Source organism: Oncorhynchus clarkii, chromosome 2 (assembly GCF_045791955.1).
Source record: "Oncorhynchus clarkii lewisi isolate Uvic-CL-2024 chromosome 2, UVic_Ocla_1.0, whole genome shotgun sequence".
NCBI lineage: Eukaryota > Metazoa > Chordata > Actinopteri > Salmoniformes > Salmonidae > Oncorhynchus > Oncorhynchus clarkii.
The window spans coordinates 58,908,098-59,031,650 of record NC_092148.1 but is presented as its reverse complement, the minus strand read 5'-3'; the positions used below and the strand labels follow the sequence as shown (position 1 = coordinate 59,031,650).

The 123,553-nt window shown below is 43.2% G+C and overlaps 4 protein-coding genes across 8 annotated transcripts; 2 read left to right on the top strand and 2 right to left on the bottom strand.

The window, feature by feature from the left end:
• Positions 1–10,275: 10,275 nt before the first annotated feature.
• Positions 10,276–24,072, bottom strand: LOC139381755 (GINS complex subunit 3). The gene is made up of 3 exons (XM_071125507.1): positions 23,819–24,072; positions 16,927–17,160; positions 10,276–11,180 (listed from the first exon to the last, which is right to left on the bottom strand). Exons 1-3 carry the CDS (start codon positions 23,987–23,989, stop codon positions 10,950–10,952), a joined length of 636 nt encoding a protein of 211 aa, XP_070981608.1. The 5' UTR covers positions 23,990–24,072; the 3' UTR covers positions 10,276–10,949.
• A 1,276-nt stretch (positions 24,073–25,348) lies between these two features.
• On the top strand, positions 25,349–57,399 carry LOC139370752 (zinc and ring finger 1). 2 transcript variants are annotated; one of them, XM_071110443.1, is made up of 5 exons: positions 25,349–26,531; positions 43,244–43,339; positions 53,065–53,170; positions 54,654–54,745; positions 55,513–57,399. In XM_071110443.1, the coding sequence occupies exons 1-4, from the start codon at positions 26,147–26,149 to the stop codon at positions 54,709–54,711; spliced, it is 645 nt and encodes a 214-aa protein (XP_070966544.1). In that variant the 5' UTR covers positions 25,349–26,146; the 3' UTR covers positions 54,712–54,745; positions 55,513–57,399. The 2 variants fall into 2 exon arrangements, with proteins under 2 accessions (XP_070966544.1, XP_070966552.1); XM_071110451.1 differs by having other exon boundaries at positions 25,962–26,531; positions 55,673–55,756.
• Positions 57,400–57,588: 189 nt separating this feature from the next.
• Positions 57,589–68,348, bottom strand: LOC139370746 (lactate dehydrogenase D). The gene is made up of 11 exons (XM_071110430.1): positions 68,120–68,348; positions 63,089–63,201; positions 62,551–62,692; positions 60,199–60,340; positions 59,726–59,885; positions 59,330–59,529; positions 58,937–59,065; positions 58,674–58,801; positions 58,478–58,568; positions 58,243–58,354; positions 57,589–58,123 (listed from the first exon to the last, which is right to left on the bottom strand). Exons 1-11 carry the CDS (start codon positions 68,216–68,218, stop codon positions 57,958–57,960), a joined length of 1,482 nt encoding a protein of 493 aa, XP_070966531.1. The 5' UTR covers positions 68,219–68,348; the 3' UTR covers positions 57,589–57,957.
• A 3,324-nt stretch (positions 68,349–71,672) lies between these two features.
• Positions 71,673–116,587, top strand: LOC139370729 (SNF related kinase b). 4 transcript variants are annotated; one of them, XM_071110399.1, is made up of 7 exons: positions 71,673–72,048; positions 72,705–72,868; positions 84,062–84,780; positions 108,824–108,965; positions 112,476–112,688; positions 112,884–113,021; positions 113,112–116,587. In XM_071110399.1, exons 3-7 carry the CDS (start codon positions 84,192–84,194, stop codon positions 114,367–114,369), a joined length of 2,340 nt encoding a protein of 779 aa, XP_070966500.1. In that variant the 5' UTR covers positions 71,673–72,048; positions 72,705–72,868; positions 84,062–84,191; the 3' UTR covers positions 114,370–116,587. The 4 variants fall into 4 exon arrangements, with proteins under 4 accessions (XP_070966500.1, XP_070966492.1, XP_070966509.1 ...); XM_071110391.1 differs by lacking the exon at positions 72,705–72,868; XM_071110408.1 differs by lacking the exons at positions 71,673–72,048; positions 72,705–72,868 and adding an exon at positions 73,923–74,794.
• The last annotated feature ends 6,966 nt before the right edge of the window (positions 116,588–123,553 follow it).

Sequence of the window (123,553 nt, the reverse complement as noted above, 5' to 3'; positions counted from 1 at the left end):
CAATTGGCATGCTGACTGCAGGAATGTTCCGCAGAGTTCATTTCCAGAGAATTTAATGTTAATTGCTCTACCATAAGCTGCCTCCAATGTCGTTTTAGAGAATTTGGCAGTACGTACACCCGGCCTCACAACTTAGACCACGTATAACCACGCCAGTCCAGGACCTCCACATCCGGCTTCTTCAACTGTGGGATTGCTGAGCCCAGCCACCCAGACAGTTGATGAAACTGTGGGTTTGCACAACCAAAGAATTTCTGTACAAACTGTCAGAAACCGTCTCAGGGAAGCTCATCTGCGTACTTGTCGTCCTCACCAGGGTCTTGACCTGACTGCAGACAGTGTCATAACTGACTTCAGTGGGAAAATGTTCACCTTCGATGGCCACTGGCACGCTGGGGAAGTTTGGGATGCTCTGGATCGACGTGTATGACAGAGTGTTTCAGTTTCTGCTAATATCCACCAACTTTGCACAGCCACTGAAGAGGAGTGGGACAACATTCCACAGGCCACAATCAACAACCTGATATACTCTATGTGAAGGAGATGTATCGCACTGCATGAGGCAAATGGTGGTCGCACCAGACACTGACTGGTTTTCTGATCAACACCCTACCTTTCTTTTCAGGTATCTGTGACCAACAGATTCATATCTGTATTCACAGTCATGTGAACTCTATAGATTAGAGCCTGATGAATTTATTTACATTGAATGATTTCCTTACATGAACTGTAACTCAAATAGTTACTTGTTGCATTTATATTTTTGTTCAGTGAGGCAGGGTGAGTCACAGTTCTAAACGCTGTCATGTTTGGTCTGGACAAAATGCTCAGTGTTCATCAGACACAGATTAGTGTACGCAGTGTTCACAAACAGGGAGCTATTGGCCCTAATTTGTCTGTGCAGTGATACTGCTGATGGTCCAGCACAGTAAGCAGGTCAGAGACCTTATTAGGATGTAGATAGGATAGTATGCTGGAGTGGAGAACTGAACAGCCGTTAGCCAATAGGGTGTGGCCAGCAGAGAGACTGAAGGGAAACCTGGCACACAGAGGGACTGTGTCTGAAATGGCACCCTATCACCTATGCAGTGCTCAGTGCTCTGGTCAAAATAAGTGCACTACATAGGGAATAGGATCAGGGGTGACATTTGAGAAGCATCTTGGAGTGGAGAATAGCCGTTGACCAACAGGGCATGGCCTGGCTGAGAGGCTGAAGGGACACCAGAGACCTGGCACAGTGAGGGACTCTACCCCCAGAGGAGAAATGTTAAAGAGCACTTGGTCCAGTATGTGGGATGGTGTTTGTGCCAGCTTGCTTAACTACTCAACCCACATACTGTACAGCAGGGATCATCAACTAGATTCAGCCGCGGGCCGATCTTTTCTTGAGCAGATGGTCAGGGGGCCGGAACATATTTACAAATCATTTGTAGACTGCAAATTGACCGCAAGAAGCCCAAACAGGTAGAATATTTGACTTAAACAATCATTTCCAACCTTGCTTACATTTTTACATGATCACATTTGTACACAAGCACCGGCCTGTACCCTAAATGCCATAAACTCTCCCCTGGCCCCTTACACAAAGTCTGAATTTGTCCTGCTAGGTGACATAAACTGGGACATGCTTAAACCATCTGACCAAGTCCTAAAGTAATGGGACTCCCTAAATCTTTCTCAGATTATTACTAATCCCACAAGGTACGACTCCAAACACCCAGAAAAGGCTACTCTCCTTGATGTTATCCTCACAAACAATCCTGATAGGTATCAGTCTGATGTTTTCTGTAATGACTTTAGTGATCACTGTTTTACAGCCTGTGTTCGTAATGGCTGCTCAGTGAAATGACCTGTCCTGATGTCATAGACGCTTGCTAAAAAACTTGAATGAGCAAGCATTCCTTCATGAACTGCCCTCTGTAAAATGGTATAGAATCATCTTAATCCACTCTGTCAAAGACGCTTGAATCTTCTTTTTTATATTTTCAGATGCAAAAAAAAATTGCATCTGAGCTCCAAGAGTGTGCGGCTCTCTTTTATTTTCAAGTTTCTACTCCGCTAGCCAGCACCTCGTCTTAATAGGTGTGCGTTTCTTTTTCTTCTAGTGAGCTCTTTAAATCACCACTTCATTAAGTCAGGATTTCTATTTGACTCAGCCATTCCTCCTTGCCCGTCAAACATTTCCCACCCCTTCTAATGCGACTATCCCTGATGCTCCTCCCTCTTTTACCCCTGCCCCGCTACAAAGTTTCTCCCTGCAGGCGGTTACTGAGTCCGAGGTGCTAAAGGATCTCCTTAAACTTGACCCCAAAAAACATTTGGGTCAGATGATTTAGAACCTTTTCTTCTTTAAGGTTACAGCCCCTATCATCACCAAGCCGATCTCTGATTTAAAAAAAAAACTCTCTCTCCTCTTTGGGGAGGTTCCCATTGCTTGGAAGGGAGCCACGGTGCGTCCTTTACTTAAAGGGGGAGATCAAGCTGATCCTAACTGTTATAGGCCAATTTATATTTTTCCCTGTTTATCAAACGTTTTGGAAAAACTTGTCAATAGTCAACTGACTGGCTTTTTTGACTTTTTCTCTCGGGTAAGCAATCTGGTTTCCGCTCAGGTTATGGATGTGCTTAGCGACCTTAAAGGTCCTAAATGAAGTCACTATTATTACCCTTGATTCTAAGCAATATTGTTCTACTATTTTTATTGAGTTAGCCAAAGCTTTTGATATGGTAGACCATTCCATTCTTGTGGGCCGGTTAAGGAGCATTGATGTCTCTGAGGGGTATTTGGCCTGGTTTTCTAACTACCGCTCTCAAAGAGTGCAGTGTATGAAGTCAGAACATCTGATGTCTCAGCCACTGCCTGTCACCAAGGGAATACCCCAAGGCTCGATCCTAGGTCCCATGCTCTTCTCAATTTACATCAACAACATAGCTCAAGCGGTAGGAAGCTCTCTCATCAATTTATATAGAGATGATACAGTCTTATACCCAGCTGCCCCCTCCTGGAATTTTGTGTTAAACGCTCTACAACAAAGTTGTCTTTGTGTCCAACAAGCTCTCTGCCCTTAACCTTGTTCTGAACACCTCCAAAACAAAGGTCATGTGGTTTGGTATGAAGAATGCCCCTGAAAGACAGCTCAGCAAGGAAGAAGCGACTGCTCCAAAACCGTCATAAAAAAGCCAGACTACAGTTGGCAACTGCACATGGGGACTAGGATCGTACTTTTTGGAGAAATATCCTCTGGTCTGATGAAACAAAAATAGAACTGTTTGGCCATAATGACCATCGTTGTGTTTGGAGGAAAAAAGGGGATGCTTGCAAGCCGAAGAACACTATACCAACAGTGAAGCACGGGGTGGCAGCATCATGTTGTGTGGGTGCTTTGCTGCAAGAGGGAGTGGTGCACTTCACAAAATAGATGGCATCATGAGGAAGGAAAACAATGTGGATATATTGAAGCAACATCTCAAGACATCAGTCAGGATGTTAATGCTTGATCGCAAATGGGTCTTGTTGTGGCAAAATGGCTTAAGGACAACAAGGGTACTGGAGTGGCCATCACAAAGCCCTGTCCTTAATCCTAACGAAAATGTGTGGGCAGAACTCAATAAGCCTGTGCGAGCAAGGAGGCCTACAAACCTGACTCAGTTACACCAGCTCTGTCAGGAGGAAGGGGCCAAAATTCACCCGACTTATTGTGGGAAGCTTGTGGAAGGCTACCCGAAATGTCTGACCCAAGTTAAACAATTGAAAGGCAATGCTACCAAATACTCATTGAGTGTATGTAAACTTCTGACCGACTGGGAATGTGATGAAAGAAATAAAAGCTGAAATAAATAATTCTCTCCTCTGTTATTCTGACATTTCACATTCTTCAAATAAAGTGGTGATTCTAACTGACCTAAAATAGGGAATTTTTTACTAGGATTAAAATGTCAGGAATTGTGAAAAACCTAGTTTAAATGTATTTGGCTAAGGTGTATGTAAACTTCTGACGTCACCTGTGTGTGTGTGTATATACAAAGGAGGACGGGCTCATATATACAGTGCCTTGCGAAAGTATTCGGCCCCCTTGAACTTTGTGACCTTTTGCCACATTTCAGGCTTCAAACATAAAGATATAAAACTGTATTTTTTTGTGAAGAATCAACAACAAGTGGGACACAATCATGAAGTGGAACGACATTTATTGGATATTTCAAACTTTTTTAACAAATCAAAAACTGAAAAATTGGGCGTGCAAAATTATTCAGCCCCTTTACTTTCAGTGCAGCAAACTCTCTCCAGAAGTTCAGTGAGGATCTCTGAATGATCCAATGTTGACCTAAATGACTAATGATGATAAATACAATCAACCTGTGTGTAATCAAGTCTCCGTATAAATGCACCTGCACTGTGATAGTCTCAGAAGTCCGTTAAAAGCGCAGAGAGCATCATGAAGAACAAGGAACACACCAGGCAGGTCCGAGATACTGTTGTGAAGAAGTTTAAAGCCGGATTTGGATACAAAAAGATTTCCCAAGCTTTAAACATCCCAAGGAGCACTGTGCAAGCGATAATATTGAAATGGAAGGAGTATCAGACCACTGCAAATCTACCAAGACCTGGCCGTCCCTCTAAACTTTCAGCTCATACAAGGAGAAGACTGATCAGAGATGCAGCCAAGAGGCCCATGATCACTCTGGATGAACTGCAGAGATCTACAGCTGAGGTGGGAGACTCTGTCCATTGGACAACAATCAGTCGTATATTGCACAAATCTGGCCTTTATGGAAGAGTGGCAAGAAGAAAGCCATTTCTTAAAGATATCCATAAAAAGTGTCGTTTAAAGTTTGCCACAAGCCACCTGGGAGACACACCAAACATGTGGAAGAAGGTGCTCTGGTCAGATGAAACCAAAATTGAACTTTTTGGCAACAATGCAAAACGTTATGTTTGGCGTAAAAGCAACACAGCTGAACACACCAAACATGGTGGTGGCAGCATCATGGTTTGGGCCTGTTTTTCTTCAGCAGGGACAGGGAAGATGGTTAAAATTGATGGGAAGATGGATGGAGCCAAATATAGGACCATTCTGGAAGAAAACCTGATGGAGTCTGCAAAAGACCTGAGACTGGGACGGAGATTTGTCTTCCAACAAGACAATGATCCAAAACATAAAGCAAAATCTACAATGGAATGGTTCAAAAATAAACATATCCAGGTGTTAGAATGGCCAAGTCAAAGTCCAGACCTGAATTCAATCGAGAATCTGTGGAAAGAACTGAAAACTGCTGTTCACAAATGCTCTCCATCCTACCTCACTGAGCTCGAGCTGTTTTGCAAGGAGGAATGGGAAAAAACTTCAGTCTCTCGATGTGCAAAACTGATAGAGACATACCCCAAGCAACTTACAGCTGTAATCGCAGCAAAAGGTGGCGCTACAAAGTATTAACTTAAGGGGGCTGAATAATTTTGCACGCCCAATTTTTCAGTTTTTGATTTGTTAAAAAAGTTTGAAATATCCAATAAATGTTGTTCCACTTCATGATTGTGTCCCACTTGTTGTTGATTCTTCACAAAAAAATACAGTTTTATATCTTTATGTTTGAAGCCTGAAATGTGGAAAAAGGTCGCAAAATTCAAGGGGGCCGAATACTTTCGCAAGGCACTGTATATGAGCAGTAAATCTCAGGTCGCATTTTGACTCAAAAAGTGATCTTGACTCAGAAAAGGCATTAGAGCATCTTTGGGATGAGATGGAACAGGTTGTTTGCATCATGAACGCACCGCCGTCAAATCTGCAGCATGATGCCTTCGAGTCAGCATGAACCAACATCCATGTGGAACGTTTGACACTTTGTAGATTACCCCAAAGAATTCAGTCTGTTTTGCAGGCAAAGGGGGGTACGATACAGTACTAGATGAGTGTACTTAATAAACTGGCTGGTGATTGTATATCTCTTTTATGCGTGGGAATACTGTGATTAATTTCCTAAATTAAAATAACTTGGAGCTGATTTGCTGGTGTTTTTAGTCTTATGTCCAGCAATAATAATAAATAATAATATAATACTTTTTTCTCAGAATACTTGGGGGGCCAAATAAAATCAACCACGGGTCAAATTTGTCCATTGGACGGCCAGTTGGGGAACCCTGGAGTACAGTATTCCTCCTGCAGTACAACTCTGACTCATCTGTGTGTTATGCTGAGAATGGGCAGCTCTCAGGCAGCGAGAGTGGCTCTGCTCTGATGTATTTATGGAGACCACTTCTCTTGAGAAGCTCCCTTGTCCATCGACAGAACACCCAGCGCTACATACAATCCACCGACAGAGAGGTAGAGAAGACAGAGGGAACCAGGGAGAATGCAGAGAATCAATCAAGACAAAGAGAGATGGATTAGTGGTAACACTTTACATGTACATTATGGTATACTTTATAGAGCGTTCATAGGTAGTTTAGCCATGCTGTGCGTCATCACATGGGTAACCAATGGTTCTGTGTCGCAGTTTTTCCATTATCACTACTTATCAGTCTACACTCAGCCTATACAATACCAATGTTTGTCGCATTAGATAATATTGGGAAGAATATATTCCTCTCTTACTACCCTCCCACCCCAAGCCCATGTGTCCGTGCCAGAGTGCGCAGCGGGGGAAGATTATACCAATTTGAAGAGCGGTGTGGGGGCGTTCACTCAGATACGGCTAATCCTGACACACCTCATCACTGCGATGTGGATGCAATGTGCGCCTCAGCACCTCTCACTCGCTACGCCTCTGTTCTCTTACAGAAACCCCTGGAACGTGCACAGCTCTCACGCAGACATCGGAGTCTGAGGAGACAGAGAGGAGGAGAAAGCAGACAGATGCAGGGATAGTTCTATTGATGTAGCTAGGCTACATGCTCCCTGTAGTGAGGATGAGAGGAAGGCGTCATCTCGCAGGAAAAGTAAAGCTCGTCAAAAGTTTACTTTTAGTCGCTCGTGTTAACGTTTCACCTCACTGAGGTGGAGGTCTTGATTAATCCAGACGCTTTATGTCGCTGGGTGGTGTCGTTCAAGACATAAATAAAGAAATCTGTCAGATGTTGGACATCTTATTATTTCATTTATAATTAAAGCAGGAAGGTCACTTTGCGGTGAGCATTGATTTTAAAAATGCGCCCTGGCCAAGAAAGCAGCCTAATAATTAAATTAGCAGCACAAACACATACTGTACATTAGTGCAATTTGACACAAAACATATACACCTCCTTATAATACCTTATTTTCCAGTACCTTTTCAACTATCTTTGCAATGAAACAGCTTCCATACATTAGCATATATTCAGCAGCGGAGGCTGGTGGGAGGAGCTATAGGAGGATGAGCTCATTGTAACGTGTGGAATGGAATAAATAGAACAGAGTCAAACATGTGGTTTCCATATGTTTGATGTGTTCGATATCATTCCATTTATTCCATTCCAGATATTACAATGAGCCCGTCCTCCTATAGGTCCTCCCACCAGCCTCCTCTGATATTCAGTGTTGTTCTTTGATCTGTGAAGCCATGCAGGTAAAAAAAAGGGCAGACACCCTATAGAAGACAATCAGAAAATAGAAAGGTGAGAAGAAGCAACCTTCAATGAGATGTAGTGTTACAGAACAAAAAGCCAGCAGCATCCCACCACCATTATTCAAATAAGGACAAGGACTTTAAAGAGAAGTGCTGTAGTAGACCAAAGTAGTCTAAATAATGTGGGCTGGATATACCCAAAACACAAGCCCTATTATGGAACTGTGCAGTAGTACACTTCAAAGAAAAGATAATTAAATTGTTAATTGCATGGAAACAGAATATTGGCAGCCACATTCATAGTAAAAGCCCAACTCTGCCTGCATAATACCCAGAAAGTGAGGCGCAAGCGTACACAAATAGGTTTGTTTTAAATCCGTCAGAGACCCTTAAACTAAACAGAAAGCAGAGGCTGCTGTGTTGGGTTGTGTGTGTCAGTTCCTGGACTCTGTCCCTAACTCTACCCTTTGATGTTGATAATCTTTTGGCTGAGCATAGTCTCTCTAGTTGGCTCCAGGGAGAGCTCCGACAGTTGTCACAGCACCAGACAAGATCAGACCAGAACATTCTAGAAGCCTGCAAATCAGCCATACTACATAGCACACACACTAGAATCACGTGGTGCTCAGGCATTGCGTCACAATCTTCAGATATCTAGACAACCCTGGCTTAGTCCGCTGGGGCATTGATTGGAAGCTACTCTAGCCAAGGCATATTCTCTCTCTCGCCTCAAGACCATGGAGAAATGGGCCCTGTGCTAAAGAGCTAAGAACGTAACCTCAGTTCTGCAGTACTAATGACTAGAGCCAGGAGTTTCCCTGGTCAGGAAACACTGACAACAAATTTCTACCATTACCAGAACTGCAGAGTCCCTCCAAATGGTCTGGACTGGTAAGATTCCTGATGGTCCAGCATAAAAAGTTACAGTACACTATGACGTAGGTCTATGACGAGGGAAAAGTTGATAATATTCTTCAAACCCTCCCCACAGAGGTCAGTCCCCAGGATCAATAGCTACACCCCAGAGGGGAACGTCAATAGCTTCTATCGCATCACCAACTCCCTAACAGGGCAGGCATCAGCTGACCCGCATTTAACACAGGAGAGAACATATAGGACTGTCACTGCACTGTAGAAACATATGTACTACCATACATAATGTATGTACATTTCCCCTCAACAGGGATAGACAGTTTAATCGTTTGTAAACCGTACTTGTTCTCTTTAGAAAGCTTCCTACAGGTCTTTCATTTGTGTGTGAAGTGCGGAGGTTTACACACCGAGACTTGCCGTGTGCATTTTGACGCAGATAGAGCTTTTGATCATCTCTCACACACAATAAATGAACGTGACGTGTGCGAATGTCACCTCTGGGGAACAGGCAGTGCTGCGACAAAGACAAGTCTAATGAGTGACAGCAGCAGCACAAGGTCAACGCACTCACGTTTATGTATCACACATTAACACTAAAACACTTTTGCAAAAATAAACCATTCAAAACTTGACATTGTGACCCTGCGCCTTCAGCTGGCCATAACACATTTCCTGAGAGCTCCCCGTCACTGCAGTCATTATTATGCAGACACTGCACCACATGAATATGTACTGTAAACAGAGGATTACATTATGCAAACCACATTTCAGGTTAAACAAATTGAGATGACATTTTTTAGCCAATTCACATTTTGAGTCAAGAATCATTTACTGTGATTAAAATGTTCACAGGCTGAAACTTTGATGCTGACAGAGTACAAATTAGATGTACTTTTAACTGGGTCATGCCTTACGGCAGTTTCATTGTAAAGATGAAGTCCCCTAACAACCAATGCGTAGCTAATGTAGCAGCATCAACAACTCTCTGTGCTGTTATGACTACGGGCTCTATGGCAGATCAATAGATAGGAGTCGAGTGACCAAAAGCCTGTTTGAGCATGATCACATAATTCCATCCAGGTCATCAAGAGGGATCAGCCAATGAACACACTAGATGGCAGTATGCGCCTTTTCAGCCCGTTTAACAACTCATAGAAGTAGCAGAGAAACATGGACTACTTCAAAATGGAGATGGCCTCAATGGCGCTGCTCGTGTGCTCAGATTACATAATGGGACAGATAAGAATCCTTCATCATTCTCTATGGGCAGAGATCCAAGCTGCTCCTCTGTAGACTAACGTTGTTACTAGTTGTGAAGTCATAAATACCAGTTGGATACATTCATGTGCTTTGAACTCGTTGAGAAACGCTGATCAGCTAATGGCCAACAAACTGCGTCAACCATAAACTAAAAGTACAGCTATCATGCTTGGAAACAAATTCAAGTGTTCAAAAACCAAACTAATAGATTGCTTTTTATTAAAAAAATGTTTTTGCATTTAACTAACAAAACGCTGTTAGATGTCATTTACTTAGCGTGTGGAAGAAGCCTGAGCTCAGGGATGATCGTTTCCCACTAGTAATTATTTTCCTGTTGTGATGGGTGTTTTGTCCTATATTTTTAAACCCAGCATCCATAGGAGGCCTTTTGGTAGGCCGTCATTGTAAATAAGAATTTGTTCTTAATAGACTTGCCTAGTTAAATAATTACCCGTTGGTGGGGCGTTCCAGTGGATTTTTCCCAGTCGTGTGATAAATACCACCTTCCCACTTGGTTATGAACACAGCATATGATGATGTACTGTAGAGGGTTTTCAAACAGACTAAATAGATGTGCGGTAAATCAGTTCTGGCATATATTCATTAAGTTGTTGTTGTAGTAATGACATTTATGAAGAAAGGGTAGGTTACATTCATTATGCATGCAGAGCTAGATAATATGGTAATACATTTATTATGCATGCAGAGCTAGATAATATGGTAATACATTCCTGTTAATCCTTACACAACCATTTAAAAGTTGTTTTGCCTTAACATCCCTGATGAAATGCATGGCCACATGCATTGGCAAAATAAGGCAACTCTACTTTCAAAAAAAACATTCATGTTAAATGGCAACATTTCTTACTTTAAGGATGACATCCAATTTAAAGACTACGGTAGCTTTAATTTGATAAAAATTCAAACTTACATTACATAAAGCAGATATTTTTTGAATTATTTACAAAGTCTTTGAAAAACATTTGTGTACAGAATGTGTATAAAGATCTCAAAATAAAACACACAAGATAACACCATAACATAAAAGCAAAACGCTAAGTTTCATGTGGGAATCAGTTCTCTATCTTTTATGACACACACTACTACTCTCCTTCCACTACTCTCCTTCCAACTCAGTCATTTCTCTTCTGGCCTGTTGCTTTGGGTTCCAAATGGAACCATATTCCCTTTATAGTGCACTACTTTTGACCAGGGCCCAAGTAGTGCACTGTATAGGGAATATGGTGCCATTTGGGATGCATCTTTGGAGATGTCCCTTAGGGCTGCAGATCAGTGATCTTCCTCTTGCGGTAGTTGAGCACCAGGCTAGAGGCAGTGATGGTTGATGCGCGGCCCCTCTCCCAGTTCTGGAAGCTGTTGAGGCCGCTCTGCCCTGCCCTGAACAGTGCCCTCTCCAGGTAATCCAAGCGCTCCACCAGGGCTGACGTGTCTTCGTTGTAGGCATTCTGTGAGGAATCCATGGTCCGGCGGAAACGACCAATGAATGTCTGGAGGTGAAGAGGTTAAGCCAATGATTTATACTGAACAAAAATAAAAAGGCAACATACAAAATTTCAAAGATTTTACTGAGTTATAGTTCATATAAAGAAATCATTCAATTGAAATAAATGAATTTAGGCCCTATTCTATAGGATTTCACGTGACTGGGCAGCGGCGCAGCCATGGGTGGGCATAGGCCCACCCACTTGGGAGCCAGGCTTAGCCAATAAATGTGTTTTTCCCCACAAAAAGGCGTTAGACAAAAATACTCCTCGGTACCCTGACTCCCCTCCCCTCAGACGATCCCACAGGTGAAGAAGCCGGATGTGGAGGTCCTGGGCTTGAGTGGTTACAAGTGGTCTGCCGTTGTAAAGCCAGTTGGACGTACCGCCAAATTCTCTAAAAAGACGAAGGTGGCTTATGGTAGAGAAATCAACATTGAATTCTCTGGCAACAGCTCTGGTGGACATTCCTGACAATTGAACACCACCTCAAAAGTTGAGACATCTGTGGCATTTTAGATTGGCCTGTTACTGTCCCCAGCACAAGGTGCACCTGTGTAATGAGCATGCTGTTTAATCAGCTTCTTGATATGCCACACCTGTCAGGTGGATGGATTATGTTGACAAATGCTAAAATGCTATCTAACTGGGATGTAAACAAATTTGTGCACAAAAGTTGAGAGAAATAAGCTTTTTGTATGGGACATTTCTGAGATCTGTTATTTCAGCTCATGAAACACTTTACATATTGCATTTCTATATTTTTGTTCAGTGTACACTGCCGTTCAAAAGTTTGGGGTCACTTAGAAATGTCCTTGTTTTTGAAAGAAAAGCATTTTTTTGGTCCATTAAAATAGCATAACATTTACCAGAAATACAGTGTAGACATTGTTAATGTTGTAAATTACTATTGTAGCTGGAAACGACTGATTTTTTTATGGAATATCTACAAAGGCCCATTATCAGCAACCATCACTGTGTTGCAATGGCACGTTGTGTTAGCTAATCCAAGTTTACAATTTTAAAAGGCTAATTGATCATTAGAAAACCCTTTTGCAATTATATTAGCACAGCTGAAAACTGTTGTTCTGGTTAAAGAAGCAATAAAACTGGCCTTTAGACTAGTTATATGTATATATACATACATATACACATACATACATATACACACATATATACACACACATATATATACACACACACACACATATATATATATATATATATATATACACACACATATATATACACACACACACACACATATATATATATATATACATATATATACATATATAAATGGATGACTAATGTTACTCTCCCCACTGCAAAAAATTTGAATACAAGTCATTCTGTCCTTGAAACAATTAATTGAAATACTGTAGAATTCCATTGATTCCTATGGGAGGACAGCTCCTACTGGAGTGTGCCAATATGGCTGACTGGTGGCTTCAAAGCCGCTCAATGGCCAATTACATAGAATCAGCAATACAGAGTTTACAAACATCATTGGGTTAAGCCATGAGAATATAATGTTTCACATCAGCCCAACCAACGAGAAATACACACAAGCATACCAAGAGCTCAAGAAAATACAAGAGGTGAATAAAGAGGGAGGTTAATATAAACACCACCAAAGAAAAATACACACAACCAGTATACATACATGAAGGAGATAGAAGAGGTGAATAAAAACATTTGATGAAACTCAGTCATCCTTTGTGGATGCAGAGAGACAACCTATAATCCTGTTGGATTCACTTGAAGTCATTGTTTTTCAAAGATGACTGATGTGATTTGTCAGTCTGCCCAGCAACAAAACAACACTACGCAGCCTTTTAGTCAATGATGACAATTCGATCACATAGCACCACCTAGTGGCTGACTATGGGACATAACACTGAATGGGTTTGTCAGCGTGTCCAACCATTTGACCTGGGTGGTGACTCAAACTTTCTAGTGATATTATACAACTAAAAGGGTACAAATTAGAGGTTGACCGATTAATCAGAATGGCCGATTAATTGGGGTCGATTTCAAGTTTTCATAATAATCGGAAATCTGTATTTTTGGACACTGATTTTGACGTTTTTTTTACACCTTTATTTAATCTTTATTTAACTAGGCAAGTCAGTTAAGAACACATTCTTATTTTCAATGACGGCCTAGGAACGGTGGGTTAACTGCCTCGTTCTGGGGCAGAATGACAGATTTTTACCTTGTCAGCTCAAGGGATTCAATCTTGCAACCTTACAGTTAACTGGTCCAACGCTCTAACCACCTGCCTCTCGTTGCACTCCACGAGGAGACTGCCTGTTACGCGAATGCAGTAAGCCAAGGTAAAAATCAATCAATCAATCATAATCACTAATTAGCTACACATGGTTGATGATATTACTAGTTTATCTAGCGTGTCCTGCTTTGCATATAATCGATGTGGTGCGTATCGTTGCTCCAATGTGTACCTAACCATAAACATCAATGCCTTTCTTAAAATCAATACATAGAAGTATATACACTGCTCAAAAAAATAAAGGGAACACTAAAATAACACATCCTAGATCTGAATGAATGAAATATTCTTATTAAATACTTTTTTCTTTATATAGTTGAATGTGCTGACAACAAAAGCACACAAAAATGATCAATGGAAATCAAATGTATCAACCCATGGAGGTCTGGATTTGGAGTCACACTCAAAATTAAAGTGGAAAACCACACTACAGGCTGATGCAACTTTGATGTAATGTCCTTAAAACAAGTCAAAATGAGGCTCAGTAGTGTGTGTGGCCTCCACGTGCCTGTATGACCTCCCTACAACGCCTGGGCATGCTCCTGATGAGGTGGCGGATGGTCTCCGGAGGGATCTAATCCCAGACCTGGACTAAAGCACCCGCCAACTCCTGGACAGTCTGTGGTGCAACGTGGCGTTGGTGGATGGAGCGAGACATGATGTCCCAGATGTGCTCAATTGGATTCAGATCTGGGGAACGGGCGGGCCAGTCCATAGCATCAATGCCTTCCTCTTGCAGGAACTGCTGACGCACTCCAGCCACAAAGAGGTCTAGCATTGTCTTGCATTAGGAGGGACCCAGGGCCAACCGCACCAGCATATGGTCTCACAAGGGGTCTGAGGATCTCATCTCGGTACCTAATGGCAGTCAGGCTACCTCTGGCGAGCACATGGAGGGCTGTGCTGCCTCCCAAAGAAATGCCACCCCACACCATGACTGACCCACCGCCAAACCGGTCATGCTGGAGGATGTTGCAGGCAGCAGAACGTTCTCCACGGCGTCTCCAGACTGTCACATGTGCTCAGTATGAACCTGCTTTAATCTGTGAAGAGCACAGGGCACCAGTGGTGAATTTGCCAATCTTGGTGTTCTCTGGCAAATGCCAAACGTCCTGCACAGTGTTGGGCTGTAAGCACAACCCCCACCTGTGGACGTCGGGCCCTCATACCACCCTCATGGAGTCTGTTTCTGACCATTTGAGCAGACACATGCACATTTGTGGCCTGCTGGAGGTCATTTTGCAGGGCTCTGGCAGTGCTCCTCCTGCTCCTCCTTGCACAAAGGCGGAGGTAGCGGTCCTGCTGCTGGGTTGTTGCCCTCCTATGGCCTCCTCCATGTCTCCTGATGTACTGGCCTGTCTCCTGGTAGTGCCTCCATGCTCTGGACACTACGCTGACAGACACAGCAAACCTTCTTGCCACAGCTCGCATTGATGTTCCATCCTGGATGAGCTGCACTACCTGAGCCACTTGTGTGGGTTGTAGACTCCGTCTCATGCTACCACTAGAGTGAAAGCACCGCCAGCATTCAAAAGTGACCAAAACATCAGCCAGGAAGCATAGGAACTGAGAAATGGTCTGTGGTTACCACCTGCAGAACCACTCCTTTATTGGGGGTGTCTTGCTAATTGCCTATAATTTCCACCTGTTGTCTATTCCATTTGCACAACAGCATGTGACATTTATTGTCAATCAGTGTTGCTTCCTAAGTGGACAGTTTGATTTCACAGAAGTGTGATTGACTTGGAGTTACATTGTGTTGTTTAAGTGTTCCCTTTATTTTTTTGAGCAGTGTATTTTTAAACCTGCTAAAATAAATTAAATGTTAGCAGGCAATATTAACCAGGTGAAATTGTGTCACTTCTCTTGCGTTCATTGCACGCAGAGTCAGTGTATATGCAACAGTTTGGGCCGACTAATTTGCCAGAATTTTACGTAATTATGACATAATATTGAAGGTTGCGCAATGTAACAGGAATATTTAGACTTATGGATGCCACCCGTTAGATAAAATACGGAACGGTTCCGTAATTCACTGAAAGAATAAACGTCTTGTTTTCGAGATGATAGTTTCGGGATTTGACCATATTAATGACCTAAGGCTCGTATTTCTGTGTGTTATCATGTTATAACTAAGTCTATGATTTGATAGAGCAGTCTGACTGAGCGATGGTAGGTAGCAGCAGGCTCGTAAGCATTCATTCAAACAGCACTTTCGTGCGTTTGCCAGCAGCTGTTTATGACTTCAAGCCTATCAACTCCCGAGATTAGGTTGGTGTAAACGATGTGAAATGGCTAGCTAGTTAGCAGGGTGCGTGCTAATAGCGTTTCAAAAGTCACTCGCACTGAGACTTGGAGTGGTTGTTCCCCTTGCTCTGCATGGGTAACGCTGCTTCGAGGGTGGCTGTTGTCGATGTGTTCCTGGTTCAAGCCCAGGTAGGAGAAAGGAGAGGGACGGAAGCTATCTTGTTACACTGGCAATTCTAAAGTGCCTATAATAACATTCAATAGTCAAAGGTATATGAAATACAAATCGTATAGGAGACAAATATAATTCCTACAACCTAAAACGTCTTACCTGGGAATATTGAAGACTCATGTTAAAAGGAACCACCAGCTTTCATATGTTCTCATGTTCTGAGCAAGGAACTTAAACGTTAGCTTTCTTACATGGCACATATTGCACTTTTACTTTCTTCTCCAACACTTTGTTATGCATTATTTAAACCAAATTGAACATGTTTCATTATTTATTTGAGGCTAAATTGATTTTATTGATGTATTATATTAAGTTAAAATAAGTGTTCATTCAGTATTGTTGTAATTGTCATTATGAAAAAAAAATATATATTTATTATTATTTATTTATTTGTAAAATCGGCCGATTAATCGGTATCGGCTTTTTTTGGTCCTCCAATAATCGGTACCGGCGTCGAAAATCATAATCGGTCGACCTCTAGTACAAATAGATAAAGATCTGTGAAAAATAATTTTGCTATGGCAGTAGCACCAATGAGGCTGGAGTTGGGTTTCTGCACAGGGCCAGTATGTTTAAAATTGTACAGTCTTCAAAAACCTTTTCCCCAGAATCGGTTTGCACAATTCTCTATACACTTCTCCCTTATATGAAATCAATGATGGTTAAAGAGTGATAGTACGATATCACCCCATGATTGATATGGAAGGAAAACTCCATTCATGCAAAATGCATCATACTGTGACACTTTCTGTATTTTGAAAGTTCTATATCTTGAAAACTTGATTGCTGACATGCCAAACATTTTGGGACTGTATCAACAGCAGACTAATAAAACAAGGAACGTTAGTTGGGATATGCACAGTTTCTGGGGGGAGAGTCAAAGGAAAGTTTCAGCTAGCAGCCAAAGGGGGGGGGGGGTAGTGGAGTGAGCAGTGAGATATTTATACCCTCTGATATCGCTGTTTGTGTGCTGTACTCACCTGAAGTACTGCCTGGGCAATCTCCGGATTCTCAGGGCTGTCAAAGTGCAGCAACTGGGAACCGAGGCCATAGTAATAGGGTCCCATCTTGTGAAGGTCTACTACAGTGGGGTCTGCGTTGAACACAGTCCTCCAGCCCTCTTTGTAGACCTTAGGCAGCTCCACTGAGACAACACGCCTCTTCCTCTCATACAAGCCCTTTGCCAGGAACAGGGGCATCTCCATCTTCGTACCCTGGAAGACCGGAGAAAAATATTATTTTGGTGATGGATCAAAAATAACATCGCTAGCTAGATATATACCCTTATTAGGCACACCCATCAAGTACCGGGCCGGACCCACTTTACCTCCAGAACAGACTGAATTCTTTGGGGCATGGACACATTGCTCAATTGGTATCAATAGACCTAACATGTGCCAGGAAAACATTCCCCACACCATTACACGACCACCAGCCTGTACCGTTGACACCAGGCATGATGTGGCCATGGAGTCATGCTGCTTACGCTCAAAGTCACTCAGGTCATTGTTACTCTAACTTCTTCTCGGGCACCCTCAGATGTTTCACAATTTTGTAGTAACCCTCAACTAGCTCACCTGATTCACATAGTCAAGGGATGGATCAAGAGATTGATCATTAGTTGACAAGTTTAAAAAGGTGTGCTAGCTCTGGAATAGATTACATGGCTGGGGGTCCCCAAGGAGAGGATTGAGAACCACTGGATTAGGTCACTTGTTTTTCCCATTCTAACATTCAATCGAACAGTAAGTGAATTGCACCGGCGCCTGTCTGCCTGATTTATATAGCAAGCCACAGCCACATGACACACTGTCTGTAGGAGCGAACCATTTGGTATACCTAATAAACTGTATACAGTCACAACAAACATCTCCCCAAAATGCATTTCAGTTTGGCCACGCACAAGGCTCATGACTTTATAACATTATATGGGTCTATAGCTACACAATTTGTGGGTGCTTATATGTCTCCTATTAATAATGAGAAATACAGCTGCAAGCAGCAATGCCGGGGTTCAAACTGTGGGCCCACTGAGACCATCAGGACAAAATGGACACGTCGCCCTAGAATTAGCTACTTCTGTAGTCTTTACCACGCTTGCCAAATACCAGAACATTGTTTTTTTTTGCTTTTGATAAATTTTTAGATAATTTCTAATGTTAAAACATCTTCTCCAGAACCACTCGCACCAGATTTGCTATATCGCGTATATGGATGCACGTCGTCAAAATGCAATATTTTCCAAAACTATTGCTCAAACAACAAGGCCAATGAGATTGCATGAAATGTTTTTCTGTAAAACAGCTCCACCATACTTTACAACTTAGCTAGACTCATATCCCTGACAGGGTTTCCATTAGCAGGCAATGGCCGGCTTTTGTCAGAAAAAATACAAATCTGATAGTTAAAAAAAAAAAAAAAAATTTAAATCCTGTTACCGGCCAAAATGACTGGGATAAAAAAAATCCCATTGTAAAGTAATGCTTTTTATTTATTGGTGGAAATACATTTGACCATCACGCTTATCGGCCTATAGGTTCATTTGCATAATTTAGTGGAATTAAATTGGATGGATAAAATACATGATGACTATCACACACGCAGAACATAAAGAGCCTATTTTGAGCTGGATTTCTCCTGCAACTCCTCAGCTGGTTGCTGCTGGAGTAGTTATGAGGCATGGCTTACCTTGCTTAATTGTAGTCTATAGGCAATATCCGATTACAATTTATCCGGCCATTTCTACTATTCTGCGTGCCAGTTATGATTTTCATATGCATATTTTGTGGAATGGTTTTCATTTAAATAATAAAGCTGTAGTTTAAGTAATCATTGTCAAGTGGTTAATCATAAAAATAGGAATTAAAATGGGCTATGAGTTCCATGTACTCATTTCTTTAGCCACCAATGGATCATGGTGTATCAATGTGTCCATATGGCAGGGGCTGGTGATACAGCATTAGTTGACTTAAACATCTAAAAGTGATCATTTTATTTCCGATTTTTATGATTAACCACCTGACAATGATTTTGAGAATCTAAAACGTTATTATCAACTAGGCCTATTGCCACACTCAGCTGCCCAAACTGTGGGGCTTCCCAAATAGGCATAGGCCCACGAGCTTGTGATTTGAAACAATCCACAGCATAAAAAAAAAAGGTGTATAAATTTAACCTTTAAGAAAAATGTTTTTTATAAATATTTCTCACCGATATGAAAGGTCCTTATGCTTCCAAAACCGTACCACAAGCGATGTATGCTAATGTTTAGACTGAGCGTCGCGACAAAGATGTTTATAACTATCTGTGGTCGCGGCTCTTAACAAAACTCCCCCCCTTCATAACACCACGGCCACCCCACTCATTAGACAGATCGATCAGGGCTGCATTTTCTGCACTAAACTGACCAATACTCACCTCCAACAACAACACAAAACCTCCCAAAATTCTGCCCAAAAACAATTACAATTTCTCTCAACCAGTGGCATATGGACTTCCGAGTGGCGCAGCAGTCTAAGGCACTGCATCCCAGTACTAGAGGCATCACTACAGACCCTGGTTCGAGTCCAGGCTGTATTACAACCGGCCGTGATTGGGAGTCCCAATGTCGTCCGGGTTAGGATTTGGCTGGGGTAGGCCGTCATTGTAAATAAGAATTTGTTTTTAACTGACTTTCCTATTTAAATAAAAGGTTAAATAAAAATGTAATAAATACATTTTTTAGGTGAGGGCTGATGCCACCCTGTGATAAGCAGTTCACACTTTGTCTAAGGTAGGGGCACAAAATATTTTGCTTGTCCATTCCCAGCGTACCTCTTCGGGGTGCTGTTCGAGAGATGCATTACTGCAGCGCTCCACCACATAAAAATAAATATCATACAGCAGATGTAGGACATGGCACAGTGGTTCCTCTAAAAGTTGCGTCACACTGCGGCACACCCTGCGTGCTGCTGCAGCATTCTGTGGCAGGTCATTTAATTCTCAGCCATTTCTTCAGTTACTGCAAGTTAGTTGCTAGTTTGACCACCAGAGGGATTCTTTGAGAAGCGTTTGTATTCCGTACTGGCATGCCAGATAATTTAAAACCTTTTTTGTAATAACATAGTATATGGGATTGATTTGAAGAAATGTGGCTTAATTTGATTAATATCATGGTGTTTCCATTCAGAGAAAAATTGTTTGTAAATTCAGACCATTTCACTCTCAGAGCACACACTGGACCTTCGGGCCGAGGAGTAGGGTTGATTTGAGCGTTCCGGCCTTATAAAAACAGCAGTCAAGCACCCAAGCTAACGTTGGCTAGCTACTTCCAGACACAAATGAGACTACTCTGACCATTTGACTCACCCTAGCAGAGCTGGTAAGGCAGTTTTCGTGTTAACCAGAGCGTTGGTGACTGGAAATGTGTTGCTGGAAACAATTTCGCAATGTGCATATTTAGATTTTTTTCAAGTCGGGTGTTACCGGTGTGAAATGGCTAGCTAGTTAGCGAGGTGCGCGCTAATAGCGTTTCAAATCGGTGACGTCACTCACTGAGACCTTGAAGTAGTTGTTCCCCTTCCTCTGCATGGGCCGTGGCTTTTGTGGAGCGATGGGTCACGATGCTTCGAGGGTGGCTGTTGTCTGTGTGTGCAGAGGGTCCCTGGTTTGAGCCCAGGTAGGGGCGAGGAGAGGGACGGAAGCAAAACTGTTTCACGGGCACCATCTTAAATCAGGAGAATCTCCTCTTTATAATTATGCAAGCCTGTGACAAACGAGCTCGTTTGTCATCGATCGCTAGGCCAGAAGTTTTTATTTTTTCCATTACGCTATGCAGACATAAACACAGTTGACACCATCGAGGTTTACATTCTACACAAGTTGTTTATTCCCCCGCGTTAGAACAACTTACATCTGGTCCCACAATAATGTTTTGTCAGCCATCTTTGTTGAAGGACGCCACAAGGCAAGGGTGGCTCGCGTCAAAATTCGTCTTTGGAACCACTCGATATGATTGGTCATATAAAAACCTTGGAACCCAAATGCACAATGAGTGCTCTAACTCCCCCTTGTGGTGGTCTGGAACAATGAAGCCGTGAAGCTGGGTACCTCTAAGTCCCGCAGTGCAAGCTCACAACTTTTAAAGGAGGAACCACTGTAGAAAGTGTATGTGGCCTTTCTGTAGCCTACAGGCTGGAGATATTGCATTGTCATACATTTTGATAAGGACACTTTTTACATCATGCAGGTTTCTCAGATCAAATAGCCTAACCTAAATGGCGTTCAACCAAAATAAAAATGCACTGGCATGTGAACAAACATATCCTAAAAACAGGACAGGTCAAAGTAAAAGGGACAATTTGGAATGGACAATCACAACTGTTGTCCAGGAGTTTTACCCCATTGTCATTAGTGGTTTCAAGTTCGTATCGGTCAATTTTTGACTAAATAAAATACTTCTATATTTCCCGCTGTTGTAAACACATTACAAATAGGCTCGCGATAAAGTTGGTAAAGCTGAACCAATCATTTACGCAGTGGCGGGCAGTCTTTTTTTTGGGGGGGGGGGGGGGGGTCCTTTTTTGCATGCTATTTTTGCATTTATACATGTCACATCAGTTTGCAAACAATGCAGAAATATATATATCATTGAGTTAAAAAAAAGCCACATAAACATGGTCTCTTGTTTTCTTGAGGAAGGCAGCTCAAAAATCCAGGTGTTTCAGCCTAGCTCAGTGCTTTCTGTGGTGGTGGGGCAAGCCAGGAGAAAATACGGAGTGTTGCACCGTGATCGGCTCAGTGTTCTGTCACTCATGGGGACACCACATCACAGCCAAGTCTAAGGGTAGAGCTAGAAAATTCTAGCCCCTTGGTTTCTGCCATAGAGCTCCATTAGAAGTGCCCAACCAAGAAGGCTCAATGTCATAAGCCACAGATCAAATGAAGTCAAATCACATTACGTGTACAGTAGCTTTGATTTGACTGATCATGTCAACATCATACTTTCAAAATCTTAGCTAGCAGTCATCATCATGAATCAAGTCGACAATCTACTGATACATCCTTTGTAATCCTTGTTGTATGAAGGAAAATAATGAAAATAAATTATAGATAAAACGTATAGGTGCTCATCGGCCATTGGACATAAACATTACACATGGAAATCACATTACACAAGGAAATCTCAAATTCAACAATGAGTGGTTTGGAAGGATTCAGTGTGGCTAACTGCAAGTATTGCAAAGCAATGCTATTCTGTCGAGTGGCTGTGTGGTCCAAAGTCTATTATTTTAAACTAGGAAAAGAGACCCTTAATCTTAAATATTCAACATTGGCCATGCTGTCAATGAAGCATGATTTGTGCAACGCTCAAAACAACTAACACCGAACTGAAAAATCTGGCTTTAGTGAGTTTAAGACAACTGGGAACTCAGGAAAAATGAGCTACAACTGGGAAAATACGTTTTGAACTTTTATCCAACTCGGAATTGTAAATTCGAAACTCAGGCCTCTTTCTAGAGCTACGACCTGAAGATCACTGACGTCATCATAATTCACCCCCCCCCCCCCCCCTCAGAGTTCCCAGTTGTCTTGAAAGCACTATAAATCCAGAGAATTACAGACTTTGATGACAAAATTTGCCCACGAAGGACCGCCGCACCACCTTCCTGTTCAAGTGAGCACAGCACAACAAGGTGAGTCCAACAATGTATTGTATGCTGCTGCATAAATGCTGTAATATGCCAGGAAGATATCTATACTGTAGCTATGAAAGTAATACTAGGAGTATGTTGTGTAGTAAGCTGTTAGTATCCCATGTGCCTTACACTAATTGGTCTATTTACCCCTCTTAATTTCAACCTACTGTTCTGATTTGGTGGTGCACATGTAGCCTATAACGTGTTTTAGAGAAATGTCATCAACACATTTTGGAAGAGCTTTCATTGTCTGCTTATATGCCCCCTGTATTTATCCTACGGTTCTGACTTGCTGTACAGGGAGAATACACTAAGAACGGACCATGTTCTGAATTCTGTCGCTGTACATTTCAAAATCGACTACTTCAGTCTTAGCTCGCTCAATAATGTCTTAATCGAAATGGCCTTTTATCTGCTCGTCGCCCCCTTATGCCATAGTTTGTACATCTAAATTGTCTGTAGAAACCACATTTGTTTAAGCAAGTCAGCTGTTTTGTTTTAAAGGTAGTAAATGAGGCTGAATTAACTGTTTCGCGGGAGACAAGGCTCCGCTGATAGCCAGGTGTAGCAGTGGTAAGAAGTTAGGACTGCAACTTTATGTAGGCACCGTTTGTCACCGTTATAGTGCAATTAATGTATTGTGTAGTGGCTTTGCTGGCATGCACCTCCCACTTTTTTTTTTTTTGCCCCACCAAGATTTGCATGCTAAAATCACCAGTGCACGTCTATGTTTGGTTCAGATTTTGTCCGGTATGGACGAGCCTTATTTGGCCCAAACAAAGGTCTATAAATGACTAATTTTTAACTTTCTTTCAGAACCTAAAATAAACCTTATTTCAACTTCCGGAAGAAAAAAAAAAAGACGCCTTTTCAACATCCTGTAAAATATGCATTTTAAACATGAAATACCTTTCTTGCTTTCAATCAGAAACAAAATTGAAGTGAACTTGAACGCCTAGAAAATACGTATTTTTCATTTTGCTTTCATCCAGTGACTTGTGTAATGTAATGGAACTGGGTCGTGATCTAGGGCTAGTGAACGAGGTGACTGAACGACGAGCAGGAATACCAAGTGGATAACTAAAACGATAACTAATTAGCTAGCTAACAGACACAGGTGGTGAGATTAATGGCTACACAGTAACATTATCGGATGGGGTTTTTCGCTCTACGTTGTTTTACATGTTCGACTGACCTCTTGAATGTCTCGCGAGTCACTCGATTTCTCCAGGAATCCCAGTCGGGGAAATGTGCATTCTGTCCGACTGGGTAGCCTCTCATGAGAAAGCAAAATGTCATCAAGAGATAAGAAATTCTCTTCCATCCCCACCCCGGGAGGCACGGGAAGGTACGAATGTGTTTCCATTAAAAACTCACAGTAGTTCAAAAGTAGATATCTGCCAAGTTATTAGCGAGGTAGCTAACTTCTGCTGTGTGGGACTGTTTACACTTTGCTTCCCTGATTTGGCGCGAAACTTCGAAATGACCCGACATGCGCAACAGTCCGCTTTTGAGTCAGGCGAGAGCAATCGATTTTCGACAGTCAAAACAACCGGATAAAACCGAGAGCTTTCTTAACATTTAGACTATAATTACTGGTTCTTATGAGAAGAGTACATGAAAGACGTGCACATGAAAGACATATGCTTAATGCTTATTTTTCTTTGTTCTTAAAAAAAAAAAAATCTAATCTCCGTGCATTATTAGCAGACTAGCTCTATATTTTTCACTGATCATATAGACTAAAATACTCTAACCTGTATCGCTGAAAACACGTTATTCAGTCTGAAGATAACCATGCTGTTCAGTCTATCTGAGGTGGCATGTATTTCTTTGCAACAACAATGCAAGTTTAAGTGATGGTGAGTGATTAGTAACTTGCAATTACTAATTTAGCCAGTGGAGGTCCCAATGTCGCCTTTGTATGAAGCAGTTAAAATATTTATCTTGTAGGTTGGTGTTTGTGGGTGTGTTTGTGTGTGTGTGTGTGTGTGTGGGGGGGGGGGGGTTATATTATAATAACCCTAATTGGGTTATTTTGACCTGAGATATGACATTCTGATATACTGTTAGTTAGACTGCCTTGTTGCATGAGTGAATGGGAGTGACAGGTGTCTGTCGCCCCTGACTGTGCTGTCACTCAAACCCACACATTCAGACACATAGGCCAACCTGTATCATTTGTAGCCTAAATCAAAGACATTGTTAACACACATGCACACATTTGATGTGTGTTTCCTGGCACAGTGGCACACCCACACACATTAATAAAAGAAGGCAAAGTAAATACCTCTGACTCGTTCCGTAGGCCTATAGGCTATCCTTTGTCTTTCAGCTGCGATACCATGGAATGATACACCGTTTTCTCAGTCAGATTGCTTTTTAAGAAACACAGAGTAGTAGTTTATTTTACATTCTGGCACCTTACAAATTGTTTACTGGGTTTATAAATGGTGAATAGTGTTCATTGTTTGTTCATTTATAGTTTATTTAACAGTAGGCTAATAAACAGTTAGGCAATAATTTATGCCAATAACAATTAGGACTATTTGGGGGGAAATACATCAAGGCTACTAATCAACAGGATGAGATTTAGTAGGACTAATCCCATAATTACTCATGAGTCAATAATCTCAACAATGCCGTATATGGTGAGAAATATGAATGCTGTGCCATCTGCATGTTAACTTGGTTATGACATCAGGTCATATCTCGTCCTCTGCTCACACTGCATTCTGATTTGGCAGCCGGGGGCGAGCCAGACAAGAGCCATCGTTGGATTTCTAGAAGAGATGGACAACGAGGACAATCTGTTAATCAATTAATCGTGATTAAGAATATAGAGTACTGTGTATTCCCTCTTCACACTGTCTTTACATTGATAATCCGAGTATGCGCACTGAACGCCATTGTCTGCCAGCAGCAAGAGTGAGAGCGCGGATATGATAGTGCAGGGGAGCGGCATACATTGACCCGAATCTCCGGGAACCGGAGAACAAGTGGACTCGGACTCACATCGTTGGAAAGACATACTGGCAGACAGACAGCAACAGTTGTCATTGCTATGATCAGCTGAGCCAGTCAAGGCAAAATAATACATGTAAATGTGGTAGCCAATTGCGGAGAAGCGCTACTGTCGGATACGTTTGTTGCGCTTTGTGTTTGTCAACCTTGATGTGATTTGGGGCAGGCTACCTGTCATTAGCTGTGAGGGAAAACGTGTTGCTTATCTTTATCGTTTTGTTTTTCTTTCATTCGTTTGACATCATCCTATGGATTCTAGTTTTTCTCGGTTGGTGTGAATCAAAGCACCCAGTCGCTCATGCTGCGGTCAGGGAAATGGGCTGTTGCGTCTGTTAGACAGACTTGACAACCCAGATTTTTTTTAGGTGCCGTTTTGTCTTTGGCAAAGGGCGAAAAGTCCACTGCAGACAGGCGTGTCGGGGGCGATTCCAGTGACGGCTCGACTCTCTGCGGAGCCCCCATTTCAACAACCCCCACCCATTTTGCTCGGGTGCTTTGGATGGGGGGCAAGCAAAGTACGGCAGGGCGGCCACGGGGTGCTTTTCCCGGTGTCTCGACGGATGACAGCGCAGTGCCGCCCTCGGCTCACTTTGGCCACTACCGACCGAGTGGCACTATGGGGCTACGCAGCCGCTCAGTGAGTTCAGTGGCTGGGATGGGCATAGAACATAGTCCTGCGGTGCCCTTTGGGTTTTATACCCCCAGAGGAACTGACTCGGACAGGGCCGGAGGGGGGTCTGGCACTAACGCTGCCCATGGTAACGGCTACCAGGAAACAGGCGGCGGGCATCACACGGACGGTATGCTCTATCTGGGATCCCGAGGGTCGTTGGCAGACACCTTGCCCCTGCACATTGCACCCCGGTGGTTTAGCGCCCACAGTGGTAAGTGTCAACACATCCACCTCTGGCTGGCAGCATACATTGAAGTTATCAGGGTTTACAGAGGGATGCATTGACATTAGGCTAGATGTCATCAGCAAACTTCCCTACCATCCGTGGAACTTCATTCATTAATTTGTGAAGTGTGTGCGGCTGTGCAGGTCATGTATGTGTGTACAGCAGGTCACGAAGTCGGGGTTTATTGAGTGTCTGACCTCTTGTATGGCAGGACGTCTCCAATACCTTGTTGTGAGAAATGACGCTAATAAGCCATGTTCCCAAATCTAGCTCAGTCAATTGGCCTATGATTAGAGAGGAGGAGGGAGGGCCCAGCATTATAATCCGCTTACCTCAGACCACAATATGTCTCACTGACTGGGCTTGTCAGGGCCTGAGCTGCAGAAAACTGAGGATACTGGCTCAGGTCCCCAGGCCCTCATTACCAAAGCCCAAACCAGCAGCCCACGGGAGGGAAACAGAAAGTTAGGCATCATCCAGATTGTTTGCCTCCCTTTTATCGCTAGGCGACCCCTGATATTCATGTTTATGTGACTGAGAAGCTTTCTGTGAGCAAGGCACTGGTCCTGCTTCGGGTACAGATTTTAGCCCTGTTTTCAAAACCGCTTTCTTCTGTCCACTGTGGTTGGGGGGTGGCTAAAGAAGGCCTAATGACGGAAAAGATAGTCAATGTATTCAGGTTTCAGTTTCCCAGGATATTTATTAATGGAGATTGAAAAGTGAAGGCCATGCTAAGTAGACCAATGCCTTACACTGGTCTATTCTAGACCAACAGTATTAAAGATTTCCAGGAACTCCATTCTGAGCTCCATGTCTATGTCTCTGATAGAGCACGTTTTGCGACAGAGACACAATCTTAAATTGTATCAATTTCAAACCCTCCAGTCTGTTATGGTCACACTCCTATCATAGTATGTAGTATTTTTTTATGGATATTTCTTATCTCAGTGGAGCATTTGTCAGACATCTTGTTGCCTTCAATTGATTTGTCAAACTAGAAACAGTACTGTAAGTCTGCAAAGCATTTTAACACACAAAGGCTTGTGTTGCCACCATGGTAGACCGTAGACAGTTCTGCTGCAAAATAAACAATAATGACACAAAGTCACAGAGCACTCCTATGACAATGGTAATATACTGTACTTCTCCAAGGGTTTGATCATTACAAATGGGCAATTCTATGGGCGCAGAATTACACTGGTCCAAGACAGCCCTTCTTATCTCATTATCAAATCATTTCTGGGTAACAATTAAGGAACCTACTCTGATTGTTTTCAATTAAAATGGTCAAAAAAAAGAAAAAAATGCTTCTTAGGAAATAGCAATTTCTCAAGGAAGAATTTTGCTAGGATTGTCTGGGAGTGGTCTGAGTGGGGAGGCAGGCCATCAGGTATGCCAGAACGCCAACCCACCAAAACACAAAAGAGTAATTATTATAATTTTCACAATTTCACAGTATTATTCCAACCTCATAGTGTGGAAAAATCACTTTATTCACAAGGACTACTTTTAAACATTTCCCTGAACATTTTTCAAAAAGTGATTTACAGGTTGAACTGTGCAGATACGTTTAGTAACAGAATAAAGCTGTGTTACCAATTAATTATGTTACAAAACAGTTTTTCCATTGAATTATTATTTTTTAATGTGTAAACTGTTCAAAATAGTCATTTTGCATAAGAGTTGTGTGGTTTGTTAAACTTTGAAATCAATGTTTTTTGTTTGGCATACATTTTAAATGGAAATATCTGAGTCTCAGCATAATTCCGTTACAGTGGAAATACCCAAATATCACAGAGGCCTCTGATCTTCACCAACTGGACTGTTTTGCCCTGTCCTTTTCCTCAGCCTCCGTGATACTGCATTGACACTCTATCAATAGTGTATGACAGTGCTGTGGGTGGGCCAGCTGAAATTTGGGTGGACCAAAAACACAACAGCTTATTTGCATGACAAATAATGTCCCGTTTGGACCACTGACAAGTAAATATTTTTTGTTGTTGCTCAATCTGATTGGTTGGGCCTGGCTTCCTCCGTGCCTACACGGCTGGTGTACGACTGCCTGATAAACTTGATCCTGACAGGAAACCTCCTTCTGATAGTCAACTGTTTGATCTAGATGCAAGCAGTGAACAACACTGAGACAATTCTCCCTCCACTGATGCAGTTCCTAAACAGTCCTTTCTGCATTGTCACTTAGTGAGTTGTTCACCTACTGTTGTTGTTATGCACTTTCAGATGAAAGACCCTTTAACAATGGTTTGTGTAATATCTCTCCTGTGTTTGACCCACCGTGTTCAGTCACCTGTCACAGAGATAAGTAATCACTCACTCACCGATGTGAGCTAAGCAGAGCACTGACGGATGCCAATGTAATTGTTCTCAGATTAGAGCCATAAGCAATCATTCACTTGTGTACACCTCCATTTTAATTGAAACGTAAATAATGACAACGATAACACACACACATGAACACACGCACTACTGTAGACACACACACTGTTGTGGCTGGGTTTTAGTGGCAAGTCTTTTTGGAATGATGGGATTGTGGAACATATGTGCTAAACTGTCTGGCAGCACGATTCAACAATATAGGTCACTCATTTTATTTCTGTTTTCCCATCTCCTCAAACACTGTCTCTCTCCCTTCTCCCATTAGCTCAGCACAGTGTATACAGAGGAAGAGGGACACACACACACACAGTCTACACTGGATTGCTGAGAGAGGATTTCTGTTGCTGTGACAACCATGTTGCTTGTCACTGCTGTTTTCAAGATGCACACTTGCTTGCTCCTTGCTATTCCCACAATATCCTCACACTTGTTTCCTCAAGAGACAGAGGGCCAGGGAGGGAGGGAGGGATGGAGGGAGAAAGGAAGAGACAGGTAAGGGGAGAGAGGGAGAAAGAAAGAGACTGAGGTGAGGGAGAGAGTGAGAAAGGAAGAGACTGAGGTGAGGGAGAGAGGGAGAAAGGAAGAGACTGAGGTAAGGTGAGAGAGGGATGGAGGGAGAAAGGAAGATACTGAGGTGAGGGAGAGAGGGAGAAAGGAAGAGACTGAGGTAAGGTGAGAGAGGGATAGAGGGAGAGACTGAGGTAAGGTGAGAAAGGGAGAGACTGAGGTAAGGTGAGAGAGGGAGAGAGGGAGAAAGAAAGAGACTGAGATAAGGTGAGAGAGGGATAGAAGCTTGACAAGTTCCTCTAACAGACTTTCTGTCACCAGAGTTTCACAGCCAGTCTGTTGTTGAGTGACAGCCGACAGACCTTTCTAATAAAAGGACACCACAAATGGACGAAGCTAAGGCAGTGGCGACCATTGCCGTGTTGTAGGGACTAAATCCTGTCATCATACAGCAGAGACTTTCTAAAGATAAACCTTTGACATCAGTAGCAGGGGGCAATGGCCCCTGTCAATCAACTACACTGATAATGCCAATGGCTAGTAAGCATTACTGATCACTGGATGCTTTCTAAATCATTAAGCATCACAAACCTAAATCACATTGTTTCTCACCATAGCATAACAGCCCATTCTGTCTTATTCGCTGTGTAATGATACCCCTTTCTCCCCGACACAATACACACCAGTGCCATTACACAACTCCCTCCTACCCATACTCTACCCCCGTCTCACCTGTATCTAAGGCCACATTACTTCCTGCAATCAAAGAGTTTAGCTAAAACAACAATAGGTCAGTATGTCAGCTCTCTCGGCCCCCTCCTCCCCCTTTCCCTCTCCGAGTCTTTGACTCTCTCATTCAGCTGTTTCCATGGAAACTGCTGTTCTTTCCGGTAAGGTAAAGAGTTGTCTGAGTTGGGTTTGAGTTGGATGTGATGTAATCAAATGGCTACTATCCATGTATGGGCATGATGTCCTGTGTTCTGAACATAATGTCCTGTATTCTGAACATAATGTCCTGTATTCTGAACATAATGTCCTGTATTCTGGACTAAACAGGTCTCTAGACACGCTCATACACTCCTCATTTAGTACCATCATTAGAGGGACAACCAGCCCAGACACGTGGAAAGAAGATATACACAAACAAACAAGGTCACTCATTTAATAAGATAATCTATGTTGTCTTGTCTACTCTAATGACCTGTGTAGACAGTAAACAAGCTATGTCCTTGACTTGACAGAGAGAGGGCTTGAAATAGCAAGGTGTTTGCTCTCCTCAGAGAGACAGAGGCTTTCTGGACAGCAGGTTGGGCAGGGTATTACAAGGAGCTAGTTGTCACCTTGCCTGCTAGAGGGAGACAGACTTCCCATCTGTACCCTTTAATGGTGTCTTATCCCCTCTCTCTGTTTTGCATCCCAACCAGCACCCTATTCCCTATATAGTGCACTACTTTTGACCAGGGTCGCATTCCAAATTGCACCCTATTCCCTATATAGTGCACTACTTTTGTAGAATCTTATGTAGGATCTTAATTTGATCACCCTGTTGCAGGATAACTTTTCTGCAATGTAGGAAATGTAAAACCTGTAGTGTATTTGAAGTTTAATTTCCACTTTGAAATTTCAGACTTGATTTTCCCTTTTAAAAAATGTAGCAACCCCTACAAAAATGTCCATTAATTATAATCCACATAATTCACATTTCCTGTTACAGCAGGGTGATTTTCCTGCTGTAGCAAACGGGCTCAAATTTAAGATCCTACATCTGTATAAGGAATAGGGTGCCATTTGGGATGTGCACTCTGTTCGTCTGCTACTGTACCTCTCGGCTCTGTTCATAATGCTACTCCTGAACCTCTCAGTACTGTGTTTGTCTGGCTGGCTACCACAACTCCCCTGCTCCTCTCTTCCCTCCATCTCTCCCTCTACATGATTCTCTGAGCAAAGACCGATTCGGTCGAATGTCATTTTGAAAACATCATGACTTTAGGGAGAGATCTAGTCAGGAGAGTTTATTTTGTGTTTGTTTTTTTGTGTGTTCATTGCATTTTACCAATGAGCCAAGGGAACGCTATTAAAATATGAATCTAAATATTGATATTGTGACTTTGAAATCCAATGATCTGCTGGTGGTCTTCTTGTTGTGAATACTCCCTTTAGATAGTGTTTATGTTTATGGAATGCTTAAGGGAACAGGTGGGTAGGCATCCTTGCATTTTAACCCACTGAAACTTACTTCTTACTTTGTTCTAATAATACATGTTGTTTAATGATATTCTGATCTATTTAAACCATCATGTATTATATACAGTGCATTAGGAATGTATTCAGACCCCTTGACTTTTTCCACCTTTTGTTACGTTATTCTAAAATACGTTATGTTACGTTATTCTAAAATACGTTTTGTTACGTTATTCTAAAATACGTTATGTTACGTTATTCTAAAATACGTTTTGTTACATTATTCTAAAATACGTTATGTTACTTTATTCTAAAATACGTTTTGTTACGTTATTCTAAAATACGTTATGTTACGTTATTCTAAAATACGTTTTGTTACGTTATTCTAAAATACGTTTTGTTACGTTATTCTAAAATACGTTATGTTACGTTATTCTAAAATACGTTTTGTTACGTTATTCTAAAATACGTTATGTTACGTTATTCTAAAATACGTTTTGTTACGTTATTCTAAAATACGTTATGTTACGTTATTCTAAAATACGTTATGTTACGTTATTCTAAAATACGTTATGTTACGTTATTCTAAAATACGTTATGTTACGTTATTCTAAAATACGTTTTGTTACGTTATTCTAAAATACGTTATGTTACGTTATTCTAAAATACGTTATGTTACGTTATTCTAAAATACGTTATGTTACGTTATTCTAAAATACGTTATGTTACGTTATTCTAAAATACGTTATGTTACGTTATTCTAAAATACGTTATGTTACGTTATTCTAAAATACGTTATGTTACGTTATTCTAAAATACGTTATGTTACGTTATTCTAAAATACGTTTTGTTACGTTATTCTAAAATACGTTATGTGACGTTATTCTAAAATGAATTAAATTGTTTTCCGCCCCTCAGCAATCTGTACAGAATACCCCGTAATGACAAAGCAAAAACACGTTTTTAGAAATGTTTGCAAATGTATATTAAAAAACAACAATGTAAATCTCACAATTACATAAGTATTCAGACTCTTTATTCAGTACTTTGTTGAAGCAAATTTTGGCAGCGACTACAGCCACAAGTCTTCTTGGTATTGGCGCGACAAGCTTGGCACACGTGTATTTGGGGAGTTTCTCCCATTCTTCTCTGCAGATCCTCTCAAGCTCTGTCAGGTTGGATGGGTAGTGTCAATGCACAGCTATTTTCAGGTCTCTCCAGAGATGTTCGATCGGGTTCAAGTCTTGGCTCTGGCTGGGTGTTACGAGAATTATGTTCTCAATGTTCATAACCCAATTCAATTAAACTACTCAGTCTGCAACCCAGGATTTGCAAGATACTGGTTGAATAAAACAGACGGAGGCCCAGCTATGATAGCCAAAATGTTTATTCATGAGAGCGCTAGTTCGTTGTACAAAACCATTCATTTTATATTGGCTCCTTACGCACATACTTTCACACACAAACAGAAGGTATCCTACGCACATACTGCCTCCCTACCCAGCCGACATAGAGTATGGAGACCGTGAGGCCGGGAGAAGTTCTCTGTGGCCCCTGGCCAAGGTCGGCACTGAATTTTGCTCAGACAGTCTGTGTTTAAGATATTATAGAGACATATTGTACAATTATTTAGTTTTACCCTAATTCTGACTAAAACTACACACATTTATTATAATTTTACTGACTAAAACTACACACATCATTAATAATAATTTTATGATCCTAATCAATTTCATACAATTATATGGTTTCAGGGTGGAATATTTGAATCATTCATTTAAACATATAAATTCCATTAACACTGGGCCACTCAAGGACATTCAGAGACTTGTCCCAATGCCACTCTTGCGTTGTCTTGGCTGTGTGCTTAGGGTCGTTGTCCTGTTTTGAAGGTGTACCTTCGCTCCAGTCTAAGGTCCTGAGCGCTCTGGAGCAGGTTTTCATCAAGGATCTCTCTGTACTTTGCTCCATTCATCTTTCCCGCAATCCTGACTAGTCTCCCAGTCCCTGCCGCTGAAAACATCCCCACCACCATGCTTCACCGTAGGGATGGTGCCAGGCTTCCTCCAGACGTGACGCTTGGCATTCATTTTGGTTTCATCAGACCAGAGAATTAAGTTTTTCATTGTCTGAGTCCTTTAGGTGCCTTTTGGCAAACACCAAGTGGGCTGTCATGTGCCTTTTACTGAGGAGTGGCTTCCGTCTGGCCATTCTATCATAAAGGCCTGATTGGTGGAGTGCTGCAGAGATGGTAACCTTCCTTCTGGAAGGTTATACCATCTCCGCAGAGGAATTATGGAGCTCTGTCAGCGTGACCATTGGGTTCTTGGTCACCTCCCTTCTCCCCCGATTGCTCTGTTTGGCCGGGCGGCCAGCTCTAGGAAGAGTCTTGGTGGTTCCAAACTTCTTCCATTTAAGAATGATGGAGGCCGCTGTGTTTATGGGGACCTTCAATGCTGCAGAATTGTTTTGGTACCCTTTCCCAGATCTGTGCCTCGACACAACCCTGTTTTGGAGCTCTATAGACAATTCCTTTGACCTCATGGCTTGGGTTTTGCTCTGACATGCACTGCCTAGAGCTGGCCGATGAATGGCATGACACTGAGCCTCAGGATCTCATCACTGTATCTCTGTGCATTCAAATTGCCATTGATAAATGCAATTGTGTTTGTTGTCCGTTGCTTATGCCTGCCAATACCATAACCCCTGTTCACAACATTGACATGAGCAAACCGCTCGCCCACATGACGCCGTACACGCTCTGCAATCTGCCCAGTACAGTTGAAACAGAGATTCATCCGTGAAGAACACACTTCTCCAGCATGCCAGTGGCCATCGAAGGTGAACATTTGCCCACTGAAGTGGGTTACGACGCCAAACTGCAGTCAGGTCAAGACCCTGGTTAGGTCGACATTTGGGCAGAAATTCTTTGTGTGTGCAAACCCCAGTTTCATCAGCTGTCCAGATGGCTTGTCTCAGACGATCCTGGAGGTGAAGAAGCCAGATGTGGAGGTCCTGGACTGAAGTGGTTATACGTGGTCTGCGGTCGTAAGGCCGGTTGGACATACTGCCAAATTCTTTAAAATGAGGTTGGAAGCAGCCTAAGGTAGAGAAATTAACCTTAAATTATCTGGCAACAGCTCTGGTGAACATTCCTGCAGTCAGCATGTCAATTACACACTCCCTCAAAACTTGTGGCATTGTGTTGTGTGACATAAGTGCACATTTTAGAGTGGCCTTTTACTGTCCCCAGCACAAGGACCACCTGTGTAATGATCATGCTGTTTAATCAGCTTCTTGATATGCCACACTTGTCAGGTGGATGGACTATCTTCGCAAATAAAAAATGTTGAGAGAAATAAGCTTTTGGGTGTATGGAAAATTTCAGGGATCTTTTATTTCAGCTCATGAAACATGGAACCAACACTTTACATTTTGCGTGTATATTTTTGTTCCGTGTACTGTATATATTTATTTTCACTTGGGGGCCTCCTAGCGACCACTTATGCCTGGAACCGGCCCTGCCTCCACAGGCCAAAACTGTGAGCCAGATGAACACTAACTTGGAAAGATCTGGTTTTGAATTAATAAAGTATACATTTTCAGTTTCCAGATGTTCTGAAGACCATCATGACACACTCACCCAAAGCCAACACACTATTTTAATTAATTGTAGCAATTCATTTAGACAAATGTTTGGCTTCTACCTTGAACTTGTATTGATTTTAAGGCAATCATGAATCTTAACACTTCATGAAACATTAATCTCTACTTAAAGCAATCCTGTCATCGCCTCAAGCATTCTGCATAAATTATACAATGCATTCGTTAAGTATTCAGACCCCTTGCCTTTTTCCACATTGTTACATTGTTACAGCCTTATTCTAAAATAGATAACATTTTTTAAAATCTTCATCACTCCACACAATACTCCATAATGACAAAGCGAAGACAGGTTTTTAGAAATGAAAGCAAATGTATAAAAAAAACAAAAAAACAGAAATACCTTACGGTCTGAGACTCGAAATTAAGCTCAGGTGCATCCTGTTTCCATTGATCATCCTTGAGATGTTTCTATAACTTGATTGGAGTCCATCTGAGGTAAATTAAATTGATTGGACATGATTTGGAAAGGCACACACCTGTCTATATAAGGTCCCACAGTTGACAGTGCATGTCAGAGCAAAACCCAAGCCATGAGGTCAAAGGAATTGTCTATAGAGCTCCAAAACAGGGTTGTGTCGAGGCACAGATCTGGGGAAGGGTACCAAAACAATTCTGCAGCATTGAAGGTCCCCATAAACACAGCGGCTTCCATCATTCTTAAATGGAAGAAGTTTGGAACCACCAAGACTCTTCCTAGAGCTGACCGCCCGGCCAAACAGAGCAATCGGGGGAGAAGGGAGGTGACCAAGAACCCAATGGTCACGCTGACAGAGCTCCATAATTCCTCTGCGGAGATGGTATAACCTTCCAGAAGGAAGGTTACCATCTCTGCAGCACTCCACCAATCAGGCCTTTATGATAGAATGGCCAGACGGAAGCCACTCCTCAGTAAAAGGCACATGACAGCCCACTTGGTGTTTGCCAAAAGGCACCTAAAGGACTCAGACAATGAAAAACTTAATTCTCTGGTCTGATGAAACCAAAATGAATGCCAAGCGTCACGTCTGGAGGAAACCTGGCACCATCCCTACGGTGAAGCATGGTGGTGGGGATGTTTTCAGCGGCAGGGACTGGGAGACTAGTCAGGATTGCGGGAAAGATGAATGGAGCAAAGTACAGAGAGATCCTTGATGAAAACCTGCTCCAGAGCGCTCAGGACTTTAGACTGGAGCGAAGGTACACCTTCAAAACAGGACAACGACCCTAAGCACACAGCCAAGACAACGCAGGAGTGGCATTGGGACAAGTCTCTGAATGTCCTTGAGTGGCCCAGTGTTAATGGAATTTATATGTTAAAATGAATGATTCGAATATTCCACCCTGAAACCATATAATTGTATGAAATTGATTAGGATCATACAATTATTATTAATGATGTGTGTAGTTTTAGTCAATAAAATTATAATAAATGTGTTTAGTTTTAGTCAGAATTAGGGTAAAACAAAATAATTGTACAATATGTCTCTATAATATCTTAAACACAGACTGTCTGAGCAAAATTCAGTGCCGACCTTGGCCAGGGGCCACAGAGATTTGGGAGAGGGCAGGGAGTACTTCTCACGGCTTCACGGTCTCCATACTCTATGTCGGCTGGGTAGGGAGACAGTATGTGCGTAGGATACCTTCTGTTTGTGTGTGAAAGTATGTGCGTAAGGAGCCAATATAAAATGAATGGTTTTGTACAACGAATCATATTTCAGCATGATAATGCACAGCCCCATGTCGCAAGGAACTGTACACAATTCCTGGAAGCTGAAAATGTCCCAGTTCTTCCATGGCCTGCATACTTACCAGCCATGTCACCCATTTGAGCCTGTTTGGGATGCTCTGGATCAACGTGTACGACATCCTGTTCCAGTTCCCGCCATTATTCAGCAACGTCTCAGCCATTGAAGAGGAGTGCATACAAAATGCTCGTTGACTTGACAAACAAGACGAACTGGCAACAGGCAAACCGAGCACACAGGTATAAGTACCCAGGGGATAATGGGGAAGATGGGTGACACCTGGAGGGAAGTGGAGACAAGCCTATGGCCTGTGGAATGACAACATTCCACAGGCCACAATTGACAGCCTGATCAACTCTATGCAAAGGAGGTGTGTCACGCTGCAAGAGGCAAATGGTGGTCACACCAGATACGGACTGGTGTTCTGATCCACACCCTACTTTTTATTTAAGGTATCTGTGACCAACAGATGCATATCTGATCTATTTCACCTGTCCTTGTGCTTGTCTCCACCCCCCTCCAGGTGTCGCCCATCTTCCCCATTATCCCCTGGGTACTTATACCCGTGTTCTCTGTTTGTCTGTTGCCAGTTCATCTTGTTTGTCAAGTCAACTAGCGTTTTGTCTCAGCTCCTGCTTTTCCCCAGCTTTAAAATGGCAAAAATCTCTCTCAGTCCCATGGAAAAATAGGTAGATTTTCAGGAAATTAGCTGTAAAAGTGCACATTTTGTCTCTGCCCTAGAATTGCATGATATTTTTTATACAACTGCAACATGTTCTCTACGCCCCATGACAAAATGTGTAGAATTGCAGGAAATTAACTTTAAAACTTCACAGTTTTCTCTCCACCATCAAGAGGGGGGCCACTAAAGTGTTTTACTGTGACGTGAGGGGCCCTCCAACCAAATCTCACTTATGGCCCCCAAAAGACCCGTGTGGAGGAAATTATTCTGAGGTATTTTAACTGTGCTTATGCAGTGATGTTTGTGCCACATGAGTGAAATATTGTGTCAGATGCATGGCCTTGCCTTACCATCAGCAGTTCATTGTTATTTGCAAATAGTAGCATTTATCCAAAACCTTTTTGTGTTTTTCGGTCTTCCGTTTCAACCTGGCCTAGAGCCTAGATATTTATGTGACGGTTGAATACACTTGTCACAACAATGTATTGATTCAGTCGGAGTGTGGTTTACAAAACAATTAACCTAACCGTTAATTTGATCTAAAGTCATTTAGGGTGCTGATCCTATCTATCTACTTCTTTTTTTTGTTTGGTGGTTTAAGTGATCCATTTCTTATGCCTAATGTTTACAATTTTGTCTTAAATCACAGTAATTCACATTTGAAGTGCTTCTGAAGAAGGATAAATGCAGTTTGACATCATCTAAAAAAAAGGAGATGGTTTTTCTTCTCTCACACACAGGGAGAGGAGGGGTTAGGTATCGAGAGGGTAATGATCCTGAGGAAGGAAGCTATCATAATGCTGGTGGCCAGTCATGGGCATTTTATGAGCTTCCGAGACAGGTATTTTTGTAAGGTTTTGAATTCGTTGTCATTGACGATGGGGAATGGGGCTGGACTGCAGTGGTATCATGAAAAATGCATGAAGCAGAGATTGAGTCAGTCGGCTCGGCTTGAGAAAAGTGTCGGCTTTGTCGAGAGGCGCCTTGGGACACTTTAACAGAAGCGCAGTGTGACGGCTCTATTTCACCTACAGGAACATGGGGGCAGCACGCTGGTCAGCTTGGGCTTAGCATGCCCACTCCATAGTTACTTTAACAATGGCTTGATATCTATACAGTTGTGTGACATCTGTACTCTACATTGTTCAGGGTAAGTATATAGTGGCTGTACTATTACCTAGTAAGAATATCAAACCAAATACCATTTTATTTGTCACACGCTTCGTAAACAACAGGTAGAGTAACAGTGAAGTGCTTACGGGTCCTTCCCAACAATGCAGAGAGAAGAAAAACAGAAATAATAGAAAAATAATAACACAAGGAATAAATACACAAGGAATAAATACACAATGAGTAGCGATAACTTGGCTGTATACACGGGGTACCAGTACAAAGTTGATGTGCAGCGCTACGAGGTAATTAAGGTAGATATGTACATATACCACAGGAGATTGGTGTCACCTTAATTGGGGTGGACGGACTCATGGTAATGGTTGGAGTGGAATGGTTTCAAATACAGCGACGCTATTCCATTCGCTCCGTTCCGGCCATTATTATAAGCCGCCCTTCCCTCAGCAGCCTCCTGTGGCATATAATGTAGGCAGCGATAAAGTGACTAAGCAACAGGATAGATAAAAAACAGTAACAGCAGCGTATGTGATAAGTCAAAATAGTTAGTGCCAAAAGGGTCTAGCAGTGTTATGGCTTGGGTTAGAAGTTGCTCAGGGTCCTGTCGGTTCCAGATTTGGTGCACCGACCCGCGTACCATACAGTAGCAGAGAGAACAGTCTATGACTTGGATGGCTGGAGTCTTTTTGACAATGTTTAGGGCCTTCCACTGACACCGCCTGATATAGAGGTCCTGGATTGCAGAGAGCTTGGCCCCGGTGATTTACTGGGCCGTGCGCACTACCCTCTGTAGAGCCTTGCCAAGCATTAGCCATACCAAGCGGTGATGCAGCCAGTCAAGATGCTCTCAATGGTGCAGCTGTAGAACCTTTTGAAGATCTGAGGGCCCGTACCGAATATTTTCAGCCTCCTGAAGGGGAAGAGGCATTGTTGTCCCCTCTTCACGACTGTGTTGGTGTGTCTGGACCATGATAATTCATTAGTGATGTGGACACAGAGGAACTTCAAGCTCTTGACATGCTTCACTACAGACCCGTGGATGGGGGCGTACTCAGCCATCCATTTCCTGTAGTCCACGATCAGCTCCTTTTGTCTTGCGGACATTGAGGGAGAGGTTGTTGTCCTGGCACCACAATGCCTGCTGTCTCATAGGCTGTCTCATTGTCGTTGGTGATCAGGCCTACCACTGTGGTGTTAATGATGGTGTTGGAGTCATGCGCAGCCACGCAGTCGTGGGTGAACAAGGAGTATAGGAGGGGACTTAGCACACACCCCTGAGGGGCCCCAGTGTTGAGGATAAGCATGGCGGATGTGTTGTTCCCTACCCTTACCAACTCCCGTCAGGAAGTCCATGATCCAGTTGCAGAGGAAAGTGTTTAATCACAGGGTCCTTAATTTAGTGATGGGCTCCCAAGTGGCGCAGCGGTCTAAGGCACTGCATCTCTGTGCTAGAGGCGTCACTACAGACACCCTGGTTTGAATCCAGGCTGTATCACAACCGGCGGGGATTGTGAGTCCCATAGGACAATTGGTCCAGCGTCGTCCGGGTTTGGCCGTTGTAGGCCGTCATTGTAAATAAGAATTTGTTCTTAACTGACATGCCTAGTAAAATAAATTTTAAAAAATAGCTTGGAGGGTGCTATGGTGTTGAATGCTGAGATGTAGTCAATGAACAGCATTCTCACGTAGGTCTTACTTTTGTCCAGGTGGGAAAGGGCAGTGTGGAGTGCAATAGAGATTGTCATCTGTGGATGTGTTGGGGCGGTATGCGAATTGGAGTTGATCCAGGGTTTCTGGAATGATGGTGTTGATGTGAGCAATGACCAACCTTTCAAAGCATTTCATGGCTACAGATATGAGTGCTATGGGGCGATAGTCATTTAGACAGGTTACATTGGTGTTCTTGGGCTCAGGGACTATGGTGGTCTGCTTGTAACGTGTAGGTATACAGACTGAGTCAGGAAGATGTTGGAAATGTCAGTGAAGACACTTGTTAGCTGGTCAGCGCATGCTCTGAGTACGCATCCTGGTAATCCATCTGGCCTTGTGAATTTAACCTGTTTAAAGGTCCCACTTACTTTAGCCACGGAGAGCGTGATCACACATGATAAATCTGTTATGGTGTGGTGATTAGTCTTAGTTTCATGTAGGTACATTTGTTTGTGTTGATTATTTGTGCTCTCTCTGCCAGTATGAAGTATGTCTTGTACGTGTGGTTTGATGAAGGGCCAGCTCTGTGTTCATGACACACACTGTGTTCACTGTGGGGAATATCTTTGTTTGCTTATGTTTTGATGCAGTCTTGTGATTTTCTTTTGCCCCTATTTGACCTCACAGTAGAGTGCTATTTCTCAGTTACAGTATGTTCTCAGAGGCTGATGTCGCCTCAGTGGATGGACACACACACTTATATTCAGTGAGAGAAAATGGCTGTAAGTCTGAACAAGAAAGGGAAGGGTAAATTAGCATTGTTTCCATTCCATGATGAGGGTAAAAGGTCCACAGTGTTGTCAAGGGAACTCTGTTTGAACACTTCTTTGATCATTGGAATGGTCATAGAGATGCTGCCATATAATGTCTGCTTTGCCATTTACAGACAGGGCCTCTCTGGCCTCTTGCCTTCTGGGAGGGGATTCATGGTCTTTCTCTGTCCATCAGGTCCATCCAACCTCTGCAGAGCATCTCTCTTATGAAGTCCTCCTGCACCTCTCTTTTTTCCTCTCAAATGTCTTCCATCCCCCTCTCCGTCTGTCCCTAAGGAGGGGCTGAAAATAGCAGCCAGGGGAAAAGTGGGTCAGCTGCCGTGGGGGGCTGGTGGGTGGGGAGGGGGCCCTGGTTTACTGACTACATTTACTTCCCTTCTTAGTTTCTCCCTCCCTCTGTCTATCAATCCCACCTTCATCCCTTTGTCAAACTTATCTTCCAAGCTACTCCCTTACCTAGACCTCTACAGCTTTTCTTCATCTCTCCAACTCTTCTCCCGACTGTGGTGGTCCGTCTGCTTAATGCTTTATGCTCTCTAGGTAAATCCCAGACAGACTCATAGAAACCAGACAAGCCTCCATAGAAAGAGTTTAGACCCTGACTTAACACTAAACACACATTCCGGTGCCATAGCGTGGCATAGCGGTAGTGCTGCAGTCTCCCAAGCACATATTGTCCATGGGCAATACGGTTACGAATCCCACCACTGACACATTTATGCTGTCCTTCCCTCTACTGAGTAAAGAGAAAATACGGAAGGACACATTCTGCCCACTGCTGTCCCAGCGGCACATATGTACCATTTCTAAAACATTACATGAATAACTAACTAGGAATGAAGAATAACTCGGTCATATGCTACCAGTATAAATTAATAGCAACATCTTCATGAGTGCATAGTTATAATTCTACCAAAAGCACGCTGATTTTGGCACGGCTGAGCTCATTTCTGGCCATGCACACACAGCACAGCGTGGTCCCTGTACTGAGTGGTTTCATGTCCAACGTGATAATGGCCTGCTATTGTGCATTAAAACACTGGCAAGTCCAGCCCAGCGCTGTGGGATCTGGCATGGTAACTGTGTAAATAAATGTAAAGGGTTTGGTGCAGCAGCCAGCTAAACACTACTGGGTTGCGTCCCAAACGAGCCCTATATTCCAAAGTAGTGCACTATATAGGGGAAGGGTGCCATTTCGGACACTACCCTGGTGTCTGTTTTATGGTTGCTGTGTACATTTTAAAGTGTTGGGTGCAGCCAGCTGAACACTACTAGTGTCTGTGTTTAAGCAGTATTGAGAGATCATGATGCAAAACTCAACCCGTGGCTGGATAGAGAGCGACGCCAGGAATTGATGTAATCTCCTGTTATTTGCTTTGCTAATGCTGTTGTATGCACAAAGCTGAAACCAAACATCGTAAGGGAGATAGCTAAAATAGGGCTTTGCAGTAAGTCATGTCTGCTATTTGGGATGGGATATACAGTATGTGATTAATGACTCACTCTATGTGCCAGATTTGTATCAACACAGTTTGAAAAATAGTTTAGTTTATTCGTCAGGGACAACATACTGTATATCTCACCAGATTTTGTAACACAGCTCATTTCCATCTGCAGTCCCTTTCCATATGCAGGTAAACATTCAACGTTTTTACAGATGATAAGTGTTGTATTACATGATTAATAGGGGACAGGTCTGTATCACATTGTCATGCAAAGGGGGCTGACTAGAAAAGACAGACCAAGTGATTCAGTGTGACTACATGGTTGATTCCAATGTTTGTGGTGCCCCTATTTTAGTTTGGAACATTGTTTTGTAATAATCTAAGATAATTTGTTTCACTTATTCACTGTTGTAAATTGGATGGTTGCTTTGAGCGCCAGTGTAACGTGTGTGTATATACTAAGGTCTAACCTCGTTCTCCACAGGGTTCAAGTGTCCTGTCTGCTCCAAGTCTGTGGCGTCCAATGAGATGGAGGTGCACTTCATCATGTGTCTAAGCAAGCCCCGCCTGTCCTATAATGGTGAGACACACTCCCTCTACCCAGACCCTATATCCTGCTCTTGATCTCTTCTCTCCCCTCTTGTTTGTCACTTTTCCTCCTCTGAATCTTTGCATTCTTCTCATTAGCCCTCTCTCTCTCTCTCTCTCTCTCTTTCTCACATAGCCTCTCATCCCCGTCTCCTATGATGCTCTCTCCCCCCTATCTCTCCCCATGTCGATGTTGGCTGTGACTGTGGGAATGTAGACGTGAACTTTATATGAGCCGTCTCTCTAGCACCAGATCTGGGGGGTCACGGCGAGTGTTATTCCCTCCATCGATTCTCTCCATATTACTACTGTCTGTCTGTGGACATGCCTCGATATGAGAGTTCAGGATTGTCCATTGCAGACTGTAGCCATAGAAATAGAATTAGAATCCTGTATTTCTATATCAATGGCTTGAGCTGCTTGTACTTAAGTAATCAGTATCTAAACAAGAAAAACCTGATCTACATGCACCATACAGTAGCCATACACAGAGATAGTGTATGTATGCCATGAGCTCTGTAATTGGTTTTGGTTCATGTGTAATCAGTATGCTCAGATTGTGGGAGAGACAGTTAAATGTTCAGAGTGTCAGCTAGGCACATATAAGTATGTTCAAGGAGTCAAGCCAGGTATATATTCCGAGTCGATTCAGGTATACAATCAGCTTTCCCAGGGCATTATGGGTCCTTGTCTGCTGTTCTTTTCCTGTGACCATGTGTGCCGGCCTGGCTCCAGGTTGTTTGAGTGACAGCGTGACTAGCTGAGATGGCTGCCTGCAGCCTTGGTCACCCCTGTGATTGACTGACTGCTACCTGTTTGAGTGAGCACTTTCCGTTCCGGTCTGGGGCTGAAGGTGACCCTGTGGGCTGCGTGTCACGTATGACCAGTCTGCTTTCTGGGGCTCATTTAAAGCCAGGTCTGTCAGGACGGAGAAGGAGCTAGATGAGGGGCTGAAAAGGAATGGGGGTAGAAAAAGATTGAGATTGTAATTTTTATTAGGATCCCCATTAGCTAACGCCGTAACACTGGCTAATCCTCCTGGGGTCCAACACCAATTAACAAGACATTACAAACAACCACAATCAAGACTTCTCAAACATTCAACAAGTAGACAATACAGATCATTAAAATACCTGACAGGAAACACTTAACATTCAGTTGATGCTATCTATTTGCCGTCCAGTCATATGGTCTATCGCATTAGATGTTTATTTTTTTTCTTATTGAAGGTGGATTTACATTTTGCCTGAGAAATATAGATTGGTAAATTGTTCCATTCAGCTATGTCTCTCTCTCTCTCTCTCTCTATATATATATATATATATATATATATATATATATATATATATGTCTCTATATCTCCTTGGCTTGGGTTGTTTTAGCTGCCCTGAATTTGCCTGTCTGGTTTGGTGGTTATGTGTGTTGCTAGTATGTACTAACTGGACTGAAAAATACTGTTGTTTAAAAAAAAAAGTAAATATAACATTCCTAAAGAAAATCAGAAGACTAGATTGTAATTTGTTTTTAACGTGAAGCCATGAGAGATTCTGATGCATTTGGATAATATTCATATGGTTAGATCAATGAAGAGATAATCTACCAGCCCTGTTTTGAGCGATTTGGAGATGTTTTTATATCTTTCTTTGCTGCAGATGACCATACAACTGGACAGTACTCTATGTGTGATAGGACCAGGGATTGACCATATAACTGGACAGTACTCTAAGTGTGACAATTTGTTCATATCAACACACTCAGACACCATTCTTGGTTCACTGCTCAGTACATCTGTTAGCTCATTACATTCTGATGCTGCGCTGTACATTGTGGAGTTATCAGCATACATGACCAAACTTGCTTTGTTCATTACTGAAGGTAATGAGAAGTGGGCCTAGGCAACTTCCTTGAAGAACACCACAGTGTATATATTTATTGTTTGAAAAGCTACCATTAAAGAACCATTTTTGCCTTCTCCTGGATAGATAGCTTTCCATCCAGGATAGAGCTGCAGACTTAAAGCCATAACATTTGAGTTTACCTAGTAACAGTTCATGATCAATTACATCAAAAGCAGCACTGAAATCTAGCAACACAACAAACTTCCTGTCATCCATACTCTTTAACCAATCATCTGTCATTTGTGCTAAGGCTGGAAACCCGTTATCAGATCACTACATTAGAAATAATCCTTGATTTGTACAGATATCATTTACTTAACTCAGGCAGCTAACTTATAGGACGACTATTAGGACCAGTGAATGCAGATTTTTTTTATCCTTAGGTAGTGGAATAACCTTTGACTCTTTCCAGACTTCTGGGCACACCCACTACATCAAGCACTTATTCAAAATATAAGAGATTGGGGTAGATATTTGGCTAGCTGTAGCTCTAAGCAATCTGGCGTCAAGATTATCTGTACCAGGTGACTTGTCATCTGAAAGAGACAACAGCATCCTTTCTACCTCTTCACTTTCTACTTGATGAAATTCGAACATGCATTGCCTCTCCTTCATGATACAATCTTTTATAAGGGTATATGCCACTGAGCCATCAGTTGGAATCATAGCATTCCTCAACTTGTCCACTTTGCCTGTAAAATATTCATTAAAGTAGTTTGGGATGTCATGTGGTTTTGTAATACATTTACCCTCTGATTCAACAAAAAAAGGCGAACACGTTCGAATTCCTACCCAGTGTTCAACGTTCCCCACAGCTTTTTCCCATCACCCTTCATCAATTTTGTGCTGATCGAATCCCTTCTTCTTTCCTTTGTTTAGCTTGGTCACAAGATTTCTTAATTTACAATAACTTTGCTTATCAAACAGAGTGACACATTTATCTGCTACTTTTTTGGCATCATAACGTTGAATCATTAAATTTCTCCGCTCATCATCAATCCATGGGGCACCGTTTGACCTCACAGTGCATTTTCTTAAAGGGGCGTGCTTATCAACTATAACCATAAATTATTTCATAAACTTAAGTGACATTTTCAGGATCATCCTTACTACACACTTCTAACCGTTGCACATTTTTAATCTCATCCACAAATGAGTCCTGATTGAACCCTCTGTAGGACCTGAGGTAGATTATCTTAGGGCCAGCCTTTGGTATTGTAGTTTTCCTAGTGAGTGAGTCCTGATTGAACCCTCTGCAGGACCTTGGGTAGATTACCTTAGGGCCAGCCTTTGGTATTTTAGTTTTCCTAGTGAGTGAGTCCTGATTGAACCCTCTGTAGGACCTTGGGTAGATTACCTTAGGGCCAGCCTTTGGTATTGTAGTTTTCCTAGTGAGTGAGTCCTGATTGAACCCTCTGTAGGACCTGAGGTAGATTATCTTAGGGCCAGCTTTGGTATTTTAGTTTTCCTAGTGAGTGCAACCAAGTTATGATCACTGCAACAAAAAAATTGTAGACCTCCACAAGTCTGGTTCATCCTTGGGAGCAATTTCCAAACGCCTGAAGATACCACGTTCATCTGTACAAATAATAGTACGCAAGTATAAACACCGTGGGACCACGCAGCCGTCATACCGCTCAGGAAGGAGACGTGTTCTGTCTCCTAGAGATGAACGTACTTTGGTGCGAAAAGTGCAAATCAATCCCAGAACAACAGTAAAGGACCCTGTGAAGATGCTGGAGGACTCGTTTTACAGTGGATATAGATACTTTTGTACCCGAGTCCTATATTGACATAACCCGAAAGGGCGCTCAGCAAGGAAGAAGCCACTGCTCCAAAACCACCATAAAAAAGCCAGACTACGGTTTGCAACTGCTCGTGGGGACAAAGATCATGCTTTTTGGAGAAATGTCCTCTGGTCTGATGAAACAAAAATATAACTGTTTGGCCATAACAACCATTGTTATGTTTGGAGGAAAAATGGGGAGGCTTGCAAGTCGAAGAACACCATCCCAACCGTGAAGCACGGGGGTGGCAGCATCATGTTGTGTTAGTGCTTTGTTGCAGGAGGGACTGGTGCACTTCACAAAACAAATGGCATCATGAGGAAGGAAAATTGTGGATATATTGAAGCAACATCTCAAGACATCAGTCAGGAAGTTAAAGCTTGGTCGCAAATGGGTCTTCCAAATGGACAACAACCCCAAGCATACTTCCAAAGTTGTGGCAAAATGGCTTAAGGACAACAAAGTCGAGGTATTGGAGTGGCCTTCACAAAGCCCTGACCTCAATCCCATAGAAAATTTGTGGGCCAAACTGAAAAAGCGTGTGTGAGAAAGGAGGCCTACAAACCTGACTCAGTTACACCAGCTCTGTCAGGAGGAATGGGCCAAAATTCACCCAACTTATTGTGGGAAGCTTGTGGAAGGCTACCCGAAATGTCTGAACCAAGTTAAACAATTGAAGGGCAATGCTACCAAATACTAATTGAGTGTATGTAAACTTCTGACCCACTGGGAATGTGATGAAATAAATAAAAGCTGAATAAATCATTCTCTCTACTATTATTCTGACATTTCACACTCTTAATATTAAGTGGTGATCCTAACTGACATAAGAGAGGGAATATCTACTAGGATTAAATGTCAGGGATTGTGAAGAACTGAGTTTAAATGTATTTGGCTAAGGTGTATGTAAACTTCCTCCTTCAACTGTACATTGGCAACAGAAATACGTTTCTTTCTCATTGGACAGTTGGTGTTAAAAAAAGCAATATTTCATATCTACCCCCCAAAATATATTTCCCTATTTTCATCAGATACCTTATCCAACATTTCGCAAATTACATCAATATATTTCACATCAGCACCAGGTGGCCTATAGCAGCAACCAACTAGTTTGGTTTCAAATGTGGTAAATCCACCTGTACCCGTAGCACCTCTAATCCATTCAACATGAAGTCTTTACGTTGTTTTGCTGGAATATGACTCTGGATGTAAACTGCAACTGCGCCCCCATATCTATTTCTGTCCCTCCTGAACAAATTATATCCAGGTATAGAGATCTCAGCATCCTCAAGAGAAGAGTCCATGTGAGTCTCTGTTATTGCCAATACATGAATATTGTTTGACTGCACTAGACAGCATATTTCATGAATTTTGTTCCTTGAACTGCATATATTCAAGTGAGCAATTAACAGACCTTTCTTTGGTAGATGCACAGTATTTATATGCCCAAACATGAATCAGCAGTTGGAATCTGAGAGATGTGTGTGTGGAGCTGGAATGACTTGTCTGTTGCTCCTCCTAACTCCTTGGGAGTTAACTGAGGTGAACAATCAGTTTGTCATACCTCAGATATGCTATGTCACCTCGTTCTCTTGCAGCCTTCATGGCTGGTATTAGTTCCTTCCTTCTTTGACGGACTGCATCTGAGAAACCCTCATTGATGAAGACGAAGGACCCTTTAAGACGTTTGGCTTTTTCAAGGACTGCATGTTTATCCTTAAACCTGAGGAATTTCACTACAATTGTCCTGGGTCTGATTCCATTTGCACCACCAGTGCCCCCTGGTTTCCCAGACCGGTGAGCACGTTCCAGCTCTACCTGTTGATCCAGTTGTAGCTCCTCAGAAAACAGCTTTCAAACATTGTCCTCTGATTCAGCCCATGTCTCACTTTGGCTCTCCTGGATACCATCTATTACAAGATTATTTCTCCTCGAATGTCCATCCAGGTAATCAGCCTTCCCAGACATGTTCTGGAGGCCCTCCCTGACTGTGATGATTCCATTCCGCATCGAGGAACAGTTTCTGGAAAGTGTATCTTCAAGTGCGTCTTCATCCACATCCTTCTGTGTGAACTGAAGGCTTGTTTTAATGTCTTGTACATCTTTAGTCAGGTCGTCCAGCTGTTTGTTGGTCGACTCCATGATCATTTGTATGAAGCTTTTACAGTTCTTTTCCTGCTGAAGTATCATTTCCTTATAGAAAACGTTCTGCTTCTCCAAGAGTTCACGTACCTGTCCAGCAGAGATGTGGTCCTTGCCTTTTTTCGGAGGCATGATAGTAATGATAGTAGGACGAGCACGCTATTCACTCCGTGAAATGAGAGACGCCAGCAGTAGAAACCTCTGGAAATCGGTGGTCCTAAAACAAGGGCTAACCGCTCAGCGTGCTTGGTATCCGGCAATAGTAGCCCAGGTTGCCTGGCTTGATAGTGAGCAGCAAAAGTAGAGCGAAACTGACTGGGATGGATGGAATAGTACAGAGTGTGACTGAGAAGGATGGAAGAGTCTGGAGAGTGATACAGAGATGGCTGATAAAGAGTAAGAGGATGTTGTTGTTTTTCAACTGTCCTTTCAAATTTGATTTCTGACACATTTGCTTTCTCTCTCCCTCTCCATCTCTTCCTCTCTGTCTCTCTGTCCTCTCTCTCTCTCCCCCCCCCCCCCCCTCTCTCGCTCTGTAATCCCCTGAGTTAGTGACACATAGGGACAGGGCTGCGGCTTATCTTATTTCCCAGAATGCTCTGTGGCCCATTGTCAATCAGCTGGGCCCGCTTCCTGTCACACATCAGCAGATCTCTCTGCATGGCCAATGTACCTCACACACACATACACACACACACCCTGTCCGCAGTGGCAGTGATAAATGTGTGTGTCTGTCTGTATTCTTACTGTTTCTGTTTGTGGAGCAGCTAGAGAGTTGTGTGTGTCTATTACAATGATATAGAGGATCCATACAGTGTGTGGGTATCTGGCCAGCCAGATTGACATTGTGATATTGGTTACTGGTTAGAAATGCCACACATTATTTGTGTGGTTTACCCAGTGGTCTTTAATGGTGCTTATACCTGTGAACTCCTGCCCACCCCAGCCAGTATTGATCCTGATAGGAGATTAACATAGAGGTGGTGACACCCAGCTAATACAGAAATATATAGGTGCATTAATATTGGTCAAAAACAGCACCGTCCGCCATCAACTGTAAGAGACAGTGTAATATCTTGACGTTATTTAATTATTCATTTTTATTTCACAGATAAACTCCTTTCCCACTCAGTGTCATTTGCATACAGTATATTGCCAACAGAGATTTGGCATTCTTCCCAAACACATCAAATAGGATTAAAGTACTTTTTCTTTTATGGCTTTCTCAAGCATGGCTTGCTTCCCTGTCTGTCTCTGTGTGTCCTCCAGACTAGCAGGCAGCCATCACCTGTGCTGTAAAAGCCAAACTCTTTCTCTCTCCAACTCTCCTCTCTCTCTGCAAGGGCTATATTTAACCACAGGTATTAAAATATCATCATGCAATGTCGTAGCCCAAAAAAGACAGTGGTCAGCTCACGTGGACTGGCTTCATCTATCCTTCAATCTCCAACTTACATTTCTACTAAAACAGTGTCACATTCAGTCACTCACTCACAAACACCCCTAGATTCCTAGAAAACACACACATATACATAAGACCTAACTAACTTCACACAAATAATAATGCATACCCACAGACACAAATATATAGACACATACTGCACTGTACTTTGCAGTGTGAAGACCTAGACCTAAATCCCCCCCCATGTACACAACATTGCATGCACAAAAACAAACACACTCCATCCCTCTGGCTGGCTGGCTGGCATAATGCGAAGCGAGCCGCTGATGCCATAGCTCCTAAGAGGATAACAAGCTAAGGAGCAGGAGGTGAGGACGGCGGGAGGAGGAGGGGGTGCTTATTGTTCTATCTGCAAGGGTGTGGAAAGGGAACAGCTGTGTATAAATTTACTGAGGACCAGTTTTGGAGATTGAGGATGTTAGAGGAGAGGAGGTGGGGAGAGAGGGGGAGGCAGAGGGTTGACGGGACTGGGCAGCTAGCTAAGCTGATTTACATTCAGAGCATATGTCTTCTGTCTCTCACTCCATCTCACGCTGTCTTCTCCTCCCTTCACCTTAGCTTCCCCACATTCCCTCCCTCGTCTCTCATCCCTCCTCCCCCCGCTTTCCTTTGTTCTAATACTGTATTCACCCAGTGCTCAAACCTAACCAAACATTTCATTAAGGGTCATTTAAAAATATAACCTTCACTTCCTTAAATGCTTTGAATGGACTACCAGAGGTTCAGTGCATCACATCCACCTCACCATCCCGTTTTATAAACTGGGTAGTTTGGGTCTGTGATGCTGATTGGCTAAAACAGAATGTGTATATCAGATAATATACCACGGGTATGACACAAACATACTTTTTCACTGTTCTTTCACTGGCATAGACCAACCAGGTGAAAGCGATGATCCTTTATTGATGTCACTTGTTAATTACACTTCAATCAGTGTAAATGAAGGGGAAGAGACAGGTTAAAGAAGGATTTTTAAGTCTTGAAACAATTGAGACATGGATTGTGTATGTGTGACATTCAGAGGGTGAATGGGCAAGACAAACAAAAGTGCCTTTGAATAGGGTATGGTAGTAGGTGCCAGGTGCACAGGTTTGTGTCAAGAACAGCAATGCTGCTGAGTTTTTCACGCTCAACATTTTCCCGTGTGTATCAAGAATGGTCCACCACCCAAAGGACATTCAGCCAACTTGACACAACTGTGGGAAGCATTGGAGTCAACATGGACCAGCCTTTGATACTCAATATTAGGAAGGTGTTCCTAATGTTTGGTATACTCAGTGTATGTTGGTAACCAGTTTATAAAAGCAATAAGGCACTCTGCTTCACGTTGTGCCTAAGAACAGCCCTTAGCCATGATATATTGGCCATACACCACACCGCCTTGGGCCTTATTGTTTAAGTCTACCCTTTGTTCTAAAACCCCACTCTCACTCAAACAAAACAGTCATGACAAGAAAGATGCACGCACACTGGTGTTTCCAGGGAAAGTATTGAGTTGCTGTAACAGGATGTGGTCTGGTGTCCTACTCTGTTCTGGCACTGCAGCATTTCCTGTCAAATTTAAACTAGGTTTTACTGGAATCCACAATGTCTTATCCTAAGAACAATGGCTGTTGCGAAATGTGTTTCAGTGACTCACTGTTGGGGTATGAGCTACCGTGTTCTATCCTGCTGATCATTACCTTGCTGAACAAATGGCTGGATGTTTCCAGTAACAGACACACACACACACACACACACACACACACACAGTCTTCTGGTTCGTGTACCATCTGCCTGTGCACAGAGACAGTAACTGTGAGCCATGTTGGGTCTAGAAGCCAAACGATGTGTTGGCCCGGTGTAAGCCGGTAAAACCCTGCATCAGTGAGTTGTGTTAGAGATACTGTGTATATACTGTGTGAGATGGTTGTGTCTCTGCCTTAAAAATAGGAGTCGTTGTCCCAAAAGGCAGGTAGGCAGGCGGTCTGCTTATCGGTCTGCTTATCGCTGTATTCCCGCGTGGACAGATTTTGACAGCAGTGGACCCTTTTGCTTCGCCTCTTCTTCTCTGGTTGTGTTGGTCCAGACCAGACTGTGCTCAATGCTGCCCCCTGCTGTTTGTTTTACACAGCAGCAACCAGACAAGGCCTAGTCCTCCCTCTCCTCTGACGCACTGACTGGATGCTCTTCCACCTGAATAGCAGAGTGCACAGCTGCCTTTCTTTTGCTCTGTTCTATTCTGGTGTATCTGTTCTATTGTTGCTTTACTGGAATAGTCTCCCGTTTTTTACTGAATTTAGTTTTGTTCTTGTGGCAGTGACACACTGTCTTTGTTTTTCATATTTGGTACGATGTGACGTGTCATTGCCACTCACCGTTGTCTTGCTTTCTTTTGTGTGTGTGTGTGTGTGTGTCTCACTGATGCATGTGTTTGTGTGTGTCACAGATGACGTGCTAGCAAGGGATGCCGGGGAATGTGTGATCTGTCTGGAGGAGCTGCAGCAAGGAGACACCATCGCCAGACTGCCTTGTCTCTGCATCTATCACAAAAGGTGAGGTACGACTCAGCTCTCAGGATGCGTCTCAAATGACATCCTATCCCCTAGATAGTGCACTACTTTTGACTAGGGCACATATGGCGCAGGTCAAAAGACATGCACCATAGGGAATAGGGTGCCATTTGACAAACCCTCTGACTCAACTCCTGGTCCGGACTGTACAGTGCATTCGGAAAGTATTCAGTCAAACTCCTTGACTTTTTCCACATTTTGTTACGTTACAGCCTTATTCTAAAATGTAGTAAATTGATGAGGGGGGAAAAAAACCTGTGTGCTTAGGGTCGTTGTCCTGTTCAAAGGTGAACCTTCGCCCTAGTCTGAGGGCCTGAGCGCTCTGGAGCAGGTTTTCATCAAGGATCTCTCTGTACTTTGCTCTGTTCATCTTTCTCTCGATCCTGACTAGTCTCCCAGTCCCTGCCCCTGAAAAACGCCACCACCATGCTTAACCGTAGGGATGGTGCCAGGGTTACTCGAGACGTGATGCTTGGCAGTCAGGCCAAAGTGTTCAATCTTGGTTTCATCAGACCAAAGAATCTTGTTTCTCATGGTCTGAGAGTCCTTTTGGTGCCTTTTCGCAAACACCAAGTGGGATGCCATGTGCCTTTCACTGAGGAGTGGCTTCCGTCTGGCCATTCTACCATAAAGGCCTGATTGGTGGAGTGTTGCATAGATGGTTGTCGTTCTGGAAGGTTCTCCCGTCTCCACAGAGGAACTCTGAAGCTCTGTCAGAGTGACCATCGGGTTCTTGGTCACCTCCCTTCTCCACCGATTGCTCAGTTTGACCAGGGGCACAGCTCTAGGAAAAGTCTTGGTGGTTCTAAACTTCTTCCATTTAAGAATGATGGAGGCCACCGTGTTCTTGGGGACCTTCAATGCTGCAGAATTTTTTTGGTACCCTTCCCCAGATCTGTGCCTCAACACAATCCTGTCTCGGAGCTCAAGGGACAATTCCTTTGACCTCATGGCTTGGTTTTTGCTCTGACATGCACTGTCCAAATCATGTCCAATCAATTGAATTTACCACAGGTGGAATCCAATCAAGTTGTAGAAACATCTCAATGAGGATCAATGGAAACAGGATGCATCTGAGCTTAATTTGTCATAGCAAAGGGTCCGATTACTTATGTAAATCAGGTCACTGTTTTTTTAAATTTAAGACAATTACAAAACATTCTAAAAACCTTTTTTCACTTGGTAATGATGGGGTATTGTGTGTAGATTGAGGGAATAAAAAATGCATATTTTAGAAAAAGGCTGCAACGTAACAAAATGTGGAAAAAGTCGAGGGCTCTGAATACGTTCCCAATGTACAGTAAGCACGCAGGCTCACAAGATTACCCAGCCTGAAATGACTCCACTAGATTAATTATACGCAGTGGGGCAATACATTTAGGCCTCAGTGATATACCGTAACCGAGGCCAAAGAGATAAGTGCATTCATGTAATGGTTGTGTTTCCCCCTCTCTTCCTCTCCCAGCTGTATAGACTCCTGGTTTGAGATTAATCGGTCCTGCCCTGAGCATCCTTCAGACTGACTGACCTCTGTGCTGCTACTACTACTCCTTCAAGGTGAGAGCATCCCTTCTCTTCCACACAGGAGACTGGGGACAGGAGATTCTTACAAGAATACTATGGTACAAATAGGACACTCACTCAGTGTAACTAGGTAGTAGTAATATGATGAGAACATACTCTTGAAATAGCTCACTCACTAACATCTACACTGAGTGTACAAAACATTAAGAACACCTCTTTCCATGACTTAGGCTGACCAGGTGAATGCTATGATCCCTTATTGATGTCACTTGTTAAATCCACTTCAAACCAGTGTAGATGAAGGGGAGGAGACGGGTTAAAGAGGGTGAATGGGCAAGGCAAATCGATTTAAGTGCCTTTGAACGGGGTAGTAGGTGCCAGGCGCACCGGTTTGAGTGTGTCAAGAACTGCAACAGTGCTGTGTTTTTCACGCTCAGCAGTTTCCCGTGTGTATCAAGAATGGTCCACCACCCAAAGGACATCCAGACAACTTGACACAACTGTGGGAAACATTGGAGTCAACATGGGCCAGCATCCCTGTGGAACGCTTTTGACACCTTGTAGAGTCCACGCCCCGACTAATTGAGCAACTCAATACTAGGAAGGTGTTGCTAATGTTTGGTATACTCAGTGTAAATGCACACATACGCACACATGCATGTACAGTATAACCACCCTGAATAAAACTTTCTTAGTCGGTATGAAATTATAGCATTCTGTAAGTGTGAATTATACATTTAAAATAACACCCTTAACTGTCTTTGTGTATCCACTTTGATTATATGGCTATAACCTCTCAGGGCACTTTATGGTCCAACCATGGATAACTGGATACTGAAGTAACCAAAAAAACGAAACAATCAAAACAACCAATCAATTGATCTTTCAAGAAAAATCCTAGCAAACTGAACCAAAAGAAGAAACATCAAGCCAATACTGTCACTTCCACATGCATTACAGAGTGCCCCTCCTCCCTGCCCCTTCAGCCCTAGAGACTGCCAGTCGGGCCCAACCAGGCTGACCATCCCTCCAGACAAACTGCCTCATCAGGCCGCTTGTCCCCCCACCCCAGCCAGCCAGTTGCCCCACCACATGCCCTGGCCCCCTGCTCTGCCCTCCATTCAGCCTCCAGAATCTAGCGCTCCCTGTCACTCATCTGGATCCAGTCCTCACATGGCCTTCACCGGAATAGACAGGGGAGGAAGAATCGGGCTGGATGCACCCTGTGTGCCAGGGAAAGGTCGACTCCCAGGACGTTGTCTGATCATCAGACAGAAGCCCTCCCAATCACTATAGTTACAGCACCCACCCACTCACTCATTAGCTGGAGTCACATGTGCTTCTCTTAGTCTTCGCTTTGAGGTGGAGTAGCGGTGTGTGAGATGCCGAATTGGCGGGGCAGGCAGGGTCTGTCTGTGTAGGTTTCTGTGTGTGTGGGTGGGTGGTGTCAGGGGTGTAGTTTATGCTTCTCTGTGTGTTTAGGCAGTGAAGATGCCAGTCAAACTACACTTGTTCTGTGTGTGGAGGGGGTACATTGTTTATGCTTGGTGGTGTGTGAATGTGTGCTTGTGTGTTGTAGGGGGCAGTTGGGGTTCGTTGGTTTACGTTCTTCTATGTGCTGGGGCGGTGAGGATGATGTCAGTCACCATACCTGTGGTGTGGTTGGGGTGATGATGATCTCTGTAGTGTGAGAACCTGATTTGCTAAAGGGTCAAATAGAAGTCTGAGACAATACTGTGTGTTGGTCTGTGTTTGAAACGTTTACAATTTAGATGTCCATTTTCCCTGTGTGAATGTGTCATTTCTCCCTTTATTTCGCTAATGTTTACAGTTACAGAAAATCAACATGACATATTATATGTAGTTATTTTTGTCCACCAGGTTTTTGCTGTGATGGGGACACTGATCAGAATGAGTCATTTCTTTGTAGAGGCCTTGAGTGTGTTCATGTGAGAGTGCGTGTGTGATGCATCTTGGCCTAAGAGACTGTCTGTGCCCCATATGCTTTCTGCTGAAATAGGTAATGTCCTCTCTGGTTGTGTTGACTTATTGTAATGGAGGTGCTCAAGACCCATCAACCCAAACATTTTAGTGCTATTCCGGGGTTACAACTGAGCTATTCCGGGGTTACAACTGAGCTATTCCGGGGTTACAATTTATTTATTCACATTTAAGATTTGTTTTTCCAAATCGGTCAGAACTCACAGTACTCTTCAGAATGCCTCTAATGTATAAAGAATAACAGAATGGTGGTTCTGTGAGGGGGAAAAAAAGACTGAACAAATGGGTGAATATTTTATTTTTTTCCATTTGTGCTAGATTAAAATGTAGAGAATAGTATTTTTGCAGGGTTATCTGCTTCATACCCGTGAGGGCACTACAAAAACCATTTGTACCACCAAGCAGACAACCACCAAGCTTCTCAGACACAGGGGAGACAGACTACTAGTCAGTTATGATATAAACTATATAACTTAACGTCTCCTGCTAACTGTAGCCCTGCTCAACGCTCTAAAGGCCATACCTTCATTTCTTGCTTTATTTAGTTAATGTCTTTTGATTACTTTTTTTTCCAAGGATGTGAATGGATGCCTGTTTTGGAGGTATCAACTAATTGTCTCATGATTTTGATGTGCAATCTGTGGGATGAGTAATGATAAATATAATAATAAAAGTCTAAATAAACATGTTTTTTCCATGTAATTTCCTTAACTAGATTCAGGCCTAAATGTTAAGTTTGACAAATCTACTCATGAAATGATGGTGTGTAAATGTTTATTATTTAGTTACTTTGTTCACCCAATTTGAAGGCATCAGCTAATATTGACAAATCAGATTGTAAGAAGAAATCTTTAGACATAAGAGCAACTACACCATGGCAATATGAGGGATTTTTATTAAAAAAATACTTAATTGTCAATGAGAAGCGGCCAATTACAGTTTGAATACAGTATGTACACATCAACAGGGCACACAATTTAACAGAAACAAAACACAGAACGTTGCATTAGGTTTGTTGCAAATATATCATTTCAAGCCACCATTCCATTGTAATAACATCTAAATTAGCAGCAGTTCATTCTGAGGAACTGGACAGGCAAAAATTACACAATTTGCCCTTGGCACTCAGTCAGTTACTCTATAAAATACCAAACTCCTGACACCCTGTGGCAGACAAAGGTATTGTTTTAAACTTCATTCATTGATTCAGTGCTCTGATAAGGTCATAGCTACAGTACCTTCAGCTACAGAACCTTCCCAGGATTCATGAGGTTCTTGGGATCAAGGGTGGCTTTGAGGCCCTGCATGACCTCGATGGCCAGGGGTCCCATCTCCTCTCGGAGCAACGCTCGTTTCCCCAGGCCCACCCCGTGCTCCCCCGTACATGTCCCGTCCAGGGCCAGTGCTCTCCTACAGCATGAGAGAAACAGAGAACTATAAATACAGGGATAAGAGAGAAGGAGTTCAATGGTCAGGAACAAGGGGCCGATATAAAAGGAAAAAGGATAGGATAGAGAGACATACAGTACCTGGCCAGTCGCTCAGTGAACTCATGAACTCTAATGACCTCATCCTGGTCATTGGGGTCCATGACCATTATACAATGGAAATTTCCATCTCCAACATGACCCGCGATCGGACCTCAGGAGAGAAAGAATCCTCAATACACTACTGGTCACACACAAACATGTACAGTAACAAACACTGTATCCTCTGAGTGATGTCCCACCAGGGAGTCTGTGTTGATTGTTAGCTAGCCGTTACCTGTGAGTCCGTTTAGCATCAGGTCCTCCTTGGTTTCCACAATGATCTGAGGGAGACGAGAGAGAGGGACGCACACATCTGTGGAGTAGGCCTGCAGGACCAAAATGGAGTCGGCACATTTCTGTTACAACATTACAAACAATAATGCCGAAGTGATTACATTATTTATCAATAATTATTAGAGTCAGAGCCTTACCTTGCAGCCCGGTCTGAGTGCCAGGGCAGCGTACCAGGCATCGTGTCGTGCCTTCCACAGGCGCCCGCGGGTCTCTGCATCCCGTGCCCAGCTAAAGTCTGACCCACCGTTAGCCTGCGTGATCTCCTCTGGACAGTTTCCAATCAACAAATAAAGAAGAAATCTCACTCAAGTCAAATTTACAGCAAACTATCGCAAGTAACGTTAACTTAACGTACAATTACATCACACATTCAGTATAACACCGTACAGCAACAAAACACCTGTGACGGTAACCTGCTCCTCCAGACTCTTCTCAGTGCCGTGGAACTCCAGGAAGAGCGTGGGGGCCACGGGGTAGGACAGCGAGTTAAAGCTGTTACAGGCGTCAATCATCACATCATCAAGGAACTCTGGAAAGGACAGACGTGGTTGGATTAGAACAAGGCTCCAGCTCCACTGAGAAGATTGTGGTAAAAAACACTTGGTCAGTGTTTTAAATAGCATCAGGTCCTCCAATTAGTGTCTAAAGCCCTTGGTTGCTCTGAGTAAGAATGCATTGCAGTCTCTTGCTCAGTGTCAGTTTAAGATGGACAGGCACCTTACAGTAAGAAAACAATGAACGCAGAGGTAAGTTCTGTGTTAAAAACTAGTAAATGGCCACCTTGTCTACTCACCGATGCGTGCGATGGGCACTCCAGTCTGGAGGACCTGCACAGTGCTGTCCACTGCTGCCTGGACAGAGGGGAAGGTGCACACAGCAGACACCATGGCTTCTGGCACCCCGTAGAGACGCAGGGTGGTCTTCGTGATCACTCCCAGAGTGCCCTCTGAACCCACAAACAGGTTGGTCAGGTTGTACCCCGCTGACGTCTTCCTAACGGAGACGAGAGAAGGTCAAAGGTCATACATGTCTTCATTACTGGTGAAATTACAGAAAGAGAGAGAACACCACATAGGTTGTTAATAGCTAAACACTAAAACCTGTTTTAACTGTCACTTTCTGTTTCAGGCCTGGCAGTGTAACCAATGATGTATATAACCATGAATATATCCATGTCTGGGAGTGTTACCGGGGCCGGCGCCCCCTGCCTGCTGTGTGGATGATGGATCCATCTGCCAGCACCACCTCTAGGTTGAGTACGTTCTCCCGCATGGTGCCGTAGCGCACCGCATTGGTGCCTGATGCACTGGTGGCAGCCATGCCACACAGAGACGCGTCTGCACCAGGGTCTGTGTGTGCCGACAGACAGTAGAACACCTCAGTGATTTCATACCCAACACTTCACAAATATTCTTCCCAACTTCGGGCACAAAATGTCAGCTAGAATGACGATCATGCAATACCATTGTACATGAAAGTAGTTGGTGTGATTACTTATATCAGGGGTTCCCAACATTTTCCACCCATGGACCCCTATTTCACGATAGAAAAATGTTCTCCTTCATTTCACAATGATTAACTAAACTCAGGCGTGTGTATAGTGACAGGCCTATTGGGCCTACCCGTTGGAGCAGTGACATCATTGCAGGTCACGTGACTCACCGACAGGAAACCACAGGCCCGTGTCTCTCAGGTAGGAGTTGAGGCCTTTGCGTGTCACACCTGGCTCCACGCTCACATCAAAGTCCTCCTGATGGAGGTCCAACACCCTGTCCATGTTCCTCAGACTAAAACACACCCCGCCCTTACACACACACACACACACGGAATACTTCCTATAGACCCTCAATGAAACATTGTGAATACAAGGACCCATGTTATCAGAGGTCAGGGATGCACTGTACAGACGTCTGCCTGCGCTATTTGGTACTGACAACACATTGACGCCTTTTTCAAGACCTCTTACACAGCACCCTTCATTTAGACACCTTTAGGAGATGATGACACTGCATCCTGTCTTACTCTGTCACACACATTCCGACTAACATTGTGCGAGAGAAACAAAAAACGTCAACATGAATTATTATGGCTTTTACACAAAACAACTTTCTCTCTCACTCTAGTAATCTTTCTCTCTAGGGTCATTCCATTGGATACACATAATATTCAACAAATTATAGTACCCAACATCCGATTTGGTCTAAACTTTTCCTACCATTGAGTGAGACACAAGGAACATCCATCCAGGCTAATCCCACCCCATCAATCAGTACGCTCACAGCCTGGTTCCTCTCTAGGTTTCTTCCTAGGTTCTGTCCTTTCAGGGAGTTTTCCTAGCCACCGTGCTTCTACACCTGTATTGCTTGCTGTTTGGGGTTTTAGGCTGGGTTTCTGTACAGCACTTTGAGATATCAGCTGGTGTACGAAGTGCTTTATAAATAAATGTGATTGATTGAGTTCTCTATGTTTGACAAGTAGTATGGAGCTGTGGCTTAGAGTATTGCTTATTCACCAATTTGTAAAGGATATCCCTGTGAATCTGGTGATGGTTGTTTACCCCTGTTCAGAGAAATTAGCCATTGACGTCGCTTGCATTTTTTGCCATAAATGTGAGAAAGTACCATGTTTTGTCCACTAGATATCGCTGTTCCTGCTATTGCCACCACACCCTTTTATCCATGTTGCTGGTCTCTTGTGTTTATTACATGAATCACAACATTTTCTTTTGAAATTGGGTAGAAAACCAATAGCTTTTGCTGATGATGAAAATGTATTGTGTGGTCAAGCCAGTCCTCCATGAAAGGAATTCAGTTTGTCCTTCTCTTAGCAACCTAATGCTTCAACCCAGCTCTCCTTGAATAGTCCAACAAACGGCAGCTCTCTGAGAACTATCCGTATGGTGCAATTCTCATATGAAGACTTTTCTTTCAAGCCCGAAACTTTGATGGAGAAATGGGCTAGTGACTAAAATGTTATGACAACCCTTAGATAATAATTCAAATATAATCCATTGCATGGCAGTCATATGTTTTTCAATCAAATTCTTAGAAAACATCTCTATTATGTAGTGGGATTAGTGACATTTACCATTAAACCCAACCCAATACAATTACCATTGCAAAACACTATATATATATATATATATATATATATATATATATATATATATATATATATATATATATATATATATATATATATATATACCGTGTGTATTTGGGACTTTTACCATTGAAGTGCTGTAACCTAATGGTTTGTTTGTTCACCAGGAATGGTCTAACTAATCCAGACCTTTTTGAAGGGAATAAACCACACATAGAGGGTCTGTTTCATGGACAGAAATTAAGCCTAAGAGAATGAAAAACAGAATTGCTTTCATGGAGGACAGGCTCGAATTGTGAGGATGACCATAAAATCTATTTTCATCATGAGCAAAAGCCATTGGTTTTCTACCCAAAGTTGTAAAAAGAATGTTGTGATCCATTTAATAAACACAAGAGACCAGCAACATGGATAAAAGGGTGTGGTGGCAGTAGCAGGAACAGCGGTATCTAGTGGACAAAATGTGGTACTTTCACACTTATTTATTGTAAATAATGCAAGTGACTTCAATTTCTCTGAACAGAGGGAAAAAAACATCACCAGATTCACAGGGAATACATTACAAAGGATGCAGAAGAAGCAATACTCCATACTACTTTTCAAACACTGATAAACGATACTGTACACTGGTTGTTGGGTTTGGATTGGCATGGGGTGTGTAGGCTCCATGGGTGGCTTTTTATAATTTGTTGGATTCCTTATGTCTTACTCATTGTTAGGAAGAATTAAGTTCCAAATTGGATGTTGGGTACTATATTTATTGAAGATTATCTGAATCCTATCAATTAAAATGGCTAATTTGTCTACAATCAATTATCTTAATCAAATTATATATAAATTCACAGAGAGATTAATCAAACTTTCCAGGCTGGTATTTATCTTTCTCCTTGACACAGACTGATTCGCTCTCACCTTAAGTGCACCCACTCCTCCCTCGAGGCCTGTGCCTGTGCCAAATGGGATGATGGGAAGGTGGTGGTGGTGGCAGATCTTGGCGAGGGCACTGACCTCCTCCACACTCCGCGGCCACACCACTACGTCTGGGGGGCGACATCTGGGAGAGAACAATCACTTAGACTTATTGGATACTCCTAGAACCACCAAGGCACACCCCGAATCCCTGTAGCTATCCATCACCAGAAACACATCAGGGTTGGGTCAATTTAAAATGAAGGCAGTCAATTCAGGAATTTATGTGAATTTAATAATCAGATTTCATAATTTTTTTATTTTTAATAGCTTCTACTTTTCAGTTTATTGAGAAGACATTGAAAAGAAATGCAATTTTTTCAATTATTTAATTGAAATTTAAGTTCACTTCCTGAATTGACTGGCTTCAATTCAAATTGACCCCAACCCTGAAACACATACACAAATCGAGTGTGTGCGTATGTGTGCCTGCATGTTGGAGACAGGACACACCTGCTCTGTGCCAGACGGCTGAGCTCACCTGTGTACAGACTCGTCTCTGCCATGTTGCTCCCTGACTGCTGCACCCAGGGACACTCCATCTTCACCACACACCGAGCGGAATGCAGGGATCACCCGCTCCCACCCACCATTCTAACACAGGGACACACACAATAAGAACAGTTTAGCCATACCTGAACAAGGGAACTATACAAGAACCACATAGGCTTGTTGGACTTGTGACTGAATTAATCAACTGTATACTTCTATAGACAAGAAAGGCAGGAAGGTGAATAAAAATAAAAGAAATGCACAGAAATAAATATCATTATAAGCCTTAAAAAGACATGTATACATGCTTGTAACAAGTAATAAAGCATTACTGTTCACAAGTTCTGAAAATTACAACTACAAAAAAAAAAAAACGACAAAAGATAAGGATTGACAAGGAGAGACCCTTGTTTTCAGCACCTTCTTAAGAAAGTACCCACTAAGCATTTGACGTCATGCAACGTCTTTTTTGGGTCAATCATAGACATCTACGTTTCACAAGTTTGGACGGCACAGTACAGTAAAGAAGATTGGAGTATAGTACAGAACAATTTAGTAGAGCACTGCTGGCTTGCCTCTGAAGCTAAGCAGGGTCGGTCCTGGTCTGTCCATGGATGGGAGACCAGACGCTGCTAGAAGTGGTGTTGGAAGGCCAGTAGGAGGCACTCTTTCCTCTGGTCCCCAAAAAATTAACCCAATGATTGGGATCATTGCCCTTTGTAGGGTGCAGTCTTTCGGATGGGATGTTAAACAGGTGTACTGACTCTTGTCGTGTCTATGGCTATGCCGGATTAAGTGATATGACATGCTATTCTATAAAATTATTTCTCTGTAATTAATATTACCTGATTGAGCTAATAATGTAAATGTAATTAACTAGAGAGTCGGGCGCCACAAAATAATATTTATAGAACTGTTATCTTCCGAATAAACTCTTAAAGACCTAGTAATATTTTACATCAATAGCAGTCAATATTAATCGTCATCTTAATTCAGTCTCATCTGAAAGTTGTAAATTCTTGGTTATCTGCACGAACCCTGGCTAACAAGTAGAATCAGCAATACAAAATTGGGTTTAATTATTTATTTACTAAATACCTAACTAATCACACAGAATTACACACATTTAAATCATAACTTGATTACAAATTACGTCATAAAGGAAAACGTCCCTAGCGGGCGGAACAGATATGACAGCTGGTTACACAAAAGGGGCTGGGTTTGAGTGAAAGAGTGGAAAGACTGAGGAACAAAGGGCAAAGCTGTGCTATCGTAAATACAGTATCTTATGCATTCTAAATGACCTCCCATTTGGAAAAGGAAAATGCAATAAATATTTACTCTGAGCTGCGCTTCGGTAGGTTGGTGGTAGATGGAAGGCTGTGTTGCCCAACCGAGTCCTTTGAAGAATGTCTCTGCTGGTAAATTGAATACGTTGTAGTAACGTCATTGTGTGGTAGACGGGATACTCTGTCTGTTCCTTCCTAACCCTCATTTGCAGCAGCTGTTGCTAACTCAACGGCTAGGAGGTATCACTTCTGTAGTGAATAAGAGTTCAAAGTTCATACCATTCGCAACCAAAGCTCACGCTGATGTTGGCTTCGTTCTGTAGTTATTATCTGAACCATTCTGACATTGGACCGTCGCTCTCACATCCTCGGAACAGGAGGTAATATTGTCATCAAGGGCTTATATAGGAAGGGAGAGGAGGGTGTGTTTGAAAAGTTTTATAGCCCATGTCCCTTCACAGGGGTGGGCCACTGATTGAGCAGAGCCCTATCTTATGAAAACCCAAATCTCACATTTTAGAAGCTAAAATCACATTTCCGATAACTCTGAGGTGTAGACTTTCCACTGTAGAGTTTATGTCATTTTATCATTGATGAGAATGTCTCAGATGACAACTGAACTGACATCATATTCATTAAGTACCACCGCATATGTTCAATTGGTCAGATTACCAGAATATAGTTAATTTCACCCCACCTTCTGATGTTCCCAGAATCTCTATGTTAACCAAGGGTTTTGCAAATGTAACATCAGTAGGGTAGAGAGAGGAAAAAGGGGGGAAGAGGTATTTATGACTGTCATAAACCTAACCCCAGGCCAACGTCATGACACTCTATGGTTATTATAGATAGCATGGCACTTATTGTAAGGGTGTTAACCCTGGTGTCCTGGCTAAATTCCCAATCTGGCCCTCATGGCCACCTAATCAACCCTAGCTTCTAATTGGCTCATTAATCCCCCTACACTCTCCTGTAACTATTCCCCAGGTCATTACTGTAAATGAGAATGTGTCCTCAGTGAACTTTAAAAAAAAGTAAAGCAAAGGTTAAATAAATACACAGCTGATTCAAATCACCAACTCATCCTCAAGCTATGATTGTTTGAATCAGCTGTGTAGTGCTAGGGTAAAAACCATAACATGCACCCAATTGGGGCCCCAGGACAGAGTTACGGAAACCTATTGTACCCTACTAAACTGTACTCTACTAAATGCCTCTCTACTGTGTCGTATTCTACCGAATAAAACTCTACTGTCCTGTGCAGCTTAAGGCTAAGTTCATCGATAGATATCTGAGCTGTTTCCCAAAACCATCGTTATTAACGATGCACTTATAAACACTTATATTCTAACGCCTGCCTCAGACCACTCCTAGAACAGTTAAGTGCGTTGTTAGATGCCTTTTTCCCCTTTCGTGTCACTTCACACACAGAAGAGGTTTATCGGTCTCTGTGACTGCGGGTAACTTCACAACGAAGTTGACTACAAATACAATGTCTTTGAAATTGTTGCAAACAAGCAAAGGATGAAAAGATGCTTCAAATGAAAACTGAGATGACTGCATTAGATAAATAGCCTACCTTCTGTACAGTATAAGCTACATAGGCCTATATACGGTATTCAATTATATTGAAATAGATTTCATGTTCATTCAATTTAGTTTTATTTGTCTCCTGTAACATATTTCATGATGTGTAGCCTAACATGAGCTCAATGTTCCAAATCTGTGATTTAGTGCATTTTTATTGGAAAATAATTAGAATAAGCCACCTCAATATATGAGTGTTTATCTCTCTAGGAGCTGATTCGTCATCAGTATTGTGAAATAATTAAAATGTTAAGGTAAAATTTTAATGGAAAAGGGTGATCCGAGAGAAGCTCCACATTTCTTTCGACTCCATCAGTAGACACATGCTTCAACAAAACACTTACCGACCGTTCTATCTGTGTGGTGTTTTGGGAAACGCATGTTACATCTTCGTTAATTGTAGGAAAGATGCTTTGTTAAAACACCGCCATGGGGAAACCGGGGCCTGTACTGTACTCTGTGTTCTACTATACTAAACTGTGCCGTACTGTATGATTCGTTCAGATTTAGATCTGGCTCGCACCGACCAAACGTGTACTTGTTTGGGGGCGCAACTAATGAGACTAATACCCATCATGCTTTGCAATACTTTTTTTTTTTTTTACATTTAGGTCAGTCAGCAGACACTCTTATCCAGAGTGACTAAGTGCATTCAACTAATTTGTTTTTACATTTAGGTCAATCAGCAGACACTCTTATCCAGAGTGACTTAGTCAGTGCATTCAACTAAGATAGATAAACAACAACGTATCAGTCACAGCAAAAAATAAAAAATATGTAACCGTTACTCTATAATGCTATTGTAGTTGAAGTGGTCTGCAGTCTGCTCCTCTTTCCTATGAAGATATATCGCAAATATTATTGCGATATAATGCTTACTTAATTAAAAATGTATAGCAGTTGCATTTTGGCCATAGATGCAATGCCTGAAAAATAAGTATTTTCCACGTCCGTAAAATATATATTTGTACCTTTCATTCAACACCTATAATGCACTGATTTCAATGTCCGGAGAAGACGTCTTTAAACATCCGGAAAAAACATGTGACGTCTGTATAAGACGTCTTTTCATTTTCGTAAAATATGTATTTTTGACGTCCAGCACCTGAAATGCATGTGATGGCCACGTCTGAAAAATACATATTTTCAACGTAATTTTGCTTACTTGGTAGCCTAGATGGCTAGGCTATACTAGCCCTGGAAAACTAGGTCGAATTATGCCTTCCCCCTACAGTTCTCCGCCATTTGCTTCGCCCACAAATGCCACACGTGAACTACAATCCCGACGTTGTATTGTAACGTTTATAAATGTAAATAATCATCACTTGCTATATGGCTTTCGAAAAATATCGTATATTTCATCAGTGAGAAATAGTATTTCAAATAAAACTCAACTCCACTCAGCTATGGGTGCCTCCATCTGACTAAACTACACTTCAGCTTAATATGCCACGTTCAAAACAACTGGGAGCTCGGAAGTTGGATGAAATCAAAACAACTGGGAACACGGAAAAAACTATATCCGAATGGGAAAAATCGATTTGAAGGGTTATCAAACTCGGAATTCCAACTCAGGAACCCGGGCCTCTCTAGAGTTCCAACTTGACGATCACCGACTTCATGATTTGCACTGAGTTCCCAGTTGCTGTGAACGCGGCATTACACACAGGTGTTCGGAACATGCTAGATAGCCTCTTGTCTTCAGTAAACAAGTGCTGTAACATAGAGAAATGGCCACACTAACCTTAACAATGTGTGTATCAATGTAACCTTTAGTTTAACAAAAAGACAAACAAAACATTTCTCGCTGATATGAAAGATAAGGTTCTTGTGTTTCCAAAACAGTAGCGCAAGAGATGCATGTTAATGTTCAGACCGAGCGTCGAGATCTTAACAAAACTCCCACTACAGAAGACGCCTTCGTCCAATTATGTGTAATGTAATGCAATAGAACGGAGTCATGATCAAGGGCTAAGGCTCTACTACTACTAGCCTACAGAATAAATGCAGTCGTGCATTTCGGTTATCTATCCACCCAGAACAAGAATATATCATGCAGCTCATTAATCTTTTAAACATTAACTACCGGTATGATCAAAATATCAGAACAAACTGACACATTACCAAGTTAACTGAATGCTCACTTTTAAAGTGTGTTCTTTCTTGATAGTGCGACACTGCACGAAATTAGACGTTGACAGGTGAGCGTACAAGCGTCGCGTTGGTCCCAAGGCGAAGGTCATATTCACAGATCAGAATGTCGGCCCGTGAAATATTTTTTATAATAAACTACTGTATACTAAATGCACTTAGCTGTCGCCTGCTATTTCATAATGGACAAAGTATTCTTCCGGATCAGAAGTTTACAGTAGTGACGTCGAAACTTCTTCTTCGTTTGGTTTTCCGGTAGACCAGATGCTGTGTTGTATTGCTGCCATTCGCAGGTCAGAGTACGGATTGCACATTTTTTGACCAAAAAAAAGGGAAAAGGGGAATGGGAAAAACTTGAATTGCACCACCATCTAACCCTGCACCTATACACTATCCCACCACCCCATCCCACAACTTTGGCCCTAAACGAGCCTACAGGCTGTCGGCCTGGGAGGATGGAACCCCTTCTCTCAAAACATCCTGTAGATCTTCTAAACTAAAAATATTTCACACCCAAATATTTATCTGCTGCTGCAACTACCACATCTATCTTCTGTGATTTCTGCTCCATCAGTGCAGTGCAGTTGATCACCATGGCTGTAAATGCAAGAAATCCAACCTTACTAAAACTCATCCTCGCTGGCTCTCTCTCTTCAAGCCTACTCATGGGGGCATCCCAGTCGACTCACTCATCCTTGGGCTATGTTCTACTCTCTTCACTGCCTCATAGGAAACTTTCTGCCCCACTTGAACTCTGGCAATCTCAACCTGTCTCTCTCTCACAGGGCACTTCTGATCCCCAGCTGCATGGGCACCCCCACAGTTGACTACAGTGCTTTCTCTATCCCAACAGCACACTCCCTCTGACTATATCTTCCTGCACATTTCTCACATCGTGGGATCTCCCTTCTACACACTGCTGCAACATGTCTGAATCCTTGGCACCGAAGCGGGTTCAGAACATAGGCCCTCACAGAATAGCAAAGCTAAACATGACAGACAGGGTATTCTCAGTCTCGCCATTGCCACCGAGTCTACGTCTTACCAAACGGCAGGTGTCACAAACACTAGGAATATACCTTTTAATTTGATCCACCTCTACACTCAACGTTATCCCACTGATCACCCTTTTTAGTGGCTCCAGACAGCAAAGCCCACCACAGGTTGAGTCCCGAGCCACGTGACTCCAAGTGCCCACTTCCTCTAGGAGGCAGATACACAAATCTAAACAATTCCACTTCTCAAAACTTCCACAAATGTAACCAGTTTGTCCTTTACCCAGCTTGACTCAATGTATGGGTCAGCCAAAAAACAGGAATCCACTCTTTCCAAAATTCGCACTCCTACCTGTCCAAAATCATCTCTGGTACGATTCTCAGGGCAAATGTTGGAAGACTCTACCACACCTGTCACCACAGGTAGGCCCAATACATCCTGGACTGGTTCAACTTCAGAGCGCTCACCACTGCTGACTGACTCCATTTCGCGGATCATCAAGGTTCTCAAGAGAGCTTGATGACCTATAAGTAAGATTACTTGGTGTGTAATTAGGAGACATGGGTATGTAGACCTTGAACGAAGGTGCATGCTCAGGAGACGAGTCTCTGATCTTAACAGCGAAGTCTTACGCTTTCGCGTCATCGCACTTCTGACGTCGACCTCACGCGAGGTACCTGCCTACACATTAGTCTCAACTAGCCAGACCTTGGGCAACGGCTTGTAGGCCCAGTGCAGTCAAAAACATTTCCCTGTGTTATATATATATTTCCACACTGAGGTTGGAATAATATTATAACTAATTATGATAATGCAATTTTGTTGTAAGAACTGTTTGAAAAGACCTGAAATTTCTGCCTGTTTTGGTGGGATAGATTTTGGCCAGGTGCAAAAGTAGTTAATAGATCAATTCGAGAGTTCCAAAGATAGTTTTCAGTTGTCCCCTCCCACTCAGACCATTCCCAGACAGTCCTAGCTAAATTCTTGCTTGAGAAATTGCTCTTTGCTAAGAAGCTATTTTTGTTTCTTTTTGACCATTTTAATTGAAAGCAATCACAGTAAGATACTCAGAAATTATTTTATATTGGAGATAAAAAACAGCTGTTTTGGACCTTTTTTAACTGTAACATTTAAGGATTGCGGATGTAATCCGTCTGGCTCGAGACGCCACCTACATATTGAGCAGCAATATCAAGCAAAACCAATCAGGTTACTAGTGTTTCAAATTTTAACATTAAATAGGGGTTTTTGGCTTGAATAACATATTTGGAATCATTTGTATAATCTACTATCCATTCGACTGTAAACAAGTTTTGTAAGACAGCTATCAATTTGTTACTGTGAGCCTTTTAACTAAGCCAAGCTTTTTTATTTTTTTATCAATTTGGCCAAAGTCACAAAGTGACACATTGAATGGTGACGCATTTATAAAATGCAAATGTCATAGGAAAGAAGCCTCTAGTGATAGCATCGTTCCACTAGATGGGAGCATGGTACCACAAGTCTCCTCAAGGCTATTCCTCATCCAGTAGGCTATAATCAGACGCACGGTACAGTACTGTTATTTTTTTCATTTGTTTATGTAGCTAGCCATTCTATTTAGAAAGATCTGTTTTTTTTTGCTCTAGTGACATGTCCGTAGGTCATATGAGACAGCAGAAAATTGGAATGAGATATCTCCTTTTTTCCCAAGATGAAATCAATCAAAATATCTGGCTGCTCAGCTGTGCTGCTGGTAGGTTTTGTATTATAGCCCCAGTACAAAGTTTTGTCAATACACTTGATGATGGATTTTCACATTTCAGTGTGGGTCAGTGGCCTACAGTGAGATGGGCTCGGTTGGGGGCCCTTCAACCAGGATCAATAGAGAGAGAGGGTTCTTTGAGGCCGTATCTGATACCCTTCTTATTCCACTGTTTCCAGAATAGCTTTTAGCAGACAAGCTGTCAGTCTGTGTGGCACAGGTCCCAACACCCCAGACCAGAGCTCTCTGCTGCCTGGGCCAAATATGTTCAGAGACCTGATCAATGCCTCTGGGATGATTAAAATGCTCTCTCTTTCCACTTAGAACTCCAGGACTCTCCGCACTGTTTGCTTCTGCTCATCTGCTTTAGTTTGTTTACAGGACTTTCTGTCCTCCTCCTTGGGTATTTACAACAGCTTATGTTGTGTAATATGTACTTATTACAGATATTAACAAGTTGATTGCATCTGTTACAGGTGTCTGAGGATAATATTGTGTCATTTATCATAGGCTAAGGTAGCCATACTGACTAAAGAGAACGTGTTTTCATTATTTCTCTGCAAAGGCATTCTAAAGAATTACAATTTGTAAAAAGCCTTTGTAGTTATGAATCATTGCTAAAGGCTACAGCTGACCTAATGTGATGTGGTTGAAAGGCAACCCATAGAAATATGTGAGTAATGGTATTATCCCCATTGTTTCTTGCTTTCCTCCACCTACCTAATTATAGACAGTGACACGCTGGCTGTTGCATTGCATAATAGTCTTCCTCTCTCTTGACTTCAGAACAGACATTTTTTCCTGTATAGGCCCTCAGCCCTTCCTCTCGCGCACTGGGAGAGAACATCGTCCGCAGAGGACGCGAGTGAGCTGGAATGCTTTGACGTCAGTAGCAGGCCAGCGCTCAGAGCCGATCAGACAGTGAATGAATGCGCGAATACTGCAGAGAGGCGCACTCACAGCATCGACCATCCATCCCTGTTGCCTCGTCCTTTCGGAGACATCGGGGCATACACACGCCACTGGCACAGTGAACCCAACAGGACGTCGGGAAATTATTGGAAACCAATAGCTTTACGATTCTAACTCATCAAGTAGTACTGGAATAGCAAGAAGTGCCAAGCTGTTTACAGAGGCAGGTCGCTCCACAATCCTCAAGGATAACGCATTTTCCTCTCAATGGTAAGTTATTTTTGTAACCTTTTAAGGTAGCAATATTCTCACTCTTTTAGCAATTTTAGCATCATAATCTTTGGTTAGAATGTTATTGCCAGACCGCGGATGTTTACGACGTGTCTATTTTTGTGCATTTCATCAGATGCGTAGTAGATGCGTATTTTGCGAACTCAGGACTGCAGTTGCGGAGTGGAAGTTTACCAGTCGAAAGCAAGTGTTTACGCCGGGCTGTTGTACTGCTTATATTAATCTCCAAGGGGACAATGGGACAATTGTTATTTGCATTTTGATATCTATCCATATGTGCTCGCAGCTTTCACAGAAAATTACACTGACTCACGGATGATCGATCCATCCTCTCTAATATCCAGATTCCTATTCAAGTTTAGCGGAAACTTTTAATGCTTTAATGTAAGTAAACTGTTGATGTTCATGATCCCATAATGAAAGATGATGATGATTGTAGTACAGGGGATGATGAGTAAAATTATTGCTCATGTGTTCTGTGTGTGTTGTCCTTTGTTAGGGGGGTGGCAAGTCCGGTGGCATCTCACAGTGCATTGTGTGAACACTGATAACGCTGTAGCCTATTGGTCGTTACTGTAACAAGAGAGCTGGATCCTGGCCTGCACCTCTTCTTTTTATTATCTTGGCTTCTCCAGGGAAACCATGGAGCATGGGTCAACTCTGAGTCATCACAGGACCACCAACCAGAGAGGGAGAGAGAAGAAGAGGGTGGACAGGAATACAGATGGGGTGATTGAATAGCAGAGGAAAGTTAAAGTGATCCTACAGAGTTGATAATTGAGGGAACAAGCATGTGATTGTGTGTATACAGTCAGAGTGCATGTGTGTGTGAGGGCTTGTTGGCATGTGTACAAGTTACTGCTTATGACCATCTTGTCCTCAGTTAATTTTTTTAAACATTTGCGGGAGGAGACAGATTGTCCTCTGCCTGCGCTGTGACCCCTGGGTCATGGGGTGGGCCTAGGGGAGAGAGAGGGGACAGGAAAGAAGGGAGAGCAGCCAGGTCACACAGGCCCTGCAGCAGTCAGTCTCAGCACACAGCCTCTGTTAGTGCTTCGATCTGCTGCATAAGGGAACAGAGCGTGTGCTGCTCAACACATCAACTAACTATGTGTCTCGCTAGGTCTTGAGAGCCATGCTGTCCTCAACTCCGCTCGCTCATTACCACTGATAGGTGAAAGAACTGGATAGGTGTCCACCATATTGATTTGACTGTCCGTGACCAAACTTTGGGCCCTAGTCATGAGGGAAGGAAGACAAGGGAAGACCGATATAAGGGTATTTAAGACACAACCCACTCTGTACTTCCCCTCCCAATTGTATTTCTATTAATATTAAAATGCTGTTCCATACAAAGGGAGAGACAGAGGTAATGGAGGAGTTAAATATGTGATGAGTTTAAATGCTGGGAATGAGTGTAGAATTGAATCTACTTTGTTGTAATGAGTGAATTGAGAATTCAGAAGAGAGAGTGCTCTCTCAAGTCTCTGCTCCCCTATTCCCACGTGGACCTCACCATGTTGAATATTGCATGATGGGAACAAGTGAGATGAGATCATACCTAAGGAAACCCCACTCTGTTCCTCCATCACCCCTCCCTCCATTTTCCCCTTCACTATCCTGACTCCATTTCCTCCTCCCTCCCTTTTCCCCTCTCCATCCCTACCCTATCACTCTCTACTCTCCCTCTGATACGAAACCGAATGAGTCATCCCCTTGCCCCTCTCTCGTTATGCTTCTCTCACACCATAATCCTACCCAGCTGTACCCTGTGTGTGTGTGTGTGTGTGTGTGTGGCAGTGCATGGGTCCATATTCATCCTTGTCCTTGTGTTAAAGATGTACTCTCAAACTTTTATATAATTTCAGCCAGTAGTTTTGAAAGTGGTGCTCTTGAGCCAAAATGGGTCCCCTTTTTTTGTGTACTGTGTCATCAAATTGTGTACTACGTCATCCGTTTTATTTAGAAATTCCTGTGATATGTTACGAACTCAATTTGTGCAATATGTTACACATTTCTTGCGCTTAAGATCCCTGCGTGCATCTTTAAGTGTGGCCCTTCTATTGTTGTTTGTCTGAAATGTTCACTTAGGTAGAATGTGTTCTCTGCCTTTTCTGCGCAGCTAGCACCAGCAAAAATATATATTTTCAACAATTGGCTCAAGATGTGAGATCCTTTATGTTTGCAAAGAAATATGCTGAGTGTACTAGAATCATGATGCCTTGGCATTGTTTATTTGTGTATGTGTGTACGTGCACCTGCAGGCATGTGGGTGTGTGCGTGAGAGTGTATGTATGTGTTAGTTTGTCGGTGTGTGTGTCTGTGTGTTTTTATAACTGTAAAAGGAATCTCCCCAGCGGAAGCCTTTTCCCTGTGTGAACACTATCAGAAGGAAACAGTGTTGTTCCCTCCCTGCTCCCTATAGGAAACAGTGGTCTGTTTAAGAACTGTTCTGCTTTGGTAACTGACAAGAGAGGCAGTGAAAGCCACAGTGAATAGGAGGATGGCCTTATCCTTAAACTCTCTCATTCTCTGTTCTCTCCTGTTCTCTCTCTCACTCCCCCTCTCTTTTACAGTCTACCACAGCACAGCTTGTCCACTGAGTGTTGTTTAACATAACTGCTGTATCTCTCAGATGGTAACATAAAAGCTCAATCCCAAGGACAGATCCTGAGGCAAGTCACACACATTGTGTTTGTGTGGCTGTGTTCATTTGAATGCACAAGTGAGTTTGCCTTTCTGTGTACAGTGATGTGTTTGAATACCCATACTAACTTACTTAATGTGTATATACTACATACTATATGCTATTAGTTCATTTTAGTATACTGTAAACAAACGGTATCCTTTTAGTTGATAATACTAGCCCTTTGCCTGTCTACCAGAAGTTGATGCTGTTGCTGTGCAACCTCTTGCTAGCTTGTTAGCATAACAAATTACTAGCTAGACATCATACCACTTCGGGTGTGTTTGTAAAATCAATCTGGAGTGCCGGAGTGCACTCTGAGTGTTCGTAAATTCAGAGCGTTGTCAGATTGTCCGTTTGTAAATTCAGAGCGTTTTGCTCTCGGATCGTTTAGAGCCCACACCTGACGCTCTGGCCGAGGAGTAGGGTTAATCCGAGCGTTCTGACCTCACAACGGCAGTCAAACACCCAAGCTAACTGGCTAACGTTGTCTAGCTTGCTAGCTACTTCCAGCCACAACTGAGAGAACACCTCACTCTGACCATTTTACTCACCCTAGCAGAGCTGGTTAGGCTGTTTTCATGTTATCCAGAGAGTTGGTGACTAACTACAATTTAATTACGCATTTTATGCCAACTTTTACTGCCACCGGTTATATTCAACGGGTGTTGCGTTCGTAAATTCATCATACTACTCGCCAATGTCCAGTCTCTTGACAACAAGGTAGACGAAGAGATTGTAACGTTCTTTGTTTCTCGGAAGCATGGCTCACTTGGGATAGGTCATCAGAGTCGGTACAGCCACCTGGTTTCTTCACGCATCGCGCCGACAGAAACAAACATCTCTCTGGTACGAAGAAGTGCGGGGGTGTATGCCTTATGATTAACGAGACGTGGTGTGATCATAACAACATACAGGAACTCAAGTCATTTTGCTCACCTGACCTAGAATCCCTTACAATCAAATGCCGACCACATTATCTACCAAGAGAATTCTCTTCGATCATAATCACAGTAGTATATATTCCCCCCCATGAAGACACATCGACGGCCCTGAAAGAACTTCATTTGACTCTATGTAACCTGGAAACCACATATCCTGACGTTACTTTTATTGTAGCTGGGGATTTTAACAAGGCTAATCTGAAAACAAGGCTCCCTAAATTTTATCAGCATATCGAATGCGCGACCCAGTCTGGCAAAACCCTGGATCATTGTTATTATAACTTCCGCGATGCATACAAAGCCCTCCCCCAACCCTCCTTTCGTAAAATCTGACCACAACTCCATTTTGTTGCTCTCAGCCTATAGACAGAAACTAAAACAGGAAGCGCCCGTGCTCAGGTCTGTTCAACGCTGGTCAGACCAATCGGATTCCACGCTTCAAGATTGCTTTGATCACGTGGACTGGGATATGTTCCACATAGCGTCGGAAAATAACATTGATGAATACGCTGATGCGGTGAGCGAGTTAATTAACAAGTGCATCGGTGATGTTGTACCAACAGCGTCTATTAAAACATTCCCCAACTAGAAACCATGGATTGATGGCAGCATTCGCACAAAACTGAAAGCGCGAACCACTGCTTTTAATCAGGGCAAGGTGACCGGAAACATGATCGAATACAAACAGTGTAGCTATTCCCTCCTCAAGGCAATCAAAAAAGCTAATAGTCAGTATAGAGACAAAGTAGAGTCGCAATTCAACGGATCAGACACGAGAGGTATGTGGCAGGGTCTACAGTCAATCACGGACTACAAAAGGAAAACCAGCCCCGTCGCGGACCACGATGTCTTGCTCCCAGACAAACTAAACAACTTCTTTGCTCGCTGTCATGGCCGTTGCTGGAAGAAGACCAAGGTGCAGCGTGGTGAGCGTACATTTTCCTTTTTATTTCAAAATTTCGCCAACAAAACAATAAACGAAAAACCAACCGTGAAGCTTACAGTGCATTAGTGCCACAAACAAAGTTAACTACCCACAAAGACAGGTGGGAAAAATGGTTGCCTAAGTATGGTTCCCAATCAGAGACAACAAATAGACAGCTGTCCCTGATTGAGAATCATACCCGGCCAAAATAAAGAAATACAAAACATAGAAAATCCAACATAGAATGCCCACCCCACACCACACCCTGACCTAACCAAATAGAGAAATAAAACAGCTCTCTAAGGTCAGGGCGTGACACTCGCTTTGATGACAATACAGTGCCACTGACATGGCCCGCTACCAAAATCTGCGGGCTCTCCTTTACTGCAGCCATTTAAACGTGTTAACCCTCGCAAGGCTGCCGGCCGAGACGGCATCCCCAGACGCGTCCTCAGAGCATGCGCAGATCAGCTGGCTGGTGTATTTACGGTCATATTCAATCAATCCTTATCCCAGTCTGCTGTTCCCACATGCTTCAAGAGGGTCACCATTGTTCCTGTTCCCAAGAAAGCGAAGGTAACTGAGCTAAATGACTATGACTAATAAAATAAAAAATGTTGACTCTGATTTTTGTTGAGGCATACTGTACACCACTGTATAAACACAGTGGTGTACAGTAGCACACACTTCCGTCATCATGAAGTGCTTTGAGAGACTAGTCAAGGACAATATCACCTCCACCCTACCTGACACCCTAGACCCACTCCAATTTGCTTACCGCCCCGATAGGTCCACAGACGACGCAACCTCAATCGCAATCACACTGCACACTGCACAAACCCATCTGGACAAGAGGAATACCTATGTAAGAATGCTGTTCATCGACTACAGCTCAGCATTTAACACCATAGTACCCTCCAAACTCGTCATTAAGCTCGAGACCCTGTGTCTCGACCCTGCTCTGTGCAACTGGGTCCTGGACTTCCTAACGGGCCACCCGGGTGGTGAGGGTAGGAAACATCTCCTCCCCGCTGATCCTCAACACTGGGGCCACACAAGGGTGCATTCTCAACCCTCTCCTGTACTCCCTGTTCACCCATGACTGCGTGGCCATGCACGACTCCAACTCAATCATCAAGTTTGCAGACGATACTACAGTGGTAGGCTTGATTACCAACAATGACGAGACGGCCTACAGGGAGGAGGTGAGGGCCCTCGGAGTGTGGTGTCAGGAAAATAACCTCACACTCAATGTCAACAAAACAAAGGAGATTGTCGTGGACTTCAGGAAACAGCAGAGGGAGCAGCCCCCTATCCACATCGACGGGACAGTAGTGGAGAAGGTGGAAAGTTTTAAGTTCCTCGGCGTACACATCACGGACAAACTGAAATGGTCCACCCACACAGACAGCGTGGTGAAGAAGGCGCAGTAGCGCCTCTTCAACCTCAGGAGGCTGAAGAAATTCGGCTTGTCACCAAAAACACTCACAAACTTTTACAGATGCACAACCGAGAGCATCCTGTCGGGCTGTATCACCGCCTGGTACGGCAACTGCTCCGCCCACAACCGTAAGGCTCTCCAGAGGGTATTGAGGTCTGCACAACGCATCACAGGGGACAAACTACCTGCCCTCCAGGACACCTACACCCCCAGATGTCACAGGAAGGCCAACAAGATCATCAAGGACAACAACCACCCGAGCCACTGCCTGTTCACCCCACTATCATCCAGAAGGCGAGGTCAGTACAGGTGCATCAAAGCGGGGACCGAGAGACTGAAAAACAGCTTCTATCTCAAGGCCATCAGACTGTTAAACAGCCATCACTAACATTGAGTGGCTGCTGCTAACATACTGACTCATCTCTAGCCACTTTAATATTGGAAAACTTGATGTAATAAACGTATCACTAGCCACTTTAAACAATGCCACTTTATATAACGTTTACATACCCTACATTACTCATCTCATATGTACAGTGGGGCAAAAAAGTATTTAGTCAGCCACCAATTGTGCAAGTTCTCCCACTTAAAAAGATGAGAGAGGCCTGTAATTTTCATCATAGGTAGTACACTTCAACTATGACAGATACAATGAGAAAAAAAAATCCAGAAAATCACATTGTAGGATTTTTTATGAAAATTATGGTGGAAAATAAGTATTTGGTCAATAACAAAAGTTTATCTCAATACTTTGTTACTGTATATACTGTATTCTATACCATCTACTCTATCGTGCCTATGCCGTTCGGCCATCGCTCATTCATATATTTTTATGTACATACAGTGCCTTGCGAAAGTATTCGGCCCCCTTGAACTTTGCGACCTTTTGCCACATTTCAGGCAACATAAAGATATAAAACTGTATTTTTTTGTGAAGAATCAACAACAAGTGGGACACAAGTGGAACGACATTTATTGGATATTTCAAACTTTTTTAACAAATCAAAAACTGAAAAATTGGGCGTGCAAAATTATTCAGCCCCTTTACTTTCAGTGCAGCAAACTCTCTCCAGAAGTTCAGTGAGGATCTCTGAATGATCCAATGTTGACCTAAATGACTAATGATGATAAATACAATCCACCTGTGTGTAATCAAGTCTCCGTATAAATGCACCTGCACTGTGATAGTCGCAGAGGTCCGTTAAAAGCGCAGAGAGCATCATGAAGAACAAGGAACACACCAGGCAGGTCCGAGATACTGTTGTGAAGAAGTTTAAAGACGGATTTGGATACAATAGATTTCCCAAGCTTTAAACATCCCAAGGAGCACTGTGCAAGCAATAATATTGAAATGGAAGGAGTATCAGACCACTGCAAATCTACCAAGACCTGGCCGTCCCTCTAAACTTTCAGCTCATACAATGAGAAGACTGATCAGAGATGCAGCCAAGAGACCCATGATCACTCTGGATGAACTGCAGAGATCTACAGCTGAGGTGGGAGACTCTGTCCATAGGACAACAATCAGTCGTATATTGCACAAATCTGGCCTTTATGGAAGAGTGGCAAGAAGAAAGCCATTTCTTAAAGATATCCATAAAAAGTGTCGTTTAAAGTTTGCCACAAGCCACCTGGGAGACACACCAAACATGTGGAAGAAGGTGCTCTGGTCAGATGGCAACAATGCAAAACGTTATGTTTGGCGTAAAAGCAACACAGCTGAACACACCATCCCCACTGTCAAACATGGTGGTGGCAGCATCATGGTTTGGGCCTGCTTTTCTTCAGCAGGGATAGGGAAGATGGTTAAAATTGATGGGAAGATGGATGGAGCCAAATACAGGACCATTCTGGAAGAAAACCTGATGGAGTCTGCAAAAGACCTGAGACTGGGACGGAGATTTGTCTTCCAACAAGACAATGATCCAAAACGTAAAGCAAAATCTACAATGGAATGGTTCAAAAATAAACATATCCAGGTGTTAGAATGGCCAAGTCAAAGTCCAGACCTGAATCCAATCGAGAATCTGTGGAAAGAACTGAAAACTGCTGTTCACAAATGCTCTCCATCCAACCTCACTGAGCTCGAGCTGTTTTGCAAGGAGGAATGGGAAAAAATTTCAGTCTCTCGATGTGCAAAACTGATAGAGACATACCCCAAGCGACTTACAGCTGTAATCGCAGCAAAAGGTGGCGCTACAAAGTATTAACTTAAGGGGGCTGAATAATTTTGCACGCCCAATTTTTCAGTTTTTGATTTGTTAAAAAAGTTTGAAATATCCAATAAATGTCGTTCCACTTCATGATTGTGTCCCACTTGTTGTTGATTCTTCACAAAAAAATACAGTTTTATATCTTTATGTTTGAAGCCTGAAATGTGGCAAAAGGTCGCAAAGTTCAAGGGGGCCGAATACTTTCGCAAGGCACTGTATTCTTATTAATTCCTTTACACTTGTGTGTATAAGGTAGTTGTTGTGGAATTGTTAGATTACTTGTTAGATCGCTACACTCGTATTAACATCTGCTAACCATGTGTATGTGACAAATAAAATTAGATTTGAGTTGAATTATTCTGCGCTCTGGCACACTCACACGAGAGTGCTCTGAAATTAGATAGCCAGAACGAATTAACCATGTCCATTGAGAACACACAACTACTATGCCACTTAGCTAAGCGTGACATGAATAATCAAGTCAGTCAACGTTGGGTAGTTAGTTAGCATATAGTTAATATACTGGAAGGTCTGATGTATTAGTAGCCAACTAACATTACTTTAGGTAGCTAGCTAACACCGGTACATACTGCTGTAATGATATGCTATGCGGTTCGTAAGGATAGCGTAGCTAACAAATTGTCAGCCAACATAACGTGTAACTTATTTGAAAAGGCATTACGTCGCTCAACATAGTCTTAAAACATCATAATTTGTTAAAGCAATGAATTTTCATAAGCTCTCGTCGGACTTTGGCTGCATATTTTCATCCATTTTCTTAAAATCTGAAAACGTTGTGAAGCTACGCTCATTTTCTGAATAATTGCATTATGGGGCCTAAAAGCATGGAAATAGTGTCCACTGCTTGTATACTTCGTATTTTAGCGAACTTAGTACGACATCCGGGAACTTAGTTAGTATGAGTTAGTTTTCGAACACAGCTCTAGTGTATGTATACACTAGTCTTGGCTGATACCTCAGTATATGCTATAAACGGTATATTTTGAATTACCAATGGTATGATTTTCAATACCATAAAAAAAACACATTTTAAATTAAACAATTTGGGGGCACCCGGGGTGCATGCTACGCCACTCCTTCTATCTATGTTAAGTATATAACTATAAGAAATCTAAGATATGCCAAATAAATTATATCCAGCTCAGGCCTCTAGCTATGCATTTGGTTTGCTAACTTGCTAAGTGACTAGATGTCAAGATCAAGCTTCTTGGTTACAGCAGAGACATTAAATCCCCTCCTGGATCAAGATCCCTGTTGCTTAAATTGTTTTGTGCATTAAATACAAAAGCTTTATTTGTATTATTTTTTGGGTCGGGGACACGGCTCTTTTATAATTTCTGGTGGCACAGCACGCACTCCCACAGCTCCCGCTAAGGGGGCGTGCTGTGCCACTGCTTATAAGTTAAGTATAACTATGAGAGAGCTAATAATTTTGGAGTTTTAAAAATAGCGCCCTTTGTGTTCACTTCTTGTAATAATACCACCTAACCCTAATGGATTCCCACAATGTTTCAGGTAGGTTAGCTATAAGTTCAGTTGTCCAGCTTTGCAGTGGCAACAAAAACACAGTGTAAACATGAAGATCCAGTTTAGGGGCAGTTGCTCTTTAACCATCCACGTATCTTTAGCATTATGCGCAAGTTATGTTATGAGACTGTTTCTTGTTGGCTGAAGGTCTGGGTGTCTCCTATGCTGCAGAGAGAGAGAGAGAGAGAGAGAGAGAGTCCAGAGACTTGGCCATCAGAAGCCCATCAGACTGTGGGTAGGTCAATAATTAGCAGCATTGATTTCTGCAGACAGAGCTCTGTGTCTGTCTGCACATGCTCCTCCAAGGACTCTGCACTCAGACACATGTGAGAAGGCCTGCTCTCTCTCCAACCCTTCTGCTTCTCATTAAAGGGCGACTGCACTTCCTGATTTGGCCTGATTTTTAGATATGGTTCATTAAGAAATGCGTGTCTTGGTCTCGGGGTCTGATTTGATGAGTGTGTTTGCAAGTGGGGAAGAGTTTGCCAAATGATTTAGCTAATTAGCTTCAGCCAGCAGGTGTGCGACCGTGGCAAAGTTTGTTTGACTTTAGATAGCATTTCCCCAGGGCTAGTTAAGGACCGTCAATAAAATTACACAATGTAAAATTACACCATTTTCATGTTGTTCACCTTTTAGTTCTCATTAAATGCGTTCAATATTTGCATATGCATTTCTACAATTTATAGTTGGTTTGATGTTTTTAAGTCATCGAAATTTAACGCTATTGGAATTTTAACATATTTTCCCTTTGTATATTGTGTAATTGACCGATGGGCCCTAACTAGCCCCATAGGGATATCCAAAGTCAACCCAAATTTAAATTTACCATGGGCATCTGCCCTCCAAATTGATGATCACTTGAGTGCTGCCAGCTGTGGGTGTGGGTGGGATCGAACCAAACCCAACCTTAATTTACATTGTGAGGCAGTCACGATCACAAGTCTCACAAACTCTGTTTTGGATGAGACTGACTTTGACCAACCTTATCCTATTTACACTTTTGTAGTCTAATTAATGCCACAGACTGTTTTATAAATGAGAAGTTTAGGGGCAGTTGCTCTTTAACCATTCAGTTACACAGACACGCACACACACACTTGCACGAACACGCACGCACAAACGCATGCACACACACACATCCACACTGCGATACACCCACACAAACAAATTATGATATCTCATTACAGATATTGATCCATACCATTTTTGCAGGATTGCTGTTATCTGACTCCCTGCCACTAATTCCCTAAACATACTCAACATCCATAGTTTTTATCCCTTCCAACCTTGTCTGTATCTGCCACCCTCCTCCATCGAGCTCTTCCCCAACTAAACCTCTGTTTATTCTAGCTTTTCCTCTCTCCTGTCCTGGCTATTATCCTCACAGTTATGTGTATCTATGCCTAGAGCACTACAATAGTGACGCCTGTTCTGTTGTTCTTTCTGCCTTCTTTCCTGCTTCCTTTGAAAGTCCTCTGGGATTCTTGGAGGCACAGAAGGTTGCTTGGGTGTTTATGATGCCATTAAGGGATTTGAGACTGTTTTAATGTCATAAGGTGTCACAGAAAAAATATTTTTGGTTGTCGTAACATGGCCTCCTCAACTGTCTGTGTTTGTCAATGAGGCTACTTCCTGCTTGATGCTTCCACTCCCTTATGTTGATAGGAACGCTTCCCTAACCTGTCTGGCAGGCCTACTGTACACACACGCGCACACATGTACACGTATAGGTTCAGTGGCAGGACAGTCTGTGTGAGAAACTGGAAATGAGAATGAAGTGCAGCCAGGATATTTTGGCTACCGTTCTGAAGTTTAAATTCTCTTGCATAAATGTTGACAATGGCCACTATGACTGATAACATATGTTTCAAGATTGTAAAAGTAGATTCTGTTCATATTGTAATATAGTTTGCACAAATGTATAGACCTCTACAATGAATAGCTTGTTGAAAGCAGTTGCATAATGTGTGTGTGGTACCGTAGCAGTACTGTAATTGCAGTCCACACAATGAGCACTCAGTCTGTACCACTGATCAGAGCACTTGCACTGGAATAAGGACCCTAGCTGCAACAGACTGCAGAAATTACAATACATTGAGATATAAGGACCAAAGTATATTGGTTTTAGTTTATTTCAAACACCCCATTTCACATACCAATCTGCACTAAAACCCTCCTCCGTCTTGTTTGATATCAAGCACAACTCTGTGTCACATCTCTCTGTTTGTCCAGGTAATGCATCAGTAGAGAGAGCCTCCATAGAGCTTCAAGACCCCTCCAAGGCCCCTCATCCAGACTGAGACTGTCTCCAGCACCAACACACCACTCCCCTCACCCCGTCTCTGCCCTGCCCCACCCAGACATGGCTGCCTCCAAGAGCGGCTACGAGGGAAAGATCGCCGGCCTCTATGACCTGGATCGCACGCTGGGTAAAGGCCACTTCGCTGTTGTCAAGCTGGCACGCCACGTCTTCACAGGCCAGCTGGTGGCGGTCAAGGTGATCGACAAGACCAAGCTGGACGCCATGGCGACGGGCCACCTGCTGCAGGAGGTGCGCTGTATGAAGCTAGTGCAGCATCCCAATGTGGTGCGGCTCTACGAGGTCATCGACACTGCCAACAAGCTCTACCTCATCTTGGAGCTGGGCGATGGAGGAGACATGTATGACTACATCTTGCGCCACGAGGGTGGCGTGGCTGAGGACACGGCTAAAGTTCACTTCGCCCAGATCGTCCGAGCAATCTCCTACTGCCACCGGCTCCACGTGGTGCACCGAGACCTCAAGCCAGAGAACGTGGTGTTCTTCAGGCAACAGGGGACCGTCAAGCTGACCGACTTCGGCTTCAGCAACCTCTTCAAGCCCGGGACCATGCTGATGACCAGCTGTGGCTCGCTGGCTTACTCCGCCCCAGAGATCCTGCTGGGAGATGAGTATGATGCTCCGGCTGTAGGTAAGACAAATGGGGGACCGGGATGGGGGTGTCTGGGTGGCCAGGGGGTCTGTCTGTTCTTTCTGGTTGTCTGGCTGGCTGTTTTCTTCATAGGAAGGGTCAAGTGATGCAATGAGATGAGAGAAATGTGAAGATAAAATAAATAGAACATTGTTTGCGTGTGACTCATTTTGCAGACAAGTATGTGATTCACTGAGTTCTTTTTATTATATTCTGCCCGTAAGACCACATATATAGATTCAGGTCCCTCTAAGGCTAAGCCATTGAGCTACACAGAATTACCATAAATCCCCTGAGATCAAGATAAAGCTGGAGAGATGAACAGGGGTGTGTCTGGGATACTGCCTGTGGATCTGTCAGTCAGGCAGGCATTCCTCTAGCTCACCCAACATACACACACAAACGTGAACAGATGGACTACACTCTGGGCTGCATAGAATCTGGAATGGAAATGTAATTTGCGTGTGGATGGGCGGTGTGGTTGAAGCAATCCACACAGGGCTTTAATCCAGGGCAGGGACAGTGAAGCTGTGTACATGCAGGGCTTAAAGATGGAATCCTTAATGGGGAAACAGCCATGTCTGTTTGCGATATTACAACACCAAAAGTTACTGTAAACAACGAACACAGCCCCCCCCCCCCGGACATCATTGCACGCGCGATAGAAGAGAAGAATATGTATCACACTGTATATTTTTTACCTCAGCTCGGCAATAATAACAACGGTGGTGGGGCGGCCAGTGGCGCTGTTTCCCCCTACTGCAAATTCCATCTGTAAAGCCTAGAGCCAGGCGGATAGTTGTCTCTGTGTCAGGGTAGGAGGATTGTGGGTTTCCACTTACAGTTCAGCCTGTCTGCCCACTGATGTTGTTTTTAGGTCTGGTTTGTTTTCCGCAGACAGACAGGGTTGTGTCTGGATTTTTCTTCAATGAAATTAAAATCAGTGGAGAGTAGTGCAGCGAGAGTAAATGTACAATGTTTGCAGTCCTGTAGTATTCCAGACCTAACCATGCCCCAAATACACACTCCTGGCCTGCCCCAGATATGAACACCTGGCTGCACCTCATTCATCTGCTACAGGGAAATGGACTGTTATTGTGAAAATGCACCATGCCATCTTAACATGTGGAAAGTGTTATGGTGCGGTGTCATTAACACCCTAGCAGAACACTGAGCAATAGTAGAAGAGCGAGTGCAGAGTTATTCCCTGGGTTTTTAGTGGTGAGTAATCCAGTAACCCTATGAGACCTGTTAGGTAATGGCCACTGGCCAGGGAACACCTGACAGGATCACAGTTTAGAGGGACTCAAATCAGATTCAGACCTCATCTCGGCACAACACTCTTCTAGTGCGCAGATGCATGGTCATGTACATTCCTTAATCATAACTGCTGATGGGGCATGTGAAAGAATGAAGATCAGCGCTACGCAAAGTAAAGAATATCCCCTATGGCTACATTTTATAGAACATAGAGTTGAGACTGTTCTCAAGCAGCCATGTGACCCATGCAGGGCTGGTAACACAGACGACAGTCATACTGACTGGGCTGTATGCAGTGTGGTGCTGGGAGTGTGCCAGCCCCTAACTGGGTCAGACTCCTCTGAGATACAGCTCCAGCTAAGCCTGCCAGGTGACGAAAACCTAAGTGGGCTTCCCACTGCAGAGGGACCGCAGGGGTTTAGGCATGTGCACTGAAACTAAAGACACAACCACAACACAACCACCACATTCACCAGTACCTGGCTTTAACTTCCACACACTCAGTGGAGCTACAGTATATTCTCTGATCAGTGGAGCTACAATATATTCTCTGATCACTGGAGCTACAGTAAATTCTCTGATCAGTGGAGCTACCGTATATTCTCTGATCACTGGAGCTACAATATATTCTCTGATCACTGGAGCTACAGTATATTCTCTGATCACTGGAGCTACAGTATATTCTCTGGTCAGTGAAGCTACAATATATTCTCTGATCAGTGGAGCTACAGTATATTCTCTGATCACTGGAGCTACAGTATATTCTCTGATCACTGGAGCTACAGTATATTCTCTGATCACTGGAGCTACAGTATATTCTCTGATCACTGGAGCTACAGTATATTCTCTGATCACTGGAGCTACAGTATATTCTCTGATCACTGGAGCTACAGTATATTCTCTGATCACTGGAGCTACAGTATATTATCTGATCACTGGAGCAACAGTATATTCTCTGATCACTGGAGCCACAGTATATTCTCTGATCAGTCCTATGTGTGTCACTGTGGGCACGTGCAATAATGCTTGGACAGTGCTCACCTACATTTGTAGTGGAAGCTCAAGTAAATCAGAGCAGATTTTTTTTGTTTTATCCCTCTGGTTACTACGGGTTGATTAACCTCAAACACATCTGGCACACATTTTGATAATTAGATCAAAACAAGATTATTGGCTTGCAAGGCAGTGGAACTACTGTAAAATCCCAAATATTTTGACCTATTGCACGTGGGTGGCCTTGGTGTTGTGTGTGCGACTGACCAGTGGCAGTCTGCCCACTGGGTTGAGGCTCACAGTGGTATAATCAGATTGTGTGGCATGCTGGGCACTGCAGTGCCTGGCACAGAGAAAGGTCCCATTCCACACCCAACATACGGCACGGGACAGGTTTGGGGCATTAACCTGGTTTGAGCCCAGTCAATGAGCCTGGGAAACAACACACACCTACCCATGTGGCTGAAGAGACCTTGTTTCTAGTATCAACTTGTCCCTGATATTATCTGACAGGCTGTTGAAGTCAAGTCGGGACAAGGCCTGCTGTGTGTGTGTGTGTGTGTGTGTGTGTGTGTGTGTGTGTGTGTGTGTGTGTGTGTGTGTGTGTGTGTGTGTGTGTGTGTGTGTGTGTGTGTGTGTGTGTGTGTGTGTGTGTGTGTGTGTGTGTGTGTGTGTGCATATTTAGTGCCTTCAGAAAGTATTCAGACCCCTTGAATTGATCCACATTTTGTTACAGCTTTATTCTAAAATGGATAAAATAAAATCTACACACAATGCCCCATAATGAAAAAGCATAAATAGGGTTTTAGAAATTTTAGCAAATGTAATAACAAAAAACATACAGTGCCTTGCGAAAGTATTCGGCCCCCTTGAACTTTGCGACCTTTTGCCACATTTCAGGCTTCAAACATAAATATATAAAACTGTATTTTTTTGTGAAGAATCAACAACAAGTGGGACACAATCATGAAGTGGACCGACATTTATTGGATATTTCAAACTTTTTTAACAAATCAAAAACTGAAAAATTGGGCGTGCAAAATTATTCAGCCCCCTTAAGTTAATACTTTGTAGCGCCACCTTTTGCTGCGATTACAGCTGTAAGTCGCTTGGGGTATGTCTCTATCAATTTTGCACATCGAGAGACTGAAAAATTTTCCCATTCCTCCTTGCAAAACAGCTCGAGCTCAGTGAGGTTGGATGGAGAGCATTTGTGAACAGCAGTTTTCAGTTCTTTCCACAGATTCTCGATTGGATTCAGATCTGGACTTTGACTTGGCCATTCTAACACCTGGATATGTTTATTTTTGAACCATTCCATTGTAGATTTTGCTTTATGTTTTGGATCATTGTCTTGTTGGAAGACAAATCTCCGTCCCAGTCGCAGGTCTTTTGCAGACTCCATCAGGTTTTCTTCCAGAATGGTCCTGTATTTGGCTCCATCCATCTTCCCATCAATTTTAACCATCTTCCCTGTCCCTGCTGAAGAAAAGCAGGCCCAAACCATGATGCTGCCACCACCATGTTTGACAGTGGGGATGGTGTGTTCAGCTGTGTTGCTTTTACGCCAAACATAACGTTTTGCATTGTTGCCAAAAAGTTCAATTTTGTTTTCATCTGACCAGAGCACCTTCTTCCACATGTTTGGTGTGTCTCCCAGGTGGCTTGTGGCAAACTTTAAAACGACACTTTTTATGGATATCTTTAAGAAATGGCTTTCTTCTTGCCACTCTTCCATAAAGGCCAGATTTGTGCAATATACGACTGATCGTTGTCCTATGGACAGAGTCTCCCAGCTCAGCTGTAGATCTCTGCAGTTCATCCAGAGTGATCATGGGTCTCTTGGCTGCATCTCTGATCAGTCTTCTCCTTGTATGAGCTGAAAGTTTAGAGGGACGGCCAGGTTTTGGTAGATTTGCAGTGGTCTGATACTCCTTCCATTTCAATATTATCGCTTGCACAGTGCTCCTTGGGATGTTTAAAGCTTGGGAAATCTTTTTGTATCCAAATCCGGCTTTAAACTTCTTCACAACAGTATCTCGGACCTGCCTGGTGTGTTCCTTGTTCTTCATGATGCTCTCTGCGCTTTTAACGGACCTCTGAGACTATCACAGTGCAGGTGCATTTATACGGAGACTTGATTACACACAGGTGGATTGTATTTATCATCATTAGTCATTTAGGTCAACATTGGATCATTCAGAGATCCTCACTGAACTTCTGGAGAGAGTTTGCTGCACTGAAAGTAAAGGGGCTGAATAATTTTGCACGCCCAATTTTTCAGTTTTTGATTTGTTAAAAAAGTTTGAAATATCCAATAAATGTCGTTCCACTTCATGATTGTGTCCCACTTGTTGTTGATTCTTCACAAAAAAATACAGTTTTATATCTTTATGTTTGAAGCCTGAAATGTGGCAAAAGGTCGCAAAGTTCAAGGGGGCCGAATACTTTCGCAAGGCACTGTACCTTATTTACATAAGTCTTCAGACACTTTGCTTTGAGAGTCTAAATTGAGCTCAGGTGCGTCCTGTTTACATTGATTATACTTGAGATGTTTCTACTGTACAACTTGATTGGAGTCCACCTGTGGTAAATTCAAGTGATTGAAGAAGCCAATGGTCACTCTAACAGAGCTCTAGAGTTCCTCTATGGAGATGGGAGAACCTTCCAGAAGGACAACCATGTCTGCAGCACTCCACCTATTAGGCCTTTATGGTAGAGTGGCCAGACAGAAGCCACTCCTAAGTAAAAGGCACATGACAGCCTGCTTGGAGTTTGCCAACAGGCACCAAATGGCTCTCAGACCATGAGAAACAAGATTCTCTGGTCTGATAAATCCAAGATTTAACTCTTTGGCCTGAATGCCAAGCATCGTGTCTGGAGGAAACCTGGCACCATCCCTACGGTGAAGCATGATGGTGGCAGCATCATGCTGTGGGGATGTTTTTCAATGGCAGGGAATGGGAGACTAGTCAGGATCGAGGCAAAGATGAACGGAGCAAAGTACATAGAGATCCTTGATGAACACCTGCTCCAGAATGCTCAGGACCGCAGACTGGAACGAAGGTTTACCTTCCAACAGGACAACGACCCTAAGCACACAGTCAAGACATTGCAAGTCTCGGAATGTCCTTGAGTGGCCCAGTCAGAGCCCGGACTTGAATCCGATAAAAAATCTCTGAAAAGACGTGAAAATGGCTGTGCAGCAACGCTCCCCATCCAACCTGACAGAGCTTGAGAGGATCTGCAGAAAAAATGGGAGAAACTCCCCAAATACACGTGTGCCAAGCTTGTCGCGCCAATACCCAAGAAGACACAGGCTGTAATCACTGCCAAAGGTGCTTCAACTAAGCACTGAGTAAAGGGTCTGAATACTTATGTGTGATATATATTTTTTCTTCTTTCTTTAAAAACAAAAAAAATTAGCGAACATTTCTAAAAACCTGTTTTTGCTTTTACCATTATGGGGTATTGTGTGTAGATTGAGGGGGGAAAAACTATTTAATACATTTTAAAATAAGGCTGTAATCTAACAAAATGTGGAAAAAGTCAAGGGGTCTGAATACTTTCCGAAGGCATTGTGTCTCTAGACCACAGATATCCTATTACTACTGGATTCTATGGTCTGGTCTCTGTGACTTAGTTGTCTTCTGATGGAGCCTGAGTCAGTGTGATGTAGTATTTCCACAGGTTACCTGGGTGGTTGTGTACAGTATCACTTAATGAATATTCATTAGTTCAGCATGCTCTTATCCTGGTCCACTAAGCAGGTGCTGGTGTAATCTACTTATTAGGTCTTAGTGACAGAGTGCCAGCTGAGCGAGGCAGCTAGCTCACTGAGGCCCACTGCCATTATACTGCCATGCATCCCTGTTATGATAACACAGCACAACACAACACAGCAGGGTTGGGGTCAACTCCATTTACATTCAGGCAATTCAGAAAGTAAATTGAATTTCCAATGTAAGAATTTCAAACTGCCCTTAGAAGATAAATGACACCTGGAAGATTGGAGTGATTGGACAGAATACAAATGAGGTTGACCCCAGCCTTGCAGCTCTGCGGAACACTGCAAGGCGTGACATGTGCGTGTGAAAGAAGAGCTTAGAGATATGATACTCCATTATATCCCTCTTTCTGCACAGATGCAGGTTTGTGGATAATGCTGAGTAGCTCTGAGAAAGAGATGTCCCTTCTGTACTGAGAAAAGAGATTACCTTAGTCCATGGGGACGTGAGTCATAAACTCCTTTTTATAGCACACTGTGTATCACTCATACACCTATGTTGCAATATACAAACAAATGTACAACCACTTATTAAATATTTGTACAGGGTGTACTGGTATTTTATAGGTGGGTACTGTATGAAGCTATGAATGGATCCCAAGGGCCATTAAACTGAGTGCAGCATGACTGTGGTCATATGATGAGGCAGAGAAAATCAGAGGCCTGTGTGTTCACAGCCACGCAGCAGTACCAGACCCAGGGCGATGGGACAGTGGCCTGTTCTGTGTCTAACACATGGCTGCTATACTGCATAAGCCAAACAAAGCAGTGTGGAGAAGAACAGTCAGATACCATCTCAGGTCTTGTCTTGTGTCCAGGGCTATTTAAGTAGAACTTGTCTGTCTCTACCTGGGTTGTGCCTAAACGGACAGTCATGGCATACTCAAAAGCAGAGGAAATCTACATGTAGAGTTGGGGAGAGTTAGTAGCAGGCCAGTTGGCGCTCATTAATATACAACTTTGAGGTAGAGTTAAGGAGAGTTGTAGCAGGCCAGTTGGCGCTCATTAATATGCAACTTTGAGGTAGAGTTAAGGAGAGTTGTAGCAGGCCAGTTGGCGCTCATTAATATGCAACTTTGAGGTAGAGTTAAGGAGAGTTAGTAGCAGGCCAGTTGGCGCTCATTAATTTACAACTTTGAGGTAGAGTTAAGGAGAGTTGTAGCAGGCCAGTTGGCGCTCATTAATATGCAACTTTGAGGTAGAGTTGGGGAGAGTTAGTAGCAGGCCAGTTGGCGCTCATTAATATGCAACTTTGAGGTAGAGTTAAGGAGAGTTAGTAGCAGGCCAGTTGGCGCTCATTAATTTACAACTTTGAGGTAGAGTTAAGGAGAGTTAGTAGCAGGCCAGTTGGCGCTCATTAATATGCAACTTTGAGGTAGAGTTAAGGAGAGTTAGTAGCAGGCCAGTTGGCGCTCATTAATTTACAACTTTGAGGTAGAGTTAAGGAGAGTTGTAGCAGGCCAGTTGGCGCTCATTAATATACAACTTTGAGGTAGAGTTAAGGAGAGTTGTAGCAGGCCAGTTGGCGCTCATTAATTTACAACTTTGAGGTAGAGTTAAGGAGAGTTAGTAGCAGGCCAGTTGGCGCTCATTAATTTACAACTTTGAGGTAGAGTTAAGGAGAGTTGTAGCAGGCCAGTTGGCGCTCATTAATTTACAACTTTGAGGTAGAGTTAAGGAGAGTTGTAGCAGGCCAGTTGGCGCTCATTAATTTACAACTTGGAGGTAGAGTTAAGGAGAGTTGTAGCAGGTCAGTTGGCGCTCATTAATATACAACTTTGAGGTAGAGTTAAGGAGAGTTGTAGCAGGTAATGCTTGTGATTATGTGCTTTCAGATAAACTATTTTCATTCATCAGTCTAAAGTGGGTGTAGTTTCCTTTCTATGATTCACTCTTACCCCATTCCATGAGGCGTCACTACATGGTGATTCAGTGGTTTAGTATGATCCTCTCGTTCAGTCCGAGTGTGACAGATTTAGGGAGAGAGGAACAGATTGGGTGAGGTAGAGGGCTCTCATTATTTACTCTAGGACAGAGCATTTCCTCTGAGAGAGGGACTGAACACCATCTGGTAGGATATTTGACAGAACAGAGAGAGAGACCAGGAGAACTAGCTCTCCACACACACACACACACACACGTCGTTTTGCAAACTCCAGGCATTTACATTTTTTTGTTGAGGACATGAAAATACAGCTCTTTGGCCACGCACACCAGTGATGGGTTTGGTGTCAAAATGAGAGCACATGAGCAGAAAAAAAAGCCATATCTACTTTAAAATATGGTGGATCTTTGATGTTATGGGGCTATTTTGCTTCCACTGGTCCTGGGGCCCTTAAGGTTAACAGCATCATGAAGTTTACCCAGTACCAGGACGTTTTTGCCAAAAACCTGGTTGCCTCTGTCAGGAGTTGATCTTCCAGCAAGACCATAACCCCAAGAACACGTCAAAATCCACAAAGAAATGGTTTATTGTCCACAAAATTATTTTGCAATGGCCAGCTTAGTCACTAGACATTGAAAAACTGTGGTTTGAATTGAAGAGGGTAGTCCATAAGGTCCCGAGTGGCGCAGTGGTCTAAGGCACTGCATCTCAGTGCAAGAAACTAAATTTTCTTGGCATTTCATTACTTTATTACTTTCATTACATTTCCTAAAATGTCCAACATGGTTACATTTAATGAAAATGTTGGTAATGTTCTAGTAATGTTCTCCAACTGGTTTGACATTGGGAATGTTCTCGAATAGTTCAGAGAACGTTAAGAAACGACATTCTTCTGTGGGAATTTCAGTACTTCATCATATCGTTTCCTCATGGTTCTATTTACAGTAATGTTCTCAAATTGTTCCAAGAACATTAAGCAAGTTTCCCCTAAAAACCACAAGAATGTTATTTAAAAACATACATTCCGTTATCAGCATCAACAAAACAAAAAAAATTGAATCAAATTTTATTGGTCACATACACATATTTAGCAGATATTATTGCGGGTGTAGCAAAATGCTTGTTTTCCTAGTTCTAACAGTGCAGTTGCATATAACAATACACAAATCTAAAAGTAAAAGAATGGAATTAAGAAATATGTAAATATTAGGACGAGTAATGTTGGAGTGGCATTGACTAAAATACAGAATATACACATGAGTAAAGCAGTATGGAAACATTATTAAAGTGACTAGTGTTCCATTATTAAAATGGCCAGTGATTCCATGTCTATGTATATAGGGCACCAACCTCTAAAGTGCAGGGTTGAGTAACCGGGTGGTAGCCGACTAGTGATGGCTATTTAACAGTCTAACGGCCTTGAGATAGAAGCTGTTTTTCAGTCTCTCGTCCCAGCTTTGATGAACCTCTACTGACCTCGCCTTCTGGATGATAACAGGGTGAACAGGCCATGGCTCGGGTGGTTGATGTTCTTGATGATCTTTTTGGCCTTCCTGTAACATCAGGTGCTGTATGTGTCCTGGAGGGCAGGCAATGTGACCCCGGTCATGCGTTGGGCAGACTGCACCACCCTCTGGAGAGCCCTGTGGTTGCAGGTGGTGCAGTTGCCGTACCAAGAGGTGATACAGCCCTACAGGATACTCTCAGTTGTGCATCTTCAAAGGTTTGTGATGGTCTTAGGGGCCAAGCCAAATTTCTTAAGCCTCCTGAGGTTGAAGAGGCTCTGTTGCACCCTCTTGACCACACCATCTGTGTGGGTGGACCATTTCAGATTGTCAGTGATGTGTACGCCGAGGAACTTTCCACCTTCTCCACTGCGGTCCCGTTGATGTGGATAGGGGCGTATTCCCTCTGCTGTTTCCTGAAGTCCAGGATCAGTTCCTTCGTTTCGTTGAGGGAGAGGTTATTTTCCTGGCACCACTCCGCCAGGGCCCTCGCCTCCTCCCTGTAGGCTCTCGTCATTGTTGGTAATCAGGCCTACTACTGTTGTGTCGAACTTGATGATTGAGTTGTAGGCATGCGTGGCCACACAGTCATGGGTGAACAGGAAGTACAGGAGAGGGCTGAGTACACACCCTTGTGGGGCCCCTGTGTTGAGGATCAGTGACGTGGAGGTGTTGTTTCCTACCTTCACCACCTGGGGGTGGTCTGTCAAGAAGTCCAGGACCCAGTTGCACAGGACAGGGTTCAGACCCAGGGCCCTGAGCTTAATGATGAGCTTAGAGGATACCATGGTGTTGAAGGCTGAGCTATAGTCAATGAGCAGCATTCTGTTGTAGGTATTCCTTTTGTCCAGCTGGGATAAGGCAGTGGTGTAGTGCGATGGCATCGTCTGTGGCTCTACAGTATTGGGGTTAGTAAGCAAATTGAAGTAGGTCTTGGGTGTCAGGTAAAGTAGAGGTGATATGATCCTTAACTAGCCTCTCAAAGCACTTCATGATGACAGAAGTACAGATAGTCATTTAGTTCAGTTACCTTTGCTTTCTTGGGTACAGGAACAGTGGTGGACATCTTGAAGCAAGTTGGGACAGCAGACTGGGATAGGGAGAGATTGAATATGTCCGTAAACACTCCAGCCAGCTGGTCTGCGCATGCTCTGAGGATGCGGCTAGGGATGCCGCATGGGCCGGCAGCCTTCTGAGGGTTAACACGCTTAAATGTCTTGCTCAAGTCGGCCACGGAGAACGAGAGCCCACAGTCCTTGGGAGTGGGCCGCGTCGGTGGCAATGTGTTATCCTCAAAGAGGGCGAAGTAGGTGTTTAGCTTGTCTGGGAGCAAGACGTCGGTGTCTGACGTGGCTGGTTTTCCCTTTGTAATCTGTGATTGTCTGTAGACCCTGCCACATACGTCTTGTGTCTAAGCCGTTGAATTGCGATTCAACTTTGTCTCTGTACTGACGTTTTTCCTGTTTGATTGGCTTACTGAGGCAATAACTACAATGTTTGTATTCAACCATATTCCAAGTCACCTTGCAATGGTTAAATGCAGTGGTTCACGCTTATAGTTTTGAGCGAATGCTGTCATCTATTCACTGTTTCAGGTTTGTGTAGGTTTTAATAGTCACCGTGGGAACAACATTCCCTATGCACTTCCTGATGAACTCAGTCACCTTGTCCGTGTATAGGTCAATGTTATTCTCAGAGGCTATCCGGAACATATCCCAGTCCGTGTGATCAAAACCATCTTGAAGCGTGGATTCCGATTGAACAGACCAGCGTTGAATAGTCCTTAGCACGGGTACTTCCTGTTTTGAGTTTCTGCCATATAGGAAGGGAGGACCAAATGGAGTTGTGATCTAATTTGCCGAAGGGAGGGCAGGGGAGGGCCTTGTAGGCATCTCGAAAAAGTGAGATGCCTACGTCTTGTTAAACTTCTTGATGCACCCATCCCGTTAGCGGGATCATTTTCGTCAACATCCGCTGAATTGCAGAGCGCCAAATTCAAATTAAATTACGAAAAATATAACATTTTCATGAAATCACAAGTGCAATATAGCAAAACACATCTTAGCTTGTTGTAAATCCACCTGGCGTGTCAGATTTCAATAAAGCTTTTTGGCGAAAGCATACCAAGCGTTTATTTAAGGAGATCGCTCTCAGTAGACAAAATATTACAAACAGCTAGCAGCCAAGTAGATTGGTCTCGAAAGTCAGAAAAGCAATAAATTAAATCGCTTACCTTTGATGATCTTCGGATGTTTGCACTCACGAGACTCCCAGTTACATAATAAATGTTCCTTTAGTTCCATAAAGATTATTTTTATATCCAAAATACCTCCATTTGTTTGGCGCGTTAGGTTCAGTAATCCACAGGCTCGAGCGGTCACGACATCGCAGACGAAAATTCCAAATAGTATCTGTAATGTTCGTAGAAACATGTCAAACGTTTTTTATAATCAATCCTCAGGTTGTTTTTACAATATATAATCAATAATATTTCAACCGGGACTGTACCTTCTTCAATAGGAGAGAGAGAGAAATGTCTGCTCCAAGCTGGTGCGCATGCAAAACGCTGCTGGCACCCAGCCATACAATGACGCGATGTGATCTTTCTCGCTCATTTTTTCAAAATAAAAGCCTGAAACTATGTCTAAAGACTGTTCACACCATGGGGAAGCCATAGGAAAAGGAATCTGGTTGATATCCCTTTAAATTGAGCGTGGAACAGAGAGCTTTCAGGAAAAACAACACTTCCGGGTTGGATTTTCCTCAGGTTTTTGCCTGCAATATCAGTTCTGTTATACCCACAGATAATATTTTGACTTTAGAGTGTTTTCTATCCCAATCCGACAATTCTATGCATATTCTAGATTCTGGGCCTGAGAAATAGGCAGTTTCATTTGGGTACTGTCGTGGAAATTTCCTCTATTTACCAAATCATGAGCGCAAACCACACACAAGTCAGAGTTAGTTATCAAAGTCCATCTTTAATTATATCAGCTCTATCACAACCCTGTGACTCTCAGGCAATTCAGTGTCTAACCATGAATTCTCTGAGAGCCCCCTCTGCATTGCAACTGCCATCCTTTAATAGCAAAGAACACACATAGTCAGACAGCATAGACATAATAAATCGTTCAGCTTTGTCTCCTTACTCAAACTCAGAACCATAAACCAATCCTCCATATCAACAAGCATATATCAAATTGTCATTTAGATAGGATTGGTTGTATTTAGAGTTGGTTCTATCTTGACAAGATCACAGAGACACACTGACTGGCACACAGACATTGTGGAGCCAAGAGATACACGCTTGACCTCTCCCCTCTCTCTAGCCCAAACAACTTAGTCTTGACATAGAACAGATACTGCAAACCCTGCCACAGTATTATACAAAAATAACATTCTTGATGAGAAGTAACTTACAAACATATGATGAATATAAAACATCTTACATATGTTACCAACAAATTCGGATTATTCCACGACAGTACGTTTCTCATCCAAACAAAATACTGCCCCCTACACTCAAGAGGTTAAATCAAATCAAACTTTGTCACATGTGCCGAATATAAGAAGTGTAGACCTTCCTGTGAAATGCTTACTTACAAGCCCTTAACCAACAGTGCAGTTCAAAAAGAGTTAAGAAAATATTTACCAAATAAACTAAAAGTAAAAAATAATAAAAAGTAACACAATAACATAACAAGGCTATATACATGGGGTACCGGTACCGAGTCAATGTGTGGGGGTACAGGTTAAAGTAGTTTGTACATGTAGGTAGGGGTGAAGTAAATATGCATAGATAATAAATAGCGAGTAGCAGCAGTGTACAAAATAAATGTTTGGTGGGGTGGGTCATGTAATAGTCTGGTGGCCATTTGATTAATTGTTCAGCAGTTTTATGGCTTGGGGGTAGAAGGTGTTGAGGAGCCTTTTAATCCTATACTTGGCGCTCGGGTACCTCTTGCCGTGCGGTAGCAGAGAAAACAAGTCTATGACTTGGGTGACTGAAGTCTCTGACAATTTTTGGGCTTTCCTCTGACATGCCTAGTATTTTGTTCCTGGATGGCAGGAAGCTTGGCCTCAGGGATGTACTGGGCCGTATGCATTACCCTCTGCATTATATGCATGCATTAGCCTTACGGTCAGATGCCAATTAGTTGCCATACCAGGCGGTAATACAACCGGTCTAGATGTGCTCGATGGTGTAGCTGTAGAACTTTGAGGATCTGGGGACCCATGCAAATTCTTTTCAGTCTCCTGAGTGGGAAAACGTTTTGTTGTGCCCTCTTCACGACTGTCTTGGTGTGTTTGGACCATGATAGTTTGTTGGTGATGTGGACACTCGACCCGCTCCTCCACAGCCCCGTCGATGTTAATGGGGGCTGTTCGGCCCGCCTTTCCTGTAGTCCACGATCAGCTCCTTTGTCTTGCTCACATTGAGGGAGAGGTTGTTGTCCTAACACCACACTGCCAGTTCTCAGACCTCCTGGAGTTGTGTTTGGCCACGCAGTCGTGGGTGAACAGGGAGTACAGGAGGAGACTAAGTGCACACCCCTGATGGGCCCCAGTGTGGAGGAACAGCTTGGCAGATGTGTTGCTGCCTACCCTTACCACCTGGGGGTGGTCCATCAGGAAGTCCAGGATCCAGTTGCAGAGGGAGGTGTTTAGCTCCAGGGTCCTTAGCTTAGTGATGAACTTCGTGGGCACTATGGTGTTAAATGCTAAGCTTTAGTCAATGAACATCATTCTCACATAGGTGTTCCTTTTGTCTAGGTGGGAAAGGGCAGTGTGGAGTGCGATTGAGATTGCGTCATCTGTGGATCTGTTGGGGCAGTATGTGAATTAGAGTGGGTCTAGGGTATCCGGGAGGATGCTGTTGAGGTTAGCCATGACCAGCCTTTAAAAGCACTTCATCGTTACTGATGTGAGTGCTACGGGGCGGTAAGCATTTAGGCACGTTACCTTCGCTTCCTTGGGCACAGGGACTATGGTGGTCTGCTTGAAACATGTAGCTATTACAGACTCAGTCAGGGAGAGGTTGAAAATGTCAGTGAAGATGCACTGTATTGTGCATTGTATTGCGAAAGTATTCGGCCCCCTTGAACTTTGCGACCTTTTGCCACATTTCAGGCTTCAAACATAAAGATATAAAACTGTATTTTTTTGTGAAGAATCAACAACAAGTGGGACACAATCATGAAGTGGAATGACATTTATTGGATATTTCAAACTTTTTTAACAATTCAAAAACTGAAAAATTGGGCGTGCAAAATTATTCAGCCCCCTTAAGTTAATACTTTGTAGCGCCACCTTTTGCTGCGATTACAGCTGTAAGTCGCTTGGGGTATGTCTCTATCAGTTTTGCACATCGAGAGACTGACATTTTTTCCCATTCCTCCTTGCAAAACAGCTCGAGCTCAGTGAGGTTGGATGGAGAGCATTTGTGAACAGCAGTTTTCAGTTCTTTCCACAGATTCTCAATTGGATTCAGGTCTGGACTTTGACTTGGCCATTCTAACACCTGGATATGTTTATTTTTGAACCATTCCATTGTAGATTTTGCTTTATGTTTTGGATCATTGTCTTGTTGGAAGACAAATCTCCGTCCCAGTCTCAGGTCTTTTGCAGACTCCATCAGGTTTTCTTCCAGAATGGTCCTGTATTTGGCTCCATCCATCTTCCCATCAATTTGAACCATCTTCCCTGTCCCTGCTGAAGAAAAGCAGGCCCAAACCATGATGCTGCCACCACCATGTTTGACAGTGGGGATGGTGTGTTCAGGGTGATGAGCTGTGTTGCTTTTACGCCAAACATAACGTCTTGCATTGTTGCCAAAAAGTTCAATTTTGGTTTCATCTGACCAGAGCACCTTCTTCCACATGTTTGGTGTGTCTCCCAGGTGGCTTGTGGCAAACTTTAAACAACACTTTTTATGGATATCTTTAAGAAATGGCTTTCTTCTTGCCACTCTTCCATAAAGGCCAGATTTGTGCAATATACGACTGATTGTTGTCCTATGGACAGAGTCTCCCACCTCAGCTGTAGATCTCTGCAGTTCATCCAGAGTGATCATGGGCCTCTTGGCTGCATCTCTGATCAGTCTTCTCCTTGTATGAGCTGAAAGTTTAGAGGGACGGCCAGGTCTTGGTAGATTTGCAGTGGTCTGATACTCCTTCCATTTCAATATTATCGCTTGCACAGTGCTCCTTGGGATGTTTAAAGCTTGGGAAATCTTTTTGTATCCAAATCCGGCTTTAAACTTCTTCACAACAGTATCTCGGACCTGCCTGGTGTGTTCCTTGTTCTTCATGATGCTCTCTGCGCTTTTAACGGACCTCTGAGACTATCACAGTGCAGGTGCATTTATACGGAGACTTGATTACACACAGGTGGATTGTATTTATCATCATTAGTCATTTAGGTCAACATTGGATCATTCAGAGATCCTCACTGAACTTCTGGAGAGAGTTTGCTGCACTGAAAGTAAAGGGGCTGAATAATTTAGCACGCCCAATTTTTCAGTTTTTGATTTGTTAAAAAAGTTTGAAATATCCAATACATGTCGTTCTACTTCATGATTGTGTCCCACTTGTTGTTGATTCTTCACAAAAAAATACAGTTTTATATCTTTATGTTTGAAGCCTGAAATGTGGCAAAAGGTCGCAAAGTTCAAGGGGGCCGAATACTTTCGCAATGCACTATAGTTTTCAAGCCCTGCCACATCCGACGAGCATCAGAGCCGGTTTAGTAGGATACAATCTTGATCCTATATTGATACTTTGCTTGTTTGATGGTTCGTCTGAGGGCATAGCAGAATTTCTTATTGGCATCCGGATTAGTGTCCCGCTTCTTGAAAGCTGTAGCTCTAGCCTTTAGCTCAATGTGGCTGTTGCCTGTTATCCATGGCTTCAAGTAGGGATATATACGTATGGTCACTTTGGGGTCGATGCCGTCAATGCACTTATTGATGAAGCCGATGACTGAGGTGGTATACTCCTCAATGCCGGAACATATTCCAGTCTGTGCTAGCAAACAGTCCTGTAGCTTAGCATCCGCGTCATCAGTATTGAGCGAGTCACTGGTAATTCCTGCTTTAGTTTTTGTTTGTAAGCAGGAATCAGGAGGATAGAATTATGGTCAGATTGGCCAAATAGAGGGCAGGGAAGAGCTTTGTATGCATCTTTGTGTGTGGAGTACAGGTGGTTTAGAGTTTTTTTTCCCTCTGGTTGCACATGTGACATGGTGGTAAAACTGATTTAAGTTTGCCTGCATTAAAGTTCTCGGCCTCTAGGAGCGCCACTTCTGAGTGAGATTTTTCTGGTTGAGTGCGGTCTTAGTGCCAGAATCGGTCTGTGGTGCTAAATAGATGGCTACGAATAATATAGATGAGAACTCTCTTGGTAGATAATGTGGTCTACAGCTTATCATAAGGTACTCAACCTCAGGCGAGAAATACCTGTAGGCTTCTTTAATATTAGACATCGCGCACCAGCTGTTATTGACAAAAAGACCCCCACCCCTCATCTTACCAGACGTAGCTTCTCTGTTCTGCCGGTGCATTTAAAATCCCCCCAGCACTATATTATCTGTGTTGTCATTCAGCCACGACTCGGTGAAACACAAGATATTACAGTTCTTAATGTCCCGTTGGTAGGATTATTGTAGGTCATCAATTTTATTTTCAATGATTGCATGTTAGCATGTATAATTGATGGCAGTGGGAGTTTACTCGCTGGCCTACAGATTCTCAAAAGGCAACCCATTCTGCGTCCTCTTTTCCTCCGTCTTTTCTTCACGCAAATGATGAGGATCTGGGCCTGTTCCCGGGAGAGCAGTATATCATTCTCATCGGACTCGTTAACGGAAAAGCTTCTTCTAGTTCCTGGTGAGTAATCCCAGTTCTGTCCAGAAGTCCAGAAGTTATTTTCGGTCATAAAGACGGTAGCAGCAACATTACGTACAAAATAAGTTTAAACAAAATAAGTTACAAACGACTCAAAAAAATAAGAAAATAGCACAATTGGTTACGGGCATGTAAAACGTCAGCCATCCTCTTCGGTGCCATCTTACTTCATTTAAGTGTGTTCAGGTGTGTTGGCCGCCCCCACTAATTGGCCACACCTAATTGGCCACACCTGATATTAATGAATGCTTGTTTTGTTTGAAATGGGGTCTGTTTGAATATACTAAAATGAACAGCTTTGTATGCGGAAAAACAAACAAACAAGGCATTTAAGCTCCATCTTGGTGGCACAGTGGACTAATTCCATGGATAAAGAACAGAAGATTATAGTTTTTAATCTCATTGATGCTGTGTAATAATAAGAAAAGTGTTTGCATGGTTCATGCCTGAGGAAATACATTTTAATGTATTCTATCTGTGCTTGGAATCCAAAAAAGTTAACCCAAAATAAGCTAGCAGTGTCATCAAAAGTCTGTATAGGTAAAAATAAATACAAATATTCACTGAAAGTTGTAAGGAAGTTATTCAAAAACCTCCAAATAAATGATAATTTCCTTCTCAGAGCATTTATTAATAAAACCTCCCAGGAAAATGTTCAAGCAACCAGAGAAAAAAAACGTTCTCAAATCCTCCCTGCAACCTAAAAATAAACTTTTCCAGAACAGGCAACATTTTCACTTCTGTTCTCAGAATGTTTTAAAAAGGTTATGTCATACCGGTCAAGAAACGTATGGCTTCTTTAATTTATTTTGTGAAACCAACTTCCACGAAACCAAATGTTAGCAGTATTTGAATTATTTATTTTATACAGTCATTTTTGCTCATCTTTATCAACGGTGTCAACAATTTCTGACCCCACTGTTTATAGATAGAGATTGCAGAAAGAGAACAGAACAGGAGAATAATCACAGGGATTCCACATGGGTAACCTTTGCCCTCATACAGCAATCAGTGCCATGGGGCATTCTGGCTGTCGGATGTCATTAGCTGAACCTTAACTTAAAAAGGCCAGCTATTCATGTTCTACCCTTTGAACACACATTATTATGTGCATGTATCTCAGTGTTCAGGAGTCATCAGCAGAGAAAAGGCTAACTCCAGTTAATATGTTACGTAGTGGGAACACATACATACGATTTATTGGACTGAGCTTGATTAAATATGGCAGCTCAGCCAAGGAAAGGTTATTTGCTTTACGATCGAATGCTCTGTGCTCATGGTTGATTTTCACTTTTCAACTTCTGTTTACTTTCCCTGGGCTCAGAGACGAGTGATGACGATAATTGTGCTTTTGACAGGGTAAAGGGTGAAGACAGTGTTTCTGCTTGTTTAGCAGCGAGTGATGTGTGTTTTGAGTGCAGCACTGCAGATCTGTCAGATCTAATGTGTGGTAAGAATATGTGGAAATCCCCAGTGGATTGAGAGAGGGAGCGTCGCATTTTGAATTTGCTGCCGTTGTATAACTGAGGTGGAGAGGGTTGTGTGTGTGTGTGTGTGTGTCTGTGTGTGTGCGTGCGTTCATGAGAGTATTTCTGTGTGAATGTTTATATATGTGGGATAGATATGGTAACGAGGCAGAAAGAGAGTGAGGGTTATTGTTTTCATTGTCAAGAGCCCTCTGGGACAATGGTAACATGCACTCAGCAGGCATCATAATCTCCTCTGTCCCAGCACACAGCTGTGATGACGCTCACTGTCCTGTCCCATGAGGCTGTTCTGTCCAGGCTGAGTCGTCTGACTGTCAGTCAGGGGAATGTCTCTGCTTAGACCAGCACGCACTCCTCTTCTCTGGAACAATGTACAATGAACTACATTGTTTTCTACATGTGCCCGACCGGTTCGATTCGGTTTTATGTAGCAAAATTTGAAATTGTGTTTTTTACATTGGATGAAAGCAAAGACTCAGAGCTAGAAAATGGTATATAATACACTGCAGTTGAGGAACAATGGGAAAGTAATTCAGCTTTGAAAGTTGATAAACTTGTAACCCCACTTTTGAGAGAATGTCCTTGAATGTTTTGGTATACCTACTCTTCTTTGTCTACACCCATTCAGCATCGTTCATACCCTCTTAAGCCTTAGCCCCACCCATCTTTTTAAGGATTCACGTGAGGCCATGTGCTAAACAGATTAAGATAGTGTAGTATACAACCTATGTTAAAGTGTTGAAATTGGTATAAAAAATACACTATCTAGTCCTTGGCCTATATCCTTAACTGACATTGTTGCAGGTCATGTTCTTCACATTACCGTCTCTGGTAAACACTGTATCAATTAAAATCAAAGTTTATTTCTCATAGCTAACATTAGGCTAAAACTAGCAATGCAAATGGCTTTCTGAGATACGAATAAGAGTCCTACACAGATCACGTAACGTTAGCTAGCGAGTCAGCCAGCTAGCGTAAGCTAGCTAGCTAACGGTACGCTTTAACTTGCAATGAAAACAACTTTCTGACAAAATTATTTTCCTTAAAAGAAACACACACAATTTGAGTTTGATATTCACAAGAAGAAGTGCCTGATGTGAACCATACCTCAAACAAAAGAGATCCAAGAAGACAGAAGATTGACTTGCATAAAGCTGGAAAGGGTTACACAAGTATCTCTAAAAGCCTTGATGTTCATCAGTCCACAGGAAGACAAATTGTCTATAAATGGAGAAAGTTCAGCACTGTTGCTACTCTCCCTAGGAGTGGCCATCCTGCAAAGATGACTGCATGAGCACAGCGCAGAATTCTCAATGTTAAGAAGAATCCTAGTGTGTCAGCTAAAGACTTACAGAAATCTCTGGAACATGCTAACATCATCACTGTTGACGAGTCTACAATATGCTAAACATTAAACAAGAATGGTGTTCATGGGAGGACACCACAGACGATGCTACTGCTGTCCAAAAAAAACTATGCTGCATGTCTGAAATTTGCAAAAGAGCACCTGGATGTTCCACAGCGCTTCTGGCAAAATATTCTGTAGACAGATGAAACTACAGTTGAGTTGTTTGGAAGGAACACACAACACTATGTGAGATTAAAAAAGCACAGCACACTAACATCAAAACCTCACCCCAACTGTAAAGTATGGTGGATGGAGCATCATGGTTTGGGGCTGCTTGGCTGCCTCAGGGCCTGGACAGTGTGCTATCATTGACGGAAAAATTAATTCCCAAGTTTATCAAGACATTTTGCAGGAGAACGTAAGGCTATCTGTCCGCCAATTGAAGCTCAACAGAAGTTGGGTGATGCAACAGGACAACCACCCAAAACACAGAACTAAATCAACAACAGAATGGCTTCAACAGAAGAAAATACACCTTCTGGAGTGGCCCAGTCAGAGTCTTGACCTCAAACAGATTTTGAGAGCGGTTCACACCAGACATCCCAAAAATATTGCTGAACTGAAACAGTTTTGTAAAGAGGAATGGTCTATAATTCCAGATATGGGGAAGGGTACAAAACATTTCTGCAGCATTGAAGGTCCCAAGAGTACAGTGGTCTCCATCATTCTTGAATGCCAAGCGTCACATCTGGAGGAAACCTGGCACCATCCCTACGGGGAAGCATGGTGGTGGCAGCATCATGCTATGTGGATTTTTCTTCAGTGGTAGGAACTGAGAGACTAGTCAGGATTAAGGGAAAGATGAGCGGAGCAAAGTACAGAGAGCTCCTTGATGATAACCTGCTCCAGAGCGCTCCAGACCCCAGACTGGTGCGAAGGTTTACCTTCCAACAGGGCAACAACCCCAAGCACACAGCCAAGACAACGCAGGAGTGGCTTCGGGACAAGTCTCTGAATGTCCTTGAGTGGCCCAGCCAGAGCCTGGACTTGAACCTGATTGAACATTTCTGGAGAGACCTGAAAATAGCTCCCCATCCAACCTGACAGAGCTTGAGAGGATCTGCAGAGAAGAACGGCAGAAACTCCCCAGATACAGGTGTGCGAAGCTTGTAGCGTCATACCTAAGAAGACTTGAGGCAGTAATCGCTGCCAAAGGTGCTTCAACAAAGTACTGAGTGAAAGGTATGAAATGTATGTAAATGTGATTTTTCCATCTTAAAAAAATATATATACATTTGCTAAATGTTCTAAAAAACTGTTTTTGCTTTGTCAGTAAGGGGTATTGTGTGTAGATGGAAGAGAGGGGGAACTATTTAGGGATAGGGGGCAGCATTTTCACTTTTGGATAAATAGCGTGCCCAAATCCAACTTCCTGATACTCATCCCCAGAATATAAGATATGCTATTATTAGTAGATTTGGATAGAAAACACTCTGAAGTTTATAAAACTGTTTGAATCATGTCTGGGAGTATAACAGAACTTAAGTAGCAGGCAAAACCCAGAGGACAAAACATTCAGATGTTGTTGTTTTTTAAGTCACTGTCTATTCAATGATTTTTCATTGTTTGCAGTTCCTACCACTTCCACTGGATGTCACCAGTCTTTAGAAATTGGTTGAGGTTATTCCTTTGTGTAATGAAGAAGTACGGCCATCTTGAATCAGTGTCATTTGAAGTGTACTTTTTGAGAGAGGAGCATGACTTGAAAAGAAGCGTGAGTTTGTTGTCTTCCTGTATTGAACACAGATTGTCCCGTATTCAAATTGATCGATTATTAACGTTTAAAAATACCTAAAGTTGTATTACAAAAGTAGTTTGAAATGTTTTGGCAAAGTTTACAGGTAACTTTTTAGATATTTTGTAGTGACGTTGCGCAAGTTGGAAGCTGTGTTTTTCTGGATTAAACGCGCCAAATAAATGGACATTTTGGATATATATCGACGGAATTAATCGAACAAAAGGACCAATTTTGATATTTATGGGACATATTGGAGAGCAAACAAAAGAAGCTCGTCAAAGGTAAGGCATGATTTATATTTTATTTCTGTGTTTTGTGTGATGCCTGTAGGGTTGAAATATGCTACTCTCTCTGTTTACTGTTGTGCTATCATCAGATAATAGCTTCTTATGCTTTCGCCAAAAAGCCTTTTTGAAATCTGACATGTTGGCTGGATTCACAACGAGTGTAACTTTAATTTGGTATCTTACATGTGTGATTTAAAGAAAGTTAAATTTTTATAGTATTTTATTTGAATTTGGCGCTCTATATTTTCCCTGGCTATTGGCCAAGTGGGACGCAAGCGTCCCGCCTATCCCAGAGAGATGGATACTCTAATTGTAACTCACTCTGGGTAAGATGCCGTCATTTTAAATAAGATTTTTTCTTACCTGACTTGCCCAGTTTTTTTTGTTGTTGTTGTTGTTTTTTTAATTTAAATTTTACCCCTTTTTTCTCCCCAATTTCGTGGGATCCAATTGTTTTAGTAGCTACTATCTTGTCTCATCGCTACAACTCCCGTACGGGCTCGGGAGAGACGAAGGTTGAAAGTCATGCGTCCTCCGATACACAACCAACCAAGCCGCACTGCTTCTTAACACAGCGCCATTCAACCCGGAAGCCATCCGCACCAATGTGTCGGAGGAAACACCGTGCACCTGGCAACCTTGGTTAGCGCGCACTGCGCCCGGCCCGCCACAGGAGTCGCTGGTGCGCGATGAGACAAGGATTTCCTTACCGGCCAAACCCTCCCTAACCCGGACGACGCTAGGCCAATTGTGCGTCGACCCACAGACCTCCCGGTCGCGGCCAGTTACGACAGAGCCTGAGTCTCTGGTGGCACAGCTGGCGCTGCAGTATAGCGCCCTTAACCACTGCGCCACCCGGGAGGCCCCTGATTTGCCCAGTTAAATAAAGGTTAATAAACAACATGCAAATAAAGATTGTCTTGTATGTATGGTATTTGAATCAGCCCCTTTTCAGGGAATTGGGTTACATATTCGATTCGCCATCTCTCTCACGTACTCTCTCCAGTGCTCCTTTCTCTATGCACATGACTGAGAAGGAGGGAGGTTTATTTTCCTGGAGAGATATCTTGGAATGGAACCATCCCGAAAAAGATTAGTTCTCTGTGGCCAGCCCCCATGTTCCACAGCTGCTCTCTACTTGTGACAGGTCACACAGTGTTCTGAGTTGTTCTGGGTGCAGGATGTTCTGAAAGCGCTTCCAGAGACCTTGCGTTACTCCGGCCCTGAGGAAGGGGAGAGGGGAGGAGACAGGAAGGGCGTGCACCGTGCACGCTGAAGAATGTCACTCAATAAGAGCAGAGACAAATAGAAGGCTCTGAGCAGGGCCTGTGTCAGTGTGGGTGAGAGGTTGCCTCTCTGTCTTTTAGGGCAAGCAATCATAGGGCAACTTACAGTGTGGGTGAGAGGTTGACAATGAGTGTCTCAAGGCCTGTCTGCTCACTCCAGGTTTCAGACTCCAGACCCAGTCTGCCTGGAGGAGGGAGAGTTATGTACTCACACAGCTGTCTGGGACAAATGCCTGGCTCTGTAAACAACATCATATACTTCAGCTACTGAAACCAGCCTATTGAGGAACAAGTTATACTGTAGATGGTTGTTTGTTGGTTTGTTTGAGTGCTTGTTTTCTGTTAGGAAAATTATGTTTTCATGATCTTGTGACCTGACCATACAAATCTCTTGGCCCTTAGTGATCATATAGTATGTGTGTGCGTACTCACTTTACTCAAGTGTGACAGGGTGTTTCTGTATTGTATCATATGATGACTGTATGCATGGTGTTTGTGTTACAGATATCTGGTCGTTGGGGGTGATCCTGTACATGCTGGTGTGTGGACAGCCCCCTTTCCAGGAGACCAATGACAGTGAGACGCTCACCATGATCATGGACTGTCACTACACCGTCCCAGCCCACGTCTCCTCAGACTGCAAAGAGTGAGTACCACCCATCACCTACAGAGATAGGCCCCCAGCTCTCTCTCTCACACATCCACGCATTGACCTTAACACAGTAAGAATATGTCATATGGTTTTATTATTCGGTCAGATACTGTGGTTATATGACAAAAATACACACAATAATCATGATGCCAGTCAGTTGTCAGCTCTCCGTGTTTATGAATATAATGCGCCAAATTGTCCTACCACAACCTGTCCTACCCCAGCCTACACTGCCCCAGCCTAGCCTGCCTGGCCCCAGCCTACACTGCCCCAGCCTACACTGCCCCAGCCTACACTGCCCTAGCCTGCCCGGCCCCAGCCTACACTGTCCCAGCCTACACTGCCCCAGCCTACACTGCCCCAGCCTACACTGCCCTAGCCTGCCCGGCCCCAGCCTACACTGTCCCAGCCTACACTGCCCCAGCCTAGCCTGCCTGGCCCCAGCCTACACTGCCCCAGCCTACACTGCCCCAGCCTACACTGCCCTAGCCTGCCCGGCCCCAGCCTACACTGTCCCAGCCTACACTGCCCTAGCCTACACTGCCCCAGCCTACACTGCCCTAGCCTACACTGTCCCAGCCTACACTGCCCTAGCCTACACTGCCCCAGCCTACACTGCCCCAGCCTGCCCGGCCCCAGCCTACACTGCCCCAGCCTACACTGCTCCAGTCTACACTGCCCCAGCCTACACTGCCCCAGCCTACACTGCCTTAGCCTGCCCGGCCCCAGCCTACACTGCCTTAGCCTGCCCGGCCCCAGCCTACACTGCCCCAGCCTACACTGCCCCAGCCTACACTGCCTTAGCCTGCCCGGCCCCAGTCTACACTGCCCCAGCCTACACTGCCCCAGCCCACACTGCCCTAGCCTGCCCGGCCCCAGTCTACACTGCCCCAGCCTACACTGCCTTAGCCTACCCCGCCCCAGCCTACACTGCCCCAGCCTACACTGCCCTAGATCATGCCCAGAATGATAAACCAGTGTCTCCTATCGACCAAACTCTAAACCTCACACCTATCTGACAACCTTGTACAAACAGACTTCTAGACACAGTGTACCCTGTGATCATTGGCTGTTTTTGTCAATGGGGGCAAGCCAATCATTGAATAGGGAATACAATACTGAGTGTTGATTTGAGGGGGCAAGCCAACCAGTGGGTAGAATAAAGAGCTGACTAAAGGGAAAGTTCATGTCAGGCGTTATAGGAAATTGAGTGAATTGGCTACAACCCATGCTGTATTGGATTGGCATGGGTGCGATCAATCCCTGCATACCTAGTCCATTCCATATCGGACCCCAGATCTCACCCCAGCTCTGGTATATATTAAAGATCAATCTTGACAAAGCTGTATTTGTTTTAAAAGTTGTGTTAGCTGAGCCCCTTGGTACCAGTGCTATTTGTGGTTGAGACTGAAGAACACCCCTGCAGCCCATGAACCTCAGACCAGAGATCTGGCAGATGTTGTGGTTCCGAAGCAGATGACTCTGCCTCAGACATCTGGATGACTGGCTCAAGAACAGTTCCAAACATAGAACATGGGCCACATGACCAGGGCCCTGATGAAAGCTCCTTTAATGGGAAGATGATTTCTTGCTAAACAGTTTAGTCCTGCGGGCAACAATCAACTGAATGAAAGCAGAGACCTCCTCTCCCCACCCTTCATCTCTTTCATTTTCTCTCTCTCGTTGCCCAGCTATTTATTTCTCTCTCCTCTGTTGCTCTCTCTCTCTCTCTCTCTCTCTCTCTCTCTCTCTCTCTCTCTCTCTTTCTCTCTCTCTCTCTCTCTCTCTCTCTCTCTCTCTCTCTCTCTCTCTCTCTCTCTCTCTCTCTCTCTCTCTCTCTCTCTCTCTCTCTCTCTCTCTCTCTCTCTCTCTCTCTAAAGCAACTCTTAATTTGTATTTAGTGCTTTACTCTACAGTAGTGTTGTGAGATATGCATGGGTCAGTTAGGATGGTATGTAAATAATTAATTTCTATAAATATTTAAGTAGTTGTATGAATAGGATATACCAAACACCAACAGCATTATTGGAGGTTCAGAGAAGCATGGGTACTTGAACAGTATAGATGGATTTAAGGGCAAATAGAACATTTCTGATAAGTGCATAGGCTGATTTGGTGATCCTGGTCTTGCATGGTTAAACCACGTAAAGACACACACGCACACAGACAGACAAAACATTAGGAACACCTAATATAATAGAAGCACGGAACACCGTGCTTCTACACCTGCAATGATTGCTGTTTGGGGTTTTAGGCTGGGTTTCTGTACAGCACTTTGAGATATCAGCTGATGTACGAAGGGCTATATAAATTGATTTGATTTGATTTAATATTGAGTTGCACCCCCTTTGCCTTCAGAACAGCCTAAATATCGTCAGGGCATGGACTACAAGGTGTCGAAAGCGTTTCACAGGGATGCTGGCCCATGTTGACTCCAATGCTTCCCACAGTTATGTCAAGTTGGCTGGATGTCCTTTGGGTGGTGGACTATTCTTGATACAGACAGGAAACTGTTGAGTGTGAAAAACCCAGCAGAGTTGCAGTTCTTTACACACTCAAACCGGTGTGCCTGGCACCTACTACCATGGCACTCATACACAATCCATGCCCCATTTGTCTCGCGGCTTTAAAATCCTTATTTAACCTGTCCCCTCCCCTTCATCTGCACTGATTGAAGTGGAATTAACAAGTGACATCAATAAGGGATCATAGCTTTCACCTGGATTCACCTGGCCAGTCATGTCATGGAAAGAGCTTAGTGTACACACACACACTAAGCTCCCGACTTGGGCTCCCGAGTTGGCGCAGTGGTCTAAGGCATTGCATCTCAGTGCTAGAGGCGTCACTACAGACCCTGGTTCAATTCCAGGCTATACCACAACCGGCCGTGATTGGGAGTCCCATAGGGTGGCGCACAATTGACCCAGTGTCGTTAAGTTTTGGCTGGCCGGGGTAGGCCGTCATTGTAAATAAGAATTTTAACTTAACTTGCCTAATTAAATAAATAAATACATGTGACACGGCGGGCGCAGTGGCACCCCCTGCTGGCAAATGAGCTTGTAGAGGCCGCTCAGCCTTTCACTGCAGTGCAATAAAACAGTCGCATGAACAAATAGATGTCTGATGCAGACTTTGCATACCTCTATGCACACACATATAGGAGAGAAATACAAAGTCCCCATCCTGTCTCAGAGCCTGCATGATGATGCCAAGAGTCAGACTATGCCATGCTTCTCAGCAAATTATCTGCCTGGCCCTGCATGGGTGCACCTAAAGACTGTCTGAGGTCTGCAGGCACTCATAAATATTGATTAACTATGAGATAGACAGTTTGATCTCATTCCCTCTCCTATCATAGATATATGGGGTTATGTGCTTTGCCTGTCAATTACTGAATCAGTGTACATGAGAACTTCACTCATTTGTACCGGTGTTCCAAAAGGAGATATTTATATATAGTATCTGGTCCATAGAAGATTAATTCTCTCTCTCTCACTCTCTCAGTCTTATCTCCCATATGCTGCAGAGGGATCCATCTAGCCGTGCCTCCCTGCAGGAGATCGAGAACCACCCCTGGCTGCTAGGGGTCGACCCCTCGCCCGCGGGACACAGTGCCGCCCCCCTCACCTCCCACCGTAGCCTGTCCCCAGAGGAACACGAGGTCATCCTCCAGGCCATGACCAGTGGCAACATTGCAGACCGCGACGCCATCCAAGAGTGAGGACATCTCTACATCTCCCTCTCCTTCCCATATTCTCTCTCTCTCAATCCCTATCCTCTTCCTTTGTACCCTGCCACAGATCTGTAAGTTTTTCAAGCAAGGGAGCTTGGTGATATGTGTTATGGATGTAGTTGATTTTGATAGTTAATTATTTTATTTTAAGTGTATACCAATCATTGTGTTGCACCCAGGGCTCTAGAGGCAGACCGATACAACCACATCACAGCCACGTATTACCTGCTGGGGGAGCGCATCCTGAGAGACAAGCAGGAGCAGCCCAGCGAGATGCCCAAAGTCGACAGCGCATGGGCTGAGCCACCACAACTCCAGTAAGACCTATTCACGTCCCTGACAGTCACATTACATACTAGGCCACTAACGGATCATGAACACTACTAATGTCCCTCTCTCTTCTACAGGAGGCCACTGTCTGAGCCTCTGGATCTGGAGCAGAGGGGGCTCCATGGACTGCTGCCTGGCTGTCCCCGCCGAGGGGTGTCAGAGTCTGGGGACTTCCTGGCCCACAGGCCCCTTTTGCTCCAGCCACAGCCAAGTCGCACAGAGAGCCCCTTCCCTGAGTACAGCACAGGGCCCTGCCCGGGGCTCACCCTGCACCCCCCACCCCCTGATGAACCCCTGCAGGTCAAAAGCCTGGGAGCCCTGCAGCTGATCTGTGAAGAGGATGAGGAAGAAGAAGAGGAGGAGGAAGAGGCAAGCAAACCACATGTTGGACTTCATAATATTCAAGCACTGCCTCACATAGTAGGCTTGGTATCAACCACTGGGTCTACAGAACAGTCAAGTCCCATGCTCTCAGCTCCAGAGGCTCCACAGAGGCACCCAGTCAGAGTAGTGCCAGGTCAGGGAGAGGAAACAGGCCTGTTGGGCACCTCAGTGAAGGAAGCACTGGACACAAAGAGGAGGGAGGGGGACAGGGAACAGCAGGACAAGGTTTCCAGCCACAACAAAGATATGGAGTCTGACGAGGTGGCAGCCAGACAGGAACAGGGTACAGTGGAGTCAGAGGAGAAGCCCATGGAGGAAGAGGATATGTCATGTGACCCACTGAGGCTAGGTAGTCATGCGACTGCAGACCAGCCAATCAATGGTTTAGAAAACCTGATTCAGACAGTGGTAGATAGTCAACTCACTCCGAAAGCTCATCCTCCATGCCTGTCTCGCCTAGGGCGGGTGCAGTGTTGTCGGGGGCAACGAGAGCCTCCTACCCCATACATCATGGAAGGGGAGGAAGACACTATGCTTGAAAACAACAACAACACCACAGAGTCCAAGTCTAAGCTCCTGGTGCAGGGTGGGGGTTCCACTCCAAGCGCTTCACCCCGCTCTCTGCCACGTAACCACTGTGTGGACCTGGGTCCTGACGGAGTGGAGACGACACGCAAGGTGGGTGGGCCTGGAGGAGAGTCTGAGGGAGAAATGCCGGAGGAGCTCCAGTTGGAGAGATCCCATATTGCACCACAGGGCCCTCTTGGGCTCAGAGAGGCGGGGACCGACCCTGCAGTCAGACTGGATCCTGGGAAGGGGAAGAACGTGAACTTGCGAGACCGCCTACTGCAGTTCCCCCTCTGTGAGAAGGCCTTGTCCTTCAACATCCAGCCCACCTCCAAGGAGAAACTCCTGCCCTTCGCCCAGTACAACTGCTGCCACGTGTTGTAGGCGGGGCCACCTGTAGCTTTACCTCCCTATACCTCCCACATCACTCACTCACTTTATAGCCTGGCCACGGGGCACAAACTAGGGGTCCTCAGGCCCCTCAAGACAGCCTCACACCAGGCCAGAGCCTGTCACCGATCCATCTAGTTCAACACAAAACACCAGAGCAGTCTGGGTCCTGCCTGAACTAGAAGTCTGCATCCTACCTGAACTAGAAGTCTGCAGCCGACCTGAACTGAACTATCTTACTGTGACCTCAGACATTTTGTAGACAATTCTTGTTAGATCTGTGTAGCCCTTACCTCGTTATACTTAGCATCTACTGCTGCTTCCTTTGTGAGAAAATAACTCAACTTCTTGTGCTGCCATGTACTGAAGTTTATTAACTGCTTTTTGTGTAGTCTTCTTAGACTATCACTATATAGTATATAGCTTTGCATTGATTGCTATTATAAAATCCCTTATATCGTAGCTCTTCATTTTGCACTAGCTTATCTCGAACTGAGCCCATTTCAGCGTATGGTATGTTGTCACTCTGAGGCCTGCTAGTACAGTGCTATAATTGTAATGTCTAGCATGAAGATGATGCATGCTGTAGAGGGGACAGCTATACTCCCTGCCTCAGCCGCCCGTCTACATTAGCTCAGCTAGCGGAATGATGAAAGGGTTGATGCTATTGACAATGTAGCTGGAAGCATGGTATCATTTAATGCTGGGGGTTGGATACGTCAGTGGCAATCTGAGAGGTGTAAGGTTTGGGACCTAAACTGACTAATGCAGGGAGAGTAAAATCTGTGAACAATTGTTGGACTTTTGAAAATGGATACGATATCAACTACGGAAATGCAGGTCTTCCAGATTGTTTGTGTGTATATGTACTTTATTTAAAAATCTTTCATCGTTATTCTTACAAATGCTATTGAACCCTTTTATTTTGTCGGACAACAGTTTCTTTGTCGTAGGACATATCCACAGGTGCGTGATAATAACTATTCTTTTGTGGTATCTAAGTGTGACAGAATGAATCAGTCTCGAGAGTGATAACAGATACTGTACATTAAATCCCTGTATTTAAATCTGTATTATTTACCACATATGCCTCAGTGTACTCTGGGCCGTTAAACAAACAAACCGTGGCCCTGCATATTGTTGTTGGACTTGCCTGGGGATTTGTGTATATATGTATTCTGTCTGTCTATGGTTCTGAGAGTACATCTATACATACTATTAAGAGATACCACTTGATCAAATCAGAAATCCTAATCTAGATGCGAACTAGCTATTATGCAAAGAAGAAATGTTATAGAACGAGAGTCCTCAGAAAGCTGTGTTCTTTCTCATCAGTGGAATCCCCAGAGGACTGTATGAGAGCAGAATTAATGGCATACTTTTATCCCCCTCGTTGTGGAAGAGAAGAGTGTAGTGATGGACACAGAGCACTAACTTCAGCTGTCACACATTCATATGATATGGACACTTCAACCTCCCCTGTCTCCTTTCCTCTTCTGTCATTGGATGGGGGGGGGGGGGGGGGGGTCTCCATTCCACTCTGCCAACCAGCTGTCTCCTCCACACCTAGCCTGGAGTCACCTTACTTGGGAACTGTCTGTCTGTCTGTCGGCCCATTGAACCTGATTTAAACTATGACTATAGTGCTGGATTCAATTTGTAGCGCAGAAGATCAGTGTTGTAGCACGGTTTAAATTTGTAAGTAATTTTCGATTGAGCCGACATATGAAGTGTTTACCGCGGAAGCATTGCATTTAAAACGGCAATTTGTGATTGCTAGGTCCATTTTTGGACTTTTAAATTGGTGGTATACCCACTCATTCTTGAAGAATATAACTTATAAATGCTTAGTTCAACTGTTGTACCCCATCACAATACATATTTGAACCTTTTACACCTCTTTGTTTGTAAACAAACATTGTATAGCCTCCAAACATGGTTAAAACTATCATTTTAATCTCAGAGCTGGTCAGTCCTTGCACCCATAGTTCAGTCTATGAATTTGAGAGCGCTTACATTTCTCCAGCCCCATCGCTCCTCTGTTTACCAAATTAGTGGTGGGGTGGCCTTTGTTGTTTGAATGGCAGATTTCACCTTTAAATTTCAATCACGCTACAACGCTGATTTTAGGCACTACGTATTGAATCCAATTCTAGGTCTCAATGAGATTTCTTTATTTTTGTATTTATTTATTAAAATGGATTAAACCAGAGATATGGTGTGTGATGTGATTTAATGGGGTATATGTACTATAGTAAGGATAAACCAATGTATAATTACTCCTCTGAAACGGCCATGGAACATTGTCTTTTTTTTAGCAGGTCAGATAAAAGTCCAAGTGGATTTCAGTACATTTTGACAAGAGCATACTGTACAAATCATTTTGATGGCAAAGTAAACTATACTAAATCAAGTACAACCATCAGCCTTGCTATCTACATTCATCCAACACTGCATCAGTTCTGAAATCTTCATTTTTAAAAGATACTGATAATACATATGTAATAGATAGGCCTACAAATATTCCAACAACAAGCTCATCAATCCAAATGTTTAAAATATAGTCAACTTCAAGTAGAAGTGCACAGATATACTGTATTATGTGATATCAAGTACTCTCGTTGTGTTTGTGATGTGCCTATTAGAAGTTAAGCGTACAATGTAACACCGATAATGGGGAATTACATGGAGCACACTGTGGGAACATTTTACAAAATGATATGCAACATGAAAAAAAAAGTATGCTAATGCTATATTAACACAATGAACTTAGCTCTTCTTCTTTGCGTTTCCCTTTAGTCCCTGGCCTTCTCTCTAGTATCTCCCATGACATGAGAGACCATTCTAGTTATGACTGAAGCAGTCCTCCAGAGGGAGATACTGACAGAGTTTCTTGGGGCGGAGAGCAGGCTCTCATGGCTCATCTCCCAGACTTGTCTGTGGATCATCACCATCTTCGTCGTTACAGCTGGTTCTAATGAGCACCCAGGTCCAGAGTCTCCAGACCAGCACTGGATGGGAAACACGAACACCCTCAGGGGTTCCACAGCCTTCAAAGTTTCTGCAGGAGTCAAAGGGAGATGTTTGTCATTGAGCTGATTGTTCCATAAGATTCAGGGCTTTTCTATATCATTAACGATTAAACTAAATCTGATCACTCTCAGCTGCTGCTCAAGACCTTGCAGAGAGTGGATCTCAATCTGTTCCCTCTTTATTCTCACACAGTCTTGCTTGTCTTGGATCATAAAGGCTAGAATCATCTTGACCAGGATCTGGACAATATCATATTGATCAATTTGGGACAAAAGCATGAAAATTGGCACACTTGTATAATTTTTCACGCTGAAGAAAACCTGATGAATTGTAATTTAATCAAAGTCCCGGTTCGACCTGTAGCGCCTCCTATAGGTCAATGGTGAAAATGCATTTACCTGTATTGATGTTTTGGGTCATGGCTTCCACTGTGTTGGGTCTATATAGTCCCAGGGGGCACTACATGCTTACACGGGGCTTTGCTGAAATGGCACTATATCAGGTTTTGTACAGCGTGAAAAATTATACAAGTGTGTCAATTTTCACGCTTTTGTCCCAAATCGATCAATATGGCATTGTCCTGATGTACATGCGTTCCAAATTTCCCTCTTCTATACCAAACTGAACAATTTCCCCAAACCCAACTTCCCTCCCTCATACTGTACCTCCACCAGGAAGGCTCCCCAAACCCAACTCCCCTCCCTCATACTGTACCTCCACCAGGATGGCTCCCCAAACCCAACTTCCCTCCCTCATACTGTACCTCGACCAGGAAGGCTCCCCAAACCTAACTCCTCTCCCTCATACTGTACCTCCACCAGGAAGGCTCCCCAAACCTAACTCCCCTCCCTCATACTGTACCTCCACCAGGAAGGTGAAGAGTATGATGTTCTTGCAGCTGATCCCTCCCTCCAGACAGAACTGCCTAACCCGAGGAGGCAGCAGCCAGCAGTTAGACATGACTGAGACAAAGCCCAGAACCTCAAACGCTGTCTGAAACATACACACAGGCATACAGTAATATGGTTACAGGTACATACAAGGACAGGAGCAAATACAGACATGTGCATAGTGACATAGATGGGCACAGGGACATAGACTAGACTGATTAGAAAATAACATTGACCACTACACGTTGCTCACATCTATTTATTTACCAGATTTATCTACATAGATCATTTGCAGTAGAATTCCCTCTCTGTTCACATCTTCGCTTAATACCACCTGGCTTGCCACACTCTCATGTTGTACACGGGCTAAGAAGTTTTTCTGGAAGAGTTTACAAATGTTGTACGCATCTGCTCTGATCTCTGTGATGTTGTTAAGGACATCACAAAATGACATCACAAAATAAAAACCAAAATGACATTAGTTTTATGTAGATCATCTCTGACCATTCCCCACATTCTTATGTTAGAAATATGGTTCCAGTATTCGCTTTTGAACGCGTTAGAGTTTCGGCGGGAAAACTGTCTGTGAAACAAAGGTACATTCCTATGCACATTTAAAGAGGGAGGGAGTGAGTCTTCTTCTACCTTAATTTACGACAAGGCGTGAGGTGTCAAAACCCACCCACACCAGTTCCCTCCACTCTGCGGGTGAGAGGGGGTCTGGTGGAAGTGTATTAATTACAAACCTGATCTGCCCATTTGGATCACACAAGGACAGTCGTGACAACAGTGTGTATTTAATGATGGTGTTAAATCAGGTTTTCTGGACATAACAAAGGTCTGGTCTGGTTCTTTACACTGTTTACATTAACAATATTGGTTTATCTGTAAAAAAAAAACTTTCACCTGTATGGAGATCACACTGTTGTGTTTGCTATTGCCCCCACAGCTGACCAGCCTCTGTCAGAGCTCCAATCTGCCTTTATTGCCCTGCAGAAAGCCTTTGTTGAACTGAAATAAGGTGGTAACTAAAAGCATGTGAACCCTTTGGAATTACCTGGATTTCTGCATGAATTGGTCATCAAATTTGATCTGATTTTTATCAGTCACAACAATAGACAAACATAGTGTACTTAAACTAATAACACATAAATTATTGTGTTTTTGTTGTCTATTTTGAATACATAATTTAAACATTCACAGTGCAGGTTGGAAAAGTATGTGAACCCCTAGGCTAATGACTTCTCTTAAAGCTAATTGGAGTCAGGAGTCAGCTAACCTGGAGTCCAATCAATGAGAAAAGATTGGAGATGTTGGTTAGAGCTGCCCTTCCCTATAAAAACACTCACAAAATTTGAGTTTGCTATTCACAAGAAGCATTGCCTGATGTGCACCCTGCCTCAAACAAAAGAGATGTCAGAAGACCTAAGATTAAGAATTGTTGACTTGCATGAAGCTGGAAAGGGTTACAGAAGTATCTCTTAAAACCTTGATGTTCATCAGTCCACAGTGCAAGAGCACAGAGCAGAATGCTCAATGAGGTTAAGAAGAATCCTAGAGTGTCAGCTAAAGACTTACAGAAATCTCTGGAACATGCTAACATCTCTGTTGAAGAATCTACGATACGTAAAACACTAAACAAGAATGGTGTTCATGGGAGGACACCACAGACAATGCCACTGCTGTCCAAATAAAACTATGCTGCACGTCTGAAATTCGCAATAGTGCACCTTGATTGTTCCACAGTGCTACTGGCAAAATATTCTGTAGACAGATGAAACTACAGTTGAGTTGTTTGGTAGAAACACACAACACTATGTGTGGAGAAAAAAAGGCACATCACACCAACATCAAAACCTCATCCAACTGTAAAGTATAGTGGAGGGAGCATCATGGTTTGGGGCTGCTTGGCTGCCTCAGGGCCTGGACAGCTTGCTATCATCGACAGAAAAATGAATTACCAAGTTTATCAAGACAATTTGCAGGAGGCTATCTGTCCACCAATTGAAGCGCAACAGAAGTTGGGTGATGCAACAGGACTACCACCCAAAACACAGAACTAAATCAACAACAGAATGGCTTCAACAGAAGATAATACACCTTCTGGAGTGGCCCAGTCAGAGTCCTGACCTCAACCCAATTGAGATGCTGTGGCATGACCTCAAGACACCAGTTCACACCAGACATCCCAAGAATATTGCTGAACTGAAACAGTTTTGTAAAGAGGAATAGTCCAAAAATCCTCCTGACCGTTGTGCATGTCTGATCCGTAAATACAGAAAACGCTTGGTTGAGGTTACTGCTGCCAAAGGAGGGTCAACCATTTATTAAATCCAAGGGTTCACACACTTTCCCTACCCTGCACTGTGAATGTTTACACGGTGTGTTCAATAAAGACATGAAAATGTGTAATTGTTTGTGTGTTATTAGTTTAAGCAGACTGTGTTTGTCTATTGTTGTGAACTAGATGAAGATCCGATCAAATTTTATGATCAATTTATGCAGAAATCCAGGTATATGCCAAAGGGTCACATACTTTTTCTTGCCACTGTAGGTACTTAATGCAAGTAAAACCAAGTATACTGTATGTTATTTTCCAAATCACGTAAAAATATATCTGATGATTTATGCATACGTACTTTCGATAGTGCCCTCATTGATCGTGTCCCACCAGCTAAATCTATGATGTTAAAATGCCTATTTACTCGGTCCCATTTGACTGTGTAATCCACTGTCTCATCAGCCCAGCCAGGCAATTTATAAACTTGATATCCACTATAAAAAGCATATAGACATTATCTCACATTTCTTTTAGACTAACATTTAGTTTTCAACAGCGGAGATCTGTATAAACCGTAATGTCTGGCTATCCGACATTTGCAACATTGTTTCAATATTCAAATTCGATCTCCAGCTGTCGGGACGAGACAGACAGGCAGGCAGCTTTTCTCAGCCAGTTGTAATCATGAATCAGCTGGTATCATTTTTATGGATATATACAAAGAAAGGTGAATTGAAAAAAAGTCAAACGAAAAACAAAGTGCAGCTAGTTTACAATCTGTACAGCTTAATTTTGAAGTGATTGTGTTGTAGTGACTGTGTTGTTGGTTAGATCCTCTGAACAAACAGTGTCCTGACGAGTGAGCACATTTTCTATGCCATCGAGGCGCGTGTATCCAAATAAATGTCACTAGAAAACAGCTTAAACAAACGCAAATGCAGCTACTTTGCTGTTATTCTGCACCTTTTGACATTACTGTAAGTTAGCCGTACAGTAGTTGGCTAGCTAGCAAGCAAGGGATGAGAACGTTGCCAACCATAATGGCAATAGGACATTTAGAACAAATGTCCATAGATACAGATCAAATAGACTGAAGGACTGGGTCGTGTCTCTGGCAAACAAACTGACAGAACGACCGACCAGCTGGCTTGGGTAGCAACCCTAGATTTGTGCTGGTACTATATCTTGCAGAAGGATGGAATAGGATGAATAAATTCATCAAAATAATGTTTTTAATTTCAGTTATTATTTTAATATGTTGATAAGCCGGCCTTCGACTTTATCTCGGGCCTAACAACACCCGTGCCAATATATCCTCCAAACACGTGCTTCTCTGGCATTATCACTTACATATTTTATCACAGAACTGGCAAATCATGTTTAACCAACTCTCTGAACAAAATGTCGGACCTTTGTCCCGTCAAAGTGAAGGTTCATGTCCATTCTAGTATTCTAATTCCTAATTCTAGGATGCTGAACACAGCCTGTAACATGTGACCGCTGACAGGGTCCGTCATCTTCCTCCGCCTCCATCACCCCTCCCCGCCTGCTCCGTCACCACTCCACAACCTGAACCACCTCCAGCAGAAGAAAGGTCAGGACCAGGCCTAGGAAGCCAGGACTCAGGTGTAGAAGTCTCAAAAACTGAAGTAAAACGGTAAGGTGCCTGCAAAATAAGACTGGATTGCGTCTTCACATGAAGAGAGAGATCCTTAGTAGGGCAAAGGAGTAAATGTTTGTGTGTGTGTGTTTGTGTTTACTGCCTGTTGTTGTTGTTGTTTAGCGACAGGCTGTCTCCATATCGGCTTCCTAGAGTACCATCCGATGTCATTCAGTCTCTGCTGGTCATGCAGAGGGAAGGTGTACTTTATCACTCACAAATGCAGATCACAGAGAGTGAGAGAAGACAAGAGAGAACACTGAAATGATCAGCCAGAGGTGGTGCTCTGCTATGCTGCAGAACAGATTAGCTAAGCAAGATCATGACAGAGAGGACAGAAAATGCTGAGGTAAACAGAATACAGTACAACACAAACAAACAGTACGTCGGTGTCATATGAAGCTTTACCACTTGCTCTGTAATATGAGTAGTATTTTGATTTTAACAACACATTTCTTACATACATTTATGAATATTGAAAAATATAAACATGAATATTGAACATATAAAATATTTCTATACATTGTTGAAAATAACTCTACAGGGCAAATCAAAGATCCAGAGTGGGATCTGTGCAACAGAGTGAGAGTTCAGAGTGGGATCTGTGCAACAGAGTGAGAGTTCAGAGTGGGATCTGTGCAACAGAGTGAGAGTTCAGAGTGGGATCTGTGCAACAGAGTGAGAGTTCAGAGTGGGATCTGTGCAACAGAGTGAGAGTTCAGAGTGGGATCTGTGCAACAGAGTGAGAGTTCAGAGTGGGATCTGTGCAACAGAGTGAGAGTTCAGAGTGGGATCTGTGCAACATTTCAACAGGCGTAGCTCATGTGAATAAAGCAGTCACTAGATGTGTGTTAACTACTTTGAAACTAGAGACATCAAGCCCAGGTGAATCAGCTAAATCAGATTTGGTTAATACTTAATAGTACTGAGTTGGAACGAAACAAACAATTGAACAACAATTGAACAACAGTCAGACCTCTGCCCTGGTGCTGATCCTAGCTAACCTGACCTCTCACCTCAGTCTCGCTCGGATGCCTCGATCAGGGAGATGAGCCACCTCTTGGTAACAGGCTGGACGTTGTTTGACAGCTGGATGAGGACCAGGGACTCCACCCACTCAGAAACACAACAGGGACAGCTGACTTGTGTCCAGGAGGCCAACCTAGGAGGGCAGCAGCATATAGATATAGCATCAACAGAAACCAGGGGCCAGGCCGTCTGCAATACAGACTTGTTTGTGCTTGGCTCCAAGTGCTTCACCTCAGTATCGATAACTAACCGCAGAGAGCAACGGCTGTGTGGTTGCAGTGTCTG

Coding starts and splice junctions, on each gene's coding strand:
- LOC139370746 (XM_071110430.1), bottom strand. CDS start 68,218: ATGACCTTCGCCTTGGGACCAACGCGACGCTTGTACGCTCACCTGTCA. Junction 59,886..60,198: donor GGGCCTGTGGTTTCCTGTCG/GTGAGTCACGTG, acceptor CGGCACACACAG/ACCCTGGTGCAGACGCGTCT. Junction 59,066..59,329: donor AGTGCCCATCGCACGCATCG/GTGAGTAGACAA, acceptor TGTCCTTTCCAG/AGTTCCTTGATGATGTGATG.
- LOC139370729 (XM_071110391.1), top strand. CDS start 84,192: ATGGCTGCCTCCAAGAGCGGCTACGAGGGAAAGATCGCCGGCCTCTAT. Junction 112,689..112,883: donor GACCGCGACGCCATCCAAGA/GTGAGGACATCT, acceptor TGTTGCACCCAG/GGCTCTAGAGGCAGACCGAT. Junction 113,022..113,111: donor GCTGAGCCACCACAACTCCA/GTAAGACCTATT, acceptor TCTCTTCTACAG/GAGGCCACTGTCTGAGCCTC.
- LOC139381755 (XM_071125507.1), bottom strand. CDS start 23,989: ATGGAAACACATTCGTACCTTCCCGTGCCTCCCGGGGTGGGGATGGAA. Junction 17,161..23,818: donor ACTCGCGAGACATTCAAGAG/GTCAGTCGAACA, acceptor CCGGTCTTCCAG/GGTACGAAGATGGAGATGCC. Junction 11,181..16,926: donor TTGCCCAGGCAGTACTTCAG/GTGAGTACAGCA, acceptor CTTCACCTCCAG/ACATTCATTGGTCGTTTCCG.
- LOC139370752 (XM_071110443.1), top strand. CDS start 26,147: ATGGGGGGCAAGCAAAGTACGGCAGGGCGGCCACGGGGTGCTTTTCCC. Junction 43,340..53,064: donor GCCCCGCCTGTCCTATAATG/GTGAGACACACT, acceptor TGTGTGTCACAG/ATGACGTGCTAGCAAGGGAT. Junction 53,171..54,653: donor CTCTGCATCTATCACAAAAG/GTGAGGTACGAC, acceptor TTCCTCTCCCAG/CTGTATAGACTCCTGGTTTG.